The sequence below is a fragment of the Rutilus rutilus genome (assembly GCF_951802725.1).
Source record: "Rutilus rutilus genome assembly, chromosome: 18".
In the NCBI taxonomy this organism is placed as follows: domain Eukaryota; kingdom Metazoa; phylum Chordata; class Actinopteri; order Cypriniformes; family Leuciscidae; genus Rutilus; species Rutilus rutilus.
The window spans coordinates 33,567,932-33,687,931 of record NC_140231.1 but is presented as its reverse complement, the minus strand read 5'-3'; the positions used below and the strand labels follow the sequence as shown (position 1 = coordinate 33,687,931).

The following is a 120,000-nucleotide window of genomic DNA, read 5'->3' as shown; positions in this document are numbered from 1 at the left end:
ACTGAGTTCCTGATGTGTTTCTGGCACCATATCTTGAGATCACTAGTATCATTTAAGAGAAATTTAAAGTGCTCCTATTATGCTGTTTTACATGCTTTACATGCATCCAAGATCAAAACACACTGTAATTTCCTCATAATCTCCACTGCAGCATCAGCTCTTTTCTCACAGTGTCTGAAACGCTTCGTTTGAAGATTCAGTCTCTCTAAACCCCGCCTCTCTGAGAGCCGCTCTGCTGTGATTGGTCAGAAACTAAACGCTCATTATCATATCTGACTCTCAGCTCTTGATCACAGTGATACGAACAGTAACGATGGCGTGGGTTTTACCGTATCAATCTCATCAAAGTGGATTTGCTTTGTCAGCAGAAAACAGCGCTACAGTGTTTGAGGGCGGAGCTAAGAGACGCTGTTCAGCCAATGAAAACCATAGACTGGCATTATGCAAATTAGTAACAAACCTACACAGGTTCAGCTGGAAGAGCGACTGGAATCTGACGACTCGTTTCAGGCCGGAATCGCTTCTTTTGGGAGACAAAAACTTAATTTATCTGCACTTTGAGACTTTATTACATTCCACATCACGTAAACGTGCGCTAGACGGACGTCTTTGACCGTTGCTCTCGAATCCCGCGTCTTTTGCAGCGTCTCGTTCTGAAAACGCGGCGCTTGAGTCATAGTTCAACTTTTAAAAAACGCGTTTCTAGACCTATTTTTCCAGCAAAAACGCATTTTGTGTGAATTACTGACGACTTGTTTCAGGCAGTTCAGAATTGATGTGACTGTATTTGTCGTCAACTTTGATCTTTGAAACTTTGCAGACCTTTTACATTCACAAACACTGCATGAAAGGTCATGTTCGAAAAACCATAATAGGGGCACCTTAAACGAAACTAATTCGTGTGTGTGTGTGTGTGTGTGTGAGGTGTTATTTTCTAATTCTTTAAATGTGGATCTTCGATTGTAAACGCAGAACTAAGCTCCTGTCGATGTTTGATTGTTTCAGAGAGAATAAACTTCAGTTTCAGACATCAAAGCTGTGTCATATGTGCCAGTTAATATTTTACATCACTGATGTTTAACCACACCTGATGTCACGTACAACATTTTGAACTATTAATGATTATTTTAATTTAATTTAACAATGTTTTTAAACACAACCAATATTCAGTTCTACAGTGTCCAGCATGTAAAATAGATTTATCTGTGGATGTTTCGACTGACGGCCTAATGGCCATCAGAAATATTCCTTAAGCAATCATTTTTGGCTGTTTTGTTTACAGTTATGAGTCATAAATCAGGGTTATATGGTGAGGAGAGTTCAATACTTCACCATTAAAGAGGATGTTTAAGACGAAATTTCCTTTAAAGGTCCTTCTGAACATGATTTAAAACACAAAACGTCAATCAAAGACAACACCACATGAGAAATGTTATTGATAATCCATGCGCAGAGGAAGAGAAAACATTGATCACCGACAATATACCGGATATATATATTTTTTTCCCAATGTTTGTAATGCACTTCATGCATACATGAAATTGCTTTGTCGTTAAAATACAGCGACATACAGCAAATATGTATATATATATATATATTACACAGAGAAAACTGGAAAATATAGTTATATATATACACATGTATACTAATATAGACATTATAGACACCTCACACATTGTGTTACATTTAGTTTGTTTTATGTGAAACAAATAGACGTGGCGTGTGTCAGGCTGCGTTTGGCTCTCGTGTCTTCTTTGACCTCTGACCTTTGAGCCTAAAGAGAGGTCAAAGTTCAAACAGAATGATGTAACAACCCCTCGGCTTTGTCTCTTTAGATCTTTCACTGACTGTTTGCAGAAACGTAGAAATATCTTTCATTTCCACGTACAACTCAGTGACTGTTTTAGTTGTTTTGATCAATATTTCTGATGTTGTTACTATGTGGTCAATCATCAAAATTCTTCATGTTCAAGTATGATTTAATATGAGGCTTGTCCGTCTCTAATGACAGGATCAGATCGGGATATGCAGTCGGATGTGAAATATACAGAGAGTTATTAATCTCTACACAGACAGATCGTACAGTGTCTGTGTGTGAAAGTGTTTGTCTAGTATAATTTCATTTGTGCGCTGCACGTTTCTGCCGTTTGTGCTTCTCCATTCATGGAAAATCAATTTGAGGAGGAAAAAGGAAAAGCAGCAAACCGAACCCTTTCCTTTCTCTGTTCATGAAGGTTTGTGCACATTTTCTTCTTTTATGATCAATTTTATGATTTTGAGACTTAAAAAAACAAAGTCTACGTAAATTAATACTATAATTGGTAACAATTTACAGTAAGGTTCATACAAGTGTTTGGTTATTCATGCATGTATATTTTTATAATATACATTATGTTAATGCATTAACTAATCTTAACAGATGAGACCCTATAATACCATTTTTAATGATAATAACAATTGATAATAATAATTTTAGTTTTAACTATACAGGCCTGTATGATTTAGCTGTAAGACACGAGCAATGGAAAGAGTTTGCATTTTATATAATACATTTATTGTTCTTAAGAAATCTTAATAACAACAGTCTGCTGCATGCAATGAACAATTACAGTTTTTTTGTTCATTAGAAACACTTTTATTTATGCTCTGAGATCAATTAGTAAGTATATTTGTGTGTGTGACCTCACACTATCTGATATTCATCAGCAGTGACATAAACATGAACAGTTTCTGCGGTTCTGAGCAAAAGATAGAAATGCAAACCAGCTTCAGATAATCAATACAACTCTCTTACACACACTCTCACATATACACACACACACACTCATACTCACACACTCACTCACTCAATTGTATCGTATTTGACGGCATTTATTATTTCAGATTTACTCTGTATTTTAAGCATTTTAAATTATTACACATTTGAACTACTGAAGAAGAGATAACCTGTGATTGTTTTACCTGATTTAACCCATATAAAAGAGTTAACACACTGCATGTAAGTATGCATTTCTGACCAGTTCATTTAGATGTTACCCTTCTAGGTTACCTTTTTTTTTTTTTCAGTGTATAATTTAGATTTTTAATGCACAATTTAATATTTTAATGCAGAGTTTATTTTTTGTTGTTGTCAATTGTATCTTTTTTTCAGTAACACTTTACAGTAAGGCTCCATTAGTTAACACTGGTTAATAACTAACATTATCAATGAGAAATACATTTGTTACAGTATTTATTCATCTTTGTTAGTAACTTTTGATTTTAATAATGTAATTACTTAGTAGTGTAAATGTTGAATTTAACATCAAATGATTTAAAAGTATAGTTCATGTTAAATAATATAGTCAATTAATGTTAACAAATGAAACTGTTGTAAAGTGTTATTTTTTATGTCATATTAGTTACAGCAAGGTTTTATAATAGTCTGTAATAAAATGTCTTTTCTTCAGTGAATATTATGAAATTATAGAAAATATCAAAGGCTCAGATTATAACTTTTGCGTTCATTCGTTTATTAGGACATTACACCCATTTTTCTCTTATATTCTCTTTATTTAGTGTGACACACGTAAGAGGACTGAAGAATCTGCGCTGTTGTCTGCGTGTCTTTCATGGACACAATGAGGTGAAAGTGTCGAGGGTTAAAGGTCACGGGGCCTGAAACACAGCAAGCAAAGCACAGCCTTTCAGCAATACTGAATTTGACATGATGAAGATATCGCGTGGAAATATGCAATAGAGACGATATCATAACAATATGGAGCTTTTCTTCTAGAGGAAGAACAAGCACTTCCATGTTAAACCGCTCACACATGCAAAACAAGAGCAGTTATGAATTAACCCTGAACACCCAAAACAATCAATATGATCATCAGAAACACAAACCCTCTCTGCACCATCTCACACACTTTCACACTGACTTCAACTCTGGTTACAGCCAATACATACATATCGCCTACACACATATAGGCTAGGCCTTTACATTCATGCATACAAATGTGTCAACTATATATATATATATATATATATATATATATATATATATATATATATATATATAGGCCTATATATATATATATCATTTCCCTCATATATATTCTTAAAATCCGACCAACAAAATCACATGTAAACGGCGTATAACAGAATATTAAACGTTATTTAATTACTTGGAATTAGGTGTGAACGTCATATTCTTTAAGGAAGGAATAAAATACTGATAAAAAGTAATATTATGTCGGATATTAACCTCGTGTTGCGTTTTAAACCTTTTTTCTATAAGCTCAGAATTAAGTCTTTAAAATAATGATTTTTTTTAGTCGAGTAGGTTCATAACAGAAAAAAAGAATAATAACCTCCTATAATCCGGTACATAATTTGAAGTCGTAAAAAAATCATGTCTATTTTTATGCATCACTAATTCAGTCTGATTTCTCAAAACAACAACGCGAAATTGAATACATTTTTGAACACCATGTATTGCACATTATTCTCATGTGAGATACGAGTCGTGCAGATGTAGGCTACACGCATGTGAAACTTCATAACTTTAGTCGAATTTAATTTAAAAAATGTTTGTTTTGTTTTTTTACTCTGCGCACCTGTTAAGCATTTCATGCACGAGAAGTGTGTGTGTGAGAGAGAGAGAGAGAGAGAGAGAGAGAGAGTGTGTGTGTGTGTGTGTGTGTGTGTGTGTGTGTGTGTGAACACGTTTCATGTTTTCTGAGAGTCTCGTGACGTGTAAAACCACCACAGGACTTTCAAATCTCTTGTGTCTGCTTATAAAAAGTGTTTTTGTTTTGTTTGGTCAGATCTCGAGGCCCTGAAGATGCTGGGAAAAAAGGTAAATAATACTACAGGTAAAAAAAAAAGGTAAATATTACTAAAAATACAGTAGGCTAGTATCATTTTCGCAGGACAAAACGGCACAGATATTATTATTATTAATAAATTAATATTATAGGCTATGTCACAAAATTCACAGAGCGACAGAGATAATGTTGGCATAATGACATTATAATGGCATGCCTTTCTAAACCCTCAAACAATCTCATTTATCATTCAAGAAGTGCTGCACGTGTTTCTTTAACGGTGTCTATTCAAGTAAATGACATTTTAAATACGCAGAAATCACCGAGAATATCCGCAAACTACATCAGTTTTCAACAAGCGTCACATAAACATATTATCACCCAAAGAATCACTGAACAGCATTTATTGAAGAGAGCTATCGCATTAAAAAACATTAAACGGGTTTATTAGCAAAAACAGTAATGCAGGAGGACCTCTTTCTCACGCGTGGATGTTTCTCTGATAAACGCGGGTGATTGGGTTCGTGACTCGCGCTCCTGTAAAGCTTTGGAGAAAAGCGTCCGCGTGCGTGTTGACGCACATAACCATAAACAGCATTTCATCTTATGACTGACAGCACGAGCGTGTTTAAAGTGCCGAGGAAAGTCCGAGACTTACCGAGAGCTGCCGGGTCACAGGGAACAGATGCAGAAACTGACGGCAGTAACGGCACACGGTCATCATGCGGTCCGAGGCGCATTGATTCTGATCGATATAGAGCTCTTACACAGCAGATGGTCGGAGTGAGGGAACACGGGGAGAAAAAGCCCAGTCCAACAGTTACTCGGGCCTCTTTAGCTTTTGCATGATGATAACAAACTCAAGTGTATTTAATTTACACACCTAATCCATTCAGATGAGTTAATCTCATCACATCTGAACATCTGTCTGAAACTAACTACTGCAAGCCTTTCTGCTCTAAATCAAGTAGTTTCGGTGTTGTGTCATCATGCGAAGAGCAAACTTTGATCAGAGTATGATATTGCAATGAGATATCAGATCTTAGAGAAAACAAGAATTGTTTAGATTATCTCAAATTTTAAAATATGTAGGCTATTTTATGCATCCAGTAAATATGCATTTATACTCCGTTCATAATTATGCCCTGTTTAACCTGTAAACATATTTTTAATAAGCTCCATTTTCTTCATTACTCAAATTCACTGTAAAAAAAAGAAGAAAAAAAAGAGTTGCTACCTTAAATTTTTAAATACAATCAACTTGGATGTTTAAGTCATTTCAACTTAAATTACATTAAAGACTTTGAAAAATGAGTTGAATCTTGTAAAAAAAAAAGTTGAAAATTGTTTAACTTGTTTTGATGAGTTAAAGCAATGTAAAAAAAATACCCTATATGTTGTCAACGTATTGATCATATAATTTTTAACAGTGTTTTGTAGTATTGTAACAGATAGCCAATGCATATTTTTGTTATCATGTTTTTGTGTAAATTTAGTGGGGGAAAACGCATGTAGTTTTTAGGTTTTAGGGTAGGTTTAAAAAAATGTATAATTAAGTGGACGTTTGATAATGTGTCCTCCTGTTAAAGCTGGTATAAAGTGAGTTGAAAATTTAGAGTTTTACATGCGTTTAGAAAGAAAACAACGTGCACGTTTGATCTCTCTCTCTCTCTCTCTCTCTCTCTCTTTCTTTCAAATATCGATTTTCTTTGACATGAATAAGGGCCTTTTTCAGTCAGTGATTCTTTGCATTGTGTTGAAGTGTGCCAAAGCAAAGCAGCACAAAAACACCCGAGCAGAATCAAACTCTTCTGTGTCCGTCTCTGGGTTTGCTCCAGTCGCGCGCGGCAGGTACGGCCACTTTTCCTCCAATTTGTGGCAGCTGAAAATCCGGGAAGAGTCTTGTGGAGAGCCCGGGCCCCCGCTCCTCCTGCTCCTCCTGCTCCTCCTCTGACAGCTGATCAAAAGGAAAATAGGTCACGCTTTTCAGACTTCTGTCGCTCATCCTTAATTACAGTCGCTTTAAACAAAAGCAACATCTGCGCATCCTCCAAAGAAAATAGCAACCGGCGTTCGAGAAATCTGTTACTTCTGAATCACTTCAAGCCGGATCAGACCATAATGCGCGTGAAGAAGTTACTCTGCGAGAGCATTGATCGATTTAGACCAACTCTTAACGTGAAAAGGATCAGTGGAACTGTGAAACATGTAGAACTTACTAAAAAAAAAGTCTTGCACTGCATATTTCTTAGACACCTGCATTTAACAGTGTTTCGAGGCTAAATAAATCAACCCGCGCAAATTTACTACAAATACAATAGAGAAAATTCAGCTCGTATTTACAGTGTGTGCTATCCTTATATTTACAGGCCCATTGTGGACTATACAGCACTGTGAAATGAATATGCATAATTCATATTTTAACTAATAATGTAAAGTAACTAATAATGTAAAGTAGGCCTTTATGTAATGAGCCAGTGATAAATGATCAGAAAACACGAACAAAAAAATATGACTTGACAATTCTTGACAATGAAATCTGATTGATGTTTTGATAGATAGATAGATAGATAGATAGATAGATAGATAGATAGATAGATAGATAGATAGATAGATACAATTTTTAAGTACAATCAATTTGGATGTTTAAGTCATTTAAGTTCAATTACATTTAAGAGTTTAATCTTGTATAACTTATAAAAAAAAAGTTGAAAATTGCTTAACTGATTTTAATGAGCCTAAGACAATGTAAAAACATGTTGCATTAACTCATTGATCTGTTGTTGTTGTTTTTTTTACAGTAATATAGTTCTATTAATCCATCGAAGAAAAACAAAAAACATAAACATGCACTAATTACGCAAAATACACACTAATGCACAAAATATAGAATAAATAGTACAGTTTGGTCTGCATTTGTTATTTTACAGTTAAATTGCACATGATATTGTGTGATTGTGTTCATGTGAATTTTATGTTTGTGTAGTGGATGAACTGGCTAAATGATCCGTTCGGATTGACAGTAAAGGGACCGTCTGACGCCAGATTCCAGATGCAAAGACACCCGCTCCGAACGGGCTCAGCGATTGGCCAGCGCGCTAATGAGCTGCACTCACGAGCAACGCGATTGGACGGGTGACGCGTCAGTCAAGGCGAAGTCTCCTCCCCTTTCAGCAGGGTCGGGTGCGCGCGGAGCAAAGCCCACCCCGAACACCTCCAGCTGCCCAAACAGAAGACGCAGGAGGAGTAGAGGGCTCGGACATGGGGAGAAATCAGCACTGGCCCGTCTGATAGAGATCGGTGTTTTTTATTTATTAGGGAAAAAAAAAAACCGAGAGGCCTTAGCACAACCAAAAAAAGAAAAAGAAAAAAGAAAGAAAAAAAAAAAAAAAAAAAAAGGAGAGAAAACCCATCCCTAGCACAAAGCTGGACATAAATCAATGGACTGAATGAAGACTGCCTATACCGCCTATCGATGCCTGGCCAAGGATTTGGATGCGTACGCCATGAACCCAGAGATGACAATGGACATTGGCAACCTTCATGCCGGAATAAGCCATGAGCAGGACTTGATGAGCCACAGCCCTCATCACAACCGCAATTCGCTACGGATACACCAGGATCTGAGCGTTGCGCCGTCGCGCTCCGCGATGGTGTCCAGTATGGCATCGATACTGGACGGTGGTGGTGGTGGAGGTTGCGCGGGAGGAGAGTATCGTCCTGAGCTTTCTTTACCGCTTCATCACGCCATGAGCATGCCGTGCGACACCTCCCCACCCGGGATGAGCGGCACATACACCACCCTGACCCCGCTTCAGCCCCTGCCTCCCATTTCCACAGTATCCGACAAATTCCACCATCCGCATCACCACCACCACCACCACCACCAGCGTCTCTCTGGGAACGTGAGCGGCAGCTTCACTCTCATGCGGGACGAGAGGACTCTACCAGCCATGAATAACATCTACAGCCCCTACCACAAAGATATGAGCGGGATGGGTCAAAGCTTGTCCCCTCTGGGCAACATCCACAACGCGCAACCAACGCTCCACAACTACGGCGCGCACGGGCACGATAAGATGTTAAGCTCCAACTTTGACGCACACACTGCCATGCTAGCCAGAGGGGACCAGCACCTCTCCAGAGGCCTCGGTGGCCCCACCGCGGGCATGATGCCGCATCTCAACGGGATGCACGGGTGCCACCCTCAATCCCACGGGCCCGTGTTGGCTTCCAACCGGGACAGACCGCCCTCCTCCTCCGGAGCGCCGGGTTCTGGCGGCTCGGGTCAGCTGGAAGAGATCAACACGAAAGAAGTGGCGCAGCGCATCACGGCCGAGCTCAAGCGCTATAGTATCCCGCAAGCCATCTTCGCTCAGCGGGTGTTGTGCCGCTCGCAGGGAACCCTGTCCGACCTCCTGCGGAACCCCAAACCCTGGAGTAAACTCAAGTCCGGCCGAGAGACGTTTCGCCGCATGTGGAAGTGGTTACAAGAGCCCGAGTTTCAGAGGATGTCGGCCCTTCGGCTTGCAGGTAAGACAAGGTATCTGCTTTTTTAAACAATCTTTCGTGTAAATGGAGATTTGATTGGCAAAATAGTGGAGGATCAACCTTTATCATCATGTTTATTTTATTAAGGGGCAATGCACATTAATTGACTTGTGTGCATCATATTTCTACAGGCTTATTTGGTGACATTTAATGTGCATTGTTTATGTCACGCGCAAAGGTGTTTATGTTGTTTATAAACGTCTAGAGTTGCACCACGACTTAAAAACATGTGTTGTTGATATATACACACTGTTAAAAATAAAGGTTCCAATAGTGATTTCATAAAAGAACCATTTTTGGTTCCCCAGAGAATAAGGATCAGTTCTTAAAAAATAAATAAATAAACATTTTGAAAATCTAAAGAACCTTTTGTGGAATGGAAGGATTCCAAGGTTCTTCATGGAACTAGACTCCAATAAAGACCTTTTATTTTTTAAAAGTGAATAGCTGATGTTTTAGTTTGATCCGCAGTGTGTCTATTGTTTACCTGCACATTAGCATTTACTTTAAAATACTCAAGATATTCAGTAAACACAAGTTAGGCTGGTGGATGTGGCATGTTGTTGTGGAAGAGGCGCTTTAGTCTGTCTGTGTGTGTGTGTGTGTGTGTGTGTGTGTGTTAAAGAAAAGCCTTTCAGAGAGGTGCTGAATAGGGATGTGTTGGTAATTACTGGACTGTTATTCCCTCTCCTGCCCCGCTACATCAGGCTTGTTGCCCCCTCTAGCGATGGGCGGTGCAGACCCCCTTTTCCTTTGTTCGGCTGAAGAAGAAAAGCCAGAGCTGGATTTCCAGCTTCAGTGTAGTTTGGATGTGTTGTAGGTGTCGTGCTGTTGAATAGCATCCTATCAGTGCATTAAAATAAAAGCTTGGCGCGTATTGATTTTTAATTTGTAGGGTGATGCACAATTATTCACTGAAATAATGGACAGCTCTGATGCCTCATGCATTGTGCAACACAGACGCATATAGCCTGTGCATTAAGGCTTCAGATGTTTCTGTAAAAAAACAACAACTACAAATCGGGTGCATTTCTTAAATAACAACTATTCCAGTTGTCAACAAAAGGGTTTGGAGAAAGAGCGTGAGGATTGAGCCAACGATAGTTAAATTGCACGGCCGATCACATGCCGAAACACAGGCATCTTTATCAAAACATTCCATCGTGAGCGTCATTTACTCTTTGAATATGCATTGATGAAATGCAGCCAGATTCCCTGTGAGGTGATTGTTTTGTAAACACACAAATGCATCTGTCTTTCACCAAGAATATGATTGGAAACAGAAGGCTTGTGAAGCTTCATTGGAGATGTTGGTAGGTGCTTTAATGCTGTTTCCCTGCAGGGCTCTGGTCTCACAGATGGCTTTGGGTTGGGGGGAAGGTATTATGTGATCTGCAGGGGAATTGAAAAGAAGAACAGAGGCTGCAGCGGCTCGATGAATTATTGATAGAAATCTCTGCGTGACCCTCAGCTCAACGCACAAAACGTCACCTTGTCTCGGGTTAAACAGGCAGAGATGTGCAGCCCAGCACCTGCCTTTTGTTCAGCGTTTCGGGAAAGAATGTGAAACAAACAATGAGGAGTTGCACATCATGACATCATAAATGACATCATAAATGCCTGACCCAGAGAGAATTGCTCACTGTGCTTGAATTAAACCTTTACGTGCTTAACAACCTCGCTGTAAAGTCATGCATTCGGCAAAAAGCCTTTATATAATGTTGAGCAGATCATAACTGACTCTAGGTGAACGTCATGAAACTTAACACAGGCCTATAATGGGGTCCAAAATCACCAGCATTTTTATTTTATTTTTATATTAATACATTCTTCAATATTTAAATCTGGAAACATATTTCTGATTGTGCAGTATTTCTAGGCGATAATCAAATGTAAGGAAATGAGTGTCACTGATCATGTGACGGGCAGATTTTCCTGCTTTCATTGAAGATGCTGTTCATTTTTAAATAGTGATCTTCAGGTATATTTGCACAACTTTCAGAGTCATTTGCAATGATTTGTCATGAAATGTTATGGATATTCAAATTTGAATCTACATAGATATGAATTATGTAATGTCTTTACATTTACATTTATGCATTTGCCAGACGCTTTTATCCAAAGCGACTTCAAAGTACACATTTCCATTCTGATCAGTTCTTGCTTTCCCTGGGAATCGAACCCATGACTTTGGCGTTGCAAGCGCCAACGCTCTACTGGTTGAGTCTTATTCATGAAAGTTATTAAGGCATACACTCGAATGGAAAGGTTCGATGAGGTTCTATATAGGGTTTCTATACAAGGAGAAATGTCTTAAATGATTGCATAATACTTTTATGTTTAGCAAGTTATTTCAAGTGATAACGTATGTTTTAAATTATAAAATGTAATTAAAATTAAAAATGAAAACTAAGTCCATAAAATGATGGGAACCGCTAAAAGGTTCTAGATACTGTATGAAGCGCCTGACGGAACACTTGAAGTGTTGCGGTGCAGATGTATGATGTCACGGGCGAAACGAGCCTGTCTTTGCACTATTAATTTAGTCAAATGAAAGGTGGCGTCTGACTGGAGCTCATTCCAGTCACAGCGCACAAGCAATCAGCCAGAGAGACGCACCTCAGCCCGGGCCGTCCACGGCTCACAAACAACTTTATTAACTAGATGATCAAAGGGGACAAGCGCCGTTATACCAGTCGGGACGGGGAGATTGAAAAAGAGCCCAGGTGCTGGAGAAACACCGGGTCCCGTAAATAAGAGCCGGATAAATATACCCCCGACCTATGCCAGGTCATCTCTCTCCATCTGAGCTTCTGCACTGACTCTTTCAGATCGAGGAGATATGAAATATCTTTAGATACAGTGGAAAGTCTGAGAGCACAACTTCCACTCTCAAATTATATTAGCAGCATCACAATTTGAGTGGAAAGTTGAATTTGTGAAGGTCTCAGTATTTGCAACAGCAAAACATTATGAAAGAGTCTGTCACATGATCATTGGCACTCATTTACTGACATTTGATCTTAGAAAAACTTTACACTTTAGGTTCTTTAGTTAACTACCTGAACTAATAATGAACTGCACTTCTACAGCATTTATCAATCTTTTTAATGCTAATGTCAACATTTACTAATGCATTAATAAAATCAAAAGTTGCATTTGTTACTGTTAGTTAATGCACTGTGAACTAACATGAACAGCTGTATTTTTATAAAGATGATCAAATACAGTAACAAATTTGTTGCTCGTTGTTAGTTCATATTGGTTAATACATTATATAATGTTAACAAATGAAGCCTTATTGTAAAGTATATATGAAGAGTTCAGATGCAAAAGCCTCTAAGTGCCATCTGAAATTTTCTTCTTGAATGATCATTTTTATCAAGCTTGTATATTTAAGTTCAGTAATTTCACTTAAATAGCAATGAAAATGACCTATTAATTGTAATTTAAGTGAAATGACTGAACTTAAACATACAAGCTTGATCAAAATGATCATTCTAGAAGAAAATTTCAGATGGCACTTAGAGGCTTTTGCATCTGAACTCTTCATATATAGAGTATATATATATATATATATATTAAAAAACTTTTATTTCCAGGTTTGCATGTAAACAAAGTCCCAGATTTTCATTGCGTTCTCAGACATCTGGACACCACCGTCTATTATATTGGTAAAAAGTGGTCGACAATCAATAGAATGCATGTATATGATAAATGCTAATAGTGATTTAATGACTTAAAACAAAACTCTGAAATAATTTTTTTTATTGCACGGCATGTCTTATGAAATTCTCTTAAAATACTTGAAAGTTGCAAATTACGCACGGACTCCAAATAGCCAGGCCTGGCCGATATATTGTTCAGTGTCCACTGAGGTTGTGACCTTTAGGTTTGGATGCAAAGATGCAAAGAAATAATACAGGCCAGCAGAGCATATCTTCAATGCCAGGCCAGTCATGGATCTGTTTTGGATCAGCCCAAAATACCAGTTTATTTTCGTCCTGTCGTTCAGTAATGTGTGTGAGTTATGTCACTTTCTCAAACAAATATGTGTTGCTGAACGACGGCGGATCAATGCGTGTAATCTCTTAAAGATTAAAAGGGCATTAATGCTGGCAACAATAACATAAACGTGTGCACCCAGCTCGCATTGATCTGGAACCCGATCCGGACCTGTTCCAGTAAAGCTGACGCTGGAGGAAGGTTCCCAGCAGAAACCGACTGACTCCACGCTAAAGAGACTCCTGACGGGCTATTCTGAGCCGCGAGCCGCCGGTAAAAGATCATTAGAGCCGATGAAGCCGCCGGGATGATGAAGGAATAACCAAGCGTGGATGTTTTCCAGGGAGTTTTAGCAGGGAGTTTAATCGCAGGCCTGCGCCCGGTGACCTTCACAGAGACCGGGACGCTCGCCTCGGATAATCATAATGGCTTTACGCTGCTTTAAAGGACCTTTTTTAGTGATGAGATTCTCTTCTCAAGCCGATGAGTGTGTAACCCGGGCCGAGAGACTGAAATAATCCCGGCAGAAATATGATTGAACGACTGATTTTTGCCAATCTGCTTAAAACAGGCTAATCTAATCACGCGGAAGATGTCCTGACATTACATTAGGATTATAAAAAAAAATCAGCATTGCCTATTATATTACTAAGATTATGCTTGATTTGTTATTCTAGTAGACGTTACAAGACGTTCTAAATCAGAGACTGAAAATGTAAGGCGTTTGAATATATGTTTAAATTGACCAGACTCATATTTCACTTAGCTATATATAGAGATAATATTATGTTAATATTAATATGTTAATATTCTTGGTTACACTTTATTTTATTTAGCCTTAAAATAAAGTGTAACCAAGAATATTAACTGTTATTAAAATTTAAGGTGATTTGAAGTAGTGTAATATTAAGTAACATGTACTTACTGTAGACTTAGGGTAAATTGCATGTAATTATGCATAATCTACTGTTATTACTATAGTAAGTACATGTATAAAATAAATAGTTACCATATTCAGTAACACTTTATTTTACAGTGTCCTTGTTGCATATGTTACATGTACTTACCATAGTAATAACAGTAAATGATGCATAATTACATGCAACTAACCCTAATCCTACCCTAACCCTATAGTAAGTACATGTTGGTAAATAATATTACTCAGTACTTAAATATATGATTACACTGTAACAATGACATCTTAAAATTAAGTGTAACCCCATATTCTTTATAGTTTGGTGTTACATGTTTCACTCATAGCTTTCTGAACATTGAATAATGTTAAATGAGTATATTTATTATTTTTGCCACATATTTCAATAAATCAGCCGGAAAGTCGGAACATTTTTCATGACAAATGATAGTAATTTTGATGAAAAGAGCTTGTGCTTTGAAGGCAACATGCTTCGTTTTCTGCCATAAGTGCCTCAATTAAAAAATGTCAGACTTAATTTCCATGTTTAAATCCCATATTTTCTGTGTTCTCAGACTTTTGCGTCACGTTGTGTGTATTTTCCTCTTCGTAAGACGTATGAATATGTTTAAATTGACCAAACTCACATTCATCTGCTATATATTCCATAGAGGTATTAATATTCTTGGTTACACCTTATTTTCAGGTGTCCTTAAGGACTGTGTGATATTAAGTAACAACATGTACTTACTGTAGGTTTAGGATAAGTTGCATAATTATGCATAATCTACTGTTATTACTATAGTAAGTACATGTGTGAAATAAATAAACTGTTATGGTTTGGTGTTTCATATTGGTAATGTATGGCATCTATAGCTTTCTGAACATTGAATAATGTCAAATGAGTATCTTATTATCCGCATTCCTACAGCAGGGTCCGAAAGTCAGAAAATGCTTAAATTAATTAATTCAACATTTTTCATTACAAATGATAGTAATTTTGATGAAAAGAGCTTGTGCTTTAATGCCAGAAGTGCCTCGTTTTACGCTTTCTGTATTCTCAGGCTTTTGCGTGGCGTTGTGTGTATTATCCTCCTCGTATATCTCCTAGCTCAGTGTGTGTATGCAGTAGGTGTTTGTTTGTGAAGTTTGGAGGTCGTGATTATGAATGTCTCGTGATTGGGGATCATCAGTGCCGGCCGGAGCAAAGGCCAACGTTTTTGGTCTCTCGACCCCACAAAACCTCCTGCAATGCTGCCGAACATCCAGCGAAAACATGTTCTTATCACTGGAGGGAATCTGTGGGGGATTCGGCTGTCTCGCAGTTTTCCTTTCAGCCTGGTTTTACCTGAGGTTTGTGTTCCTGCGCTGGTTTTGTGTTTGTGATCTGCGAATGAATGATAGAAATAAACTTGTGTGTGCTGCATGGCAAAGTTTATTCCTTGATGATTCACCACTCTTGCTGAAAGAATAGGCAACGACGTTTAACTTCAGCTATGAGGAAAGAGAAAGGTCCATGTTTGCTTTCCAGAGGAGAGGAGCTGATAAGAACTTGCGTAATGAATCACGGTCATTATTTACAGTTGGCTCTTACACACACATATGTTCTTTTAAATAGTGCTTTTGTTCGAGGAATAGATACAAAGCCATTTACATTTATGCATCTGGCACACAGTTTTATCATCACATTGAAGCAGTTCATGCATCTGCAATATTTCTTCATCTTCAATCTTCATGCAAATCTTTTCCAAATGACGGTTCATATTACCCACGTCTGTCAAGCTCCAAAAATAGGGCCATAAAGTACGTTTGTCTGACATAGTATGGATTGTTGATATGATTTATAGTGTGTTTGGTTATTAATGGAGCTTGATAGCTAAATTAATACTGTTGTGGTAAAGAGCGGATCCTTAATATCTGCTTTTATGTTCCAAGTTTGAAATAAAGTCTAATGGGTTTGGAACAACGTAAAGGTGTATAAATGATGACGTATGCATTTATATTCAAGTAATTTGAGAGCATAGGGACTTGATTACGTCATTCGCAGTGCTTGGTGGGAGTGGGCGGAGCTAACGTGCTCGTTTCGACTCTCTGATTGGTGGAATTTTCTGTGTGGCATCATGGGTAATGTAGTTTTCACCACAGATTTGGCTGTTAAACACGATTATCTTGAGAAATGAGTTGAAATAACGCAAGCTAACGGCTTCAACGGAAGCAAACACCATCGATTAACAACCTCGTAACTCACAATAGAGCTGACTTTCAAGGTTTATAAGTTATCATTAAAAATCAGTGTCCCAATGGAGAAAATGAATGCACTCTATTTGTTATCAGCATTAGTTAACATGAACTAACAGTGAAAATGCATTTATTAATCTTAGTTAATTTCATCAAAAGTTTACATGCAAAAGTTGCATCTGTTAGTGTTATTTAAAGGACCTGAGCTGACTAACTTATGTTAACAAAGGTGAATAAATACAGAGGATTGCTCATTATTAGTTTTTGCTAGTTAATGCATTCGACTAATGGGAGCGTGAAGTTTTACCGAATTTTAATTTCAGGATGTGATGCAATCAGCGTGGACTTTAAAGTCAGGTTGTTTCTTGCCAAACAAAGATACGAGTAACAAATAACATTCAGCTCCAAACGCATGTATCTTCAGTAATCAGCGTTGCCTGTTTATCTGTGCGCTCGTAAGCATTCAGTGTGTTTGTGAAGCTGATTGGACGGCTGGCTGATGTTGTTGACGAGTGTTACCTCATCAGCATTGTTTGTGAGCGTTCTGATTGGCTGTATCAGTGTGCTGATGTTTCTGTCTGGCAACAAACCTTTGAACCACTGATGTCATCATGTCAGATGAACTCTGACCTCTTACTCACTTGATCAGGGAACATTTGTTCTGTCCCTCATGGAGATCAAGCGATACAGCGGTCATTTTGGAGACTTTGGGCTGTTTTGTTTCTGTATAACGTTCAGACCAGTTTGAGTGTTTATTTTATTGCACTTCATCTATTTGCGTCAGAGAGTCTCGGCAGCACTTACACCAGACTTCACAACTATATTCTGAAGGATTCATATGTCATTTGCCAGATTTATAGAACATTTTATTCATTGATCAGTTGTAAAAATAATATTTTTTAAAAACTATTAAGAACATGTTGTGGAATTAAAAGGTTTCATGAATGTTAAAGGTTCTTTATGGATCCATAGATACCAAAAAAATAACCTTTATTTTCATCTGTATTCTGAAGGTTTGTTCATATATCATTTGCCAGACCATTTTATTCCTAAAAACTGTGAATATACTGTGATAAATTAACTACACTCTTCATAGAAGAACCATTTTGGTTCCCCAAAGCAAATCAGTTGTAAAAAGAATTTTTTCTTAGCGTGAAATTTTTTTGGATGTAAAATGTTCTTCATGGATCCATAGATGGCAATAAAATAACCTTTATTTTTGGTGATGTTAATTAGTTAAGATTTTCACTTTATTCACCTCTAGTGTTTTGCCTTAAAAATGTCTAGATGTCATTGCATTAATATCAAATATCACAGCAAACATAGATGCACAAACTAAATAAATGGTTTGAAATGATAAAACAATAGTTCTAAACTCACCAAAGTTGATTAAAGACAAGCTTTTAATGTTGTTTATGTGTCTATATGGTGTGTTTAATGTGCTTTAAGACAAACCATGTGTAAATTCATAAGTCGACAGCATTGCTGAGTATTTTCTCCTTAAAACTGCAGTGAACCAAAGACAGTCTCAAAAACACACTTTGAAATCGCTGGTGTTTCTGACGTCACAAACTACCTTGTAACCAATCAGATCAACGTGTGATCGTCAACCAGTGGATCTCTGAGCTGAGTGAGTGAGTGGAGGCGGGGCTCATTTGCATATTCATAGAACTGCGCATACTAAATGAGGCAAGGGTGTCGAGTTACATTTTTCGAGGAAAACCATTTAAGTATGTGAGTTTTAATGGATAAATGATTGTCTACAGGGGGACTTTAAGAGACATCGAGACTAGAGGAAATATCCTGCAGTATTTCACGCACTTGATCTAATGAATCACACACACATCTTTATTTAATGAATGCATGTTAACAAATCATTTCGGGGTTGCTGTATTTGTTGGAGCTGGCGCTGATGGCCGAAGCGAGATGATCCACTGCAGTGAACGCGTGACTCTCTCTCTCTCTCTCTCCGTTTCTCTTTCCTTCCCCTCCTCCATCTCTCGGCGAGGTGTCCGGCCTCCACATTAAGGATATCCGCACATGCACAGAATGACACAGCTAAGTGCAAGACTACAGCATAATGCATTTAGCAAGTCCTCTCGCTCTAACACACACACACACACACACACACACACACACACACACGCATGCTTAGAAAAGGGTTCATATTGAGATGGGAAGCGTTTGAGCACGAGAGATCACACGTCTGTGAGAGTATGAAACACTAGCCGAATTAAAAAAAGAGTGATTTTCTCTCATCTGTTATGGGGAGGTTTCACCCGAACAAGTGAAAACATCATTACTGATCGTGTTTTGTGGCGAAATATTGATCTGATGTCACCCACCGCCTCCCTCACTCGCCTCCTCTGTTTCGCTGTACTGTAGGCCTATCTCTCGCTTTTTCTAATCAGATGCATGAGATGGGAAATTTAAAGTCTTGATTGTGTTTCAGGCTCTACTAGAACAGGTTTTCCAGCTTGAATGTTGATTATTTTCCTCATATTCTCCATTGTTGCAGCTCCTCTCTTCCCAGTCTGTCAGTAACGCTCTGTTTACTTCCTGTCTCTATGAAGCCCCTCCTCCTGAAAAGCACACTGTGCTCTGATTGGTCGGCTGGAGCAGTGTGTTGTGATTGGTCGAGCGCTTTGAGTGTGTTTGGGAAATGTCCCGCCCCTTACCATAACCGCCAGTTTAACACACTACTAACTAACTCAACCAGGCCCCGCCCCTTTATTCTGAGTATGAATTATTATAATGAGGAATATTGTGACGTGTTCGTTCCCGGAAGAATCTCAAGACTACAATGGAGGCGTTTCAGGAGTTCAGAAACACTGACTCTGATATACAGAAGAACTGAACAGAACAGAATAAAACATTTTAAAAGAAAATTGCGACTTTTTATCTCACAATTGCGAGATATTAACATGCAATTCTGAGAATTTTTTATTTATTTCTCACAATTATAATTATATTCTGAGATAAAAAGTTACCTTTTTCATTTTTTATTCTGTTGCGGACACAAGCTTCCATAGATATTCCATATTATTAATTGGCTGATATATGTTAGATGATAGGTTTATTGCACAATAATTGTAAGTTGAATCTGAATTGGTGTAGGATTTACTTTGAAATTTCACAAGTACAGCAACTAACAGTGAATCAAACGTGACATTTCTACAGTGATCTTTGTTTTATTTAGTCAGTGCATTGTGTAAATCTGGTCAAATAAGTGTGTGCTTCAGCGCTGCAGTGGATTGTTCCTGTAAAGCGTCTGATCTCAGGGTTTTTTCAGCGCATGTATAATTCAGTGCTTGTTTTTGTGAAGTCACGGCACATAATGCACCGAGAGTAAAACTACTGCGTGTGATGAGAACACTCGTCAGCGGGACACCAGCTTTACTTCCTTAATACATGCTTTATAGCGAATGAGACATTGACGCTTGTTATTGTAAAGAATTGTAATCTTATAACAGTTTGATCTCTGTCACGCGTGTCGCTGCTGGTTGATGTTAATATCTTTAACATGCCTTTGATTTGTTGTGCTGCATTTACAGTGATGGAAAATAATGTACATGAAACAATGATGTACAAATGTGGCACTTTGATTTAAATACATGTAAAGGTCAATTAATTCCTTCTAACATAAAAGTTTATTTAATGTGAGTGTGTACATATATATATATATATATGTGTGTGTGTGTGTGTGTATATATATACATTATATATATATACAGTGGGCTATAAACATATAATAATATATATACATACACATATATAAACAAACTTATGTTAGATGCTATTATATATATATATGCACATACGAATCATCAGAGAATCAATAAACAAATCAAATATGATCCTACTGTATAAAATGAAATTAGTTTTTTATTCTTATTCATTTATTCTTTGAATTTCAGTAGATCTAGTTGGATCTTAGATTTTTATTAGATTTTTTTTTTTACTTCCAAATTATTATTATGATACATATTTTATTAGCAATCCTGTGCACATTTTAATTTAAATGTATTTATAAATGTATAGCCTACATTGCTTGATGTTTTTCCAGGACAAATAGAAATTCCATTTTTCCTTGTATTATTATTTTTCTTCTTCAGTTCATTCAGTTGAATTCTGCCAGTTTAATTCGATTTTTTATTTTTATTTTATGTGTTAGTTTCCAAATGTACATTTTTTACTACACATAAAATTCCACTGCATCTGATTGAAAATACGAGCCGGTGATGGTCTTCGGGTTCCTCGTTAATTACTGAGGGTGTAACTGATACTCAACACTGAACTGACGGCTTTCACACAGCGAACGACGGCGGCGCGGTTAGGACAATTCCACTGGACGTTTCCTCTCTCACACACATTGATTTACATTCGCCAGCGAGGAAAGATAAACCAGAGCGGCTCTAACCCGTTTGATGAAAGACCAGGGAAACCTGAGGGATCGATCGGATAGGATTGAACCCTACCCCTTTTAGAAAAGCCCAAAGTTGACACCCCTCTCCCACCGCGGAAATGGTCAATCCCTTTGAATAATATAATTGCTTTTTTGATCGCACTGTAAAGCGCCGCGACCACGATAGCCAGTCCTGATGGAGTCACTGTTGCGTGGACGGCCATTGACGGTGTGTGTGTGTGTGTGTGTGTGTGTGTGTGTGTGATTGTGATTGTTTCGGCCACAGTAAGCAGAATAGCAAATGATGACGGGGAAATTCACTGCTCCACAAAAGCAGCAGTCTGAGCTTTTATCCGGAGCGAGACTGAACAGAAGCCATCGGGGCCTCGTAAAGAGCGCTTTAGGAAGTAAACATTGATCCTGTATTTTACTAGAGAACAGAGTCTGCCTCCTGCACTGCACACACAACTGAGATTAATCCCTGTCTTCAGAGGAATTCAACATCAAACCATTGGGATGCTAGTCGGAAAATCTTTATTAGGGATAGAAATCCGCATATTAATTAGTAAAAAATAATTTGATTGCTAATAGAATTATCCTAAAGGATCCTAATCCTAAAATAGGATTTTATTGCAGAAAGGGGCTTTGGTTTCTCCAGCAGGATCTTATTTTGCTTCTTATAGGATTCTTATATTGATCTCATTAGGATCCTTTAGGATTTGTTCTAACGACTTATGAATTTCAATTCCATTTCGAATCTTGTACTTATTCCTTAAGGATTTTGCTGATTAATTTACATGCAGTTGCTCTATATTTTTAATTATAAAACAAAATTGCTCTTTAGATATGAGAATAAACATTTTAATGTGTTAATCCTGCTTTTTAGAACAGTGTGTCTGTGTGATGCATAATATATAATAATATGTATATATATATAATTAATATATATACTATTAAAATGTTGATAGTTATAATATATACTTTTACTATTATACTATAATTTAACTATTAATATTTAACATGTATATATTTAAAATTAAATATAATTAAAATATATTTTTAAATAATAATATACATTAACTATTCAAAATAGTTTGATAGCTATATTATATATAAATACATATACCTGTGTGTGTGTGTTATATTTTTTACAGTATATGTATATACACACACACACACACACACACACACACACACTCTTCCAGTAAGATTTAGTAATTATATTCCTTATATATCTCTAAGTATGATCAAAACACATCAGCTCTAACTAAATTGTGGGATATTTGGAGAGAACCTGCACATGCATTAAAATGAGCGTCGTGATGAAGATGTGAATGTTCTGCACGTCTTCATCAGCAGCATCAGTAATGGAGGACTGAGTGGAATGGCGTTCACTGATCATGTTTCTGCTGGAGTCTGATGGGTGAACAGCGCCACCTAGTGCTGAGCACACACTCCAACACAACACTGATGTACTGTAGAAGAGACCAGTGTGTTTATATTGCAAACATGTACAGACGATTCTTACAATAATTCATTGCATGACAAATTAGTCGTCATTGTAATAAATAATCTGTGGTCTTGATATATCAGTCTGATTGTATTTTTGCATGAAGAAAATGTGAGTGGAGACAATCTTAGGACGAGATTTTTGCCATTTCTAGTTTATACAGAAATGCAATTTTAACACATCTTTATCTTTGCATGTTTTCTGTATTTACACATCTTTACATAAAACTAACTGTATAATGAAATGCACATGCAGGATTAACAGAATAATGCATGTTTATTCCCTTGTTTTATAATGACAAATATAGAGCAACTGCATTGGAATTTAGTCACTTTGCTTGTGCAAATGATTCAGTTTAAGATGCTGGAATAACCTGGAGATGAACGGGTTAATTGTTCTTCAGGATAAAGCACTGAACGTGTGTGTGAGTTTCAGATCCCTAAACACTCACTTCTGAGCTCCTGCTGCCATTGTTACGCCATCAATTATACATGCAAAGTGTGGAAATATTGCTGTGCATTTGTCTTTATCAAATATTTAGTTTAAGCACGCTATGATAGGGGCTGACGGGGTGTGTGTGCGTAGATTTTACACACACGAGTCTCTCGGACGTCTGTCTGCAGCGCTCAGCAACTTACTCTGAGTGCAAGACCTGCGCTTTCTCTCTACGCTTGGCTTGTTGCCGCCTTAATTTTATGACAAATGGGTCTGCTGTGCTGTGTGTGTGTGTGTGTGTGTGTGAAAGAGAAAGCAAATCTCATAATGAGGGTGTGAATGCAGCAGAAGTGGAAACACACACACACACACACACACTGTGTAAAACCACACTGTTGTGTGTGTCGCCTTTATTTACACCGTAGTTTCCTCTTACATAATAGTTTTGTACTCAATTGAGCTCTTAACCTGATTTCTATTGATCTGGCCCAGACTCGGTTGTGCATACTTAATTCGGAGAAGTAATCAAATCAAATCTTGACACACTCACCCCTACACACACACACACACACACACACACACACACACACACACCCCTACACACACACACACACACTCTCTCTCTCTCTCTCTCTCTCTCTCTCTCTCCTACACACACGCACGCACGCACTCGCACACACTCACTCACTCTCTCACACACACTCTCTCTCCTACACACACTCTTTCTCTCTCACACACACACACACACACACACACACACACACACACACACACACACACACACACACACACACACACATTCACACACACTCATACACACTCACTCACTCTCTCTCTCTCTCACACACACACACACACACTCTCTCTCTCTCTCTCTCCTACACACTCTCTCTCACACACACACACACACACTCATACACACTCACTCACACTCACACACACACACACACACACACACACACACACACACACACACACACACACACACACACTCACTCTCTCTCTCTCTCACACACATTCTCTCTCTCTCTCTCTCTCTCTCTCTCTCTCTCTCTCTCAAACACACCCACACACACACACACTCTCACACATTCTCTCTCTCTCACACACACACTCTCACACACCCACACACACTAAACATATATGAAATCTAAATAACAATATTTTAAAAAAAGTAATAAATTGACTAAAGCACATAACGAAATTACAAAAAACTGAACTAAACTTAACATGAAAAGTAAACATAAAATTAAAGTAAAAATAGTAAAAATAAAAGCTAATTCATAACATGAATAAAACTAAACTATAAAGTAAAATAGCGCTGGTGTGTTAGTGCTGGTAGAAACGGGAGTGTTTGAGTTTGTAATTTCCTGATATTTCCACAACTGTGGGATCGTGTTTATACTGTACATCTGAGATTGTGTTCCTGCACTGCATGCATTCAGATCAGATGAAGACGTTTGTTGGGCTGTGAGATCAATTCATTCGTTCTTTATCTGTTTAAGGTGAATGATTTATAGACACGGCTGTGTGTTAAACTAAATCTGTTGAACTGAGTTGGACAGTCTGATATTATGAATTGATATTTGCAGTTTTGTTTTCAATGGCGTGCTTTGCATTAAACCTGTACTTGAGCTTCAGCTGCGCTTACTGAGATCAGCACAACAAACTCAAACACGAGTCAGCAAAATCCACAATCATTAAAACTGCTGAAACACTTTCATATACATTAATTAGAAATTATGCCCGAGGCCACGAGAAACTCCTGCAGATATAAGCAAAGCTGTTTTAATTGAACACTTCTTTAGTTATATATATAGTTTTAATTGCTAGACGGTTTGTGTATACCATTGAGACTATGTCAAGAACGAATTAGCCTTCTATCCTGCTGTTTAATGTACATTTACTGAGCACTATTTACTGCCTACTGTTTTTATAAATAGCATGTGGAACAGTCTGCAATAATACATGATTTTACTTACAGAGCAAAAAATGTGTTTTTCTTCCTCAGTATTTTTGTCTTGTTTTCCAGCTCAAATAACTAAACATTCTTAAATCAAGATATTTACTAGAGAAGCAAAATGACTTAAGATATTAAGCCTTGCTTCATGATAAATGTATCAAAAATTGCTTAAAACAAGAACAAATATCTGCCAGTGGGGCCAGAAAATTATCTTGTTTACCCTTTGAATTAAGTTTATTTTTCTGACGCCATTTACAAATATTTGTTCTTGTTCTATACGTAGGAATTTTTCATGCATTTATTACTTTTGTATTGCCAATGTGTAAACAGCTTGTAGCGAAACTTAAAAAACGAGACCTTACCCGACTTCCTAGGTCGTCTATGAAAGCCTGTAGACTGATTTTATGTGAAGGACTCGGGACGTTTTTCCCGGGAAAATCTAACGGATGTGACGGTTAAGCGCCTCTGTTCCGTTCTATGACACACGAAACTAATGCTTATGTTCAGGAAAATGCAGAAAGAGCTATTCTGTACTGTAAAATGTGGCATTCAAAGAAAGGGGATTAATTCAAACTATAGTCTCACATAGTCAGATGATCTATAGTTTAAAAAATAGCCCGCTTTAGAATCAAACTATCATAACAGTGTAATTTGAATGACCTCATCTGTCGACGTGATGCAGATGAGTTGCAGAGCTCGTGCAAATTCTGAACTGCTGTTGCACACCTGTCATTTTTGTTGTGTTTATTGAGAGGAATCTAAAGGGCAAATGCATTTCCAACTTCTTTTTACTTTTTAAGCGAATAACGAAAAAAAAAACGTTGCTATAGTGAGTATATCGGAGCATTGAATCACGTTCAGTCTCTTGTGTGTGTGCGCCCGAGTGCACGATTAGGAGCACGAGCTGTAAGCGCTGCTGCAGTTCACTTAACGGACACTGGTGGCGCTAATAACAAGGGTTTATAAAGTCTACGTAAAGCTACTTTAAGCACAAACTCACTTAATTTAGTTTTTTTTTTTTGTCATAAAACAAGACTTAAGTAATTTAGCCATAAAACAAGACTTAAGTAATTTTGCCCCTCAAGTAAATGCGTGTAATTTAAGATTTTTGTGATATTTTTAATGGAAAACAAGACAAAAATGCTAAGCGAAGAAACATATTTTGCAGTGTATGCAAATTATTGGTTTCTTTGGTGTATTTAGTTCTGTGAGTTTTCATCTCATCTCAATCATATTTAAGATGATTTGTTTTGCATTTTAATTCAGTTGAGCATCTGGACTTTCAGCAATCTGATCAAATATTGTGTCTAAGAAAAAAAAAAAAAAACAGATCAATGTAAGTGCAAAACAATGTAAGTGCGTTACATTGTGGGTTACAGTATATTAGTGCACATATATCAAGTTCTCGCTCTAATTATCAGGTGATCATGTGTTTTTGCTCACTGGACTGGAATCATGATAAAAGACCCTAAAAATAAACTCAGAAACTCCACACGAGCGCGAGTGAATTACTCTGGGAATCTTGGTGGTCACAGAAGTAATTATCTGGAGGGAATCTCACCTCACTTCAAATAATCTAAAGCTTTCCTGTGAGACTCCACTGATCCCAGAGCAGTTTAGATGTCCTGATTCGGAATAAGAATCTAGTAAAACACTGAGGAGGTTTGTTCTAATTGCAGTGCTGTTAACTAAAACTATTAACTAATATAAAGATGAAATTAAATAAAAATACATTTTTTTACTTAAAAAACTTAAGGAACAAATAAAAAACGTATATAACATCAAAATTTCGCGTTTAATTCAATGTTACTTGCTATTTCTAATTATTTTGAATTTCTGATTAAAATTTTTTTCTACACCCATTGTTTAGTGTAGGATTTACCCTAAACAATGCCACCTAGTGGTCACGATATTTTTTTGCTTGTAACTTCTGAAGAGTTTGACCAAAAATAAAAAATTTCATTTTGTTGTAAAATATTATGTTTTACGAATACATTGGCGTATCGTTACGAAACTTGGTATGTATTATCGGCACCATGCCCTCAAGGTACTCAAAAAGTTTCCCGGAGAGCGCCACTTTGTGGTAAAAAAAAGGGGGGAAACTGTTATTTATAGATTCCTACCATTTTTGCCATAGTCAGCCAAACTTCTATAACCTATAGAATTGGATTACCTTGGTTATATAAACTATAACCAAGCCAATCAATATACTGCTAATGCATTTAATTATTTTGTAAATGTAGGAGCCAAACTAGAAACAATATTGTGCAACCAGAATTAAAAGTAGGTGTGGGATGTTGACATAATTAAATCAAATACTAGCTCAATATTTCTAAAGTCAGTAGAAGAAAATTAACTAATAAATACAATACATAAATTTAAAAAGAAAAAAAATCTACAGATTTTAATGATATAGACATGGCACTAGTTAAGGATGTTATGGCATTTGTTGTAAAACCATTAAACCTATATTTTTTATTTATCTCTCCAAACTGGTGTTTTTCCGGACAACATGAAAATAGCTTAAGTCATACCCATCTACAGAAATGGTGACAGCCATTCACGCTCAAACTATAGACCAATCTCTCTCCTTCCACAATTTTCAAAAATACTAGAAAAACGATTTGAAATAAGACTAGACCGTTTCATAAAAATAAAAATAAACTATTAAACAATCATCAGTATGGCTTCCAAGCAAAGCGATCCACAGAAATGGCTAGGTTGAAAAACTGACCTCTGCAATAGAAACTAAGAATTACTCAGTCGGATTTTTTATAGACTTTTTAAAGCATTAGAGGCGTTGCACAAAGATGGATTAGTGACTTTCTCAGGAATAGATTTCAGTTTGTGCAATTCACCAACGACAGGTCACAGCTACAGAGGGTCACTTGTGGAGTTCCTCAGGGATCAGTCCTTGGACCAAAGCTATTTTTATTATATATTAATGACATTTGTAAGGTGTCTACTCAATTCAATTGTGTCTTAATTGCAGATGATACAACTCTATTTTGTTCCGATCAAAATTTGGGACAGCTTCTGGACACAGTGGAAGCAGAAATGAAAACATAAAAAAAAATGGTTCGATGTTAATAAATTGTCATTAAAGGAACCGTATGTAAGAAATGTATTTCAATTAATCATAAAATGGCCCTGATATGTCACTAGACATTAAGAAATCATGTTCATTTCAAATACTTTTATCACTGACAACAGTAGTCCGGCCAGGATATTGTCATTTAAAAGTGAAGTTGCAGCCCTCAACTGATGTTGATGTTGTCATGTTGTGTTTTGGCCTGAAGCGCCACCCTCCACCTATCTACCAATCACGAAGTCAGTAGTGTTTCGGCATCCGGGTTGCCAGCTCTGCTCTAGTTACCACAGCTGCAGCTACAAACGTGTCGGATAAAAAATGTCTAACGTTACGAAACCTAAAAGACCTCGTTATGAATCCGAAATACGCAAAACATCTCTCATGAAGCATAAACATAATTAACAGAAAAAAACCTTACTGTGTAGGACTCGTCACTTGCCATTGGAAGCTCCTTGTAGCAGCCTACGTTCCTGCTGGATCCTGCAGCCTATCTGGCAACCTCGAGTCAGGGGGGAGGGGGAGGGGATACACCGCTCTACAGTAATTTGAAAGTGATTGCAGTACCAGTTTTGGCCACAATCTTACTAGTTCCTTTAAATATAAATAAAACTAAATTTATTTTATTTAGTAATAAAAAAATAAATACAAATGTCCAGATCAGAATTGAAATCTGAACTAGAAATGGTAAGTGAAACTAAATTCTTAGGTGTCATTATTGACCACAAGCTCAGTTGGAAATCCCACATAACCTACATAAAGTCAAAAATTTCAAAAACTCTGGCTATCCTGTCCAAAATAAAACACATTCTTGATTCAAAGGCCCTAAACATACTGTACCAGTCTCTAATAGTGCCATACATGACATATTGCGTAGAGGTCTGGGGAAATACTTACAAAACAACAATAAAACCAATTGTTATTCTGCAAAAACGCGCAATACGAATTATAAATAAAACTGATTATTATCACCCAACAAACAAGCTATTCATAAACTCTAACTTATTAAAATTTAACGACTTTATGCCAAAATAATGTTTAAAATAATACATAATAAATAATACATTTCCAGACTGTGTCCAAAACCTGTTTCAGATGAAATCTACTCTAGCTCAGAGGAACACTCGTGTTCAGTGAACCACAGATCAGAACCAACGTCAAACAGAGATGTCTGTCTGTTCAGGGGGTTAAACTGTGGAATAGTATCGACGATGAACTGAAAACATGTAAATCCATAGTTAGCTTTAAGAAAAATAATAATAATAATAATAATTACATTATACAAAGCTGAATGAATTTAGCTTCTTTTTCTTTTAGTCATTCTTTATGTACGCAAGATGACTTTGGTGTGTGGTGTTTTGGTGTTGTGTGTAAAATAAATGAAATGTAAAAAGGATCTGCGCAATAAGTATAAGCTTCAGCCGACACCTTTTCAGTCAAGCAACTTTTTTTCTTTTAAAAATATTGTTTACACTGTAATTTAATTTTCATTTCTATGTTTGCTTGTAAATTGTTTTTTTCTTTTTTCTTTCTTTTAAAGTTGTCCGAAATAAACTAAACTAACTAACTAACTTCCTCTATGCCTTTTTATTTTCTTAAAAAAACTATTTTTTCAAACTCCTCTTAGACTGTTTGTCCGATTTTCACCAAATTTGAGCCAGATCATCTTCAGACCATGCCGGCAAAAAGTTATGAATTTCGTGTCAATAGACTACATTTTCGTGTACCGCGGCATATCAACAAATTTGATGGCACACTGCTAAAATGCATCTGAGGCTGTATCTCTGGAAAGATTTGATATGTTGACACCAAACTTTATGCATGGAGTTGTCATCCAACCCACACCACATCAATTTGGTGTCAGCGCCACCTATTGGTCAAAAGTTACTAACAATTATGTCACATCCTAGACATTAACAACGCTGATTCCACGTATACCAGATGTGGGACGGATCTGGGCCGACACTATGTTGTCTGGGATTACAAGTGATTGTATTTATGGGCTTTAAAACTGTCTCTAAATGTCTTCACTCATTGTTGCAGTTGGTCTGATGCTCATTGCCTTGATTTTTAGCTCCTCATTTTCCCTATGGCCCCTTATTTGCTGCATGCAGCTATATTGTTTTTATGTAATTGTAATCTAATTGTAAGTGGTGCAATAAACCTCTGGGCTGATCCTCATTTCAAAGTAATAGGATGCAAGTCCCCCCCCCCCCCCCCCCCCCCCCCCCCCCAAATGCATAAATATAAATGTGTCATATACATGTGATTGATTCTAACGTGTTTATTCTCTTTCTCTTGTGTCTCCTTTCTAACAAACGAAACCCCCGAAGCGTGCAAAAGAAAAGAGCAGGACCCGAGCAAAGACAGGAGCAATACACCAAAGAAATCGCGGCTGGTTTTCACAGACCTGCAGCGAAGAACACTTCTGGCCATCTTTAAAGAGAACAAGCGCCCATCCAAAGAAATGCAGCTGACCATCTCGCAGCAGCTGGGACTGGAACTGAACACTGTAAGCAACTTCTTCATGAACGCCCGCAGACGCAGCCTGGACAAATGGCTGGACGAGGGAAGTCCGGGCAACACGTCGTCCACCTCCAGCACTTGTACCAAAGCGTGATCCCGGGGGGAGGGGGGGTGGGATGGGATGGGATGGGAACGTGGGATCGGGATGAGGGTCCCGTGCACCGGGGAGGGTGCAAACTTTTTAAGAGGAGAAAATCGTTCTGAAGGGCAACGAGGGGAGAGAAACTGCTTACCGGCTCAATGCTTACGGTTGGAAACACACAAATCCAAAGAGCGAAGCGTCAGGAAATAAAATATTGCTTTCTCTTCTCCGGTTCGAAGCAAGAATCATTCATCAGGAATGAAAAATTAAAGCAAATCAAAAGCATTGTTAACTTTCCATTTGGCTTTGAACTGAAGAGAAGACAAAGGGTTTGCATTTCACATCTGCATTCACTCTAAATTAGCTTTGATTTTCATTTCCTTAAGTGTGTGTGTGTGCGTGTGTGTGTGAGTGTGTGTGTGTGTGTGTCGAGATGTTTTAAACTACAAGGGTAAATCTCATAAACACACGTCCAGGTCACATTTTATGAAATTCAAATTCAAACATTTTTGTCCTATTTTCCAGTACAATTTTTTAAACATTATTAAATCAAGACAAAATATCTGTCAATGGGGTCAGAAAAAGAAAATTCAAAGAAATTATTTCAAATATAATTATAATAAAATATATTATTACTATTATTATATTATATATAATGATCAAATATACAAATATATTATATTAATATATACATATTTCTTATTTTCTTAATATCATATGATAATGTTTAGATATTTGTACTGGGAACAAGACAAATTCCCATTAGTTTAAAAAGTATTAGATTCTCATTACTGCAATAGTTATTTTTATTGTAGTAATGAGAATGGGATTTTTTTATTTCTGCATTATGGCAATGGGAATTAATTTTCATTAAACAAAATATTCATGCATTTTGGAGAGAAAAATGGCAGGTTTTTGTGAGATTCACCCATGATAGCAGCACAGGTTTAAGTTGGCATTGGGTTGCAGGTTTTTCTAACACACACTGAACTAGAAAAACACCTGTCAGAAGCACAAAGCACAACAAACACGAACAAGCATCTCTCACAACGTTATTGGCCGGCCGGGTTTGTGAGCACAATCCTGAAGCACATTCAATTTGCAATAGAACAGGGGCTGGACCACACCGATTGTTCTTCTTTGGTTTAAAAATAACTCAGGATGATACCGCCGAAGAATGAGCTTCTGTTTCTCAAACACTCTAGATGAAATGACAGTGCAAACACACACACACACACACGCATCAGCTTCACGTTGTCACGACTGTAACTGTATTATGCTAAGAAACCAAACAGGCATTGGTGATCAGGGCCTTTACAAGAGTTTAAGAGGACAATCTCCACACCAACGCCTACCAGTTTTGCTTTACCAAAGGTTCTTTCTCTCGTAGTTTTAGCTACTTTCCAATACAAAACCACTTTACTGAGCTCTTTCATATACTCATCTCAAGTTCCATCACTCGTGCTCACTTATTATTGAAACGAGAGCCGGTAAGCAGTTCTCTCCCGGGTTACGCTTGAGAGCCTCTTCGGATCGCTCAAAACGGACATTAAAGACTTTTTCTATTTATTGACAAATCGACACCAAAGAAACTTTTTCTGCACCTAACTGTTCTGCAAACAAAGGACAACAAAGAGGAGAAAAAAAAAAAAAAAACAACCAAAAAAAAAAAAAAAAAAAACTGCAACGAACAAACAAAGACGACAAAGCGGGGAACGCCGAGCCGGCGTCTTTTGTTGTGTTCGGATCGTGGAGACATTGGAAAAACGGAAGCAGAATGGGATCGGAAGGGTTTTAAAGCGACGGAGCTTTTCCCACGGCATCGGCGGCTCCCGAATGATGCGTCTCTCAAACGAAGTTGAAGATTGTCTTTAATGTGTGCCTATGCAGTTTTTTCAACCCAAATGGAAAGAACAACAAGAACCTCATCAGCTACAATACCAAAGATTCAGAGTTACTCCCGCCGCAATTCCATTCCCACAATGCATCGGTGCGATGTTGCCTCTTTCCAAACATGGGACGTTTCGGGGTTCGGCTCTGCTTTGGGTTTTCCCCCCCGTAGTCGCATCCGTCTCACAGCTAAAACTAAAGGTGTAACTCAAGCCTGATGGGCATACCAAAGATAAACACCTTTAAGCACATGCAATCCCAAGTAGTTTTGTTTTCATATCCCAATGGATCAGTATACCAAAGAGTTGCACTCTTCCAGCCATCGTTGATCACATATGCACGTCGTTTCCGGGCGCCGAATCCCACGTTTCCCATGTTTGAGAGAGAGAGAGTCGTTAGCGTTATTGCAAGGCACCAATGCAGCTGGTACAGAATAACCTACATTATATTCCAACTGAAAAGCCAATAATCTGCCAAAAACGCTCACTTAATTCTGTAGAGAGGAAACTGCAGACTGTAGGTCGAATAGCTTTATCCTTTAGGTTTCTCTCTTTAAAAGCTTCTAGTCCAAAGATTCTCCAACGGAGAATTCATCTGCTCTTCACGACAGTCAGGTCTTTAGATACATGGGCCAAAGAGCTTTTCTTTGCTTGTCTTAAATTTCGCCAATGCCTCTGTACAATGTCTTACCCAGGTTTTGCAATATGTGATTTATTTATGTAATTTATATTTGCTATGATTGAACGTAATTTAAGTTGCCAAAACCCCTCCCCCTTTTTCCTGATTAGCTTGCCAAAGTTTACATTTACTTCTTTTGCATGTTGGACACCATCAGACTTATTTATTTATGACTAAATGTGCTAGAAGGTTGTTATTATTATTATTTGTTTCTTGATTATTTAATAATGTTATTTAATTAGACGTAATTGTTTGGATGACTATTAGTGCATCAAAGATGCTCTGTTAATTTATTAGTTAGCTTTACTTTAAAAAGCAAGACAAAGGGTGTATTTAATTTTTCTTAGAAAGAATAATTCTGGAAACGTGTTAGCGATCAGGTTTTAGTTGCAACTCACATGTTTGTATGCTTGTATGTATGTCAAGATTTTATGTAAATCGTTTAGTTGATTTTCTTTCGAATGAAAACAATCTGTATTTGCGATCGATATTACGCGTTTTGTCGAAGGACAAGCACCGAATTTCAAGCCTGATGTTTTCGAGATCATATACGGGGCCACACGTTAACGGAGATCAACGCAGGACTCACCAAAGATAAAAACCCACGGACGCTGAGAGGCCGTTTATTCATTGCTTCACTCGTAGAAGGACATAGAGGAATCCCTTAAAAACTAGAAAAAGCTGCTTCCAAGACTGACTTGTGTGTGTGTATAAAAGTCTTTCTATCTCTATAGTGAGAACCACAGAGGCTACCTCACTGAATTTTCCATTTGTAATTTTAATCGTGTTGATGAAACCAAAGATACCAAAGATTTCTTTTTTCTCGAGGACGGTCTGCGCTTGACGCCATGCTTGGGATATTTTGATAACTCGTTCCACTCTTTTCTCTCTTCTTCCTCTTTATTCAGACGTGAGTTCCTCCTCTCCTCGGAAAAATAAGTGCAATGGAGCGGATGGGACTCGACGTCGAGCTGTAGTTTTTGAGCGCTGTGCGGTTCTGATCGCCCGTAAAAGACATTGATGCAAAAACCAACCCACTGAGAAAGATCTGTCTGGCACAGAAACATTAACGATCAAACGCAAACCACATGGGACAGAATATTGAAACTATTGGAAATGTTCAGATGTTCAAAGTTTTGATGGGTTAAGTCAAAGCATCTCTCAGTGCAGTATTTTCAATCATATGCTTCATTACATTTATTTCCAAAAACACCGAAAACATTTTAAAATAATTTTGACTCAGAAATGGATATAGCCTAAACCTTTACAAATAAATGACAACACATTGAATTAAACAAGTCGAAAGACTGAAATTATATTTTCTTGCAAAAATTGCTCCAATAATCCTTTATTTACAACTTTGAAGAAAAAACCAAAACATTTTTACATGCAGTGCACCTGCTTGGAAAAGTGCAATAAAATGCCATTTCAGACTTAGAAACTTTCTTTAACAGTATTTTTGTCTTGTTTTCTAATACAAATATCAAATTCATAAATCAACATTGGCAAAATTACAAGATATTAAGTCTTGCTTTATGAAAAATGTATCAAAACTAAGCGAGTTTGCTTAAAACGAGAAATATCTGCCAATGGAGTCGGAAAAATAATTAAGTTTTCCCTTTGAATTAAGTTTATCTTTCTGACGCAGTAAATGTATCTTGATTTAAGAATGTTTAGATATTTGTAGGCTACTAAAAACAAGACAAAAACACAGAAAAATAAATAAAAATTTGTAGTGTAGACAATACCAGACATTCACATCCAAGCAAGTAAAATAGGCCTACATCAATTAGTCAAAGTTCTTACACCACATGTCGATGAAACCAGTTTGGCAAACCTTATTAAGTCGAAATATTCCCACATCTGACTATTTCAGTTTTAAGTCATTTTAAATAAACTTTCTTAAAGATGTAAATCCATTCTGTTAAAAACACGTTGGTGTTTCTGTGCACGAAAAACTCAAAAACCAAAGTCTAAATCGAATAATCTCGCACCAGACCGAAGGGACTCAATATATTGGATGTTTTTAGGGAAACACGGCTGTCGCCGGCACAGACATAGATCAATATTCTTATCAGTAATTCTGTATTTATGATGTGGAAGAAATCTGATCCTTCCCTCGGTGTTTTGTCTTGGTTTCCAGTAGGAATATCTAAACGTTTTTTTGTAGGGAGTGAAATTTAAGGTTATAAATAATATTCTATGCCTTTGAATAGTATTTGGTAGATAATATCGCGAGAACAAGTTTGCGCGGCAGTTGTAATAGCGGGGAGAGAGACGAGACGCACTATAATTTAATCACCGCCAAATGTTTAATTAAACAAGTGTTGTGATCACCAGAGCTCCTCGTCGGTGTGTGTCCTCCATACAGCGGTGATAAACCGATCGACAGAACAAAGAACCCACAAAACTGCGCTGGGTAAGAACTGTAACTATATAGAACTCACGCGCGTTACACATTCTTATGAACCTTCACATGCTATCGACAATTTCCCACTTCCCACTTCTGAAGTCGTGATTACAAGTTTGTCGCGTTCAAGTGCTTTTGTTGTCGGAAAGAACAGGAATTATGAAGGACACCAGGTTTATTCTTGCCTATTTTGGGGAAAATCGTATTAAAGCCAAAATGATATTTAGCGTCCCATTCATTGACAACAATATAAACATTCACTAAGCTATCTAGCTTGCTGATGATTCTTGAATTTCTGTCAAATAAAGGCTATTTTCACTGTGTGTAAAACATGCAATGCACTTCAAATGATTGGAAATATGCACAACTTTAACGACAAGACAAGGCGATGAAGCTGTTGTTGAAAACAGTCGTCCTCCCCTCCGCCATGTTTAAAATTGATGGCAGGCCCAACTTGGGAACTTGGGTATCAAAATGATCTCTGTGCTTCCCAGTGGTAAATACGACTTGAGAGGGCATTTATGTCCAATTTTTAACTAGGAAACTCGTATTTTACCATAATTCCGATAGCATGTGAAGGCAGCATCATTAACTTGCAAGCAAAATTACTAGTTTTCTGAAATTAAGCGAGGTAATACAGAGCCACTAAAGGGACATGGTAATGAAAAAAGAAAAGAAAAAGATGGTAGGGAAAGATTATATTTCAATGATTTTGCGTTCCCCCGAGAAACTTTGCATTCGCTTGCAAACTTTTTGGGTTACAATAAACAAACAATAAAGGTTCTGCGAGCGAAAGTAAGTTTATGCTTAAAACAAGAACAAATATCTGCAAATATATTTGTTCTTGTTTTAAGCACAAACTCACTTCAGTGAATCTTGATTTAAGAATGTTTAGGTATTTGTACTGGAAAACAAGACAATTGAAGAAGAACATAATTGGATTACACTTTATTTCGATGGTCCACTAATACTCTACTGAGAGTTAGTTGACATGTAGTTGCAAAGTTACTTGTAATTAGTTAGAGTAGAATATCTAAAGTGGAGCATCAAAATATAGTGTTACCAATTGTTTTTTGCAGTGTGCATTGATTAAACCAAAACAGATTCTCTCCGAAGTCATATTGTTTTCATAAAGAATCCCCTGAAATAGACGTAGAGAGCGCTTTTGTTGTAAAGTATGAGATATTGTTGGATGAGTGCCTTGCTTGAACCAAAGCGAAGTTTCGACCTCTCTGTTTCTTCTTCTGTTAGTACCTCAGCGACCCCGGCGAACGCTGGTGTTATGGTGCTTTGCAATGCAATCCTGCAAAGAACAAAGAATAACTCTATACCAAAGGCTTTCTAGACTTCTCTTCTCTCTTCTCTTTCCTCTCCTTTGAATGGTTGCAAAGCTTTAAAAAAAAAAGAAAAGAAAAACCTTTGAGCATGTCGAGGGCGCAGACCGTGCTTTTCTTACCAAATTTTTCTCGGATATACCTCATAGAAGATAGTGTTAGGGTATTGTTATTATAGCGTATGTATTAAATTATTCACTTACTCTTATTTTTTAGTAACTGTGACTTAAGACAAACCAAGAAAAAAAGCTTTATACATCTTAAGTTGTGATTTTTGTAATAGCTGAGGTTCGCTTACCAAAAACACAATGCTCGTCTTTTTCTCTCTTGTTAATGTGACAACTTTCACAATTTTGTTCGTGGTGCAAGTTTTACGAAATTCAGATTTTATTCTTATTTTGTTGAAGGGTGGCTCATATTCTCAACAAGGATATTATTTTTGGATTGGGAAAGGTTGGTTGCTAGAATGAGCCTCAAGTTTACAGTTTTCATACTTCGGCATCGCTTCTGTTGTACAGTTCGCTTACATTTCATTTTCAACATCCATTTTTCTTCCCATTCTTTTCTCGTTCTGTGTGGAAATGTAGCATTGCAGACATCATTCAACGCCGTAGACTTGATTTATGCATGAGTATCTTTACGGTTCTAGCTAGCGTGTAATGCATTGTCGTTAAATAGCTTTTAAGTTCTGGATCCGTCTCATTTTCATTTCTTTCACTGATCCTCATTTTTTGCATGTTGGCCTGATCTAATTCTTGAAGAGTTCATCTCAGATGTGTATAGAAACGTCGTGCACTTGATCAGTTCGGTTTTCGATCGCACCGTGAAACTAAGTGAATCAGATTCACCCAAGATCGCTTTCTGATCAAGTGTTTCGACTGTTAATCTTCCATTATCTCAGAAAAAGAAACCGATCAGCTGTATGTGTGTTTGGACTTAATTTTGACAGATAAGAACTTGTTTAGACGGTTTAACGGTCTGTACTTAATCATTCTGCTCTAGATGTGTCTACTATACCAATCCTGTCCAAAAATACGACAGCTAAACATCCTCAGAAACAGGATGAAATGTACCAGACAATCTACTACTAAAGTAAAAACACTTCATTCTTTTGAGAACGAAACTCCACACAGACCTTGCAGGAGTTAAAGTGAGTTTTGACGTCTTGTGTTTTACAACTTAAGGAAATTCCAAAGATTGCGTTTAACTGGATGAAACGCTTGAACCGACTGCAGGATATTATGGACTGTATTCCAAAGATCTGCTTTGAAAATGGATTGGAAATGGATTATTTTCTTTGTCAGTTTCATCATTTGACATTTTGTTCATTTGTTGGTTTGTTAAATCATTATATTCATGTAAAAAATGGATTTGTTGTTGAAATCACAAGAGAAAATTGATCAAATTTTAGTTTTGCATTCATGATCAACGTCTTTGAAGCATTCAAAGTACATGTTCTTCCACAAAATGTTTGACCATAAATAAAGAGAACAAGTGATTTTATTCCGAAACCATTTGTTTTCGTCAGTCACAACAATAAAACCTGTCTCATGATGTAAATAAAAATGTTTGCATTGTTTCACAAATCGAAACAATGAAATGTCCAAAGATTTCCATTTAAATAATCATTGACGAATCAACAGTAGTTTATAGAGTTGATTTTTCAGTGCATGTTGGTTCCGGAAGTATTTTCTCCATTCATTTCTCCCATAGGGATTTTTTAAAAGTCTTTGTTAAAGCGTTATAAGCCGTGAACCAAACCAACCATCTACGAGGAGAATCACAATATTACTTTGGTTTTAAGCAAAAAAGTATTTGAAAATCAAACAAAAATACAAAACTGTGAACTTCACAGCTTTAGTGAGGGAAAGAACTACAATCCCATGAAGCATTGCGAACAGCATAATCGAATAAATAAAAACGATGGAGAAATATAAATATGCATATATATTCAAGTATATTGATTCTTGATATCATATCTCGACATATGACATATGACACATAATTCGCAGTGCTTGATGGTAGTGGGCGGAGCTAACAAGTTAATTTCGACGTGGAATTCTCTTTACAGCATTATGGGTAATGTAGTTTTCCACCACAAATTCCGCTATTAAACAAAATTATTTTAAGAATAAGTTGAAATAATGTGTGCTAACGGGTTCCACAAAAGCAAATACCATCAATTAACAACCTTGTTGCTCACAGTAGAGGTCTTTAAAGGTTTATAAGTTATCATTAAAAATCAGTGTCCCTATGGAGAAAATGAATTAAGTTTTTACATTCGGAACTCGAGTGTATTGCGCTATATTTACGCAACCGAGTGTATTTGAGTTTTCAGTTCATTTCCTTACACACACAACAAACACAGGTACATAGAACGAGAACGTAATTGGGTTTAAAAAAACACACATTTTCATTCAACAAATGGAAGAATCAATTTTCAAACTAGAAGAAATTATATTTTCGAAACATTTGAAACCATTAACGTGTGCAAATTTGAGTTTAAGCTTAACATCAGAATTTTAAAGCTATACTTTTACACTTCTTCAAACACCAGCACACATCTCACAGGAATAGATGTTGGGAAATCAAGAACGGTTCATTAAACACCTGAGAAGCTTCTGCCGGTGTTTTGCATGTGTTTGGATCTGAGCAGGCGACGGATTGTCCGAACGCTTCCATCAACTCAGTGTATAAACTTTCCTACAATCAGGTGGGATTTACCAAATAGTATTTGAGCCTCTCATCTGTGGAATAGCCTATTAATATCTGTGTTTGAATAAAAAAAAAAGAAAAGATTGAAAAAAGATACAATGCTACTTAAACTACGAACTCAGTGTTGTCATTGTCGACTGTTTCTGCATCACATGATTTTTTTCTGGCAGTGTTGAAAGTTGTTGCTCAGCAAAGTGAAACATCGTTTTTTTCTTCCAGCACATTATGTTTGTGTGTTTGTACACAGATTGTACACGCATTACATTTGACCATTGCTCAAGGCGTTGGTGTTTCTGTCCGCGTCATTCTCATAGGTTTATTTTGGTTTGAGTTTCTTGTTTTTTTGGTCACTATCATCAGATGGTAGTGTTGTGCTCTTTGCTCTTCAATAAATTACATTGATTCATTCATGTTAAAAACTGTGCCATTTGTCTTTACTAAAGTAATCCCGATTTCCCCCTTGTTTCAGCAAGTGTCTGTTTGTAGTAATTTCCTGAAGTTAAAATACATTTGGTAACACCAATAAACCTGGAATTTACTGTAATTTCACAATAAACTTTTTAACGGTGTCGGTGTATAAATCCCAACATAACAGAAGATCAAAGTAACGCATCTCTCCCTACATTATTTTTGTGCAAAAACATGAAATAACGCTTCATTTTAGCATTTATTCTCCTTATGGAAAGCATGCTGGGAATTCTTGTAACTTTCTTCTATTAAATACAATGAACTTTCAGTAGAATTTGAGTGAAATAAAATCAAACTCAAACAGTCAAGTGGTACAAGTCAGAGTGCAGAGAGCAGTTTACAAGCTGTAATTACGAGTTCTACGAGGACAGTTAACACTTTTTACAAGTCGGAATCTCGTAATTACGACAAGGAGTAAACGCAACTCAAGACCTAGACCAAGACAATTCAAGATCCACACAGCAAAACCACAGTTGTGGTCGAGAACAGAACTTCCAAGACCAAGATTAATCAAGACCATAGGTGTAGTCAAGACCAACCAAGACCAGAGGTGTAGTCAAGACTAATCAAGACCAGAGGTGTAGTCAAGATCAACCAAGACCAGAGGTGTAGTCAAGACCAGATCTCCAAAAGCAAGACCAAGATTAATCAAGACCAGAGGTGTAGTCAAGATCAACCAAGACCAGAGGTGTAGTCAAGACCAGATCTCCAAAAGCAAGACCAAGATTAATCAAGACCAGAGGTGTAGTCAAGACCAAAACTAAGACTAATACCAATCAAGAACATAGGTGTAGTCAAGACCAATCAAGAACAGAGGTGTAGTCAAGACCAATCAAGAACAGAGGTGTAGTCAAGACCAGTCCTCCAAGACCAGAGATGTAGTCAAGACCAGTCCTCCAAGACCAGAGGTGTAGTCAAGACCAGTCCTCCAAGACCAGAGGTGTAGTCAAGACCAGTCTTCCAAGATCAGAGGTGTAGTCAAGACCAGTCCTCTAAGACCAGAGGTGTAGTCAAGACCAATCAAGAACAGAGGTGTAGGCAAGACCAGTCTTCCAAGATCAGAGGTGTAGTCAAGACCAGTCCTCTAAGACCAGAGGTGTAGTCAAGACCAATCAAGAACAGAGGTGTAGGCAAGACCAATCAAGAACAGAGGTGTAGTCAAGACCAGTCTTCCAAGACCAGAGGTGTAGTCAAGACCAGTCCTCTAAGACCAGAGGTGTAGTTAAGACTAATCAAGAACAGAGGTGTAGTCAAGACCAGTCCTCTAAGACCAGAGGTGTAATCAAGACCAATCAAGAACAGAGGTGTAGTCAAGACCAATCAAGAACAGAGATGTAGTCAAGACCAATCAAGACCAGAGGAGTAGGCAAGACCGGTCCTCCAAGACTAGAGGTGTAGTCAAGACCAACCAAGACCAGAGGTGTAGTCAAGACCAGTCCTCCAAGACCAGAGGTGTTGTCAAGACCAATCAAGACCAAAGGTGTAGTCAAGACCAGTCCTCCAAGACCAGAGGTGTAGTCAAGACCAATCCTCCAAGACCAGAGGTGTAGTCAAGACCAGTCCTCCAAGACCAGAGGTGTAGTCAAGACCAGTCCTCCAAGACCAGAGGTGTAGTCAAGACCAGTCCTCCAAGACCAGAGGTGTAGTCAAGACCAATCAAGACCAGAGGTGTAGTCAAGACCAATCCTCCAAGACCAGAGGTGTAGTCAAGACCAATCCTCCAAGACCAGAGGTGTAGTCAAGACCAGTCCTCCAAGACCAGAGCTGTAGTCAAGACCAGTCCTCCAAGACCAGAGGTGTAGTCAAGACCAGTCCTCCAAGACCAGAGGTGTAGTCAAGACCAGTCCTCCAAGACCAGAGGTGTAGTCAAGACCAGGGCTGCGTTCAGCCCCGACAAAACGTTGCACAACGTTTTTTAAACAGAAACGGTGATGCGTTAAACACACTGTTCTGATGACGCAAGAGTTGCAACTATGGCAGCTGAGAAGGCCATTCTTTGTGTTCTTTGTGAAGAATGTTCGGAGCCTGATGAAGTTGGTATAAATATGTGTTTAATACACTACAAAATATGCCCGATGTTACAGTTACTGCACTTGCCGCCCAGAACAAAAGAGAACATCCCAGTCGAGTGAAGGGATTGCTGAAACTGAAGCACACATCTTACCTAATTCAGACTAAAGCACATCTATTTAGCCTCACATACTGACTTTATTTGTAGTTCATACTGTTTTAATACCCTGTATTTTCTTTCTCATTTTTAGGAAAAGCATTTAATTACCATTGTTTATTTCTATACCAAATGTCATACACTTGCAATGAAGCTAAAAATATAAACAACTACATCATTATGTTGATATCCTATATTTTTTACGATAAAACTTTCGACAAACATGTCTTCTAATATCCTCAGTTGTTGCGTATACCGAGCTGCATCGAACACATTTGTAAATTACTTTCCTTGAACCCATTGTGCGAGTTCACTTTAATACCACATGCTTTATATAGGCTACATGTTGCTGCTGATTGGACTGCAGTTCTGACACACCCACCAAACAAGAGAAAACGTATCTCAAACCCCGTTGCACACCGGTGCACGCCGTCTCCAGGAAACATGACGTTCAACCCGGAAACCGTAGCAAAACGTTGCGCACCGTTTTGAACTTGAACGTGCCCCAGTCCTCCAAGACCAGAGGTGTAGTCAAGACCAATCAGGACCAGAGGAGTAGGCAAGACCAGTCCTCCAAGACCAGAGGTGTAGTCAAGACCAATCAGGACCAGAGGAGTAGGCAAGACCAGTCCTCCAAGACCAGAGGTGTAGTCAAGACCAATCAGGACCAGAGGAGTAGGCAAGACCGGTCCTCCAAGACCAGAGGTGTAGTCAAGACCAATCAGGACCAGAGGAGTAGGCAAGACCAGTCCTCCAAGACCAGAGGTGTAGTCAAGACCAATCAGGACCAGAGGAGTAGGCAAGACCAGTCCTCCAAGACCAGAGGTGTAGTCAAGACCAAGATAAATCAAGACCAGAACACCCAAGACCAAAACTAAAACCAAGTTGTTTAATCCTCCTCTGCTGAGATATTGAGAGATTTAATGTCTACTTTTATCTTCAGTTGATTTCATATAAAACTGTTGCAGCCAATCATCATATTAGAATGATTTGTGAAGGATCATGTGACACTGAAGACTGGAGTAATGATGCTGAAAATTCAGCTTTGATCACAGGAATAAATTACACTTTACTATGTATTCACATAGAAAACAGCCGATTTACATTGTAATATTATTTCACAGTTTTACTGTATTTTTTTTAATCAAATAAAAGCAGCCTTGATGAACAGAAAAGACTCTTTCAAAAACACACATTGAATGTTTGTAATGTCAATTCAAACAATGTTTAATACTTTTTTATTTGCATTGTATCACCAAGCAATTCTTCATCAAATGCATGAAACTCTCAGCTTTTCTCTGGTAAGTGGCTTATGTTGGTGTGATTCCTGTCAAACATCTTTCTGTCAGTCTGTTCCTTCTCTCCGTCATGGCTCTGGGGTAACAGGCGCTCGTGTTCCCGTCTTATCAGGTGGCATTTGGCTTTTCATTACGTGTGAGGAGGATAAGAGCCGAGAGATAAGGTGTGACATTAAGAGATCGTCCACACATGTTGTGAGAGACAGACGCCAGTCAAAGTAAACGCTGACAGCTGCCATCGACGAGTCTGATGCTGAAAACAGAGCTGGAAAAGGCCACTTCGCCACAATAATCCAGCCAAACACCAGCACAGAGAGAAAAAAGCACAAAAGCCTGGCGTTCAGTGAAATGCCAGGAGGAATAAAACCCAGCAAAACTATTTTTTCTGTTGCATTCATCAGTTTATGACCATAAAAACATTCACCTCATGTAAACCTATAATTACACATTGGAAAACCAATTTTTCCCACTTGACCATTAAAAACCGCAAATATTATTACATGATGCATTTTCTGGTCAGTATTTTGCAGAGGTTAATTAATAAGCAATATTAGGTATTCTGCTGTCAACAATAATGATTTTGCACATGAATGTATTTGGCATTATAATAACCTCCAACTCTTGTAATTCTGGTAATTCTGACACAACGTTAACGCAGGATTAGAGCAACTTTAAAAGTTAGAAATATCTATAGTCAATAGAGTTCAGTGTTATTAAAGAAAATATTTTGAATTAGTTTTTGTTTATATTGTCTATTTTCTTTTTTTTTTTGTCATTTTTATTTCAGAATGTGAATATTAATTTATTTTTAAGTAAGGAAAATGTTTTAGTTTTTTTTAATGGTTTTTAGTTTAAGCATAACCCTGGTTTCCATAACAAAAGACACTTTGAACTGATACATTTGCAACAAATACATTTATTTCCAATAAACACAGATGTAAATGTATGTACACGATTCATTCATCTCTGCCTTCAGTGTAGCTACATGTTTAATAGATTCACACATACACACAAAATACAGATCACGTAAATCAAGTCTGGTCAAGGACCTCTGACGCTCGAATATGATGCAAGTCTTACCATGAAAGAAAATTTTAATAAAAATTATTCTAGGTTACATTTCACTGAGGAAAAATTAAGAAATGAAGCATATTTTGCATTGTGACATTGCTTTCATGATAATCAAACTACACATATACAAATATATAACAAATACTAATATGAAGCATCCTGACTGAATAATAAATCATGTCTTCATTACAGCAATAAGAATGAGATTTTATTCCCCATAAGAGTTCAAAGAATTTCAGTGCTTTACTGTCATGATAATAACATCACAATACAAAATATTTTAATGAACCTCAACCTAATAAATTTCACTCTATGTAAAATGTATTTTTCTTCTTTTTACTTTTGATTTTTTTTTGGGTGAAATAAAGCGTCAAACAGCAGCGAGACATTTTTGTGCGTTTCTGCAGCTGAACCCAGAAGACAATCTGGTGGAAGGTGCGAGTAATCGAGAAAAATCAATATATAGATATTAATATAAATATTAGTGCTGTCAAATCGATTGATCACGATTAATCGCATCATCTAACATAAAAGTTTGTGTTTATGTAATATATACATATATTTATATGTGTATGTGTTATGTGACATATACTGTATATATATATATATATACACACACACACACACACACACACACCACATGATGAAAGAAACAAGAGAAGCAGAAAGAACAGAAATTAAACATTCACACAAAGAAACGCCATGGAAACTAATTAATGATCATGTGACTCTGAACTGACGTCATTTCATTGTTTAAGATGTTCTTTGGATCATCTCAAATAATAATAATAAATAACTTTAAGTACATTTTCAACTGATGTACATTTTTACTCGAATTTGGATGATGATAATATAATTTGTCATGACATTTTTTCGAAATGAAAAGGCATCTCTCAGGCTTTCGGAGCCGCACATGAGGAGTAGGACGAGCAAAACACAGAGACTGTAAGGTGGAAAAAAGTCCATGGAGAAGAAAACTGATTTCTCGTTCATCTCTCTCTCTCTCTCTCTGTCCTTTCCAATCGCTCATCTGATCAGTCTCTCCCCTACAGAATCACTCACTGGTTCATTTCTCCTTTCTGCTCCATCATCCCCCTGTTTCTCTCTCTCTCTCTCTCTGCAGAAATCAATGCTCTCTCTCAATTAGAGGTCACAGAGCCGCTGCAGTTACACTTTTCAATTACCAGGAGGATCCAGCGGCCCCACACACACACACACACACACACACAGAGACACACACACTCACACTCACACACCCGCTTACGCTCACACTCAAACTCACACACACGCTCGCACACACGCTCACACACACGCTCGCGCTCACACTCTCTCTCTCACACACACACACACACACACACACACAAATGCTTGCCAGACACACACACTCTCACACACACGCTCACTCTCTCACACACTCTCACACACACTCACAATAGTGAAGTATTTACTGCCTTTCATTTTCAAAATGACAGTAATGCATGTAATTTTCATGGAAATAATGGGGAAAAAAAAGTTTTATTTATGCAGAATATAATTAATTTTATTTATATATTAATATTTATTATTTATTTTCATTTTGCGGTGAGTGGATGTTTCAAATGGCGTGGATGTTTTCTTGAGATTCACCGATGAAAAGAACAGACTATGATACAGAGAGAGAGAGAAACAACAGGAAATGACATAAACGACAAGGGACCTGTTACAGGAACCGGAAGACATGCGAACATGTGTAGATCATGTGACTCCTCGGGAAAAGAAGCTAAAGATGTTTAAACACACAAACTGAAGCGGTTTCTAATCTGATCATCCACAACGTCTGTCTAAAACACCACACTGAGTTAAAGCGAGGCTGACGGACGCGTGAAGGCACGAGGTGTCAGAGGCGTTATGAAGCCTAGGCACGAGTGAGAGGGGGACCGCAGGGGTCAAAGGTCAGAGTGAGAGGGGACCCGAGGGGGTCAAAGGTCAGATTGAGAGGTGGACCACATGACTGAGGTTTCAGATGCGCAGGGGATTTTATCACAGGAAGAGTTCAGTCATCAAACCCGTATGACTTCATTCCTCACCCTATAAAGCACTACTGTATCATAATTAATAACCACAGGCCTCAACATGATCAAAACCTGTCGCACGCCATCATGAGGCTGTTTTAGCAAGTTTTTAGTCGTTTTTTCTTCCCTTTTAGTGTAATTGTACAAACGTCCACCTTTACGGATTTCTATCAAGTAAACATAAGCATAACTTTAATATCGTTAGTAATATTTAAACCTGACTGAAGCAGATTTACTTGATTATCCAGACATAATTCAATAGAAAAGTATCAAATATGTTCATCTCTCAAACATCCAATTACATTGCATCATATATTTTAAAACTACAGAGATTTGATCATAAAACAAAGCATTTCGATATCATCTTATCATCTTATACTGTATATAAATAGCTATAAAAGCCTGACGTATCAAATATGATACTCAACAAAGAACACACGCACATTTTTTTAGTTTTTTTAGATTCTTTATATTTTGCTTAAATGTTTCATTGATTTTTCTGATTATTTATCATGAGATATGACTTGAGCACTATATTCAAGTACATTCAGTCACATGATGCTTTAATGGTGTTTCCAGCTCAACATCTCCGCAGAAGAAACACAATCACACAGGTTTAAAGCACATGAATGAGTGAACTCTTCCTCTTCAGCCGATCTGATGCACACACACGCGACACACACTTTTAGCACCATGTTTGTTTTGCGTTTGCACTGAAAAATTGGTGAATTTGTTCCACGCTGACGGTTTTTGCATTTTTTTTGGACTGCATTTAGTTGTTTCAGGGAAGAACATGATCACATGCAAGGGAAAAAAACCGGGACGGAAAGACATAGTAAGAAAAACAAAAAGGCGAAGAGGTTTCCGCTGAAATCAAACGGTGGAACGGATGCCGGAGACGTTTGCATGTTTATTCGTCACAGTGGGAAATGGACACGCGCCTCTCTCCATGTTCAAGCTAACCTCGAGCCGGTCCTGATGAGAGGTCAGAGGTCAGGGTTTCTGGCTGGCGAAGAAGGCCTTGGTCTGACCACAGGTGGGGTTCACACACAGCGGACAGCGGAGGGTCAGCTGACGGGAACACGACTCGTTGGACTTCAGATGAGACTGAACCAGATCAGCCAACGCCTGAGAGAACCAGACAGAGACACGAGTGTGACATGCTTGATCTGTGACGAAACCTAGTGAGACCACTGCATAGGGGGCACTACAGAGGGGGCACTACAGAGGGGGCACTACAGAGGATAGGGGGCACTACAGAGGATAGGGGGCACTACATAGGATAGGGGGCACTACATAGGGGGCACTACATAGGATAGGGGGCACTACATAGGATAGGGGGCACTACATAGGATAGGGGGCACTACATAGGATAGGGGCACTACATAGGATAGGGGGCACTACATAGGATAGGGGGCACTACATAGGATAGGGGCACTACATAGGATAGGGGGCACTACATAGGATAGGGGGAACTACATAGGATAGGGGGCACTACATAGGATAGGGGGAACTACATAGGATAGGGGGCACTACATAGGATAGGGGGCACTACATAGGATAGGGGGCACTACAGAGGATAGGGGGAACTACATAGGATAGGGGGCACTACATAGGATAGGGGCACTACATAGGATAGGGGGCACTACATAGGATAGGGGGAACTACATAGGATAGGGGGCACTACATAGGATAGGGGCACTACATAGGATAGGGGGCACTACATAGGATAGGGGGAACTACATAGGATAGGGGGCACTACATAGGATAGGGGGAACTACATAGGATAGGGGGCACTACATAGGATAGGGGGAACTACATAGGATAGGGGGCACTACATAGGATAGGGGCACTACATAGGATAGGGGGAACTACATAGGATAGGGGGCACTACATAGGATAGGGGGCACTACATAGGGGGTACTACACATTTATTTTTCAAGATTCTTTGATGTTAGAAAGTAAAAAAAAAAAAAGGCATTTATTTGAAATAGAATCTTTTCTTTACTGTCACTTTATAATCAGTATATATTTCTGAAAATAAATCTTACTGATAAACACCTTTCTCTCTCTCTATATTCATTATCTCTTTATTCATTTAACTATAAAAACAGTGTGTGGGTAAATATTGACATTATATGAAATGATGATGTTATTGCTGCTGTAGAGACTCTCTTACCCTGAAGAATAGAGGATTTCCATTGAGAGATTCTGCTCGTCTGATGTTCTCCACTCCACACTGAAAACACACACACACACACACACACACACACACACACACACACACACACACACACACACACACACACACACACACACACACACACACACACACACACACACACACACACACACACACACACACACACACACACACATCAACATTTAAGCCAATAATACTGTGTACAATATTCAATCTGCTTACAATATGTACATAAACAGAGACTTTTGATTGAAAATGTAATAATGACTTTTTTTCTGATGACATCAAGGTCGTGTTAGACAAAAATAATCTTATGCTTTTGTGTTACTTTTTGATCCATTGCTATTCTGTAATAGGTTGTTAATGCTTTAAAATTAAATTGAAAAAAAAAAATATATATAAAAATTAAATTAATTCAAAGTTTAAGTAAAAAAAAAAAATATATATATGTCTCTATATTTTTTGTTTAAAGTAATTAAACTTTTGCCTTGGCAACTGGCTGAAATAAAATAAGTTTAAGTTTATTTTAACTGATTTCAGTTAATGTTTATTTTATTTCAAGTAATGAAAATGATTTCTATAGTTTTTGTTAATGATATATAGTAAAGTGTGTATATATATATATATATATATATATATATATATATATATATATATATATATATATATATATATATATATATATATATATGTATGTATGTATGTATGTATGTATGTATATATATATATATATATACGTATATATATATATATATATATATATATACATATATATAACAATAATGATATACATAAAATATTATACATATTATTATATAAATACTATTATGGAAGTATAAAATCATATTACTTTAAATGTTTATATAACTATTACTATTAATAACAATATAAATAGTATTACTATAATTCATATAACAATGATGATAAACACAATATAAATATTATTTTTTATTAATAATAAGATTTTAATGCAAGTATAAATAACATTATTCACACACACACACACACACACACACACACACACACACACACACACACACACACACACCTCTTCTCCGAGGATCTGTGAGTACTCGATGTCGAGTTCGTGCAGAGTTTCGATGTGGTCGCTGGTGAAAGCGATGGGAACCAGCAGGAGATTCTTCTTCCCGCGCTCACACAGGCCCTTGATGACATCATCAGTCTGCGGCCCCAGCCACGGCATCGGCCCCACCTACAGGAGCCCGGCAGGGACACAATTCACCATCACACGCACAGCTCAGCTATGGGAGTCCATTTACAACACATAAGGAAAAAAAATCATGCTTTTGTAAATCATAATTATGACATAATTTTACTTTTATGACATACCCAAGTCGAAATTATAACACCGTAAGAAGAAATTATGATTTAAAAAGACAGACTTAAGTCAATTTTGACTTTATCTCAATTTCAACTCATGTCATAATTATAACATAAAAGGTCAAAATAGTAGTGTGTCATAATTAAGATTTACCAAAGCGAGATGTGTCAGAAAGGGCTTCAATACTCCAGTGCAGTTACAGCTAATGAGCACTAGATGCCTCTCTTTATCAGCTGGTCCTAAACTACAGTTTCAGAACCATTACAAGACAAAACACCAGGGGTGTAAAAGTCCTCAAATAATACACTCAATAGAAAGTGAAAACTTTACTGAATTAAAAGTCTCTGAAACTTATTTTCACGTAACTGGCAAAAACATAAAAAAATAAATAAAAAAAAGTGCAAACTATTAAAATTCTTTTAGCATTCTGAATCATCTTCATGCTAAGTTAATTAAATTGCATAAATTATTTTGTCAGACAGACGTACAGAGGTTTGGGTTAAAACTAAAAAATTATAAAGATAATAATAATGAGACTTTTTCAAGGCGAAAAATAAAATTGTAGGAAGTACAGAAACGCGATCAAGTAAAAATACAAGTCGTCAGTTTAACTTGCACTGGAGTAAAGTACAGATCGCACAAAATAATACAAAAAATTACTCTTTACTATCAATTATGAGTTATATTACATCTGGATGTGTGTTTTTTTTCTTTTCTGTTTCTGAGATGAGATGCAGAAAAGCCAATTCAATCAGTTATGCTTCCAGCCACCTATTTATATGCGGATTTTGAGATATCGCATAAAAAACTGGATAGACACGCATAAATCCTAAAATTACTCATAAAAACGTATGCGCTCAATTGAAGTGGATACAATTTGTATTGGCAAAAAAAAAAAAACATGCACATAAACTACAATGGAAACACGTTTGATGAATAAATCCCTGGATCCGCAACAAGTAACTCATGAGAGGCTGTGATTGGATAATTGGAGTAACCAGCGGACCAATGGCGTCACAGCATCTCAAATGTTGGTTTGGTGTTTCTGAAAGTCAAAGTGTGTGATCAGAATGATTTGGTTTGATTCCCTCCAGAAGCGTCTCACACGAGTGTGTTCACACACACCAGCATCCGAACGCAAGAGACCATGACAACGCTTATTGTGTTTCGTCTGACGCTCTGAAACACACTCGTTTATGATGGAGGGAAAAACAGCCGGTTGAAGAAACTTACAGTTTATTACTGATATTTTGCACCAATTTCCCAGGGTGTGACGATTTTGTTTTCTTGAACACAAGGGATGGAAACGCTGCTTTATTCATAAATGTCAAATTCGCACTTTTGGACGGAAACACAGTTATTGACATGTGGCTTTATGAAGTGATCGTGACCTTTGACTGCCAGACGAGTCTGTACGGGTTACAGTGGCCTAATCGCTCCATCACCCTCTGAACTGTAGCGCCAACCTCCTGCGGGTACGGGTCGCCCCTGTTCACCACCTAAACACACACACACTTCATTACTTTTGATTGGAGACAACACACCAGCGCATCAGACGTTGTGTGTGACTCACTGAGAGCGGCAGAGAGTGAGCCGAGAACAGAATCACCACATCGTCTCTCTTCTCTGGAGGAAACTTCTCCAGCTCATTACGAATATGATCAGCAAAACACTGAAAGAAAACACAGAAATCATCTTTAATTGCAGCAAGAGAACGTGACGTAATGATGATGATGACAGGGAAAGAGCAGCAAACAACAAATATAACAAGAGTGTATTCAGATGAATTATAAATGATTAATTTTTAATAAAATAACATCCCAAATGTGTATCCCAAAGCGTCTTCAAAAGTTTTTTTACAGTTTGTCAATTCAAATTATTAATATTATATATATATTCTTTTTTTAATCTTTTTTTTTTTTATACAATTACACATATTTATATTGCATAAGGCAAATGTGCATCCTTAGTGTCTTCAAAAGTATTTTTTTTAAAACACTTTGTCAATTCAAATGCATTGGAAAATTCAACTGGATAAACACATTAAATTAAGTTTAGTTTATTAAACTTAAAAAAGATGGTTTAACAGTGTGATCATGCGTTACCTCAATCAGCAGAGGGTGTGTCGGCCACCTGTCAATCACACTCCAGCGCATCTTTGGCCTGTCAGCACGGTTATTGTAGTATCTGTATATAGCGTTCAGACTGCTGCCTGATCACACACACATTCACAGATTACACTTCAGACGCATCAGAAAGATGATTTTACAAAAACACGTAGCAATTACAAACCCTAAGGGCCAGATTTACTAACGGCTTGAGCCAGAGCAAACGCTCTTCAGGCGTTAAAAACGACTAGGATTTACAAAAGACACGCAGTGAAAAATTAGCAATGGACAGTTATTTTTGTGACCTAACTCACTGCATATGCATTTGTAGGAAATTTCTTTTTCAGATGCAAAATTTATGGGAGGAGAGTGTTTAAAGAGGCCATTATGCCCTTTTACAAAGTCTTGATTGTGTTTTTGAACTCTACTAGAACAGGTTTTCCAGCTTGAATGTTGATTATTCTCCTCATATTCTCCATTGTTGCAGCTCCTCTCTTCCCAGTCTGTCAGTAACGCTCTGTTTACTTCCTGTCTCTATGAAGCCCCTCCTCCTGAAAAGCACACTGTGCTCTGATTGGTCAGCTGGATCAGTGTGTTGTGATTGGTCGAGGGCTTCGAGCGTGTTTGGGAAATGTCCCGCCCCTTACCATAACCACCAGTTTAACACACTACTAACTAACTCAACCAGGCCCCGCCCCTTTATTCTGCGTATGAATTATTATAATGAGGAATATTGTGACGTGTTCGTTCCCGGAAGAAACTCAAGACTACAATGGAGGCGTTTCAGGAGTTCAGAAACACTGACTCTGATATAGAGAAGAACTCCCGCTGGAGGGACTTTGTGCTTTGGAACTTTGCAGAGCTTTTTCCTCTGAGCTTTTCTCATTTGTAATGTCTCTCAGCCATCTCTCTTTCTACAGTCTTTCTTCAAATCTCCCTTTTGCTCACTCTCTCTCCTCCCCGATCACGAGTGGACACGCCCCCTACAGCTGATTGGCTCTTTCTCTCCTTTTTTTTATATATTTTTTTTATTTATTTTTTATTTATTTAGCACAACAAGAACAGAAAAGAATAAAACAAATAGCTATTTAAACAATTCATATGGATTATGCAGGAGAGGTACGAAACCCCCAAGGGCTTATAATGAGACCTCCCCTCTGGTTTTTCCAGTTTATACCACACCAAATTATTATAATAAATAACAACAATCATCACAATAATGGCAGACAATTTAAGACACCACACATATAGAAAATTTTAACAATCACACAAGTGTCTTTTCATTCTTGACTTAAATACTGACAATGATGAGCTGGTTTTAATAAAACCGGGAATAGTATTCCAAAGTGACGGTCCTCTATATTTTAAGAAAAATTGACCAAGAGTTGTATGATAATAGGGAAGATGAACATTCATTGCTTGTCAGGTTGAATATGAATGCACCTCATAGTTAATTAAAAAATAGTTTTTAAACACTTTCGGGAGGCTTTGATTTTGAGCCATATATTTATACATAAAGATACATGTTTGATAGATATTTATGCTGAAAATGGATAAAATATTTAATTGCTTGAACAGAGGAGCCGATGGTTCACACCGATTTGATACTGTTGCCAATCTAACAAACTTTTTTTGGATCAAAATAATTTTTTGAAGAGAAGAAGGGTAAGTACTGGCCCAAGCAATGTTACAGTAAGAGATGTAAGGATATAATAGACTATAATAAAGAGTTAAAAGACAGGATTGATTTACCAATGAACAAACTTTTCTAATGATGCCAAGTGACTTCATGATTTTTACACACACATAATCAATGTGGTTTTTCCATGGTTTTCCTCCTCCCTCATCATGAGTGGACATGCCCCCTACTGCTGATTGGCTCTTTCTCTCCTCCCCATCATGAGTAGACACGCCCCCTACAGCTGATTGGCTCGTTCTCTCCTCCCTCATCATGAGTGGACACGCCCCCTCCTGCTGATTAGCTCTCTCTCTCTCCTCCCCATCATGAGTGGACATGCCCCCTACTGCTGATTGGCTACAAGTGTGATATGCTGCTCGGTCCGATCCACTTTCAAAAGAGTTTCTCAGAAATCGCTTACTGCACCTTTAATTTGCGCATTGTCAGTATTTCAGTCAGAGATCTTTCCACTCCCATCTGTGCTGTTATGGGATTGCTAATTTGCCGAGTTCAGTAAATCTAGCCCTAACTCTGTTAAAGGCTTTTGAAGGGTAAAACAGTGGTGTGTGCAAGCAGCACCTGTGGTAGAACAGCTGTATTGTGGGTATTGTGTAAAGGCCACGGCTCTCTCCACTCCGTCCTTCTCCATCTGCTCGATGGCTTCCTCAGTCAGAGGATTCACGTACCGGAAACCGATGTAAAACTTGTGTGGAGCTGCACAAACACACAGAGACAGATGATTAACACTGATTATCACTGCCACATTTAATCTTATACTACATCTTTAGTTCGTCAGGTTCATTTAAGGTTAATTACTTTTTTGTACTTTGTTGATTTTTGGTTAAACTTGTTGATTGCTAGTTGCAATTATATTTTTAGGTTTCGTACTAATTTTATTTTTATTTTTAGTCATTTCTTTATGTGCTTCTGTCATTTTATTATTATTTTTTAAACATTGCTATTTAGGTTTCATTAAGGTTTCATTTATTTAAGTTTTAGTTAGATTGTTGAATTTTATTCCAGTTTTTTTGCCAAAAGCAATATTTAAAAATTTCGTTTAGTTTAAGTTTTTCAACTAACATTTACATATTATTTTATTTCAGCTTCAATAGTTTCAGTTAACGATAATAATCCTGTTTTGCAAAAAAAATTGTAAATCTCCTTTGTTGATATTAGACAATATTTTAAATGATACTAATGCATCATTAATGTATTATTATTATTATACTAAAATACTACTCAAATATTTTACAATAAATTGAGTTTTAATTTATTAGTTAATATTATTTGTTAATTCATGTATTTGTTTAAATTGAACGCATGATGTTTTGGAGTGAAATTCAAGCATTTTGTTGTAAATATTTCATGACTTTTACTGGCACATTTATTATTATTTTGAAGGTTAATTAGCTTTTTGAAATGTATTAATTTTTATTACATTTGTTGATTGCAACTCTCTTAGTTTACTCTGCACAGTTGCCAAAACATCATGTGTTCAAGTAAACTAATAAATTACTCTCAATGTACAGTAAAAATAAGGAAAATATCAACAATAAAAATAAGAAATAACTAAATAAAGAAGAATTATAAATAAATAAATAAATAAATAAATGAAGGGATGACATTTATGAGCAGGTTACTGTGGATCATAACTAAATCTAGTCTGTTAATGAAAAACTGCTAACCCAGTGAGGTCATTCATGAGTTTATCAGAGGTGTGTGTGTGTGTGAGAGGGTCACAGGGGTGTGTGAAACACTCCTCTGAGGTTCATCTATCATTCACACACACACTCTTATCTCGTCTTTATCAGCTCTAAACACTGACTGCATATCTTTTCAATAAAGACGACAGTTTGTCTGTTTGTCTCTGATTATTTTACGATCCGTTACAAAAGACGCTCGACACCATCAGACTGTCTCAACGCAAAGTTCGTCAGCATTAGAATTATGCCACAGACCTCACAAATAGAAGCTGTGTGTTTTCATTTATAAAGACAATTAATTCTGTTAAAAAGTAATACTGTGTATAATGCAAATATTAAACGCTTCTATTAGACTTTAAAAATAAAGGTTCTTTATTGGTGTTAATGAAGAACTTTTAACATCCTCAGAATCCTTCAACTGCACTAAAGCTTCTCTTTATATAATAGAACTTTAATAATCAGATTATTAAAATGTTCTTAGAACTAAGAAAAATGGTTCTTGGCATCGCTGTGAAAATTCTATTTCGGAATCTTTATGTTTAACAGTGTATTACATTTTTTTATACCAACTATATGACTGAACTGTTACATGTATTTTAAAAAAAATTTATGTAAATGTAACTTTAAAAAAATTTTTTATGTAAAATTGAATGCCTGTTATTTATTTCAATAAATGTAGTTAATTATTTATTTGAATACTAGTACATACACATTTAACTGAATCGTATTTTTTTTAATCGTTATTTTCTTCAGACATTTTTAAGTGAGACTAAAAATGAAACCCAAAAATGAAAATGATCTCATCATTTACTTTCTCCTTTCAGCCGAACATATACAATTAAATAATATATTGGCTCTTCCCAGCTTTCTAAAAGCTCCAAAAAGTGCGTCTATCCATCATAAACTCGACCCACACGACTACAGTGGCTTAATAACGGCCTGCTAAAGCAAAGCCGTGGGTTCTTGCATGAAAAATATCCATATTTAAAACTTTATGAACTATAATCAGTGGCTTCCAGCAACAGCCGTTTCAGAAGGACTTTATTAACCCGATGGAGGCGCATGGATCACTTTTATGATGGACGGATGTGCTTTATGGAGCTTCAAAACTCTGATCATGTTCGGCTGAAGGTCAAGTCAGCTTTATTTATACAGCGCTTTATACAATACAGAGTGTTTCAAAGCAGCTTTACAGTGATAACAGGAAAATAATCCAATAGAGTTTGTTTCTAGAAGAAAATAGCGTCACAGTCCAACTAAAGTTCAGTGACGGTTCATTTTTGATGTAAAAAAGTTATTAATTTAGTTCATTTCTATTTATATATAAGCAGAGCTCAGTTCAGTTCTCGTATAATGGTGTCAATGCAGGCGGATCAATAATATAGCTGAATATTAAATGAAATGTCCCCAACTAAGCAAGCCAAAGGCAAGAAAAGGCGAAAGAAGAAAGTCACATACACATGGGAAGGTGAGCAAATCATGGGATAATTTTCATTTCACTGTAAGAGCCCAGGTATATTCATCTCCGCATGTGTTTCGAGTTTAACCCTGCGCTCTCACCCGTCTCCGGACACATCTCGTCCAGGAGTTTGACCATTCCCTCGCCCTGCATGCTGGTCCAGGCTTTGATAGGAGAGCCTCCTCCGATCTTGCTGTACTGCTCCTGGATCTTCGGTGTGCGTCTCTTGGCGATGAAAGGGCCGAGTTTACTGCGACACACAGGGAAACACACACACATTTGAGAAGCTCTAAAACAGTGGTTCCCAAACCTGTCCTGGAGGACCACCAACACTGCACGTTTTCTTTTTCTCCCTAGTCAAACACACCTGATTCAACTCATCAGCTCATTATCACATGGGTTAATGAGCTGATGAGTTGAATCAGGTGTGTTTGATAAGGGAGAAAAAGAAAACGTGCAGTGTTGGTGGTCCTCCAGGACAGGTTTGGGAACCACTGCTCTAAAAGACAAGACGGTTTTTCACTCGCTCCAGTCCAGAGATTCTTACTTTTGCACGGGAAGTTTCATGAGGTCTGTGTCCATGAAGAGCCGTAAGAGGAAGTCGTGCACGTCTTCCAGTTTCTCCGGGCCGCCCATGTTCAACATCAGAATCCCTGTTTTGGGTTTTCTGGAAATGAATGAGTCGATCAGCCGTGCACTTCCTCAAACCGTAATTCCAACGAACAGCATATTGCAAACTAACGTGGTTATAATATAACTAGTTTAGTTACATTTATTTACAGTCAAACCATTTTTTATATGTTTTTACTAGTGCGTGCAGGACACTATAGTTCATTTATGTAAGTGAGGAGAGCAGAATAAAGTAAACTGACATATTATACCCAAAAAATTCTTCATACCAGTAAAATTTATAAAAAATTTGGGACCAAAAAATGATTCGGACACTTTGAGCGGATCATGTTTTGCTGAAGTGTTTTCTCTTTAATTGCTAATGCTCTTTTCACACACAGACTGAACACAATGAAGCATTGCTTGGTGATTGGTTGAGCTAAACTGGTATTATCTAATTGTGTAGTTAAATTTAACAGCTGACAGATATTCACCATAATTCATGTGTGAGACAGTCTAACAGAAGGACAGACTAAACCAGTCAAATATCCACTGAGTTCTGCTCATATTTTATTGGTGAACAGCTTTGGAGAATTTCCTCATTCAAAGAGATAGAAGCTGTGCTTGCATGACTGAAAATGAGGCGAACGTACTGCTTAAAGGGTTAGTTCACCCAAAAATGATTCTGTCAGTAATTACTCGCCCTCATGTTGTTCCAACCCCGTAAGATCTTCGTTCATCTTCGGAACACAAATGAAGATATTTTTGATGAAATCTGAGCCTTGTCTCACTCCTCCATAGGCTTCTGGGTGGCCCAAACTTGCTGGCCCAGAAAAGTTATTAAAGAGATTGTTAATATAGTCCAAGTGACTCCAGTGGCTCAATCTTAAGTTTATCAAGCGACGAGAATACTTTTTGTGCGCAAAAACAACAAAAATAATGACTTTATTCCACTATTCATTTCCTTCTCTCTGTGCCTCGAGTGAGTTCACGTAGTGTTTTTGCGCAGCGCGTCTGTGTTACACGTCACCACGTAGGCTCACTATTGGCCGACGCTGGTCATGTGTGTGATGCGTGATGACGTGTAACACAGACGCGCTGCGCAAAAACACTACGTGAACTCACTCGAGGCACAGAGAGAAGGAAATGAATAGTGGAATAAAGTCATTATTTTTGTTGTTTTTGCGCACAAAAAGTATTCTCGTCGCTTGATAAACTTAAGATTGAGCCACTGGAGTCACTTGGACTATATTAACGATCTCTTTAATAACTTTTCTGGGCCAGCAAGTTTCAGTCCCTTAGAAGCCTATGGAGGAGTGAGACAAGGCTCAGATTTCATCAAAAATATCTTCATTTGTGTTCCGAAGATGAACGAAGGTCTTACGGGGTTGGAACAACATGAGGGTGAGTAATTACTGACAGAATCTTCATTTTTGGGTGAACTATCCCTTTAAAAGCATTTTTAATAGGGTTGTAACAATATATAGTGTCACAATATATTGCAATACAAAAATGCAACAATATGTATCGTGGATAGTGACAATATGTATTGTGTAAAATAACATTTCTGTGTGAGGAGTTTTCAGAGTTTTAGTGTCAGTACTACATTAAACTGCTATATATAATGTTGAATATAGTGTATAATAATGCAATGGGGGAATATTTGTGGGTCCTGATAATGCCAGATGTCTGATGTTACCAGTAAAAAGTGTCCTACATTATTTTAAATATATCTAGTCAGGGAAAGAGTTCAAGCATATTCATCTACAATAATTCTGTTTTCAGCTTCAGAATCATGAATATTGTTATTCTGGTGTCTCTATTGTCCTGAGCTTTGGGTTATCAGCACCGAGTCCAAGTCTGTTCATTTACACACACAGAGTAATATCAAATTTAGCACTTTAATCAACAGAACATTTTTTGTTAACCTTTTATCAAATGTCTTGGAGTATCGCAATAATATCGTATCGTGAGTTCAGTGTCGTGATATGAGGGTATCATCATTACACCCTCAATTATTAATAGATGTTTTTCTACAGAACTAGTGTTTGTGTGAGTTGGTTTTTTTGGGCATGTGTGCTCATGTGATTTCCCAGCAGGCCTTGAGGCGCACAGGAGGAAGTGAGTGTTTAATTGTACCTGTTCTCTTGAGTCTCTGGAGTGGGTGAAGTGGCGAACGCAGCGGCCGTCGACTGTCGTCTGAGAAACACACTCGTGCACAGACTCACGGAGGGACTGCATCTGACCACTGACACACACACACACACACACACACACACACACACACACACACACACACACACACACACACACACACACACACACACACACACACACACACACACACACAAAACACAAGCATGACCAGAGCACATGCACATGAACATGGTTTTGCAGATCAAATTTATAGGAAAAAAAAAAATATATATATATATTTTGCATAAAGTAAAAAAATGAATTTTGGCATTGTGCACAAAAAAAACGTTACAAATCGACCCAAGAGATCAAAACTAAATGATGACTGAGTCTATATTTCATTTGATGAATTTAAAAGTTGACACAGCATTAAGCCTTTAGTGTGAAATGTCATACTTTTTTAATTACGAATGCTCAAAACAGCATAAATAAATACATAAATAATATGAAAATAAATACAGGCATATATGACTTCATAAAACAATACAGTGAATTAATAATATTTATTAGGCCTATTTTTTTGCATTCATTTTTTAACACAACAAATGCACACGAACACATGGTTTTGCAGATCAAATTTATGAAAAAAATTAAATATGATATATATATATATATTTTTTTTTTGCATAACATAAAAACCTGTAAAACCCAGGCCTCGTTAAAAACCTGTATGATATCAAAACTACATAATGATCGAGTCTGTATTTCATTTGATGAATTTTATAGTTCATTTAAAATAAACACAGCTTTAAATCTTTTTTAGTGTTATCATACTTTTTTTTTTATTACCAAGGTTCAAAACAGCATTAATAAATACACAACTAATATGAAAATAAAGGAATATAAGAAAACATTCAATTTTTAAATTATATTTAGGCCTATTTTTTTGTATGAGTTTTTTTAAACAACAAAAGCACATGAAACATTGTTTTATAGATCAAATTAAATAATACAAAAAATAATTTAATTACATAACTTATTTTATACATAAATTATGCATTAATTTACTGTTAACACATTATACATATGTATATTGCATTCTGCCTTTATGTGGTTTTGTAAGTCTATTGTCTATGTAATTTATTTCTTGCATTTTTAATTTTTAAATAGTACATTCATTATTCAACATATTATTTTAACAGCATATCAGAATTAGTACTATCATATAATATTACATATTTTCTTTAAGACTGAACATAACACCCGTTGCATGTATGATATGATTAATAAAAGCATATAATAATATTGCACGTGTCTCTATGACAGCGCTGCAGTAGCGCCGCGCGGCCGCTGGGAGTCGCTGATGGCGCAGTTACGCAAGTTGTAAAAGCATGTGTTGTGTAACATGATGTTTAACGCCACGGAAACTTTAACTCCCGCTTTTTGTTGACGATTCGCTCATGTAAACTTAGTGCACTCATTTTAAAAACATTAAATGAAAACATCTGTGCGAATATTCAGTGAAGAGGTGAAAAACTGCAGGAAGAAACCAGAGGAAAGTCATCGAGACACTTTAACCTTCATGAACAGAGCTGACATAAACACAGCTCATTTCAGCCCTCACACTGCTCATTCTGCACGATTAATTACATTTATGATTACATAATCATCTCAATGAATGAATGTCATGTGAGTATTTAGGTTCATAAACACACTTACGCTGTATCAGCCGGCACGCGCCTCCCAAAACCGCCATTATTTACCGCCCGGGTATAATATCTCCTCGTATTCCAACGGGAGAAAACAAAGAAAAGCTTGAACTGAAGATTTAAAGCGCTTGCTTGTCTCTTCTGTCTCTCTAAAGCAATGAAATTCCGATATAGAGCTGCTGATCGGTGTCAGTGTTATCACTGCGTCATGACGTATGCCGCTGGCCCCGCCCCCGTGTACGTACACACCCTCCCGTGCGTCATCACGTCAGGACAGGATCAAACAGGATCAAACGGCACAAATAAATTTGACAATCCACGTGGTCTATGATTTTCAAACACAATTTTTCTCCAACCAATTACTTAATTTGGAATTGTTATAAACATAAGTCCTTATTTTTCGAAAACCGGGTTAAGAATGGGATCAATCGGGTTAGCCAATCATTTAATCAGGATGGTTTGATCAAGAATTTCTCTGTCACTATAATATTCCTGTTACTCCACAACAGTTTGCCGCTGTATTTGGCGCTATCCCGAATGTTGTCCTGAAGTGCCTCTCCCAGACCCGGCTGACACGTGTAGGCAGGATGGGTTTTAAATCTACATTAACAAATAATAGAGATATTCGGTTTCTTTTTCTCAATGATTTTGTTTCCACTTCTCATGTTGTTACAGAATGGACCTCATTAGTGGAAAATATTTCATGAAGAAGGTTTGGACTGTCCCAATAAGGTCAAAGAGATTTCTTTTAAGCTTATTCATCTATATTATCCTGTCAAACTAATTTTAATTTTAATTAAGTATAGATGCAAATTATAGCCTACTTTTTGTGATTCACAACCAGAGACTATATTACATATTTTTTGGCACTGTGATCATACAAGAAAACCTTTGGCGAGACATCTGCCAGTTCATTGTAAACTATATACAGTATATAAAGACTTTGAGCTTTATTTCAAGGATGTTTTATTTGGGTTTTTCATTTTTGAGAAGCGATATGAGAATATAATTTTTCTTTGCAACTTATTTTGCTTGCAAAATGTTTTATCCACAAGTGTAAAACTATGAAAGTAACCCCCAATTGTTCTCACTTTCAAGAAGATGTTAAGATTTATATCAAATCCTCATCTACCTCTTGTAACAAAAAGGCGACTAAAACTTTGAATGTATGCTCATTTTTTGGTGTTTTTGTATAAATATTTTAATCTTTTTATTATTATTATTATTTTATGTTTGATGGGGAGAATATTTATTTATTTAATTTTTAATTGATACTTCCTCATTTTGTAACTTAATTTGATTTATTTTCTTGTATTTATTTATTTTGTTTTTCTTTGTAATATTGATCAGTCCCTGAACCTCTGGCTTTCTTCTCTGGTTTATGAGTTTTCACTTTTGTATTTTGAAAGTAAATGTTTAATAAAAAAAAAAAATAAAAAATTGACAATCCACACAAGCATATAATAGTACATATAGTACTAATATTATGTTGTTTATATATATTACTAATAGTAATATATGTATTAGTACATATAGTTCTAATAAAATGTCGTTTATATATATATAAACGACATTTAAGTAAATAAGTGACTACATGATAAAACAAATACAATCAATTGTATTACTTTTACCCTTTGGTTATTATTTCCTGTATTTTTTACTTTTTTCCCCTCCCAAATTTACTTATTAATGCAGAGTTTGGCCTCCATATTTAATGTCTATCTTGTCAATCACTATTTTTTAATATTTAATAAAAGGACATGACTAAATTAAGATCTGTATGCATGTATATCTGTTTGTCTTGATCTATCTTTTGATTGGTTTCTTTTTTTTTTAATTACACGGAAGTGAAACGCAAAGACACTGGAGCTGTAAGCTGTTTTTAACAGGTATTTCCTGTTGCAACTGGTTCTGCTACAAGCCATATAACACAGTTCTCCTCTTTCACTTCCCCAAACCAACTCATCATCACAATCTGTTCTTACAGGTTTTTTTGTTATTCAGTTTGTCATTATCAATTTAAAAATCTCTATCGGGTCAGAATTTCTAGCCCAATTATTATTTTTATGCTTTATTCAAATATTAGATTCACAAATTGCTTGTCTTTCAAGTTGTAGTCATTGTAGTCTTGAGTTTCTTCCGGGAACGAACACGTCACAATATTCCTCATTATAATAATTAATACGCAGAATAAAGGGGCGGGTCCTGGTTGAGTTAGTTAGTAGTGTGTTAAACTGGCGGTTATGGAAAGGGGCGGGACATTTCCCAAACACGCTTGACCAATCACAACACACTGCTCCAGCCGACCAATCAGAGCACAGTGTGCTTTTCAGGAGGAGGGGCTTCATAGAGACAGGAAGTGAACAGAGCGTTACTGACAGACTGGGAAGAGAGGAGCTGCAACAATGGAGAATATGAGGAAAATAATCAACATTCAAGCTGGAAAACCTGTTCTAGTCGAGCCTGAAAAGATTTTGAACAAGTGTATAATAGGTTTAATAGCAGTGCAGTTGAGCTGCTTTCTGACGCCCTCTAATGGATTAAAACACAGGTGCATCATCATCATCATCATCTCGTTGATTTATTATGCCATATATGAACATTACAGACACAATCATCTTCCAAACCGTCTTCTTATTAGATCTTTAAACATGACGTGTATATATGAATATGGTCTATATAATGGTCAGTAATATATAAGTATGGTCTGAAGCGATGAGAGGGAGTGCTGTGATTTTGTAGTTGGTCTCTTGCAGTGATGTGTGTGTGTGTGTGTGTGTGGTTAAGGACGGCAGCGCTGGATGAAGCGTGGATACAGGCAGACGTCACGGATGTGGTGCCGGTTCAGGAGCCAGGTGAGGAACCGCTCCAGTCCCAGACCGTATCCACCGTGAGGACACGTGCCAAACTTCCTCTGCAACACACACACACAGAATACGTCAATATATTTTAATCATTGTGAACTGGCTGAAATATTCAAGATTCAAGATAACTCATTGTTTTTACGCTATCAATCAATAAATTTGCAAAAAGTTGCATTTGTCATATATTAAAATATTTTATATGCTAGTAAATATTGCTGTTTATTTTGTATTGGTACAATTGTGCATGTAAATGTAAATTAAAATTGTATTTAATATTCTTCCTGCAAACAGGGCTTGATTATTACAGAATTACATTTATTAACTAGTTTTTAGTTTTACATTAAACACTGTGTCCAACAATAGCTATTTGAAAACAAAATTCACTATTTTAAATCATTTCAGGGCAAATACAAAACTATCAAGATGTACACGATCATTCAAAAGTGTACATTAAGGTTTATAACGTTTTCTGCTCACGCTGAGTTTATTTGATCAAAAATACAGTGTAATATTATTATAATGTAAATAATCTGTTTTCCTATGTGAATATATAGTAAAGTGTAATTTATTCCTGTGATCAAAGCTGAATGTTCAGCATCATTACTCCAGTCTTCAGTGTCACATGATCCTTCACAAATCACTCTAATATGATGATTTGATGCTTATAAACATTTATGATCATTATCAATGTTAAAAACAGTTCATATTTTTGTGGAAACCGTGACAGATTTGATTTCTCAGGATCCTTTAATGAATATAAAACAGCTTTTTTCTTTTAAATCGAATCTTTTGTAACATTATAAATATCAGTTCTGATCAATTTAATGCTGAATACAAGTATTCATTTATTTCTCTAATCTTACTACAGTAGTGTGTGTGAAGCACTGGCAGGAGGCTGTTACCTGATCAGTGTACCAGTAGTAGGGTGTGGGGTCGATTCCCTCTCTCTTATACCCGTCCAGGAGCTCCTCAGAGTCCCAGATACGCATGGATCCTCCCACGATCTCCCCGACGTTAGGCATCAGCACATCCACCTGACAACACACACACACACACACACACACACATCAGCCTTTCACAACACTGCTCTCCTGCACACTCATTTACAATGCCTGGCTGGTAGCTCCGCCCACAGTGAAACCCCATTGGTCCACATAACTGCATGTTAAACAGCACATAAGTTTTGATTGGCTGTGAATGCAATGGTTTTGGTGTAGACAGGGAAAATAATGTTACTGGATATGTTTGTTTCGAGGCTGGTTTTGACCAGGGCTGGGTATCGTTCAAACATTTCTGATTTCGATACGATACTTTTTTTCGATACTAATTTTCTGAACAGATAATGTTATAGCAGAGGCTGTAACGTTAATGTGAACAGGGAAACTGTTAATGCAGCCAACCTTAAGAAGAAGAGCACTTAAAGGAACACGCCGACTTTTTGGGACTTTAGCTTATTCACCGTATCCCCCAGAGTTAGATAAGTCCACACACACCCTTCTCATCTCCGTGCGTGCCGTAACTCTGTCTGACGCACCCACCGCTAGCCTAGCTTAGCACAAAGACTGGAGGTAAATGGCTTCAGCTAGCATACTGCTCCCAATAATTGACAAACATTTTCCTATTTACATGTTGTGATGTGTATAGTCACAGTGTGTACAAATAACAAGGTCACATGAGACACAGCCATCTTCTAACCGTATACATACTGGGAACTATATTCTCATAGTAAATAGGAAAATGTTGGCGTTATCGCATACCATTTACTTTCGTTGTTTACCAGTTCTGTCTAACAAAGTATTAGATATGACCGACAGAGATCGTAAACTATTGAAGACGGAGAATGTGAGTGAGCGCTGGTGTTCTCAGCGCCGCCCGTCAAAATAAAAGTCTGGAGCGCCGTCAAAATAAAAGCCCCGTTTCCAACACATCGGCCAATCAGACAAACTTATCGGCCTTGGCAATATATGGGTTGAGCACTACATCTGGGTACTTCTGCCAATAGTTCTAGGAATTATGAAAAGGTTCCTCCGCTGCGAAAGACCCTCTTGATCCCCAGCCCTAGTTATAGCCCTATGGGTTAATGCCAGAGAAGTGTGTGTGATCTGACCGATTCAGTGAGGCGGCGGTCCTCAGGGCAGCGCTGCATGTAGAAGGATTTGATCTCAGCCGGGAATCGACACAGCAAGATCGTCTCGTTGATGGCGTCGGTCATCAGGCGCTCTGGGGCTTCTGGGATATCCTGTGGAAATGACACACAAACGGTGAAACATCATCATAACTCGAGCCTCTCTTCGTAGTTCAGAGCTCTCGGCAATAGCGTACGAGACTCGGCGTAACAAACCTCTCCAAACTCGTAAAACGTCCCATCATCCTTCTTGATGTTGTGCTCCTTTAGCCAATCAATGGCCTCGGTGTAGTTCATCCTCTTGAACGGGCGTTTGGGAGGCTTGAAGTCCTGCAGGAGGAAAATAAAAAGATCATATTATATTTAAGATCAACATTTTACATAGTCATTTGTATTCATTACTTCAATAAGCTCATTGTATCCGAATTAAATAAAAAACAAAACAAATATTAATACATTTTTAGCGAACTGTGATTTTGTATATTATGTACATTTCTGAAATACTTTGACAGTTTCCTCTGACAACAGATCACTCTAAACTGTAATATGGACTCGTGCACTTTCTGTAAAGCTGCTTTGAAATGATGTGTATTGTGAAAAGCGCTATACAAATAAAAGCAAATTTAATTGAATAATAACTATTCAAAAGAATATTCACGTTTCCCAATTTCATGAATTTTACAGGCTTTAAAACACAATCCAGGCCTTTAAAATGGATGTTTCCATGTTTTCCCTGACTGCGAGAACCTCTGTATAATAGCTTCCTGATGTTCAGAGACCCATATAATGGTGTTGTGTGAGGTCAGAGGTCAGGGGTCGTACAGGGTTGAGGTCGTAGAGCAGTTGGGCGGCAGGAGACTTCAGGACTCTGTCGACAACGTCACACACCAGATCCTCCAACCTGTTCAGAAGGTCTTCATAACTCATGAAGGGACACTCAGCCTCGATGTGGGTGTACCTGAGAACACACACACACACACACACACACACACACACACACACACACACACACACACACACACACACACACACGTTTAATGGGGACATTCCATAGGCGTAACGGTTTTTATACTGTACAAACTGTATATTCTCTCCCCTATATTCTTATGCACTTACCCTACCCCTAAACCTACCCATCACACACACACTAACCCTACCCCTAAACCTACCCATCACACACAACCCCTAAACCTACCCATCACACACACACACACACACTAACCCTACCCCTAAACCTACCCATCACACACACACACACACACACACACTCACCCCAACCCTACCCATCACACACACAAACACACACACTAACCCTACCCCTAAACCTACCCATCACACACAACCCCTAAACCTACCCATCACACACACACACACACTAACCCTACCCCTAAACCTACCCATCACACACAACCCCTAAACCTACCCATCACACACACACACACACACACACACACACACACACACACACACACACACACACACTAACCCTACCCCTAAACCTACCCATCACACACACACACACACACACACACACTCACCCCAACCCTACCCATCACTCACACACACACACACACACACACACACACACACACACACACACACACACACACACACACTAACCCGACCCCCAACCCTACCCATCACACACACACACACACACACACACACACACACACACACTAACCCGACCCCTAACCCTACCCATCACACCCACACACACACTAACCCGACCCCTAACCCTACCCATCACACACACACACACACACACACACACACACACACTAACCCGACCCCTAACCCTACCCATCACACACACCCACACACACACTAACCCGACCCCTAACCCTACCCATCACACACACCCACACACACACACACACTAACCCGACCCCTAACCCTTCCCATCACACACACACACACACACACACACACACACACACACACACACACACACACACACACACACACACACACACACACACTAACCCGACCCCTAACCCTACCCATCACACACACACACACACTCTAACCCGACCCCTAAACCTACCCATCACACACGCACACACACACACACACACACACACACACTAACCCGACCCCTAAACCTACCCATCACACATCACTTTGCATTTTTACATTTTCAAAAAAACAATAACTTAGTCTGATTTATAAGCTTTTCAATAAAGGCCTTCTGAAGCAAAGCGATGCGTTTGTGTAAGAAAATTCTTCTTTTTTTATTTACCTTTATTAACCCCCCAGAGCCGGTTCGAGCACTGTTATCACGGATGGATAGGGTTTGACTGACTAGATCCATTGACTCCAATTATAAAGCTTGGAAGAGCCAGGACATTTTTTTATATAACTCTGATTGTATTCTTCTGAAAGAAGAATGTCATATACACCTAGGAGGACTTCAGGGTGAGTAAATCATGGGCTGATTTTCATGTTCGGGTGAACTATCCCTTTAAGAACAATTGTTTCAAAAGATGCTGATTGCGCTCGCTTGCGCCCTCTAGTGGGCATATGACAATACAGTACTTTTTCCCTCTAACATTAAGTATTGCCTTTAGAATTTGAATATAATTCGAATTTTGCTAATATTAAAGAAAGAAATTCAAATTTAGCTTTTCAGCCATTTTGACAGCCCTAACACACTCACACTTCTCTCTCACACACACACACACACACACAGACTCTTGTACATCTATCTTTATGAGGACATTCATTGACACAATGCAATCTCTAGCCGCTTACCCTAACCTTACACATCACAACTAAGTGCCTAACCCGACCCCTGACCTCATTATAACCTTATCCCTAAAACCAAGTGTTGACCCTCAAACAGGCCTTTAAAGGCTCTCAGAAAGTAAGGACCGGCCAACATGTCCTTTACTCTCTTTGTCCTCACTCCACTGGTCTAAAACTCAAACTGGTCCTCAGAAAGATAGTTGTACAAATACACACACTCTCTCTCTCTCTCTCACACACACTCACTCACTCGGACAGGTGTCTGCGGGTACGCGACTGCTCGGCGCGGTAGGACTGTGCGATGCAGAAAGTGTCTCCCAGCGCAGGGATGCAGGTCTCCAGGTAGAGCTGAGACGACTGCGTCAGGTACGCGTTCTCGCCGAAGTAGTTGAGACTGAAGAGGGTGGAGCCGCCCTCCACCTGCGTCTGCACCAGAGTGGGCGGAGTTATCTGAGGAACACAACACAAACCTTTACCTCAAGACCTCTTAAAGGGATAGTTCACCCAAAAATGAAAATTAGCCCAGTGTATTGTATTCGTCTGAAAGAAGAACGTCAGATACCCCTAGGATGGCTTCAGGGTGAGTAAACCATGGGCTAATTTTAATTTTTAAGGAGTGTGTGCTTAATGTGTGTGTGTGCTTCAGGAATGACCTCGCAGTAACCCCGGCTGAAGAAGTGATCCCGGAAACACTGAGTCACGGTGGATCGGACTTTCAGGATCTTGGAGACGTTTTCCCCGCGGATCATCATGTGCCGGTTGTTCAGCTGCACGTCCACGTCAGACTCCTCGTTCAGCAGGTTATCAGCACCACCCGCCGGAGCCAGACCAACCAGCTCCCAGAAATCACAGTGCAGCTCATGGCCACCCGGAGCCTCGCAAAACAAAACAACACAAGACCATTAACTGCATGGAGAAAAACACACAACTCTTTTTGTGTTTCAGAAATCAAACAGGCATGGAAAAGACTTTAAGGGTCATGAAACCCCCTGTTCTGCACGCAGACTCATGAATAATTAAGCAAGGCGGCTTCTCGTTGGATAAGGACACACCGTCTCATGAATAATTAAGCTCGGAGTCTTCTCGTTGGATAAGAAACACATTCTCATGAATAATTAAGCCAGGTGTCTTCTCATTGGATAAGGCCATTCAGTCTCATGAATAATTAAGCGAGGTGTCTTCTCATTGGATAAGGCCATTCAGTCTCATGAATAATTAAGCTAGGCATCTTCTCATTGGATAAAGACACACCGTCTCATGAATAATTATGCCAGGTGTCTTCTCATTGGATAAGGACAGACCATCTCATGAATAATTATGCCAGGTGTCTTCTCATTGGATAAAGACAGACCATCTCATGAATAATTAAGTGAGGTGTCTTCTCATTGGATAAGGACGCGCAGTCTAATGTATAATTATGAGACAGCGATGAGTCAGTCATTGATGTACTTCAGTACAAGAAAACTGTCGCAAAAAAAGACAATTTACTAGTTTTCTCCTACAATTAAAACTAACAGATGGTTACATTCAACACACATAAAAATCGAAGTAAATTTAGTTTAGGGTTTCATGACATTTCAAGGGCGATTCAACTTTCCTTTTAATGACCTGTCCCTTTATATATAGGTAATCACTATCATTACTACATTAAAATCATATTACCTGTTTGCCCTCAGGAACAGGTTTGACGGTTCCATACAGAGCGACGGTGCTCTCCGTAGACAACATCAGTCCATTATAACACTGACACTGAACACAGGAAACACAAAATCCATCATCTCAACTACACCTTCCACTGCATTTCACTTCTTACATTCAATATCGTTCAGAGCTAACACAAGTTCAAGATATGGAGATATGCAAATCATCATATTAGAACGATTTCTGAAGGATCATGTGACACTGAAGACTGGAGTAATGAATAATAAATTACACTTTACACTATTTTTACTGTATTTTTGATCAAATAAATGCAGCCTTGGTGAGCAGAAGAGACAGATCAGTGGTAAGATCCCTGATAACTAAAAGGGTAGATAGGACTAGGACTAATTTACCTATTACAATAGTGTAAAATATCAACAAACACACACAGTACCAGTTTATCCGTGAGAACACACTGCAGGAAACCGGTTCCGTCGCGCAGCACAATAAACAGAAGGTTCTTTCCTGAGAAATAAATGTATATTGTTTTATATGTATATTGTATTAAATGTTGATTAATTATAGATGAACAAACACAGAAAATCTGCTCACCTTGTCTGCGCAAGCGATGGACCCAGCCGAACACCTTCACCCTCTGCTCTCTGAACGGCTCCAGTTTATCAATCTTCACCTGAGCGGCACAGAAAATAAAACTGAAAAACTTCATAAAGCAGACTTGAACATTAATAATGGGATTTGAAATGTATTCATGTAATACATCAACGGATCCGATGAAGCTCAACCCTTAAAAAGAGATTTCAATCTCATTAAAAGTGGCGGTGAATACCATAAATAATCAATTTATAAGGAAAATATTAGTGGGTTAAACCTTTAAGATGAAAATCAGAATTGCAAGATTATTACAAATTTTTTTGATGTAAACTTGCAATTGTTTATTATTTATATCCATTACTGCCCCTAAACCACCTACCCATCCTCATATTGTAACTCGGTGCTATTATATAATCAATATTATATTCTGTACGTAAATCAGAAAGTACTCACGGTTTTGGGTTCAGGAAGGCTGGGGTCGTTCTTGATGGTGATCTTTTTAGCTTCTTCCAGATTCTTCTCTCTGCGTTCAGCATCTTCAGTCTGTCAATCATGAGGTCAAAAGATGATCGATAAAGGAGTTACTACAAGTCTATAGAGGACAGGGGAAAATCACAGAACGTTCCAGGTACCTCCTTCTGGTCTTTGCTCTCGCTCTTCATTTGCTCTCGATTGAAGAGCTTCTTCGTGTTCTTCATCTGAGTCTTAGAGATGACGGCCCAGCGCTGACAACACAAACACACCATAATGTTCAACTATCCAGAGGTCATACGCTGCAGGTAAAATGCTATTCCTATCAAACTTTGCCAAGTTATTATGAATCACCTTAAAACACGCCCTTATGCAAAATATGCATGCTAATATGCATCTATTAATTAAATATGCACTAATTTTGCATGCACCATGAAAAATAAAAAAAAAGATGCACATTTGTGACAATTTTATGTTAAAAGTTTTTTTTTTTCAAAACAGATACATCTAATATAACTTTTCCTTACTTCAAAAATTTCAAAACATTATCTATTAGGGATGCACCGATATGAACATTTTGGAAAATACAGATAACCGATAATTCTTTATATTTGAAAGCCGATAACTGATCATTCTTTATATTTGAAAGTTGATAAACAATAATTATTTAAATTTGAAAGTCAATAGCCGATAATTCTTTATATTTGAAAGCCGATAACCAATAATTATTTATATTTGAAAGCCGATAACCGATGATTATTTATATTTGAAAGTCAATAGCCGGTAATTATTTATATTTGAAAGCCGATAACCGATGATTATTTATATTTGAAAGCCGATAACCGATGATTATTTATATCTGAAAGCCGATAACCGATGATTATTTATATTTGAAAGCCGATAACCGATGATTATTTATATCTGAAAGCCGATAACCGATGATTATTTATATTTGAAAGTCGATAACCGATAATTATTTATATTTGAAAGTCAATAGCCGGTAATTATTTATATTTGAAAGCCGATAACCGATGATTATTTATATTTGAAAGCCGATAACCGATGATTATTTATATTTGAAAGCCGATAACCGATAATTATTTATATTTGAAAGCCGATAACCGATAATTATTTATATCTGAAAGCCGATAACCGATGATTATTTATATTTGAAAGTCAATAGCCGGTAATTATTTATATTTGAAAGCCGATAACCGATGATTATTTATATTTGAAAGCCGATAACCGATGATTATTTATATTTGAAAGCCGATAACCGATGATTATTTATATTTGAAAGTCAATAGCCGGTAATTATTTATATTTGAAAGCCGATAACCGATGATTATTTATATTTGAAAGCCGATAACCGATGATTATTTATATTTGAAAGCCGATAACCGATAATTATTTATATTTGAAAGCCGATAACCGATAATTATTTATATCTGAAAGCCGATAACCGATGATTATTTATATTTGAAAGTCAATAGCCGGTAATTATTTATATTTGAAAGCCGATAACCGATGATTATTTATATTTGAAAGCCGATAACCGATGATTATTTATATCTGAAAGCCGATAACCGATGATTATTTATATTTGAAAGCCGATAACCGATGATTATTTATATTTGAAAGCCGATAACCAATGATTATTTATATTTGAAAGCCGATAACCGATGATTATTTATATTTGAAAGCCGATAACCGATGATTATTTATATTTGAAAGCCGATAACCGATAATTATTTATATTTGAAAGCCGATAACCGATAATTATTTATATTTGAAAGTCAATAGCCGGTAATTATTTATATTTGAAAGTCGATAACCAATGATTATTTATATTTGAAAGCCGATAACCGATAATTATTTATATTTGAAAGTCGATAACCGATAATTATTTATATTTGAAAGTCGATAACCAATGATTATCTATATTTGAAAGCCGATAACCAATGATTATTTATATTTGAAAGCCGATAACAGATAATTATTTATATTTGAAAGTCGATAACCAATGATTATTTATATTTGAAAGTCGATAACCAATGATTATTTATATTTGAAAGTTGATAACACTTAATATTTGAAAGTCGATAACCAATATATCGGCCGATAAATCTAAATCCAAATTTTATATAATTTTTGAGAGCCTGATTACAAAAACTAAAGTCTCACCATTAAAAGCCACGTCTAAAGCACACAATTATAATGTTCTGATTATTATTTTATGTAGCCGTTTTGACAGATTGCCCTGCACATGTTGCACTTTACTGTATTTTCCTTTTTTGAAGTGATTCCAATCATATTTCAAGCAATTCAAAAACATCATGATGCATCTGAAGTGTCTCAGCTGAAGGAAAAATACATTATTTATCGGCCCAATAATGATAACATAATTTTTTTTAATATATCGGCCGATGCCGATATGGTGGCCGATATATTGTGCATCCCTACTATCTATAGACTGGGAAAATTATTTTCTTTACTCGTGTCTGCTCACATTGTGTATCAGCAAGTAAATACTAAATAAACCCTTTATAAAATGCATGTTTAGTGGTGGAAGCTGAAATTTCTGAAAGAAAAACAGCTATTAAATTGAGCCAATGTGAAATCATATATAATGCATACAAAAAAAAAAAAGTTATAGTTTTTTCAAATTATATTTTTGAACATTAAATTCTATATGATCTTCTTTTTGTCAATAAAGGTATCATATTTTTTTTTTCTAAAGCAATTTTGTACTAATTTACGCTGGGCAGAGTGTATGTGCATGTCAGGAACCAATCTTTGAATGAATAGATTTACACGTTTATTCTTGTAACGGTTAGTTAGTCATAAGGTTTACACACCTCTCCTTCCTTCTGTGAATCCACATAGATCACTGGGAACGGCTCTTTTCCCGCAAACAACAGTGCCTGAGAACATTTAGGAAATATAAAGGATAAAGTATGAAATGAAATACAGAAAATGACCAGAATCATATTTCATGAGAAGATGGTCCCGTATGACTAGGCGGAGTGGATTATCATCAGGCACCTTGAGTGGCGTTTTAAAGGGCTTCTGCTCGGATCCCTCTCCATCCACATCACTGCCCTGTTTATCAGACACGTACAGTTCTTCTGCAGGAGGAAACAACAGCAGATTTAACATTCCACCAGTTTACAAGAGCAGGAAACGGCTCAGGTCCTTACGGCAGTATGTCGACACTCTCAAGCTATTTATTTGGAATTGATTCCTTTTAAAAACATCAGGAAGCCTAAATAAAAAAAGTAGAAGTTGGTCTGGGAAAATTATGGCCTGTTTAAGAAAAACAAGTGCAAATGCATGTTTTATGTTGTTGGTATTTTAGGTTATTGCATTCATATTTATGTTATAACAAATAGTTGTATTATTATTTAAATCACAATATTTCAGTATATGAAGAGTTCAGATGTAAAAGCCTCTAAGTACCATCTGAAATTTTCTTCTAGAATGATCATTTTTATCAAGCTTGTATATTTAAGTTCAGTAATTTCACTTAAATGGCAATGAAAATGACCTATTAATTGATAAACAAATATTGATAAACATTTTTATTTAATTGTGCTCGTATGTGCTTTTGTAATACATTTCTTATTAATGGCCAGCATGTTATGTAGATGTACATTTCTTTAAAGTCTAATGTCTTTTTTTTGTAAAAATGTATATTAATTTGAAAAATCACAAACCAATTTAATAAATAATAATAGGTATCGTTAAAATTGTAACAAAAAGTAGAGAAAAAGGTATAGAATTGTAAAACGTTTGGTATCGCCCATCCCTAGCATTAGGATTAAAAGTAGAGATCGACCGATAATCGGTTTTACCAATATTTTCCCCGATATTTAAGCATTTTCCCATAACCGGGTATCGGTTTCGTAATATCAGATTCACCAATAAATGGCACCATCTTGAGAATTATGCGCAAGACTGGTCAAAGATAAAATAACATTTTGCCTTTTGTTATTAATATTACTGCTGTTGTTATAAATGAAAATATGTAAATGTAGTAGCAATGCTTTTTTTATTTATTCAGGCAGTTTAGAATGTTTATGCTTCTTAAAAAATATCTTAGAATTATTTTTTACATGCTTTATTTGTTACCGGTTATTTAAAAATGCACTTCAGTGACAGTGCACTTTACTTATTTTGATTTGCATGCAAGTGAAATTACAGAAATTACCATAATGAAAAAAAAGTGTTAAATCAATCAGTTTGTTCAGGGCTGTTGGTTTAATTGTCAAAAACAGAAATAAAACAATAAATAAATATTGTTTATCGGGCACATGAACATGCAAATCGGTTATAAAATAATCAATATCGGCCATCACTATTTAAAAACTATTATTTTGCTTAGTCATGATTCACTCAATTAATCAACATTTGAGAGTTTATTTACCAAAATCTGAAGCATTTATATTTAAAGTAGTCCACATGTTAGATCTATTTCTAGTGCACATGTTAGATTTGACAGATCTTGTCAGTTTATGTTCATGCATCATGTTCTGATAAGACCATGTATATACATATACATACATATACATATATATACATACATACATATATATATATATATATATATATATATATATATGAAAAGTTCAGATGCAAAAGCCTCTAAGTGCCATATGAAATTTTCTTCTAGAATGATCATTTTTATCAAGCTCGTATATTTAAGTTCAGTAATTTCACTTAAATGACAATTAATAGGTCATTTTCATTGTCATTTAAGTGAAATTAATGAACTTAAATATACGAGCTTGATAAAAATGATCATTCTAGAAGAAAATTTCATATGGCACTTAGAGGCTTTTGCATCTGAACTCTTCATATATAGTTGTGTACTGCAGTATATATAGAGTACAGTGCAGTAGAGCATGATCTGACGCAACACTGCAGACAATATGCGTCATCTTCATCACCACCATCATCATCATCATCAAACTCACTGATCGACATCTGAGCGACGCGCTCGCCCGCCATGTTCTGCTCTCTGGGCCTCAGATGAGTTGAGTCCGGCTCGGTTCGGGATGATTTCGGGTAAACGCACCGGAAATCAGTTCGTCCGTCTGTCACAGCACGCTGGGCACACGAGCTGATGGCTGGAGACTCGTGCGCATGCGCGAAACATCAACCCTGTCGTTTCAGCTGGGCATTGGCCCGTTCGCACGATGAAGATTTTTCCGGAAAGCTGATTGGTTGGTTTTGAGGTCGGGGGCGGGAGTTTCAACAAAACCGTTTGGCGTTGGTTCAGTCAATAAAAAATAAAATAAAAAAACCGGACAGTAAAATGTACAAACAATTATACATTTGCAGTAATGTATTTATTATTTACTTATTTAATCTAATGTTTATTTATTTACAATTTTTCTTACGGGTTTCAATCAGGTTTCAAGACAAGACATTTTAAATATGAATGAGTCCTAATCAAATCGGAGACACTGAACAAAGTAGTTTATTAAGATTATATATTATATTAATTACATTTCTACAAACAATATATAAATAATTTAGTAAACATTTAGGTTAAGGTTTCTTCAAAGTTTGTGACTGTAAAAAAAAAAAAAAAAAAACTTCAAATACATAATTAAAAAAGTACATAAAACATGAAACAGATGTGTTTTTTCTTGTAATACATCTCATCACATCAGTGAACTTTCACATTACGGCATCATCCGATCTCGACCATCTCCAACTCCTCGGTCCAGTCTTTATCCCGGACCCATTTCCGACAGAGCTGCGGACAATACAAAGAGAGAGACGTGTATTCAGTAGCCAAGAATAATGAATGGACCTCATTCACAGCACTATTTCTGACCCAGCTCACAGGGAACGTCCTGTAACGTTAATAGAAAGTTATCTGCTGGTCTTTAATAATGTTTTTGCACAAAAATAAGTCTTACAGGATCCCAGCCACGCAGGTGAAAGATTCCAAACAGGATCGCAACACAGAAAACGATAGTTTGCAGGGAAATAGTGGTTTTAAGAAGCACTTGGAAATTCTCAGGCAGCTTCTCCAAGAGCTGAAACAACACAACAGTTCATTCAATAAGTCATGTTTCACTATTCAACAGAACGTTCCAGTAAAAAAGGCAGTCTTTACATTTTCTGCAAGTGCAAAACTCTCCAGCATAATACTAGTGTGAGGCAAGCCATACATTTGAAGTATTAATGTTTAAAGACCCAATTTGTACTGTAATTTTTTTTTAAATGTATGATACATTACTGTTCAAAAGTTTTCAATCGATAATATGTTTTTGAAAGAGTCTCTTCTGCTCACCAAGGCTGGATTTATTTGATAAAAAATAGAGTAAAAGTTGTGAAATATTATTACAATTTAAAATATTTTTGTGGAAACTGTGATAGGCTACATTTTATTTTTCAGGATTCTTTGATGAACAGAAAGTTCAAAAGCATTTATTTAAAATAGAATCTTTTTTAACTTTATAAATGTCTTTACTGTCACTTTTGATCAATTGAATGCATCCGTGTTGCATACAAATATTCATTTCTTTCCAAAAAATAAATAAATAAATATTTCTGAATACTGATCCCAAACTTGTAGAGTATAAAGTTACAAAAGCTTTCTATTTCAAATAAGTTCAGTTCTTTTGAAATTTCTATTCATCAATGAATCCTGAAAAAAAATGTCCACAACAGTTTTAAACATTGATAATAATCATAAATGTTTCTTGAGCATCAAATCATCATATCAGAATGATTTGTGAAGGATCATGTGACACTGAAGACTGGAGTAATGATGCTGAAAATTCAGCTTTGATCACAGGAATAAATTACACTTTACTATATATTCACATAGAAAACAGCTGATTTACATTGTAATAATATTTCACAGTTTTTACTGTATTTTTGATCAAATAAATGCACTGTTGGTGAGCAGAAGAGACAGATCAGTGTTTATGAACATCATACCTGCTCTTCTCGTCCCTGGTAAGGCTTTAAGAAAGGAGAAAACTTTGTTAGCTCCTTATTTTTCTTAGTTAATGAGGCCACACCAAATCTGATCTCCATTGATTTCTTATCTATAAAACAAACATGCATGTAAACAAGAGCATCACACAATATTTTACATGTTGAAAGTAGAGAATACATTCTTCATAACGACAGATCAACAGTTGAGCTCTAAATCAATATTTGTGTATGATTTTTCACAGAGAAACACATCTAATATCTCGTTTTTGTGGCTAGTCAACTTTCTGATTTGTTTTGCTGTTGGATGAGAAATGGTTTATTGACCGCAATGGTTGGAATAGCAACCAAATAAACAGTTAATTCTTAACGAGAATAACATAAATATATTCTTAATATATAAACTATTCTTAGACTAAAAACACACCGTACTCAGACGTCGTTTGGTTCAGCGCAACTAACGAAACTAGGAGTAAAACCGTGAAAGTTTTGATCCTGCTCATGTTTAGATCAAGTTGAATTGACCCGTCACCATAGAAACACAAACGTCCCGAAGAAAAATAACAAAAATGTTTACTCTTATTTTTTATATATATATATATATATATATATAAAAGCTGTGTGACAAATTAATTTATAATAAATGCAAAAAAATAATAATAAAAAAAACATAAATATTAGTTATTTGCACCTCACGACAGTTGCTGAGGATTTGCGACATCTCATGAACGGTTTCGGTGATGACGCGCACCGGGCAACGCCGCCTGTGATTGGCCAGCCCGCCGTTCTTCGTCATCACTACACAGGAAGTGTGTTCCGGGACAATTGTCGTGCCGCGCCGAGCGTCTCAGTGATTCTGATTAATCTGACCGATTATAGGTGATTAATAACGCTTTTCAGCGATTCGTTCCCCGTGTTTTTGAGTCATGGTCGGGGTGAAGGTGATCGGGAATGACTCGGAGTTCCAGGCGGAGCTGAGCGGCGCAGGATCCAGGCTGGTCGTGGTGAAGTTCACCATGAGCGGGTGAGTGAGTGTGTGTGAGGCCCCTGCAGCCGAACCTGACAGAACCGAGAACACACACATACACACACACACACACACACACACACACACACACACAGAGGTCGAGAGTCCGAGCCGGGTCAGAACAACACAGACTGACCCGCCACTCAAGACACAAGACTGAACGAAGGACAAGAACAGAACACACACCGGCATGACTTAGCAAAACACACACACACACACACACACACACACACACACACACACACGTGTTGAAAGAACTGTGTTTTGTTGCTCTGTTGTCAGCCTGTATGTATGTTGACCCAACATATACTGTCCTTTTGATATTTCAAAAACTGAACATGGTCACATGACATGCAGGTGTAAACACCTATTGTTTAATCGCATCCAAAATAAAAGTTTGTGTTTACATAATATACGTGTTTGTACTGTATATAATTATTTTGTATATATAAATACACACATATGCATGTATATTTAATGTGTTATATTTGATGTGTATAATCGCGATTAATCGTCGCGTTTAATAATGTATAATTATTAAAGAATTATCATTACAAACGTATTATCAATAATACATATTTGTGTATTCATTTATTTTAGTTGTGCACTTTTATGATTTAATTGTTGTTAATATTATTATTATACATTAATTAATAACTGTCAGGTTGAATAATGTAGTTTATAATTTCTCAATCTAATATTTAGGAGAAATGTTCTTAGTAATTTAATTTTTTTTATGTAATTTAGTGTCAGGAGATGCTGTTTTCAGATGATTCAATCAACATTATCTGTCAGAATGTTGTTGTTTTTAAACACAGATTTAAAGTCACTTTCAGGTCTTATGTTTTTATGTAATATTCCAGTGTTTATTCTAAACGACTCATCGGTGCACATCATTATTGTGTTAATAATCTTGAATCAGAATAACTTCCTCTTGCAGAATCTCTTCTCTTCTCTGGTGACGAGGGCGGGGCAACCTGTCAATCACAGGAGATCAGCCAATAGCAAACCACAAGCATCCAATCAAGCCCCGCCCTACATTTGTTCTTGTTCCAGAAGCGTTTCACTCGGATATACGGCACTATAGAGAAGAAGAGACTAATGTGAAATGCTGACTTTATGGGAAAAGTGTCCTAGTTCTTGGTCTGAGATGATGATGTTTAACTGATGATGCTCTCTCTTCGTCCAGGTGTCGTCCGTGTGTCAGAATAGCTCCAGCGTTCAACATGTTGAGCAACAAATACCCTCAGGTTGTGTTTCTAGAAGTCGACGTCCACGTCTGTCAGGTGAGAGATTATTTACCTTCAGATTAACTTGATATACTTATTACTTACATTTATAAAAACTAGACATTAAAAAAGAGGTAACGCTTTACAATAAGGTCTCATAGTTTGTGTATTAAATAACATGAAAGAGCAATACATTTAATTAATTTGTATTAATCTTCGTTAAAATTAGTTAATAAAAATCCGGCTGTTCATTGTTAGTTCAGTGCATTTACTAATGTTTGATTTCATAAAGTATTAGTAAATGTTGAAATTAACATTAACTAAGAATTATAGAAGTATAAGCAAATTGGCTGTAAATTCATTTAAACTTAAATTATATTAAACTGACTTAAGTTAAATCTCGTATAACTTATAAAAGTAAGTTAAAGTAATGTAAAAACATAAGTTGGCATGACTTACCAATCACGTCATTTTTTACAGTTTGTGACCAAAGTGTTTTATTTTCCGTCTCCTAGGCAACAGCCGCAGCCAATAATATCTCAGCGACGCCGACGTTCCAGTTTTTCCGAAACAAAGTGCGGGTGGACCAGTATCAGGGCGCAGACGCTTCCGGGCTGGAGGAGAAAATCAAACAGCATGTGGAAAACGATCCCGGGAGCAACGAAGACTCGGATATTCCCAAAGGCTACGTGAGTCCATGCAGGCTGGGTTTGATGGGGTTCGTGAACTGTGAACTTTGAGAGTGTCATGTCTGTCGTCTGCTGTGTTCAGATGGACCTGATGCCGTTCGTGAGTAAAGCTGGCTGTGAATGTCTCAATGAGAGCGACGACTGCGGCTTCGACAACTGCTTAATCAAGGACTCCACCTACCTGGAGTCCGACTGTGATGAACAGGTGAACACGCTCCTGGGGTTTTAAAGGGGTGGTTGATTATGATTTCACTTTTCTAACTTTAGTTAGCGTGTAATGTTGCTGTTTGAGCATAAACAACATCTGCAAAGTTACGAAGTTCAAAGCAAAGGGAGATATTTGCTTTTAAAGAAATCACTTTTTAAGGACTACAACAAACGGCTGGTAGGAACTACACAAGCTTTCTCCTGGGTTAGTGACATCACAAACCCTAGAATTTACATAAACCCCGCCCCCTGAACACGATTTATAGATGATCAAGACAGAATATGCTAATCAAAGACTAGAAGATAACTACACATAAGCTTCATAAATTCATCAACTAAACATTCAGAAATGTCCTGTTGCTTCTACATGTTGTCACTTCTTCTTGAGTCTCTCCATCATTGTCTGACTCCGGTTTGAACATAAAAGACTAAAAGTTTTAGAAATGTTCAGTGCATGTGTGTGTGAGGTAAAAGGACACGTGCTCTTGTAGCTCCGCCCACTGCGCCGGGAGCAGCAGCTCATTTGCATTTAAAAGGACAGACACAAAAACTGTGTTTTTGCTCACCCTCAAAAAGTGACAATTTTAACATGCTATATACAAATATCTGTGGGGTATTTTGAGCTAAGACTTCACACACACACTCTGGGGACATCAGAGACTTATTTTACATCTTGTGATAAGGGCATTATACCCCCCCTTTAATGCAATGTTGACATAAACGTCCTGTTTACATGCAAAGGAACTAAATCTGTGTGTGTGTGTGTGTGTGTGTGTGTGTGTGTGTGTGTGTGTGTGTGTGTGTGTGTGTGTGTGTGTGTGTGTTTGCGGTGTCACAGGATTCACAAGCTTTTGTCAGCCGAACACCTTTGAGCTCAAATATTTACTTGAAATCCGTCTGAGATTTAAAGATAATATTTCAATTATTTAACAACTTAGTCACACGTTCTTTGATGTCGGTTAACGGTCACATGACATGCAGAATAACAAATAAAATAGTTCAATCTTTTTTTTTTTTTTGTGATTTGATTAATTATTATTAGTTAACTACTAATTTTCAGACACTTGCATAGTTATTTTAGAATTATTTATATACTATTCTAATGTTCATGAATATTTTGAATTACCTTTTATTTTTACATTTTCAGTTTTCATCTTAACTTTAGTTTGATTTGATAAATTATTATTAATATTATTGTTGATTAATCTATCCATTCCATGTTTAATTTTGTAAATTGTTTAAATTAAACCATCTTTAATTTTAGCAAAACAAATTTGTGCCTTTTTAATTTTCTTGGTAACACTTTACAATAAGGTTCATTAGTTAACATTAGTTATAACATGAACCAACAAAGAGAAATCTTTAATTAAAATCTTTGTTAATGTTAGTTAATAAATGTACAGCTGTTCATTGTTAGTTCATGCTAGTTCACAGTGCATTAACTAATGTTAACAAATACAACTTTTGATTTTAATAATGTATTAGTAAATGTCGAAATGAACAGAATAATAAATGCCGTAGAAGTGCAGTTCATTATTAGTTCATGTTAACAAATGAGACCCAATTGTAAAGTGTTAGCCATTTTTCCCCCTTAATATTACTATTTCGGTTTAATTTAGCTTTAGTTTATATATTTCCAGTGATTTTAGTGCTTCAGCATGTATTTATTTCCAGTCTTTTGTTGCCGTATCTAATGGCCGTTAAACTGAAAGTGAAACTGTACCGTTGAGCTTTTATAAGATCAGATCCCCCAGTGACTGTCAGTGTGAGTTTCTGGAGTGTAAATATGATCTGTAGTGTTGATCTTATGACTGATTCTTCTGCGTTTGTTTGCAGCTTCTCATCACAATCTCCTTCAATCAACCTGTCAAACTCTTCTCCCTGAAACTGCTGTCTGCTGAACTCGGTAAGACACCAGCTCTCGTTGCTTGACACTAAAAGATCGTGATCTCAATTCAAACTCCTTGAAATCCTTGAAAGTTTTTGAATCTGAAAAAATAGTCAAGGCGCTGGAAAGTTTTAGAAAATAAACACGCATAGATACAGGTCCTTGAAACTGCTTGAATTTATTTTGTACAATACGTTTTCTGGAATGAATTCTTCATTCATTGAGTGCTAGAGTCTGCTAGTGTGTTATTTCGCCAACACTTCATGGCCTATACACACTAGCTTGCTTGATTTACCTTAGTTGCGTGCATTTACGCTTTAATATACGTTAAGTGTTTCCCGCGTGAGGTACTTTGTGTGCACGATGGTACCTTAACGTTTGTTGTTGGACACACATTAAGTCCTTGAATTTGAGGATATTGAACCTGGAAAGTCCTTGAAAGGTCCTTGAATTTGAAGTTAACCAAGGTGTGGGAACCCTGCAAACACCTGATCACATGATCTCATTTCTAAATGACAGTGATTCTCCTCTGTCTATTAAACCTTTGATAAAATCACAGCGAACATTCAGATCTGCGTTCTGATCCAGAGAGAGCCGTTGTCATGTATAGATATGAAACAGCTTCGCCAACAGTCTTTTCAACCACACAGTTTCATTATTTCTGTCTTACAATCATTTATATGATCACAGAAGCACTGGAATAAAAGATTATAGTTCAAACCCTGATGTCTACAGTAGCGATCAAAATAGAGTAAATCACCTTTTGAAAGTTACTTGATGCTCCATATTAAGATTGTATCAATTACATCATTACACCAGTAGGTGGCGACAAGTGACTGCTAAAAATATTTAAAAAAAATTAATTGAATCATTCATTCGTTAGATTCGTTCAAAAATGCTGAATCATCCAGTTATGAAACAAGTGAAGTCTATATGAGCGAGTCAATGAATCATTCACTAAAACTGATTTTTAAAATAATAATCAATTCTAGTCCTCCATTTGCATGTTTTTATCCTTTTTATTTAGTTAAACTTGTTACTAAAACTAATATAGACAATTAAAAAAAAAAGCTAAACCTACTGATATGTACAGGTATATCAAAATATGTATGCTGTGAATGTAAGTTGTATAAATAAATCAAGAAGAGTTAGAGGTTTTCTCTATTTTGTTCGTCAATTATGTTGTTTGATTAAACTTAAGTACAGAATAGAAAACAACAGCTGCATTTATTATGCAAAATGATCTGATATTTTAATACTCGTCTGTTTACGTTCAGGCAATCCTGATGTGTTTACATTAATACGTTTCCTAAACAGGCATTCTGAGCGAGAATTGCAAATGGCTGTTAGTCTTCTCCCTTCAGACCGGGTTCACACTGATATCAACCGCTATCTCTTCGTGTGTTTTCAGCTCAAGCCCCGAAGAGTGTGAAGATCTTCATTAATCTTCCTCGTTCCATGGGTTTCGACGACGCGGAGAGAAGTGAAGCGACGCAGGCGCTGGATCTGTCCGAGGAAGACTACAAAGATGACGGACTCATCCCGCTCCGATACGTCAAGTTTCAGAACGTCAACAGTGTGACTGTATGTTCAATTACACTCGTAATGCTCATAACAGATACAATACAAATTGCATATTTAAAAAAAAAAACATAAAATAATTAATACAAATAAACAAAAATGTATATATAAAAAAAAAAAAAAAATATATATATATATATATATATATATATATAAATTAATTAAAAATAAATTAAAAACTACAAGATTTCATTTCAGCATTTTAAAATACGCTTGGCATTCCTTAGTGTAAATATTCCCCATCCAGAAAATCCAAACATCATTTTTGTAACTTTTGTAAAAATAATCTATCTTATTTAAATGGACAGTTCACCAACAAACGTGTCATAGTCACCATGTATTCACCTTTAAGTGTTTCTAAACCTCTATGAGTTTCTTTCTTCTGCTGAACACAAAAGAAGATATTATGAAGAATGTTGGTAACCAAATAGTTGCTGCTTCACGTTAACTTCCATAGTATGAAAAAAAAAATTTCCATTGACTTCCATAGTATGAAAAAAAAAAATAGTTGCTGGTTCCCATTGACTTCCATAGTATGAAAAAATAATTTCGTAAAAAATTCCCATTGACTTCCATAGTATGAAAAAAATGCCCTTTGACTTCCATAGTATGAAAACAAAATCCCAAACAATTCCCATTGACTTCCATAGTATAAAAAAATATTTCCAAAAAAAATCCCATTGACTTCCATAGTATGAAAAAAAAAAAGTTGCTGGTTCCCATTGACTTCCATAGTATGAAAAAAAAAAAAAGAAAGTTGATGGTTCCCATTGACTTCCATAGTATGAAAAAAAAATTCCCAAAAAATTCCCATTGACTTACATAGTATGAAAAAAAAAAAAGTTGCTGGTTCCCATTGACTTCCATAGTATAAAAAAAATTCCCATTGACTTCCATAGTATGAAAAAAAATCCCATTGACTTCCATAGTATGAAAAAAAAAAAGTTGCTGGTTCCCATTGACTTCCATAGTATGAAAAAATAATTTCCTAAAAAATTCCCATTGACTTCCATAGTATGAAAAAAATTCCCATTGACTTCCATAGTATAAAAAAAAAAAAAGTTGCTGGTTCCCATTGACTTCCATAGTATGAAAAAAAAAGTTGCTGGTTCCTATTGACTTCCATAGTATGAAAAAATAATTTCCTAAAAAATTCCCATTGACTTCCATAGTATGAAAAAAATTCCCATTGACTTCCATAGTATATAAAAAAAAAAAAGTTGCTGGTTCCCATTGACTTCCATAGTATGAAAAAAAAAGTTGCTGGTTCCCATTGACTTCCATAGTATGAAAAAAAAATTCCCAAAAAAATCCCATTGACTTCCATAGTATGAAAAAAATATTCCCATTGACTTCCATAGTATGAAAAAAAAAAAAAGTTGCTGGTTCCCATTGACTTCCATAGTATGAAAAAATAATTTCCTAAAAAATTCCCATTGACTTCCATAGTATGAAAACAAAATTCCCATTGACTTCCATAGTATGAAAAAAATACAATGAAAGTCAATGGGAACCATTACCTGTTTGGTTACCAACATTCTTCAGAATACATTATTTTGTATTCAACAGAAGAAAGAAACTCACACGGGTTTAGAACAATGTGAGGGTATTTTTGGGTGAACTATAATTCTTATAATCTATAATATTTAATATTATTGTTTTTTGAGCCGCTTGTTCCCCCTTGAGTTTCTCATTTTCCACCTGTTTTTATTTTCAGTTATTTATCAAGTCAAACCAAGGAGACGAGGAGACGACAAAAGTGAACTATTTGACGTTTATCGGCACTCCTGTCCAGGCAACAAACATGAACGACTTCAAACGGGTGAGTAAATATTGTTAACCAACAATAATATCATAACCCACTTTTCCACCATTCAATCAAATCCTGATGAATCCAGTCTGTCTGGAATTATTATCAGGTTAAAAATGTATTGCTTAGCATGATGGAAGTTAAATGTGGTGATTTGATGTTTTTGCGTGTGTCAAATGCAGGTTGTGGGTAAGAAGGGAGAAAGTCACTGAAGAGGAAAAGACCACACGACATATTGCTGCAATCTCTCCACGGGCGTCTCTCTCCGCCAACATGACTGGGCAAAATCAACACACACACACACACACACACACAGAGCGGAGCTGGATACGTCCCTCAGCTCGCCATCAGAGGGAGAGAGAGCGAGAGAAGATACAGCTTTGTCTCAATGAGGCCGTGTATCACCAATAATTTTTATCTGAAAACCTCCTGAAAATGTTCCTGTAAATAAAGTCGAACCTTTTTCAAAGGCATGTGGCTACTGTCTATCACTCCTAACACTCAGAGCTGAAACTCTTGTCTTCACATAATTTTACATGACTCTAAATGCATTTGTGTGCCATTTTTCTTGAAAATAATGTGCTGTTGTTCTTGCTCTGGCCGCTGGGTGGCAGCAGACGCCATGTAATGAGCGCGTGTCCGCGGGCGCGCGTCTTGGAGCGCGTTCCTGTGAGAGGAGCTTCGCTATGTAAAAACGAAACGAAAAATGAAAACGGGCTTATTGATAAAGCCATTCAAAACCAATCGCGTTTAGTCGGAATATTATCCTTTCATTTGTTTAAATCATGTAATTGACAATTTACAATGATTTAAATTAAAATGATAACGCATATAATGAAATCATTTGAATAACGGCGTGTATTCATGAATGAATAAAGAACATTTCCTTGCATAAAACATACATTTTAAACATTGCGTTTTAAATATTACAAACTACATATTATTTTTTGGGGAAAAAAATGTCGTTTTTGGACCACAAAATCAAACGTGTTTTAAATCTGTTTCTGCTAAATATTTTGTTCGAGGAAATATTGATTATTAGGTAGGCCTATTTATAGAAAAACTAAATATCTAATGTATGGGACACTATTATTTTATTTTCTATTTGTCGTTATTGTTTAATTGGCCCATTATAAATAGGCTATTAATAATAACAACAGAATAAAAAACATTATTGATAAATCTGTTCAATCTCGGATTCTTGTGAAGCTTATAGTTTCATAAATCGATCGAGATGAATAATTTGAAAAAGTCGCGCATAAACTCACAGTATTTAAATTACGCTTTATTTCACATTTGATTATTATTAAATGATCAGTGTAATAATGCCCCTAATATCATACACCGGTCACAAGCGACATCTTTTTAATCTCTAATTTAATTCCGTAGTTTATTTTGGGGGGTTAATTTGTGAATATTTGTAAAGTGTTTTCATGAACGCGCTTGTTTTCTTTGAGCTTATGATTGAGCATAAATAACACACGAAAATACATTTCTGTTTATTAAAAAAAAAAAAAAACACTCATTATGAAGGATAAAATAAATATGTTCAGTGCTTTTTTAAAATGACACGTTTCATGCAAATTACACGTAGGCTATAGCTAATTTAATAACGGACAACAAGCTTTATTTTTTTTAACGTTCATAAAAAAACGAATTGTGCTTTTTAAATACAAGGTACATTTTCAATTTACACATTTTTCATGTTAATCAAGTTCTATAATTAAAGCAGTCGTATAATTATTTAAATCCGTATGTTATAAATGTACACGTGGACCATATTAAATACGGCCAGTTCAGCATATTCATAAATCCATTCATTTCTGTATAATAAACTCTGAATCGAGGTGTTATGTTGCCATTGTGCTCCACAATGTTGTGTAGAATAGAGTGAACCCACAGGCCTGATGATCTGAAGCAGAACTGAGATTGTGTTGTAGATGTTGAGCGCTTTAACAGACTCGAGGTCAGATGGTTTGGTTAAACAGGATGTTGGAAGGCAATGAAACATGTTCAGTAATGTAATAATAAGTGTATGAAAGAGGCTTCAGTTCAGCGTTAGCGGTCAGTGTGTGTGTGTGGAGCTGCTCTCTGGATCAGGACGGTAGTTCAAATAAAAAGAGTCAACAAAATGAACGATCGGGTTTCAAACCGCATTACACTGGAGTCAAGATCAGACGCGATGTTTTTCATTTGAAAGGGTTTTTAGGAATTCGGATCACTACTAGCTGACAGATGAAGCAGGTGTCGTGTGTGAAATCAAACAGTCTGTCTCAAAAACTACACGACACGCCATAAAAAAGGAGCAAAAATAGAAGTGGGCCGCCGCCACTTTCAAACTAACCAGAAACATTTTTTTTTTGTATGCGCGTTTTAATGAGCAGGTTTTTTTTTTATAATTTCATTTTTTTTTTTTTGTAATGTATGTACATTTATAACATACTTTGTATTATATTACCTTTACATCAAATTACAAAAGAAAAAGAAAAAACTAGTTAACTGTTGTGAGGGTGTTTCTGCTATGAGTGTCGACATCTTATTAATCTCTCTCTATTTTCCCCCCTATTTTTGAAAGTTGTGAAAACACTATTGTGGAGTTTTTCTTTTGCTATTTGAGCAAATGGGAAAACAATAAATATATTTAATGTATTCTCTCATTCACCGTTTACCTAATGGTGAAATATGAAAAGGGTCAATCATTCTGCGCGCTCGCGATTGTTGAAGTGCCGTTGGAACAGGCGGGATATTCTGTGTTTGAATTTAAACAAAATGGTGGCGGTTTCCAGAACAGCGCCTACAGGTCAGCATTGTAAGTTTAAAGTTACATACAGAACATATAATATTTAGCATTATAATAAATAGAAGTAGAAAGCATGTTAAACGCAAGGGAAATTGCATGGAGAACTGAATTTTTGTTCTGAAGAAAATTTACATTTACATTTTGTAAAATGTAAGTAAATGTTTGTAGGCCCACCTGCACCACACGCAAAACTCGAATCAGAGTGCTTTACTGTGCCGTTGCTAAGGTGTTGTTATGGACTTCTGAGTGGTTTTAGCAAACCCTTCCTGTGGTGTGTTTTACTGGATTTCAACTATGGTGTTCTGATCGCCTTTCTAAAGGGTTGATAGTGGGTTTTATCGCGTTTCCAAATTCCAACCCGTTGCTATGATGCCACGAGTGGATTTGAGTGCATTATTTAACCGTTGCTATGGTGTTCTGAGTTGCTAAACAGCTGTTATGGTCTTATAAGTGGGTTTTAACAAACTGTTTCTATGGTGTTTAGCTGTGTCTTCAACTATGGTGTTCTGAGTTTTTTTTCGCCTTTATAAACCGTTGATACATTCATACATTATGGCAATTCAAAGTGCTTTACATAGAAAGGAATAAAAATAATCACAAAATAGTGTTCTGAGTGGGTTTAGGGCCCGTTGCTATGATGTCCTCCTGAGACGATGTCATTTAACCGTTGCTATGGTGTTCTGATTTGGGGTTCAGCGCATTGCTACAGTCACTATTGTTGTGTTTTGGGCGGTTGCCAGGGCATTGCTATGCAGTTGGCGTTCTGAATTGTTTTACCGCGTTGCTATGCAGTTACTAAGGTTTTCTGCATGGTTGCCAGGGCGTAGTTAAGTAGTTGCTTATCGGCCTAAGTTAAAAAAAAAAGAGCCTAAGCTAAATTTGTCATTTTACTGGTCACCGACCTCACCTTTCAACACGCCATCTTCCCATGTCAGGAGAGAGTCTCTACATGTCTTTCATTCATTCATCACTTAAAAATACATCGCAGACAAGAGCCTCCATCTCTCTTTCTCTCTCTCTCTCCTGTCGTCTGTCCATGTTTCTGTCAGGCACTGATCTCTGGTTGGCTGCCGTCTCTCTGCCTGGCACATTGTTCAGAAACACCACCTCCCCTTGAGTTCCTCCTCGATGGCACTGACGCTGGCCTACGGTTGGCACGGCACTAGCTGAATGTGTGCCGCCTTTTGTTGCCCAGAGAACAGGCTGATCCTGGCACAGACTCGCTCTCCTTTCACAGCCCTCCTCCCCCCCGATGCCCTGGAGTCAACTGGCATCATTCCACCAGACATCAGACCGCCCGCCAGCGCCCGCGTGCCCCCGCATGAGCTGCAATACTGGAGCGGATTCTGCCAGTTATAGGCCTGTGTGTTCTGCTACTACTGCACAGTATGCACTGCGTTTTTTAGGGTTGGGCGATATGGCAGGATTATATCAAATATATCAGGATTTTTCTTTTCCCCCTGGAACAATACAACTCTATTTCATATTGTTTTTATTATAAGTCACTGGGCATTAATTTGCCTGTTTTAAAAATGTAGCCTTATAAGGTAGCAAAATATTTAGACCAAAGTAGGGGTGGGCGAAGATAATAACCTTTATTTCCCTGTTTTATCTTTGTTATATAAGAGCAAAGAAGCAAATAATTACAAATAATAGAAAAATAAAATAAAAAATTATAATATACAAATGAAATAAACAGTGTTTTAAAAATTTAGGGTTGGGCGATATGGCAAAAAAAAAACATCACGTTTTTTTTTCTTCAAGAAGATCGCGATTTTATCACGATTCTTTTTCATATTGATTTTATTATAAGTTACTGAGCAGTACAGCGAAACTAATTTGCCGATTTAAAAAATTTCGCCTCATAAGGCAACAAAATATGAAAGAAAAAAAGAATGACAGACCATTAGACTAAAGTAAGGGTGGGCGGAGATAAAAACCTTTATTTCATTGTTTTATCTTTGTAGCAAAGAAGCAAATTACAAATAATAGTAAAAAATTACAATATAATATTCAAATGAAATAAATTGTGTTTTAAAATTTTAGGGTTGGGCGATGTGGCAAAAAATATCATATCACGACTTTATTTTTCCAGGAAGATCGCGATTTCATCACAAATCTTTTTCATATTGGTTTTATTATAAGTCACTGAGCAGTACAGCAAAAATAAATTGCAATTTTTTAAAATTTCACTTTGTATGGTAAGAAAAAAAGAATGACAGTCGATTTAGACCAAAGTAGGGGTGGGCGGAGATAAAAACCTTTTATTTTATTGTTTTATTTTTAAGAAGCAAATTACAAATAATAGTAAAAAAATTACAATATAATATACAAATGAAATAAACAGTGTTTTAAAATGTTCAGCTATAGTATTTAACAGTAACATTCAAGAAATGGAATAAACAAATGTAAAATTAAAACACTACATAGACTTCACTCAAACATAATACAATAAATATGAATACATTAATTTAAAATCTGCATAAAATGGGATCAGTGTTATTTTTATTTTTATTTGAATTCATGTTTATATTAATATTAATCTTTACATATGTATTTTTATTTTTTTAATACCCAGATGATGCATTTTATTGACCGGAAAAAAATAAGTGTGGAATGTTGGACAAGTCATGCACACGACTGTCACAGTTTTAATTACGTAGTGAAGGGGGCGGGGCATCAGACTCTCAGATTCATACACCACTACATACTGTATAATTTGTCATTTTGGACACACAAATATGCACTAGGGATGCACCTATATGAGAAATGTTGGCCGATTCCAATAATTCTTTATATTTTATAGCCGATAACTGATATAATGGCCTATAAATACCGATACCGATATGGTGACCGATATATCGTGCATCCCTACTATCCTCAGAACAGTCCATGATGACTCTGTCGATTAGATCTAATGTTGTTCCAGTTGTGGTGCATCTTTACAGGCCGTTGAGATTCAGCTGTCAGTCAGTCAGGTCTGCGGATCGTGAACGAGTCTCAGGTGCTCATTACCATCGCAACAGGTGACTGCTCACTTCAACCACACACACTGATCTCGCTTCAGAATCATGTGATCATTCTCCCAGGGTCTCACGTCCTGCGTCTCAGCCTGACCTCGCAAACACACACTCATCACGTGAAGCAGAAAGCCAGATGCCTGACAGCATGTTTTTAATCATGTATGTTTGCACGTTTTCTCAGATCTCTTTGTGCTGATGTAACGTAAATTCTGTTTCTCTTTATATGGACACACACTGGATATTCATTTTAAAGAAAAACAGCGTTTTTTGGATCACATGACAATGAATGTCGAGTTGTTTTGACCAGATGATCTGCTCATTCGATGTGCATTCTTGATTCGTGGGATGTTTAAAAGTGCAGTGCAGTGCATTTTGGGAAAATCTGTAGAAAGCTTGTGATTGGCTTCAGAATTCGATGAGCACAAACCATTTGTAATTTTACTGAAAGTCAGAAAAGTTGATGATATCGAGTGATGATCATCCATTATTGTCTATAATAGTCAAGTCACCTTTATTTTAATAACGCTTAATATAATTATGTAAAAGAATATGTAAGAATTACTGCAGTCCACAAATACAGTGATAAAGTGATTCGGATGGAAGAGCATTTATTTGAAACGACTAAATCAACAAGTTTTGTATGTGGGTTTCATTTCGCCTAAATAAAATGATATTTTTCCAGTTTTATTCTATCATCTTACATTACATGGTATGTTTATTGTAGCGATGCACCGATATGAAAATTTTGCCCGATAACCGATAATTCTTTATATTTGAAACCGATATATCGGCCGATCTAAATCTAAATCCAAATTTTTCTATAATTTTTGAGAGCCTGATTACAAAAGCTAAAGTCTCACCATTAAAATCCACGTCTCAAGCACACAATTATAACGTTCTCATTATGATTTTATGTAGCCGATATGACAGACTTGCGCTGCACATGTTGCACTTTACTGTATTTTCCTTTTTTGAAGTGATTCCAATAATATTTCAAGCAATTCAAACCCATCATGATGAACAGTGAACATCTGAAGTGTCTCAGCTGAAGGAAATAACCCATTATTTATCGCTATCGGCGGACAGCGATATGGTTGCCGATATATCGTGCATCTAGTTTATGGAGCAGTTTTCTTTGTGGGGACCGTTGGCTGGTGTCTGAGGCCCGGTCCCAAATGGCGCACTTTGGACTTTCGGTCTCGTGGACTTAAATTGCGCGTGCTCGCAGAGTCCGTAGGCCGTCCCATTCAGCATTTTAACGCTCTGAAGTGTGCTCAGCAGCGCCCCCTTTGTACCCTTGAAGCGGTCTTCCGCATAGATGCAGGCTCCACACACTTTAACTACCCAGGAATCCTTGCGAAAGGCCAATCAGACAACGGATGGGAGGAGATTTCGCTCACGGACAATTGTTGACATGGCTGAGAAGAAAATATTACGGTTTTTATGTACATTTTACCAGTTGTTATCTACACAAACTTTATGGTCATCGAGCAGTGGTTGAGGTCTCAAACATAATAATAGCGCGTTGAATAATACGATCTCATTATGATTCATTAAATAAATAGAACTGAATGTCAGGGCTTTACTGAGTCATATGTAAGCATTGTATGAATATTGAAACCTGTAAATTAATCTGAAGCTCATGCACATTTTCATTGTGTTAAAATTGTAATCTTAGTTCAAATGGAACATTATGTATTATTATGTACAACTGTATACATCATTTAAATACATAATGACTCTGAGGAAGTCCACCAGTCCGGAGTGTGCCATTTGGGACAGGGCCTGTTTATCTTTCAGTCAGTGCATTGATTGATTCATTGCTGTTTTGTTGTCCATCTGCTCTTCGCTGTGGTCAGTTCTGATTTTAAATCTGTCGTCGTGACGTCTAGAGTGAACCCGGTCTCACGTAGAGCGTTAGTTGTGTCTAGTGAAGTGGAAGAGGACAGAACATGTCATTTTAAACCCGTGGATATGAAGAGAAACGCACGGATCTGGGATATCAGCGGCGTGTGTTATTAAGGCTGTCAGCGCTGGCATATGGCAGGCGCTTTGACGCTGAGCTTTCGTGTGTCTTTCATATGGATTCTGTGCGCTCTCTTCACATATGTTACAGCATCTTAAGACACATCACACCTGAACTAAAAAAAACACACCGACAAGAGTGTGGAACTTGACAATCTGTGGTACAGGACGGTTTTAAAAGGCGTCGCTCTGACTCAATCATGCTTTAAAACTCTTTAAATTGACTCTCACTTGTCTAATTATGTAGAATTTAGGTTGTAGAATTTGTTTTAAATGCAATAGTTTGCCTTAAAATTTGTCTTCATTTGTAAATTGGATAAAAAAGGATTTTTTATTTTGTTGTGCTTTTGTCATTTTTATATATACTTTTTACAATATATATTTTTAGGTTTATTTTTTTATTTACCTAAATTTATTTCAGTTTATTGCCACGACAACATTTCTAATTTTCGTTGCTTTTCAAGTAATATTTATATTTTATTTTATTTTATTTCAACTTTATTTCAATTAACAGATGTTTTAGTTTTTGTTTTTACCTAAATTTATTTGTTTATTGCCAATACAACATTTCTAATTTTCATTTAGTTTAAGCTTTTCCACTAATATTTATATTTATATTTTATTTTATTTCAATTAACAGATGTTTTAGTTTTAGTTTTTACCTAAATGTATTTGTTTATTGCCAATACATTTCTAATTTTCATTTAGTTTAAGCTTTTCAAGTAATATGAATATTTTATTTTATTTCAGCTTTATTTCAATTAACAGATGTTTTAGTTGTAGTTAACGATAATAACCCTGCTCATTAGCAGTCTTTTTGTGGTTTAATATTCACTGACACTATTCCAAATCACAACTTGATTAAGTGTCCCATCCCACGTTGGATTTAATGAGTTAATTTGCCAAATTCCGTGACGAAATTCTATTTTTATGACTGGATTCTGGTCTGATTGAAGAAATCAGTGTTTTATGCATGAAATGGACAGTATTTAAGTCGTTTCTTCATGTCAGGTTTGATGGTCTAGAGCTTCACAATCCTCCTTTTAGTTTTTTGTGCTTCACTGAAAAAAAAAGTCATACATGTTGGAATTGAAACAACATTAATGAATTGACTCGTGTGCAAAAAGCTCATCTTTGCACTGAATAAATCTGCATTTTTGAGTCTAGCCTAATATTCTCTGATATGTTTGACCAAGAGACGTGTTTCTGTTCTGGAAAACTAGAAGGTTATTCAGTGAGAGAATCTCTCATGTGGAGAGACATTTAGGTCACAATAAAAAAAGATCTTTGTCGTGTTTGCAGGACCGTTCGTCCCAGCTGTAGTGTGTGTGTGTGTGTGTGTGTGTGTGTGTGTGTGGAGGAAGAGGAGTTCTACCCCTGCGGCACAGAAATTGCCATGTCATAATTTATGACTTAAAAAGCATAAATGTTTCAGCATGCAGCGAGAGGCGGCGCATTCTGTTTGAGGCAATCATTTCCTTAGTGAATGATTTATATGTGTCATATCAAAGTTTTATAGGATAAACAGTAACATCAACACTGTGCCGGAGACCTGCAGGAATTCAGCCTTCCAACTTTCACATCCAAGCGCCGCTCGCGTTACAGGGAAACACACAGTTTAGCACGGACTCGACGGAGAATCAAACACCGGCGCTGGGAATTTAACACGTTTCTGTCTGCGATCATTGAAATGTCTTTCGCTGTGTGTTTGAACAGGTGTGAAATTATAAGAGGTGATGACGATAACACAAATAATGCAACTATTTCAACTTTTACAATCGCTAGGACCAGTTTCTCAGTGCTTATGTCACTTTTAAAACTTGAACACAACTGCAGTTTATGAGAGCTAAACTGAGGATCATTTATCATTTCCTGGCACAAAATGCATTCAATGCCTTTATCTTTCAAATTACTTGAAGTAATTTCTCTCTCAGACACAAATATCGACATTTTGCACAATTTGCGGAGCGAGTTTTCTTGTGCATATTTGTCAATCATAAACTTGTTCGGAAATAGTGACAAAAACATAATGATTAAAATATGACGTCTTTATGACTTCATTACGAATATTTGTATGTTACTTTTTTTATGAGCCCAAATTGTCATCTTGCGCACATTGGATTGTTACACAAATATTCAAATACAGTATTTCTGAAACATCCCCATCCCTAAACAAAACATCCACAGGAGGGTTTGGTTATCTTTTATAAACTTCCGTGTCTTGTTTTCTTGTAGGCCGTCTGCTGGAAGCAAGTTATTTTAGTCGATAAAGTTTTAAATATGGTTATTTTTCTTACACAAACACATCGCTTCACTTCAGAAGGCCTTTATTAACCCCCCGGAGCCTGTGGAGTGTTTTTTATGATGGACAGATGCACTTTTATGATGGACAGATGCACTTTTATCATTGATAGATGCACTTTTATGATGGACAGATGCACTTTTATGATGGACAGATGCACTTTTATCATTGATAGATGCACTTTTATGATGGACAGATGCACTTTTATGATGGATAGATGCACTTTTATGATGGATAGATGCACTTTTATGATGGATAGATGCACTTTTATCATGGATAGATGCACTTTTATGATGTATAGATGCACTTTTATGATGGACAGATGCACTTTTATGATGGACAGATGCACTTTTATCATGGATAGATGCACTTTTATGATGGACAGATGCACTTTTATGATGGACAGATGCACTTATCATGGATAGATGCACTTTTATCATGGATAGATGCACTTTTATCATGGATAGATGCACTTTTATGATGGACAGATGCACTTTTATCATGGATAGATGCACTTTTATGATGGACAGATGCACTTTTATGATGGATAGATGCACTTTTATGATGGACAGATGCACTTTTATGATGGACAGATGCACTTTTATGATGGACAGATGCACTTATCATGGATAGATGCACTTTTATCATGGATATATGCACTTTTATCATGGATAGATGCACTTTTATGATGGGTAGATGCACTTTTATGATGGACAGATGCACTTTTATGATGGACAGATGCACTTTTATGATAGACAGATGCACTTTTATCATGGATAGGTGCACTTTTATGATGGACAGATGCACTTTTATGATGGATAGATGCACTTTTATGATGGACAGATGCACTTTTATCATTGATAGATGCACTTTTATGATGGATAGATGCACTTTTATGATGGACAGATGCACTTTTATGATGAACAGATGCACTTTTATGATGAATAGATGCACTTTTATGATGGACAGATGCACTTATGGATAAATGCACTTTTATCATGGATAGATGCACTTTTATGATGGACAGATGCACTTTTATGATGGACAGATGCACTTATGATGGACAGATGCACTTTTATCATGGATAGATGCACTTTTATGATGGACAGATGCACTTTTATGATGGACAGATGCACTTTTATGATGGACAGATGCACTTTTATCATGGATAGATGCACTTTTATCATGGATAGATGCACTTTTATGATGGATAGATGCACTTTTATGATGGACAGATGCACTTTTATCATTGATAGATGCACTTTTATGATGGACAGATGCACTTTTATGATGGACAGATGCACTTTTATCATTGATAGATGCACTTTTATGATGGACAGATGCACTTTTATGATGGACAGATGCACTTTTATCATTGATAGATGCACTTTTATGATGGACAGATGCACTTTTATGATGGATAGATGCACTTTTATGATGGATAGATGCACTTTTATGATGGATAGATGCACTTTTATCATGGATAGATGCACTTTTATGATGTATAGATGCACTTTTATGATGGACAGATGCACTTTTATGATGGACAGATGCACTTTTATCATGGATAGATGCACTTTTATGATGGACAGATGCACTTTTATGATGGACAGATGCACTTATCATGGATAGATGCACTTTTATCATGGATAGATGCACTTTTATGATGGACAGATGCACTTTTATGATGGACAGATGCACTTTTATCATGGATTGATGCACTTTTATGATGGACAGATGCACTTTTATGATGGATAGATGCACTTTTATGATGGACAGATGCACTTTTATCATTGATAGATGCACTTTTATGATGGATATATGCACTTTTATGATGGACAGATGCACTTTTATGATGAACAGATGCACTTTTATGATGAATAGATGCACTTTTATGATGGACAGATGCACTTATGGATAAATGCACTTTTATCATGGATAGATGCACTTTTATGATGGACAGATGCACTTTTATGAAGGACAGATGCACTTTTATGATGGACAGATGCACTTTTATGATGGACAGATGCACTTTTATCATGGATAGATGCACTTTTATCATGGATAGATGCACTTTTATGATGGATAGATGCACTTTTATCATGGATAGATGCACTTTTATCATGGATAGATGCACTTTTATGATGGATCGATGCACTTTTATCATGGATAGATGCACTTTTATCATGGATAGATGCACTTTTATGATGGACAGATGCACTTTTATGATGGACAGATGCACTTATGATGGACAGATGCACTTTTATCATGGATAGATGCACTTTTATGATGGACAGATGCCCTTTTATCATGGATAGATTCTCTTTTATCATGGATAGATTCACTTTTATCATGGATAGATGCACTTTTATCATGGATAGATTCACTTTTATCATGGATAGATGCACTTTTATGGACTTCAAAACAGAAACAGCCATTCACTGCCATTATAAAGCTTGGAAGAGCCAGGACATTTTTTAATATAACTCCGATTGTATTCGTCTGAAAGAATAATGTCATACACACCTAGGATGGCTTGATGGTGAGTAAATCATGGGCTAATTCTCATTTTTGGGTGAACTATCCCTTTAAGGGATAAAATGTTTAAGTTTTTAGCTCTCTCTTTCTTGCCCTTGCAGTGTTTGTGTTCTTCTCTGCCACTTCCTGTCTGATTAACATTATTATTTAGGAGTCTTGTGTTTTGATTGAATTATGTTGATTAGTCTTTAGGTTTTGCTCAATAGTCTTGTTTATTGTGAGTATACAAGTAAGATTTGCCATGCCTTAATGTGTTGGTTAAGTTAAACACTAATGTTAACAAATGAAAGCGTATTACAAAGTGTTACTTTTGTGTGTGATTGAATGTGTCGGTGAAGAAGTTTCAGACACATGGCACCATTAATTCAGCACCAGCTTTAATCTTCTAACTCTCATTGACTCTTTCCCTGATTAGAACTGCTATTTTCCTGTTAAATGTGAAATGAAAGGTAAGATCTGGGTCTGATACGGTGCCAGGCCCTGTGTGTGGCCGACCTGTCGTCTGAGGGCAGGAATCTAATTGATTTTATAAGAGTTTTGCTTTACAGGTTTTCCTTTTTTTCCCCCCAACTGCAAATGAAATGTAATTTTGAATGAATAATGCATCTTCCCTAAAGGCTTCCAAATATTTAAAAGCGTGCAAGGGGGGAAAAAAGAGCACCAAAGCGTTTACGTGACACCGGAAATTGGCAACGCATCCATCAACACACACAGACGCCAGCACACACAGGGGTATCAGTGTGTTGTGCGTGATGGGTAGACGTCTGCAGGGGGCATTTTACAAAGCATTCTGGGATCTCAGACGCACGCAGAGAGGACACTACACTCGTTACAGCTCATTAAAGAGCTTACGATGATTATTTTAACAGTGTGGGAGTCTGTGACCATGATTTTGTTGAATATCTATCAGACGGATTATGGCTAATATTTTATTACCATGAGCATCACGCTGATTCTTTATCTTATAAAGCTGATTGACTGAACACATGCTAAGCTCTATACCTGCAATTTAGGTTTTACTAGCAAACCTCAAGCACTGAGTATTAAAGTTCAGCGTCCTGCAGCGGGAATGAAGGAAACGTTAAATCAAACGCTTGCCTTATAGAGGTACAGTTTATTTTCACCAGCGTTTTGGGGCCTTGATAAAGGCTTGTTGCCGAAACGTTAGTAAAAAACTTAGGCCTATGTGTTCAGTTATATTTGTTTTATTGTAAGTTTTAATGGAATTTTGTTCTGAAATACTTTATTCTGATCGGTTAAGCAACATTGAGCAAATATTTTTGAATAATGATGCTAGATTGTATATTTGGACAGTTCTTCACAATTCTTTCCGACTTTTTTTAGTTTATTTTGAGTTTACAATTATAACTTTTATTGTATTGCAAGTTTGTCTCACAGTTCTACCTTTTTTTTGTCACATTTTCAAGTTTATGTCAGACTTTCTTTTTCTCTCAGAATTGTGAGTTTATTTCACAGTTTGAGGAAAAAGTCAGAACTGTCAAATATAAACTTAAAGAGTCTGAATTGTGAGAGAAAAAGTTGCAATATCCTTTCTATTTACTTTATTCTATGCAGAAACAAGCTTCCATATATTTGTCTGTTGCTGACTAGTGAAAATGGCATTGGAGATCTTCATAGGAGAGAGAGATCTTTGACATAAGATATTTAGAAAAATGTCTCCTTTATTTTATTTTATTTTTTGTCCATACAATGAAAGTGAATGGGGTCCAATCAATGTTGTTTAGACCCCAAAGTTCTTAGAAATAGCTGCTTTTGTGTTGCACAGAAACAGAAAGACATTCTGGTTCGGAACGAGTAGCCTAAATTATGACAGAAAATTAATTTTAAAATATGTAATGAACATAAAGGCTTTGATACTGTAGATGTCTAGAAGCTCAGGAGTCTCCAAGTAAGAAAAGGAAAACAGAGACAACCTGAAACAGAGACATAAATGTTACATCTTAGCTAAATGGTTCACTAGTATTAAATTAAGCAAAATATATGTGTGTAGCTCTTTTTACAATAATCTTGGTTTCAAAGCAGCTTTACAGAAAATCGTTTATAATATCTTAATATCTTCATGCCTTGATTAGAGCTGAGCGATAACCGTTACAATTTGCAACGATATAAACAATCAAACAGTTGAGAGTTGCTATATAGAATATATATCGCTTTACTCGAGTGTACTGGATGCATGTCGATAAAGTTGTGCAGAGTTTTATTAATATTTTGAGTTGGCTTTTATTTTCATGATAAATTTGGTTTAATTTTTTATGTGCTTTTGTCATTTGAGGTTTTTTTTTTTAAATAAAAATATTGCTATTTAGGGTTCAAATTTTTTTTTTTAAGTTTTAGTTAGTTTTTATTTATTTATTTCCTGAAAATAATTTTGTTACTTCAACTTTTTACTTATAAACTTTTTTTCAGTTTATAAGCCAAAGCAACAATTCAAGTTTTTGTTTATTTGAATATTTCAAACTAATATTTTTATTTTTATTTCATTCCAGCTATATTTCTTTTAACAGAAATATTTGTAATAGTTTTAGTTAACAGTATAAACCCTGGACTTGGACATGCTTATTATATATTTTTCTTAGTGGAAGCTTAAAAATTGTCAACTCGATACAATCAGTATTTCTTTATAAAAAATGTATTACATTTATTTAGTATCTAGCTGTGTAAGTAAACATACAGGCCGAGTCTAGTGTGAGATAATAGCTGACTGACTGTACATCGTCCATTACATATATTGAAGCAGTGATTCAGAAATGCATTTAATAAGACAGAGAAGATCCAGTTTTCTTTGTTCCCAGAAGAAAAGCAAAGATGAGCATTTTCCTCTGATCCCGAGAGCGAGGGGCCACTCTGGCAATCTGGAGCAAATATCTGATTAACATTCAGCCGTACTTTATCTGAACAGAATACATCATCACGTTTGGCACCGGACCCAATCAGACCATTGAGAAGCTTCACGAGCCAGATTTATTCAAGCGCTGCCAGAAACGTAAGTCTGATTGGTCCTCCATTTAGAACATGCCGACCCACAATGCATTCTGTCCTTGTTCCGTTCTACAATTCAATCTGAATCAAAATCAACTTCCTGCGTTTCTTTATTACAGTGACAATTAAGGGAAATGAGCCCTTCCTGTCCAACAACTCATTCTCATGGAAAGTGAGATAAAATCCATAAATATCCTCGACACATAACAAGTGGGTTACACTTCACAATAAGGTCTCATTTGTGAACATTGGTTAACATGCTGAAAAACTGGTGTAGGATTTACTTTGAAACAACTCAGAAATTACTAGTAAATTTCACATATAATTACAAAGAAACGGCAAGTTTTACAGTGAACATGTTTTACAGTGCATGAGCTAACAATTAAAAATACTTCTAAGGCATTTATTAATATTAGTTAATGTTAATTCCAACATTTACATTTACTTGATTCTGAATTAATAAATTCAGAATCAAAAGTTGCATCTGTTAATATTATGTTAACATCAAAAATATATATATATATTTTAAATAAAATTGACTTTTTATTAAAAATAGAAAATTCAATTCAAAAATAAAAATAAAAAATAGGAGCAAAAATAAAATTATTTGATAAAATAAAATATAAATATTAGTTGAAATAATAATAATATTATATTAAATAATATTAAACAAATTTTTTTTTAAATGTTGCCTTGCCAATAAACTGAAAAAAAGTTTAAGTTGAAGTACTAAAATTATAGCAGCAAATCAGGGACGACTGCCGCATAAACTAAAATAAAGCACGAAACATAGTCCAGGCCTGGTCCTCTCTCTTCCTTCACTGACGTCACTCCTCCTGTTATCCTTCCGGAGCTCCTCCGTGGGACTCGGGGCCGGTGTGGCGGTCAGGTGACGCTCATTAGCGCTCGCTCCGTTCACGAGGCTCTCGGCCCCGCCCTGCTCGCCACAGGGAGTCTTCGTGAGAGTGCAGAGTTCAGTGATTGACAGCCTGAAGAGACATCACACTACACCTCTCGTTCCCTTGACTTACATTCATACGCATGCGAATACGTCAGACCGCAAACGCAAGCTCATGCAAAAGGTTTCACTGTGTTCCAAAGTTCAAGTTTGGTGAACTCTGACCTGCGAATTTGTATCACGTGAAGTCGAAGGAAGATACGTCATGGTGTGACCTCTTTCCTGCATTACAAGAAAGATATTGTTGCAGTAAAGACGAGTAGACTGTATTTTTTTACATTTTGGATAGAATGTATAACTATTTGTTGAATGTTGAATTTGTTTATAAAAAAGACACTGGAGTGACATATCAAGGCCGTTACAGTGTCTGTGTACATTTCCTGTGCTCAATGTCTGAGACCGCGGTTTTAGTGATTATAAAGGGAGGGAAGGAAGACTGGAAGGAGGACAGGAGGGAAGGAAACGAAGACTGGAAGGAAGGAAGGAAAAAAGATGGGAAGGAAGGAAGGGAAAAAGATGGGAAGGAAGGAAAAAAGATGGAAAGGAAGGAAGACTGGAAGGAAAAGATGGGAAGGAAGGAAGGAAAAAAGATGAGAAGGAAGACGAAGGAAGGAAGGAAAAAAGATAGGAAGGAAAGAAGACTGGAAGGAAAAGATGGGAAGGAAGATTGGAAGGAATTGAAGGAAAAAAGATGGAAAGGAAGGAAGGAAGAATAAAGATGGGAAGGAAGGAAGGAAAGAAAGAAAGAAAGAAAGAAAGAAAGAAAGAAAGAAAGAAAGAAAGAAAGAAAGAAAGAAAGAGAAAAAAGCTAATGGAAACTAATGGAACTACACTGATTTCTTCCCAAGTATTTTGGTCTTGTTTTCCAGCTCAAATATCAAAAAATTCTTAAATCAACATTTACTTGAGAAGCAAAACTACTGAAGATATTAAGTCTTGTTTTCTGAAAAAGTATCAAAATAATGTGAGTTTGAGCTTAAAACAAGAACAAATATCTGCAAATGGGAAAAATAAACTAAATCTAAAGAAAAAACGATTATTTCATAAAATTATTTCAATTATTTATAAAGTATATTAATATTTAATAATATTTCTGGTTTTAAATTAAAAAAAATTATAAATTTTTCTTAGTTTATTATATAAATTCTTGTGCAATTTTGCTCTTCCAGTAAATGTTGTTTTATGAATGTTTAGATATTTGTGCTGGAAAACGACCAAAATACTGTTTTGTAAAGTGTTGTCTGTCTAATATGACTGACTTTAGGACAGTTTTCCTGTGATTTCAGGCTGTAAACGCGTCTTTCACGATGTCAGGATTGGATGTCTGCGAGTCACGTGACTGAACGGCTCGTGATCTCTCCTTCACATGAGGTCAGTGTCTCTCTGGCCGTTAAAAGACTGCAGTGTCGTGAGTGTGTGTTCGCTTCATTTACTGTTGTCCAAACATCTGTCTGTCTCGCTCTCTCTCCCTGCAGGTTTGTGTTTATGGCATTAGTGCTGTCTCACATGGCTGTACTTCACAAGGAGGATATGTGTAATTATATTAAACATGCTCCATCTACTAACGCCCCGCTCAACACACACACACACACACACACACACACACACACACACACATGCTTTCTGCACTGCCTGGATAAGCAAATCTCTCTCTCTCTCTCTGTCTGTCTGTCTGTGTCTCTCGCCCCCGCCACATCTCTGCACCCTCTGAATTCTCGTCACGGTCGTTAAGGGAAATTATATTTACTGTATGTTTGTTCATCTGTGAGTTCTCTTTATTTTCTAATGTGAACTATCAAGTGCAACACTGCTCATCCACTTCTTCAGCGGCCTTGCTTATACGGATTGTATTTTTCCCATTGGGATTTTTATAAAGTCTTTGTTAAAGAGTTTTAAGCCATGAAACAACCAGCAAATCGCAAACTTTGTTTTGAAGCAGCAAGTATTTAAGATACAACGACTTTATTGAGGGAAAGAAGTGCAGTGACATAAATATAAAACTACAGGGAAATATAAAAAAGATTGATTTAAAGCTATCTATCTATCTATCTATATCTATATATCTATATATATCTATCTATATCTATATATATATATATATATATATATATATATATATATATATATATATATATATATATATATACACACATACATACACACATACATACACACACACACACACACACACACACACACACACACACACACACACACACACACACACACACACACACACATATATATATATATAATACTTAATTTAATAGCTGCTTTTTAAAACAAAATCTGTCAAATGAACAATATATAGTTTCTGTGTTCTTGTGTACAAAAGTGCCATATTCAGCATTATTATCAAATGAATTTTATCAACATAATTTGAGATCTCAGGGGTTGCTTTTATAAATAGTTTTACTTAATATACTTTTTTATATATTAATAGTTTGTTAAAACGGTTAAACTTACACAGATGTTTGGGAACCTCACTGAATTCTGGACATACAATAAAAAACATAAATCATAAAAAAAAACATAAAAAAACTCAAATCTTTGCTCTTCCATACATTCATACATTCAGAAAGCGTACCCCTGATTTTTAAATACAGTCCCAGTGTTTTTGTAGTATCAGTGTTATACTATTATAGTTATTTTTATATTGTCTTCATTTTCATTTTAGTTATTATGTCTATAATTTTTATTAAGTTTTAGTTTGAGTTTAGTACTTCAGCTTAAACTAATGTTGCTTTAGCATCTATTTTATTTTATTTTTCATTAATTTTATTGCAGTTCATATTTGAATGTTTGTATGGTTTCAGCTTTAGTTAACGATAATAACCCGGTTTCATCCGTCTGTCTAATGTCTGCAGATGCACAATATTTTATGCTGCGATTAACGGATAATTAGAATGTGGCAAGACCAGAAATCAATATTCAGAAGCGAGATCTTTCTACTTCCACATGCAATATGAGGGGTTATATAAAGTTAATGAAAGTCTGAGGTGTGTTGTGATGTTGGGCTGGAAACATAATTCAAGATCTCAATGCAGTGTAATGCCAGCTGGGACCCCCATCTCTCTCTCTCTCTCTCTCTCTCTCTCTCTCTCTCTCTCTCTCTCTCTGTGTGTGTGTGTGTCTCTTTCTCGCTGCTTCAAGGCTGTAGGCTATGCAGAAACATTCTTCTATTCTCACTCGTGTTTTTCATTGCTTGTTGATGTCTCTCTCTCTCTCTCTCTCTCTATAGTACGAGGTCATCACTCAGCCCTGATCTCACTGACCTTTGAAATAAAGAGTCAGACTATCAATCTAGAGTCTTTGTCCCAAACCCTAGTGCGCTGTCTACACCGGCAGCACCCTTCTAAGGGAACATCCTGGATGAAGTCGAAATGAACCTCGTAAGTCAGTCATTTGGACAAATATTGGGTAAAATAGCTTCATAGGTTTAAATTAATTCTATATGCATTTATAATTGACATTTAATTTGTGGCTGTGGCTGTGGCCAGTGGCTGTGTTTCCATCCACCTATTATTATTATTATTATTATTATTATTATTAGCGTTTTGGGAAATTGCATAAAAAATGCTGGATGGAAATGCCAAGATGTTCATAAATTCAAAAAGTAACTGGTGGTGACTGCTGATTGGCTCTTTTCTTTAGAAGGCGGGACTTATTTTACTAGAGCTGCCATATTTGGGCGTTCCTATTTCTCCCATTCATTGGTATAGCAGTGGTCTACAGTCTCTGTCACTTACACTAGTCTCTCTCTCTCTCTCTCTCTCTCTCTCTATCTCTTTCTCTCTCTCTCTCTCTCTCTCACTCTCTCTCTCTCTCTCTCTGTGTACCGCAGGGACTCGTGCCATGCTGTGTTGGGTGGCACCCATGTGCCCTCGACTGCTGACTCCTACACTTCCATTGTGAGATTTATGCTAAACAGGCATATCTTAATTGCATTATTCAAAATAATTAGCTAATATATTTTTGCATAATGACAAGGTAAGCAAATAGTGTCTCTGTGCTCTGTGTGCCGTGGCTGGGAAACTTTGCAAAATTAATAGACTCCCAAAATTACTAATTACCTCGTTTTTCCCTGCATTTCAGAGAGGACTCGCTTCCTCCCGAGTGCTGCAGCTTCTGTGTGTGTGTGTGTGTGTGTGTGTGTGAGCAATTGATCTAAAGCATACGTATATAATGCATTATAATATAAGTGTTATCTTTTATAATAACTTTATTATCAGGCATGGTTTTCTTAAATTATTGTAAACACAGTTATAAAACATAACGCACCTGTTTTTGACTATACCTTTTTTTATTGTATAATGCACTATAACATAAAAGTCTGGTATTTGTGATGAGTTTCATGAAATGCATTATAATGCATTATATTCTTTAGTGGTACAAAGTATTATAATACATTGACATATCCATAAATACCCAATTTTTTGTTTCATGAAATGTATTATAATGCATCAATATAACCATTCATATGCAAGTATTATAATATCACATCATGAATACCTTTTTTTGTTTAATGAAATGCATTATAATGCATTATATTCTTTAGTGGTATAACCATTCATATGCAAGTGTTATAATGCATAATATTACATAATAAATACCCTTTTTTTGTTTGATTATTATATTATAATGCATTGCACTCTTTAGTGGTATAACCATTCATATGCAAGTATTATAACTCATAATATCACATCATTAATACCTTTTTGTTTGATGAAATGCATTACACTCCTTGCTGGTTTAACCACGCGTATGTAAGTATTATAATGCATTATAACTGTTGCTGATCTACAGTACATACTGCACAATGATATCAATTAATCTTACTCGAGATAATGAATATTTTCTTTATTTGTGGAAAGTAGCGAACACTTATCTTCCCGAAGATGAACTGGCCTCTCCAGTCGAGTGCATTATTTAAACTCTCCACTGCTTGAGCTTTTAAAGCACAAACGCTGTTTTCTTACCGCACCATAATCACAGTAATTAATAGAGCGGATTCAGTATCTCTGACTATCAGGTGCTGGTCGTTCATCAACGCGGCATTAATGAACATTTGGCCTGGAGTTTCCCAGGCTTTATTAAGCAGATCTGTAGTGGTTTGTGGAGTTCCTGATACCCTGCTTTTTCCACTGAAACTTCTTCATCTCTCTCTCTCTCTCTCTCTCTCTCTGCTGAAATTATTCCATCAGATGTACAATGACCCGAACAAAGTGCTCAGACAGTTATAGTCATGCTTTAAAATGCCTGAATGTCATTGCATTAAATATAAAATAGGATTTTTTTATTGTAAAGGAAGATGGCACAGTTGTTGCCAGGGTGTTGCTATGCAGTTTCTAAGGTATTCTGAATAGTTATTCACAGGTTGCTAGGGTGTTCTGGGTGGTTGCCAGGATGTTGCTAGGCAGTTTGTAAAGCTTTCTGAGTAGTTGTTTGTAGGTTGCTAGGGTGTTCTGGGTGGTTGCCAGGATGTTGCTAGACAGTTTGTAAGGCTTTCTGAGTAGTTATTTGTAGGTTGCTAGGGTGTTCTGGGTGGTTGCCAGGATGTAGCTTGGCAGTTTTTAAGGTATTCTGAGTAGTTCACAGTTTGCTATATAGGGTGTTATTGGTTGTTGCCAGGGTGTTGCTATGCAGTTTCTAAGTGTTCTGAATAATTGTTTGCGGGTTTCTAGGCTATTCTAGGTGGTTTCCAGGATTTTGCTAGACAGTTTCTAAGGTGTTCTGAGTAGTAGTTTGCAGGTTGCTAGGGTGTTCTGGGTGGTTGCCAGGATGTTGCTAGACAGTTTCTAAGGTGTTCTGAGTAGTAGTTTGCAGGTTGCTAGGGTGTTCTGGGTGGTTGCCAGGATGTTGCTAGACAGTTTCTAAGGTGTTCTGAGTAGTAGTTTGCAGGTTGCTAGGGTGTTCTGGGTAGTTGCCAGGATGTTGCTAGACAGTTTCTAAGGTATTCTGAATAGTTATTCACAGGTTTCTAGGGTGTTCTGGGTGGTTGCCAGGATGTTGCTAGGCAATTTCTAAGGTGTTCTGAGTAGTAGTTTGCAGGTTGCTAGGGTGTTCTCGGTGGTTGCCAGGATGTTGCTAGACAGTTTCTAAGGTGTTCTGAGTAGTTGTTTTCAGGTTGCCAGGCCTATTCTAGGTGGTTGCCATGATGTTGCTAGGCAATTTCTAAGGTGTTCTGAGTAGTAGTTCGCAGGTTGCTAGGGTGTTTAATGTCTATATGAGTTTAATAGTTGGAGGTGATGAGCACAAGTACTAGCAAACACACCGAATAAAGCTCAGAGTAAGTTGTACAAATGAGATGAACATTCGTCTGTTTTTGCTGTCAAGACTAACATTGATGTCTTCCTGTCACATTCTTAATTAAGGACCTCAGTGGAAAGCTTGAATAAGGAACAGCTCCGGTCTTAACGAGACTCAGTTTTGGCACCGACTCAACGGCTGCTATGACAACTCGCGGCCCTATAGGAGCGGACAACAGACAGTGAACGGCATTAGAGCCTCTGCCCAGAGAACACAATAGATCACAACTTCATGGATCCCCCAATTTAGACTTCAACCCGCTTGTTTAAGGAGGAACGTTCGCTTCGGTCCTCCTTCCCGAATGCTGTCGGATCCGGACCACCTTAATGTTCAGTCCCTGCCAGCGAGGCGAGCTTTGTTCAAACTGACAGGAATTGGCAGGCAGCCATTTTGTTCGCAAATTTGCATAAACGCCAAATGGTGTCTGTTTCCTGTAGGTCTTCTAGAATTCTCTTTAAGCAGAGCTGTGTGTGTGTGTGAGAGCTTCATCAGGACACACTCCTCCTCATCCCTGTTGTGAAGTCGATGAGTTTCACACTGATGCATATGTGTCGTGCCGAACCTTATTTTAGCTGGATTATTCCATGACCCCATGAAACAACAAGCTAGGAGACGTGAAACTGTCCTGCATTTCATGCTTTTTCCCATCGTCTTTGTTAGGGAACGTCCCCAAAACCCCTCATTTCACCCTAAAATCAAAAGGAAATGAGAAGTTATATTCTGCTGAAATATAGATCTAGATTTTATGAACTGTGACATTATTTTCATGACAATTAAGCACATTTTCGTTTAGTGATAATGATTATTTATTGTTCTTCCTTCAGTTTATGCTAAACTAAAATAATAAAATAAATGGTTAAACTTTATTTGGGTAACACTTTATTTTACTGTGTCATTGTTACATTACATGTAGTTACTGTAATGACTAAATTGTGCATAATTACATGCAACTAACCCTAAACCAAACCAAATCCTAATCCTATAGTAAGTACATGTAGTTTCTTAATATTAATCAGTTCTTAAATGTATAATTACAGTGTAACAAAGACACTTTTAAAATAAAGTGTAACCCTTTATTTTAAGGTGTCAGTGTTACAGTGTAATTATATATTTAAGTACTGAGTAATAATAATTAACTACTTGTACTTACTATAGAGTTAGGGATGGATTAGGGTTTGGTTTAGGGTTAGTTGCATGTAATTATGCATAATTTGTAGTTATTACTACAGTAACTACATGTAACAAGGACATTGTAATAAATAAATCTGATAATTCATTTAGTTAAATCTATTTATTGCAATATTTTTGATCTTTGAAGGAATGGGATTCACACACAAAAATATGTAAAATACGTAAAAGCATAACAAAAATGATAATATAAGGGGAAAAATACTGAGTTTTAACTGTTTAATCTGCACTGATAGTTGCTTTTTATAACTATTAGTTGTCAAGTCTAGTCATTTATATATCAAAATCTCAACTGTTTGATTGTTTATATCATCGCAAAATATAGTTATATCATCGCCCAGCTCTAATCTGCTAAATACAGCTATACGGCATGAAGATTTTAAGATATTATAAGAATTAACATCATGATTTCTGTTGCTTTGAAACAATGTGTGCTATAAAAAGAGCCTTACGACTAAATTTGAGTTTACCGAAAATTATGTTTTAAAATCATTTAGTTGCTATCATCTGCTGTCAAACCTGTATGTTTAGGCCTATTTATTTATTGCGGATGTCAAAAGTGCAGAAAACGCATTAAACACCAACTCTCTTTCCTTACCACATCTTTCAAGCGTCTAAAATCGCACCAATAAACACTGTGAAAGTAGTTCAGAAGTCATAGGGGAAGATTATCAGTGAATAACCACTTAAAGGGATACTCCACTTTTTTTGGAAATAGGCTCATTTTACAACTCCCCCAGAGTTAAACAGTTGAGTTTGACCGTTTTCGAATCCATTCAGCCGATCTCCGGGTCTGGCGGTACCACTTTTAGCATAGCTTAGCATAGATCATTGAATCGGACAGGACCATTAGCATCTCTCTCAAAAAAATGACCAAAGAGTTTCGATATTTTTCCCATTTAAAACTTGACTCTTCTGTAGTTACATCGTGTACTAAGACCGACAGAAAATGAAAAGTTGCGATTTTCTAGGCTGATATGGCTAGGAACTATACTCTCATTCCTGCGTAATAATCAAGAAACTTTGCTGCCGTACCATGAGTCGAGCAGGCGTAATGATATGACGCAGCGCCTGAAAATAGTCCCCTGCTCGGTAACTTCCAACGTGACCGGGACTAAGTTTGTCTAACCTATTAGAACTATTTTCAGGCGCTGTTTTTTGAGAGAGATGCTAATGGTCTTGTCCGATTCAATGATCTATGCTAAGCTATGCTAAAAGTGGTACCGCCAGACCCGGAGTTCGGCTGAATGGATTCGAAAACGGTAAAACTCAACTGTTTAACTCTGGGGGAGTTGTAAAATTAGCCTATTTACAAAAAAAGTGGAGTATCCCTTTAAATGTGAGTGTGTTCCTCACATAAATCATGATATGACTGCTTTTTTGGTGTGTTTTTGTTCATTTTAGTTGTTTTGAAAGTAAAAACGAGTAATTTTGGCCACTTTAAGTGCATCTTCCCTCCTTGTTTTAATCCTTATACTGCAAATAAATCTCGATTTTATGTTGAAATGCGACCTGGATAATGTGACCAAACAACGTCTGAAGGTCCATCTTCATTAGATGAGAGTCACGGAGAACCCCGAGATCACCGTAAACCAGTGTTCTCCATAATACTCATCTCATTACTTTTAAATAACATCAGGCGCACAAATATTTAAACAAGCATCTGTGAGATGAGAGGAAATCATGCAAATATGAAAAGGCCCTGGAAATGAAGGATTGTGGGATGCGGGCGGCTGACATCTTGGCACGGTGAGCTGATCAATTAGTCTAATCACACCAGTGTCAGCGCTGAGGTTGCATTAATATTCAATTAATGGTCTGAATCCCTGCTAAAGCTTCTAGAGCCTTCTGGTGCGCAATCCGACACCTCGCGCTCCCATTGGCTGTCGAGTGTTTCATCGCTATGGAAATAGCAATCGTTGTTGATGGCATCGCTATGGTTGGAGTGTGTGCGGTGACTGCGGGTCTTTACTGGCCATAAACACGTTTGCAAATAAAACCAAACGCGATTTTTAGACGAGAAGTTCTGTGTACCGGATAACCCGACACAACAAAAACTGTCTGTGTACAATGTTTTTCTCTCTCTCTCTCTCTCTCTCTCTCTCTCTCTCTCCCCCAGAGCGGTTTCTCCTGGAGCAGATGGATGTTGTTCAGGCGCTGTTTCGTGTGTGTATGTGTGTGTGTGAGAGATTCCAGTATCCCGCTTTTCCAGGTCAGGGAGGATTTGGTTCTGCCTGGCTGCCTGGTTTGGGCTCTTATACTTGGGTTAATTAGTTAATGTTACTAATATGTAATTTGAGTGTTTGGGTTATTGGGCCTTTGACCCCTTTTTTTTTTTTTGCAAAGCTAAATCATATTTGAATAGAAATATCTGATTATGTTTGTAACAAGGTTTTTATACAAAATTAAGTTATCCCTGAGAAAGTGCTAGTAAATTTCACAAATAATAACAAAGAAATGGCAACTAACATCTAAAATCATGAAGTGCAAAGACTGAAATAGTGCAGTACTTTCTTGTAAAACGCGTCTTTATTTGCTACTTCGAAAAATAAACAGCTGAAGTGCAATAGTTTTGCCAAGGAAAATTGTTTTTGATGTACTAAAGTAACTAAAAATGAATTAAAAACTGTAGATAGACATATTGAAGAAACTAAGAATGACAAAATACAACAAAATTACAAAAACTAATTCAAACTATTAATAAGAAACCAAAATATATCATTGATACAAAATTTTTGTTAAAAATAAAATGTGTGCTGCATAGTACATGGTATAAACCGAATCACAATTTTGGTTTAAAATAAAGATCACGATTTTAAACCGACGACTAAACATAAATATATAATTCGGTTTGAGTGAATGATTCAATGACTCGCTCATAAATTCTTCGGAAAGGTGATTTCCGAATTTTGGTCACTACCGTACACATCATTATATCCAAACTATAATCTTTTATCCCAGTGCCTCTGTGATAATCTGAATGGTTGTAAAACAGAAATAATGAAACCGTGTGGTTGAAAAGGCTGTTAGTGAAGCTGATTCATATCTACACAAATTATTCTTACGCGAATTATGGGTGTAACTTCCGTTAAGCTGTAAACAATCAGTGAAACGCTCGCTCTATGAACGCTATACGTTAAAAAAGTGTCACAATGAGATGACATTAATCTACTCACCCTTCAACCATCGAACATTAAAGGGAGATTTAAAAGTGTAAAAGCATCAACAAGGCACTTTCAACAGATCAAATAACCCCAAAAGCGCGAGTCTTTGGTTAAATATCACTGTAGTAATATCTGTATTGTGTAACTTATGTTGCCTTAATCAAAAATGTTCATTAACATCAGCATTATGATGCTATTTTCAAAATGATTTCTGTCATTTTGACAGATTATAAATTGCATTTTCCTGTGAAAACAAACCTGGAAACAAAGAGACGTGAGGATTTGAGGAGAATAACGAGAGATTCTTCGTGCGTTCCAGTGAGTTATTCATGGAATATATCGTGATTTAAATTCGGGAGAACAGAGCTCAGATATGCAGGATATGTTGTCCTTTTTCATACTTTTACAGCGGATAGCAAAGGGGAAAAAGAAAATAGTCACGAGGAAAAGAAAGCAGCGACTTGCCATAGATGTTCTCGTTATGATGATGATGATGATGATGATGTTTATTATAACACATCATGTTAAAATACCAAGTGTTGCGTTATTCTCATGATGTCTGAAAACTGACAGCTCATCCAGTCAAACTGACAGCTCATCTCAGACATCAGCTTTATTTGTAGCGCAACTTTATGAAACCCGTTTCAGCCTTTTTGAACGGAAGTTCCCCAAACCGGAAGTGCGACCCATAATTCAACACGCAGTAAGGTCTAAATAAGGCGGATATGGGGATCGTTTCATATCCACATATAACGTGATCTGCACAGACTCGGTGTGTGTGTGTGGCATTTGTGCATATTGAGCATTCAAATATTAAACACACACTCACACACCTCACAAACTCTCACACACACACACACTGTAACGCAAAGTTGGGATGTGGCCCAGAAAGAAAAAAACAAAAGGTGTTGGAGGGAAAGATGCACAAGAGACTAGAGTTTGCGTACTTTCCCCGTGTTTAATACAATTACTTAAACGTCACACTCGTCCGCATACATGGGGATCGAGTGAGAAAAAGTAACTTATACAAACAAACATCCAACTCTGGTCACAAAATATAAAAAGGAAATAAAAGAAAGAGTAGCGGTAGAGCGGTTATCTCCTCTCATCACCCGTCAAACCTACAACTGACGCTCTACGCACATGCGCAGTTCCCATTTCACCCCATATTAACCCAAAAACACAAAGTGACCATTACAACACACAACTCACTCTCAAACACTCTCACACAAACAAACGCACACACTCTCTCACACTGACATACACACTCTTTCTCTCACACACACAATCGAACTCATACACACTCTCTTACACACACGAACACATGCAACACACACACACACACACACACACACACACACACACACACACACACACACACACACACACACACACACACACACACACACACACATGATTTTTTCTTTTTGAATGGACGTTCCCCAAACCAGAAGTGCGACCCATAATTCAGCACGCATTAAGCTCGTCAGGAATATGGCGGATAGATGACAACGGCTCTCTCTGGATCACAACACAGATCTGAATGTTCGCTTTTTTCAGTTCATGTTTTTCAATTAATGACATACTGTGCTGAACTAGTATTGAAGGATCCCATTCTGGGGAAAAAAAACCCGACTAAAACCACAAGCATGTATTCATATCATGCTAGTATGAACACATGCATCTAAACGAGGATGTATGACAGACTTGTATCATTTTATATAAAGCTAATTATGACTTCAGATTAAGCATTTTTACAATTTACACATTTTGTTTTTTTCTTCTCAAATGAGGACATCCCCAGATTCACCATAAAAAATAAATGAATTTATCGTGTCTCTCTTTGTCTGTGTTCGTGTGCATGTGAGTGTTTGTCAGATCTGTGCCGTTCAACCTCTGGCCTTCTGAGAACTTCACCATCTGTTGTGCTGCTAAAACTAGAGCACGTTCTGTAAACCAACTTCTCTTCACACCAAACATCATCTTCTTTTCTGTAATCTACAGCTTTCCTCTTTTGTCTTTCAGCTCCTGCATCCACAAGCTCCGGATAAATCGGCTTCAGAAACCGTGAAACGTCGTGTTTAAGAAGTGCCACGGCTTTCAAAAGCGGGAACACGGATGAAAGATTTATGAAGTGTTGGACGCAATTAAACGAGCTGATGCTCAGTTCTCGTCTCTGTTTCACCTGTGGCCCACCAGACGGCAGAACCCGTGTGTGAGCACAGGTTGAGCCCAGACAGCACCAGGTAGCGTGTGTGTGTGTGTGTGTGAGTGTGTGTGTGTGCGTGCAGACGGGTCCCACAGGGTGAGCTACTACAGCTGTAGACAGACACCGAATTTGCTGCATCTGCTGTCCCGACATCTGTAGACTGGGCCGAAGACGCGTGTGTGTGTGTGTGTGTCTGTACAGTCATTCTGCTGAAGTCAGAGACCTGACATCAGTGGAACAACAATGCAAAGTAATATTATTAGGGAAAAAATTAAATAACGATAATATAAATATTGAATAATAAAAACAAAAATAATAACAATGAATGAATGAATGAATGAGGCATTTATATTGCGCTTTCATATGTACTACTGTAAATATTCAAAATCCACTTGGATGATGCGACGATAACTCACCCCTTACAAAAAATAACAATATAAAATACCCAAAAAATGCAAAAAAAAAATAACTCACCCCTTACAAAAAATAATTTATGCATAGATGTTTGTATTTATACATATGTATTTAATAATAAAGCAAAAAAATGCATGCATTTGGAACATGTTTTCATGCCTGTGTACGCATCTAATTACGCATGTAAATGAAATCTGAAATAAAATAAGTTAATCTTTTTATAATTATTATTATTATTAATAGCATTATAATATATGATAAACAAAGGAAATAATAATATATGTGCCTTTGAGTGTAATTTAATTTATATTTTTTTCATTTAATTTGACTATGTACTAAAATAACTAAAACTGAAATAAAAAATTAATAAAAAATAAAAAAACTATATAGACGTGAAAAAAACGAAAACTTTTACGTACATTTAAAATAAAAACAAATTCAAAATATTAATAAAAAAATATAATAACACTGCCTCTATTAAACCTCTGGAAAATACAGTGAAAACCGTAGTGTCCACCAAAAATATTTGATAAACATCATATTTTGGAGGATATATAAAAGAAAATAATGTCAAATGAAAGGAATATGTTTCTTATACATACATGTACACACACAAAAACATATTTAAACGTGTACAGATATGCATATAAAAAAAAAAATATATATATATACACATTTTACACCAAATAATAAATTATTGCATTTGTTTAGTGTAAAATATGGTTATCATTAAAGAGGCATCAGATCTACATTGATCTCAAATGAGTTTCATACTGTACATTTTAGAAAAGTGTCGGTGAAGGGTAGGAGCTGATGTTTGTGTGAGTGTGTGTGTTGGTATGTGAGTGTGTGTGTGTGTGTGTGTGTGTGTTTGAGAATGTAAATGTGTGTGTGCGCATTTGAGTGTGTGTATGTGAGCATGTGTATGTAAGTATTTTAGTGTGTGTATGTGAGTGTGTGTGTGTGTGTGTGTGTGTGTGTGTGTGTGTGTGGTTCAGAGGTTTGAGCAGCTGTGCTCTGGCAGGAGTGTGTATGGGGTGTTCGGGGGTCCAGGTGCCTCGTCTCTGGCGTCGCCTGCAGTGCTGCCGTCGGGCTGAGAGGTAATCAGGCAGCAAAGCTCTTCTGACGGACCGCACACAAAATACACACACAAAACTACTCAGCACACTACTAATTTCATTTGGCCCGCAGGAAATCCTGTGAGAGAGACAGATACAGAGAGAGAGACAGATCGAGATGCTGTGATGAAGTCGTGGTGAACGTTCCACATAATGGATCTCTCATCCAAAAACGATGACAGTCAAATCAACATTTCAATTGAACAAAACATACAGTGTGTTTGTGTGTGTGTGTGTGTGTGAGATGCTGTCAGCCCTGTGAATGATGAAATAAACCTGCTTGTATATGGATTTGTCCAGTTGTCACCCGTACAGGGACAAACACGTGCAGATCTCCAGTTCTAGAGAGACGGTTAATGTCTCGACATCTGGGGAAACCGCACCAGTCCATCAGTGCGCATGAAAACATCATTTATTCATTCTTTATGCATTATTTACATCTATTGTCAGTGTTTTAATTAACACCAGCGTTTTGTGTTGGTAAGTCAATCTTATATTCTTCATGGTACTCATATTCGTCATATTCTTTTGTTTGTTTGATCCATTCCCTATAAATAATGCTTCAGTCCCACAAAGGACGTGAAAACAAGAGATACGAGGGGAATCAAATGTATGTGTTTTTTTATTTTTGTTATTAGATTTTTATATATAAAATAAAATCATGTAAATTAAATTATATAAAAAATATAACGTCAATTTCAAATGTGCGTTTTTTTTTCTTTCTTTTCTTACATATTTACTTGTGTCATATTTTTTAATTTCCATTGCAAATAAATGCTGTTCTTTTGAACTCTATTCATCAAAGAATCCTTAAAATAAAGTCAGTTTCCACAAAAATATGAGCTGTTTTCAACATTAATAATAATCATAAATGTTTCTTGAGCATCAAATCATCATATTAGAATGATTTCTGAAGGATCATGTGACACTGAAGACTGGAGTAATGATGCTGAAAATTCAGCTTTGATGACAGGAATAAATTACACTTTAATATATATTCACATAGAAAATAATTATTTTGAATCGTAATAATATTTCACAATTTCTACTGTATTTTTTGCAATCAAAAACATAAATTCCCTCCAAATGCAACAGTGCATTGCTTGAGCGCTATAGTAAAACATGAGCCATTTTTTTTTTTTTGGTAAACATATCTCATATTTGTATTTTGTTTAGATGATCCAGGTATTGAAGCTGAATCCAGGAAGACAAAAGACTGCAGACAAAATGATTTAATTCCATCCAGGTAAAAATATTCTCTTTCTCAGACAGAATTTACTGGTTGACCATTGTGTTTTACTCTTTCCTGTATCTATACTAATAGATCTTCTTGAATGCATGTCATTCATCACAGACACGCACTCACACACTGGTGTAATGCGTGTGTGTGATGCTGTTCAGGCTGTCTGCACCTGTTCGCTATAATGCTGAGGATCCAGCAGGTGTGTGTTACTCCTGAACAGGTCATTAATTTTCATATTTACTGACCTGAGCTTCGTTACCTGCTTGTTTCCGTGCCTTTTTGATTCCTATTGTTTCTATGAAAGCAA

At 36.7% G+C, this 120,000-nt stretch overlaps 5 protein-coding genes across 7 annotated transcripts; 2 read left to right on the top strand and 3 right to left on the bottom strand.

Moving 5' to 3' along the window:
• The first annotated feature begins 7,805 nt into the window (after window positions 1-7,805).
• onecut2 (one cut homeobox 2) lies at window positions 7,806-78,013 on the top strand. 3 transcript variants are annotated; one of them, XR_014625213.1, is made up of 3 exons: window positions 7,806-9,341; window positions 30,250-35,258; window positions 78,004-78,013. XR_014625213.1 is itself a non-coding variant. In XM_084387641.1 (2 exons), exons 1-2 carry the CDS (start codon window positions 8,258-8,260, stop codon window positions 30,534-30,536), a joined length of 1,371 nt encoding a protein of 456 aa, XP_084243767.1. In that variant the 5' UTR covers window positions 7,806-8,257; the 3' UTR covers window positions 30,537-38,347. The 3 variants fall into 3 exon arrangements, 2 of the variants coding, with proteins under 2 accessions (XP_084243767.1, XP_084243768.1); XM_084387641.1 differs by lacking the exon at window positions 78,004-78,013 and having other exon boundaries at window positions 30,250-38,347; XM_084387642.1 differs by lacking the exon at window positions 78,004-78,013 and having other exon boundaries at window positions 7,806-9,351; window positions 30,250-38,347.
• Window positions 44,383-61,787, bottom strand: fech (ferrochelatase). The gene is made up of 11 exons (XM_084387644.1): window positions 61,564-61,787; window positions 59,848-59,956; window positions 57,647-57,766; window positions 57,201-57,349; window positions 54,517-54,651; window positions 52,257-52,363; window positions 51,725-51,823; window positions 51,543-51,650; window positions 49,858-50,022; window positions 48,786-48,845; window positions 44,383-47,734 (listed from the first exon to the last, which is right to left on the bottom strand). Exons 1-11 carry the CDS (start codon window positions 61,598-61,600, stop codon window positions 47,600-47,602), a joined length of 1,224 nt encoding a protein of 407 aa, XP_084243770.1. The 5' UTR covers window positions 61,601-61,787; the 3' UTR covers window positions 44,383-47,599.
• nars1 (asparaginyl-tRNA synthetase 1) lies at window positions 64,113-77,182 on the bottom strand. Its single transcript, XM_084387640.1, has 15 exons — window positions 76,991-77,182; window positions 75,060-75,142; window positions 74,873-74,938; window positions 72,176-72,268; window positions 71,997-72,086; window positions 71,544-71,622; window positions 71,386-71,456; window positions 70,953-71,039; window positions 69,944-70,165; window positions 69,541-69,740; window positions 67,365-67,500; window positions 66,759-66,872; window positions 66,525-66,656; window positions 65,320-65,451; window positions 64,113-64,467 (listed from the first exon to the last, which is right to left on the bottom strand). Exons 1-15 carry the CDS (start codon window positions 77,022-77,024, stop codon window positions 64,336-64,338), a joined length of 1,671 nt encoding a protein of 556 aa, XP_084243766.1. The 5' UTR covers window positions 77,025-77,182; the 3' UTR covers window positions 64,113-64,335.
• On the bottom strand, window positions 77,327-79,517 carry LOC311277351 (uncharacterized protein). The gene is made up of 4 exons (XM_084387647.1): window positions 79,399-79,517; window positions 78,975-79,084; window positions 77,945-78,064; window positions 77,327-77,778 (listed from the first exon to the last, which is right to left on the bottom strand). Exons 1-4 carry the CDS (start codon window positions 79,472-79,474, stop codon window positions 77,713-77,715), a joined length of 372 nt encoding a protein of 123 aa, XP_084243773.1. The 5' UTR covers window positions 79,475-79,517; the 3' UTR covers window positions 77,327-77,712.
• Window positions 79,518-79,723: 206 nt separating this feature from the next.
• On the top strand, window positions 79,724-87,875 carry txnl1 (thioredoxin-like 1). Its single transcript, XM_084387646.1, has 8 exons — window positions 79,724-79,995; window positions 81,188-81,284; window positions 81,743-81,916; window positions 81,999-82,121; window positions 83,960-84,029; window positions 85,423-85,595; window positions 87,310-87,414; window positions 87,585-87,875. Exons 1-8 carry the CDS (start codon window positions 79,898-79,900, stop codon window positions 87,612-87,614), a joined length of 870 nt encoding a protein of 289 aa, XP_084243772.1. The 5' UTR covers window positions 79,724-79,897; the 3' UTR covers window positions 87,615-87,875.
• The last annotated feature ends 32,125 nt before the right edge of the window (window positions 87,876-120,000 follow it).

Coding starts and splice junctions, on each gene's coding strand:
- onecut2 (XM_084387641.1), top strand. CDS start 8,258: ATGAAGACTGCCTATACCGCCTATCGATGCCTGGCCAAGGATTTGGAT. Junction 9,342..30,249: donor GTCGGCCCTTCGGCTTGCAG/GTAAGACAAGGT, acceptor AAACCCCCGAAG/CGTGCAAAAGAAAAGAGCAG.
- fech (XM_084387644.1), bottom strand. CDS start 61,600: ATGGCGGTTTTGGGAGGCGCGTGCCGGCTGATACAGC. Junction 59,957..61,563: donor CGCGTGCCGGCTGATACAGC/GTAAGTGTGTTT, acceptor TGTGTGTGTCAG/TGGTCAGATGCAGTCCCTCC. Junction 57,350..57,646: donor ATGAAACTTCCCGTGCAAAA/GTAAGAATCTCT, acceptor TGTGTGTCGCAG/TAAACTCGGCCCTTTCATCG.
- LOC311277351 (XM_084387647.1), bottom strand. CDS start 79,474: ATGAGCAGGATCAAAACTTTCACGGTTTTACTCCTAGTTTCGTTAGTT. Junction 78,065..78,974: donor ACCAGGGACGAGAAGAGCAG/GTATGATGTTCA, acceptor GTGTTGTTTCAG/CTCTTGGAGAAGCTGCCTGA. Junction 77,779..77,944: donor ACCTGCGTGGCTGGGATCCT/GTAAGACTTATT, acceptor TATTGTCCGCAG/CTCTGTCGGAAATGGGTCCG.
- txnl1 (XM_084387646.1), top strand. CDS start 79,898: ATGGTCGGGGTGAAGGTGATCGGGAATGACTCGGAGTTCCAGGCGGAG. Junction 81,285..81,742: donor TCGACGTCCACGTCTGTCAG/GTGAGAGATTAT, acceptor TCCGTCTCCTAG/GCAACAGCCGCAGCCAATAA. Junction 85,596..87,309: donor AGAACGTCAACAGTGTGACT/GTATGTTCAATT, acceptor TTTTATTTTCAG/TTATTTATCAAGTCAAACCA.
- nars1 (XM_084387640.1), bottom strand. CDS start 77,024: ATGGCGGGCGAGCGCGTCGCTCAGATGTCGATCA. Junction 70,166..70,952: donor CTGTTCCTGAGGGCAAACAG/GTAATATGATTT, acceptor TTGTTTTGCGAG/GCTCCGGGTGGCCATGAGCT. Junction 64,468..65,319: donor ACTACTGGTACACTGATCAG/GTAACAGCCTCC, acceptor TGTGTGTTGCAG/AGGAAGTTTGGCACGTGTCC.